At 42.3% G+C, this 118,636-nt stretch overlaps 1 protein-coding gene across 1 annotated transcript; it reads left to right on the top strand.

Moving 5' to 3' along the window:
* The first annotated feature begins 42,076 nt into the window (after positions 1-42,076).
* On the top strand, positions 42,077-95,334 carry LOC126412953 (cholinesterase 1-like). The gene is made up of 10 exons (XM_050082845.1): positions 42,077-42,160; positions 48,163-48,297; positions 50,989-51,274; positions 64,920-65,105; positions 75,059-75,279; positions 78,154-78,319; positions 81,445-81,623; positions 84,774-84,897; positions 89,295-89,427; positions 95,187-95,334. Exons 1-10 carry the CDS (start codon positions 42,077-42,079, stop codon positions 95,332-95,334), a joined length of 1,662 nt encoding a protein of 553 aa, XP_049938802.1.
* Positions 95,335-118,636: the final 23,302 nt, after the last annotated feature.

The following is a 118,636-nucleotide window of genomic DNA, read 5'->3' as shown; positions in this document are numbered from 1 at the left end:
CTGTGAACGTCGATCTTGACTTTGTACAATAATATTTACAAGTGCAGTTATAGACTGAACTGGGAATACGTCTCAACAATTCTGTTTGCTTCACACACATATAGGTCAATTGTCAACGCATAAACTGTGTGTGGCACCTGGTTAGGTCGTAGCTACTGACTTAGCTGAAGGCTACGGTAACTAGCATCTCTGAAAATGAGATCTCTGAAGCTATAACAAGTGAACCACGCCTATTAACGTCGGCTGTAAAACTGGGCAGTGCGCTAGGCTGCCGCGTAAGACCAGCCGAGTGGCGGCGCTAGCGTCGACAGTGGCGACTCGCGGGTCCGATGTGTACTGACGGACCGCGGCCGATTTCAGGCCTACAACCTAGCCCGTGTGGTGCTTTGCGGTGACACCACATTAAGTCACATAGTGCTTAGAGCCATTTGAACCATTCGAACCAATTCAGGTTGCATATGGTAGTCGTCTGAAATAACCTTTGCCTGTGTACTAAAGTGTTCAGGAGCGGTTTCTGGAGTACAGAGTGGTGATAACTGTTGGAGTTGAAGTTCCAGTCAGTGTGCGTTGGTTTCGCGTGCACTGAATGACCTCCTGCCTGCCGCTCAACTGAACATCCAAGAACGGATGGGATCCATACCTCTCCATCTCGACAGTAAATTTAATATTTGGGTGAATAGCGTTCAAGTGGTCGACGAATTGCTGCATTTTCACCGTGAAGCCATATAAAGACAGTGTCCTCAACGTACCGTACCAATGAAGATGGACGCGACCTCAGAGAGTTCAGAATGTGCTCCTCAAAGTGCTGCTTGAGAAAGTTCGTGACCACTGGAGGCAGTGAAGATCCCATGGCTGTGACATCCGTCATATCATAACATTCGTTGCGGTACAGAAAACACGTTGTCTTTAAGGCATGGTGGAACAGCTTGACGATCCCAGGTTGCAGACTTTTGGGCCAGAAGATCCAGAGTATCTTTTTACCGGCATCCTCGTAAAAAGTGCTACAACGTCCAGACTACCAATTACATAGGTCTGGACTATCTTCATTTTTCTCTGAGTCTCAACGAACGACTGTTAGTCAACACCGTGAGGTTCGCAGTGGCGAAAGTGCAGAAGAATGGTGTCCCTCCCAACATTAAATTTACTGCTGAGATAGAGAGTTACAGCAAAAACATCCTTTCATAGATTTTTTAATCGAGAGGAAGACATTCGGTGTATGTGAAACCTACGCACACGGATCGCTACTTGAACGCCTACAGTTATCACCACCCTGTACACAAGAAAATGGTCTTGATCTCCATAGTACACAGGACTGAGATTATTTCTCATTAAGACCATCTGGTTCCTGGATTTCAGCTTTTGAAGCGCATTTTCAAGGAAAATGGTTACAGCAATGAGAAATTGCAAAATCTTTTAGATGCCACCAACGAAAGACGCCTCGTTAAACGGTGGAAAAGGACAAGCCGGCTGCATACATTTCATAATGTGGAGCAAGCGCCTAGCGTGCTGAGAGAGAGTGAGAGCAATGTTCCTCCAGGACACCAAGATACGAGATATATTACGACCCATTAAAGACAACAAAAGTCTTCGAGTTCCTGGCGTGTATAGCTTCCCCTTTCAATAGGGCGGCATTTACATACGACAAATTATTCACAAAGTCGCTGAGTGTTGTGTGAAGCAATCACGACACATTAAATAAAGTGAACTTGAGAAGTCGGCCGTGGCTGACCATTGCCTAGAAACAGGCAATAAAATACAAGCTGAAAATACGAGACTTTCTGGCTCTAAGACCATCATACTTGGATTCTGTCACAAAAATAGGAGCCGAAATTAGAAGAAACAGCAACAATTTATAAGAGACTAGGAGCACACAGTAGAGCTTGGGGCTGGCTCCGGACATCGAGTGAAAGCAAACACGGAAGCCTGATACTTGTAGGGAGCTGGGAGCAGCAGTCTCACACGTGACCAACCCGCGGGCGGTTGGAGCTGCTAAATATTGCGCAACTTGCCTTACACACATGCGTCACTTCCAGACTCTGCTAATGCATCTTTTCCTTTTCTTTCTTTCTTTTTTTGTCATCAGTCTTCTGACTGGTTTGATGCGCCCCACCAGGATTTCCTCTCTGGGCCAACCTCTTCATCTTCGACTAGCACTTGCAACCTACGTCCTCAATTATTTGCTGGATGTATTCAAACCTCTGTCTTCTTCTACAGTTTTTGGCCTCTACAGCTCCCTCTAGTAACATGGATGTCATTTCCTCATGTCTCAACAGATGTCCTATAGTGTTTTCCACATATTCCTTTCCTCTCTGATTCTGCGCAGAACCTCCTCATTCCATACCTTATCAGTCCACCTAATTTTCAACATTCGTCTGCAGCACCATATTTCAAATACTTCGATTCTCTTCTGTTCCCGTTTTCCCGCAGTCCATGTTTCACTACCTACAATGATGTATTCCAGACATCCATTCTCAGAAATTTCTTCCTCAGAGGCTGATATTTGAAATTTGTAGACTTCTCTTGGCCAGGAAAGCCATTTTTGCCATTGCTAGCTGCTTTTGATGTCCTCCTTGCTCCATGCGCCATTGGTTATTTTACTGCCTAGGTAGCAGAATTCCTTAATTTCATCTGCTTCGTGAACATCTATCCTCTTAAGTTTGTCGTTCTTCTCAGTTCTTCCACTTCTCATTACTTTCGTCATTCTTCGATTTACTCCCAATCCATACTCTGTACTCATTAGACTGTTCATTCCATTCAGCAGATCATGTAATTCTTCTTCACTGACACTCAGGATAGCAATGTCATCAGCGATTCGTATCACTGATATCCTTTCACCTTCAATTTTAATTCCACTCCCGAATCTTTCTTTTATCACCATCATTTCTTCTTCGGTGTACAGATTGAACACTAGGTGGAAAGACTACATCTCTGTCTTACATCCTTTTTAATCCAGGTACTCCGTTCTTCGTGTCCACTCTCATTATTCCCTCTTTCGAGAGCTTTACCCCTACTTTCCTCAGTATTTCGAACGTCTTGCACGATTTTACATTGTCTAACTCTTTCTCCAGTCGACAAATCGTATGCTCTTGTCTTCAGTTTTCTTTAGTCTTGCTTCCATTATTAACCGTAACGTCAGAATTGCCTCTCCGGTGCTTTTACCTTTTCTAAAGCCAAAATGATCATCATCTGGGGCATCTTCAATTATCTTTTCCATTCTTCTGTATATTTTTCTTGTCAGCAAATTGGATGCGTGATCTGCTAAGCCGATTGTGCGATAATTCTCGCACTTGTCAGCTCTTGCAGTTTTCGGAATTGTGTGGATGATATTTTTACGAAAGTCAGACCGTATGTCGTGAGACTCATACATTCTACACACCAACGTGAATAGCCTTTTTGTTGCCACTTCCTCTAATGATTTTAGAAATTCTGATGGTATGTTACCTATCCCTTCTGCCTTATTTGACCTTAAGTTCTCCAAAGCTCTTTTAAATTCTGATTCTTATACTAGATCCCCTACCTCGACTCATTTCTTCTTCCACTATATCAGAAAAAATTCCCCCGTCATAGAGGCTTTCAATGTATTCTTTCCACCTATCCGCTCTCTCCTCTGCATTTAACAGTGGAATTCCCGTTGCACTCCTTATGTTACCACCCTTGCTTATAGGGTCACCGAAGATTGTTTTGACTTTCCTGTATGTTGAGTCTGTCCTTCCAACTTTTTTTTTCGTGTTCTTCACTTTCTCGTGAAGCCATTTCGTCTTAGCTTCCCTGCGATTCCTGTTTATATCATTCCTCAGCGACTTGTTTTTCTCTATTCCTTAGTTTCCTGGAACATTTTTCTACTTTCTCCTTTCATCGATAATCTGAAGTATTTGTTCTGTTATCCATGGTTTCTTTGCAGTTACCTTCTTTGTACCTATGTTTTTCTTTCCAACTTCTGTGATTGCCCTTTTCAGAGATGTCCATTCCTCTTCAACTGTGCTGGCTATTGAACTATTCCTCATTGCTGTATCTATAGCCTTAGAGAACTTCAAGCGTATCTCGTCATTCCTTAGTTCTTCCGTATGCCACTTCTTTGCATATTGGTTCTTCCTCACTAATCTCTTAAACTTCGACCTACTCTTCATCACTACTACATTGTGATCTGAGTCTATATCTGCTCCTGGGTATGCCTTACAATCAAGTATCTGATTTCGGAATCTCTGTCTGACCATGATGTAATCTGAAATCTTCCCGTATCGCTCGGCCTTTTCCTCCTCCTCTTGTGATTCTTGAACAGAGTATTCGCTAATACAAGCTGAAATTTGTTACAGAACGTAATTAGTCTTTCTCCTCTCTCATTCCTTGACCAAACCCATATTCTCCTGTAACCTTTTCTTCTACTCCTTCCCCTAGTCCTCCATGTCTATTAGATTTTCATCTCCCTTTGCGCACTGTATTACCCTTTCAATATCCTCATATACTTTCTCTATCTCTTCATCTTCAGCTTGCGACGTCGGCATGTATACCTGAACTATCGATGTCCTTGTTGGATTGCTATCGATTCTGATAAGGACAACCCTATCACTGAACCGTTCATAATAACACACTCTTTGCCCTACTTTCCTATTCGTAATGAATTCTACTCCCGTTACACCATTTTCTGCTGCTGTTCATATTAGCCTATACTCATCTGACCAGAAAGCCTATTATTCTTTCCATTTCACTTCACTGATCCCTACTATGTCTAGATAGAGCCTTCGCATTTCCTTTTTCAGATAATCTAGTTTCCCCACCACGTTCAAACTTCTGACATTCCACACCCCGCGTCGTAGAGCGTTATCCTTTCGTTGAGTATTCAATTTTTTTCTCATGGTAACCTCCCTCTTTGCAATCCCCTCCCGGAGATCCAAAAGGGGGACTATTCGGGAATCTTTTGCCAATGGATAGATCATAGTAACAACTTTTCATTTACAGATCACATATCCTGTGGGTGCACGTTATGTGTCTTTAATGCAGTGATTTCCATTGCCTTCTGCACCCTCATGCCCTAGATCATTGTTGAATCTTCCGTCTTTAGCGGCAGTTCCCACCCCTAGGACAATAAAGTGCCCTGATACTATGCCCGGTCCTCCGCCCTCTTTGACAAGGCAGTTATCAAAGTTAGGATGACTTCTTATGCCGGAAGTTTTCTGCCGCCAGTGGTGATTATTAATAAAAATTTAAGCAATGTAGGTGTAGCATCTGGGAGTTAGGACGTTTTGATTACTAATCAAAAACTCTACCACTTATTTTTCTTCTCATTCTGTTCGTTCCATTTGTTCGGGGCGGGCGTCCCATGACGCCCATTCAAGTTCATTGTTGATTATCTCAGGTTTTTTTTTTTTTTTTTTTTTTTTTTTACGGAGGGTGAATAACCCTATCTCTATAACAAGGAGAAACTTCATTAATAGCGTGTAGTTATAATTAAAAATTCGCTGCCTGAGAGGGCCCCCATGAACAACGAGTGGTTGTAGAGAATTAAACTTTGTGGAAACATCTACATCTACATCTTCATGGCTACTCTGCAAATCACACTTAAATGCCTGGTAGAGGATTCATCCATCGATCCACCTTCATAATAATAACAACGAACACCTATATCCTTCCGAGCGAGCTCTGATTTCCCTTATTTTACTATAATGATCGTTGCTACCTACGTAGGTTGGCCTTCGAAGGAGAAAGTTTGTAATTGAAATTTCTTGGGAAGACCCTGCTGCTACGAGAAACGCCTTTGTTTTAATGATGTCCACCACAAATCCTTTATCATCTCCGTGACACTCAATACCTTATTTCTCAATAGTACAAAACGCCCGTCCTTGAACTTTACTGCCTTTAGATATTACTGATTTATCATGTAACAGAAGTTTAACGGATTCCTTTTAGCACTCATGTGGGTGACCTCACAGTTTTCATTACTTAGGTTCTATGTTGTATCTAAATCGTTTACTAACTTTTTTTGTGAACTTCTGATGACTTTACTAGGTGGTAAACCACAGCGTCATCTACGTAACCTAAGACGACTGCCCAGACTGTTTCCTAAATCGTTTACGTAGATAAGAAACAGCAGAGGGTTAATAATACTACCTTGGGGAAAGCTAGAAATCGTTTCTGTTTTACTCGATGTCCTTCTGTCGATTACTACGAACTGTGACCTCTCTGATAGGAAATCACGAATCCAGTCGCATAACTGAGACGATATTCCGTAAGCAAACATGTTGATTACTAGCTGCTAATGGGGTACGGTGTCAAAAGCCTTCTGGAAATCTATAAATATGGAATCAAGTTGAAATCATCTGTAGACAACATTGAACACTACGTGAGCTACCAGTGTTTCACTAGGACGATATTTTCTAAATCCATATTGACTGTGTGTCAATTGACAGTTCTCTGCGAGGTAATTCATAACTTTCGAACACAATTTATGTTCCATAATCCTGCTGCATATCGACGTTAATGAAATGGGCCTGTAATTTGGTGGATTACTCATATCACTTTTCTTGAATATTGATGTGATCTGTGCAACTTTCCAGTCTTTGGGTATGGATCTGTAGTCGATCGATCCGTCGTGTATGATTGTCAAATATGGAGCTATTGCACCATCATACTCTGAAAGGAACCTAATTAGTATGCAATCTGGAGCGGAAAACTTGCTTTTATTAAGTGATTTAAGCTACTTCACTACTCCAAGGATATCTACTTCCAAGTAATCATGTTGACAGCTGTTCTTGATTCGAATTCTGGAATACTTACTCGTCACCTTTGGTGAACGAATTTTGGAAGTCTATGTTTACTAATTTTGCTTTAGCAGCACTGTCGTCGTTGGTACTTCCATTGCTATCGCACAGAGAAGGCACTGATTGTCTCTTGCCGCTAGCATGCTTTATATACGACCAGAATCTCTTTGGATTTTCTGCAGGCTTAGAGACAAAGTTTCGTTGAGGGAACTATTGTAAGCATCTCGCACTGAATTCGCACTAAATTTCAAGCTTCTGTGAAACAAGGTCAATGTTGGGTATTTTGGGTTAGTTTAAATTTGGCATGCTTTTTCGTTGTTTCTGCAACAGTGTTTTGACCTGTTTTGTGTACCATGGGAAACAGCTCCGTCGTTTCTTAATTTGGTCTACATCTCTTAATTGCTGTCGATATTATTTCTCTGAATTCAAGCCACATCTGATCTATATTTATGTTGTTAATTTGGAATAAGTGAAGATTGTCTCTTAGGAACGCGTCAAGCGAATTTTTATCTGCTTTTCTGAATAGATGTATTTTTGTCTGTTTTCGGTGATTTTGGGAGTTATAGTATTCAGTCTCGTTACGACAATCCGGTGTTCACTAATCCCTGATGCTCTTTATTAGCTGAGGATTATTTGTAAGAAGAAGAGGAAAATAAATAACGAATAACCCATTGAAATAATTTTATTGCCTTGTCAGATGGTAACGACTGTTTATTGTGGACCATTTTTACGTTCTAAATTACAAACGTTGCTAAGTGTGACAACCACCTGCATCCACGACAGGCTGGAATTGCACTAGAGACTGCTCCGCTGCTCCACTGCGATCTCTTACCCAACGATGAGGATTATTTTTCCCTCACAGAGGTCGATGGAAGGCAAAATCGATTGTCAAGCACTGCTAGCGCTAAGAGAGTAAGACTATTTATTAGACAGTGAATTCTGGGAGTCTGTTAAGTGTGAGCAGAGGCGCGAGCAACCCCAACGTGGGTTGACCCTCGCCAAACATTTACCGATTATTATCTACTAGCCTACGTCACCTCAAAATTAGAGTTAGACTGCTGTTTCGGTTAATAGCAATCGACGTCATTTTAGTTGGGAGTGTTTCATCTTGGCTTACCGTGAAAGGACAATTACAGTCTTCGATGAAGAATGGGCTACAGGGTACTGTACTTCATCTGCTGCCAAGTTTCAGCTTAGCGACACGTGAAATGGCGACTGCAAGTTTTGGGATGAACAATAATAATTCATCATGAGTCTCCTTCAAAAGTGTAATTTTTTCTGGATAACGGACTAGGAAACGCAATATTTCATTCAGTTGCTCTATTTCGTCTTGGTGTGTGTGAACTGGTAAACATAACATACTGTAACATAATTTGCAAAATCAAAAATCGCTGAAAGAAGTAGTAGTAAACAACATTACGCTGTCTTCAGAACATATACTCGTAAGTGCCTTCATATTACATTTTACATTAATGTAGATAACTGTAAACAGTAGCCATCCATATTCCGTATATGCAATGAATTCTCACTCAAAATTTGCAATTGAAAGGTTCTTGTTTGTGAGGAGAGGGTGTTATGCCTCGATTAAGAAGGAGTTACATCATACAGCGTGTGTCAGAATTCCTCTGTGGCAAGACTGAGACCTACTTAAATTCAGCATATCGGCATGCAATGTTTTTTCTTGCGTCGAAGCAGATCCTACAGCTGTCAGGCATACACAGCATCGACTGGTTCAGGTGAGCCGTACTCAACGACATTACTGATCATAGCAGTCCGGAGCAACTAACGCCCAAGTGGACAGGCCTATTGTCGGATCGTGAAGTCACGTCACCTCACTTGAGGCACATAATGTATTCGTTTGCAACGATTCTCCACACATCCTGTGGGACGAATTGTACATCAGTGTGGACTGTCATCACGGCGACAATTGCTGCGGCATCCTTTGGCGCGGCAGGAGAGAGGCACATTGACACCTATGGCCTCAATAATATCTGTATCCAACGGGGCACTAAGCCCATGGGCGGCCCGTGGTGACGAAACTAGTTGAGGACCCCGAATTGCTTAGAAACTGACGTATTTGTAGAATACATTTAAAAATATGAGTAATGTAGATGTAATGGCTGAAAAAAATCAAGTATTTATAATGTATCTACTCTACAGGATACTATGAACAGCAGCAGAAAATGATATACTGGGAACAGGATTCGTAATGAGTAAGAAAGTAGAGCAGAGTGTGTGCTACTGTGGACAGTTCAGTGTCGAGTTGTTCTCATCAGAATCGACAGCAAACAAATACCGACAACGATAGTTCAGGTATACATGTCAACACCGCAAGCAGATAATGAAGAAATGGATAAAGTATATGAGGTTACTGAACGCATAATTCAGTACATAAAGGGAGATGAAAATCTAATAATCATGAGGGATTGGAACATGGTTGGAGGGAAAGGAATTGAAGAAGGAACTAGAGAGAGGAGAATGACTATTTGAGTTTCGCAATAAACTTCATATGGTAATAGCGAATACACTGTGCAAACATCATATAGCGTCCCCACTGCCAAATTTTTTTATCATGTAGCCGTAAAATAATAATTTCTCTGTGTAGGTTTAGATTGCAAAGAAATAATTTATGACAGAATGATCTAAAGAGACGACAAGATACGCTCTTTTGTTAATTTTTTAGTCGACTTCACTTCTTCGCTTGTCTTGAATGTGTCTAGAGGGACATCTTGCGTGTGCTGACAAATGTAAGCATATTTGTATGAGTTAAACATATAATATAACTATTTAATATTATTGTGCACTTTTAATTTGTAAGAGGTGATCCCGATTTCATGTCCGCCTTCCTTGAATTAACCTGCATTCAAGTAATTTACAGCTCAACAATCGCATCGGCCGATGCAGCCAACGACGCCATTACGTGGCGATATTAACTTATGAAAAATTAGCGGAAGCGGAAAACTCGCCCGCTATTAGCATAATATTAATTTTTCTCCACAGCCGCACGAAGTTGCAGAAATACTTAGCTTTAAGATTCTTATTTTCAGTACCATAGCTGAGAGCCAGAGCCAGGACTCCGACTACAATACAATGGTCAACGGAGGTAAGAAAAATACTCTCGCGCGTGTGTGGGCCGCAATTGTAATTAATAACTAAAGATCTTTTGCTTTAACGTCAACTGACTAGCCGAGGAAATTTATATGAAAAGTTTATTACATTGTTCAACTTAAATATCATTTTTATTAAGGCCCACCACGTAAGTCGGCAACAATCAAAAAATAATAATAACAATAATAATATATACATTAAATTACGACGGCCGACGGACGCGAGAATCACAAGAGGAGGTATACATGGAAAAGACCAGGAGACACGGAAAGATTCCAGCTGGATTACGTCATGCTCAAACAGAGATTCCGAAATCAGATATTGCACTGTAAGGCGTACCCAGGAGCTGATATAGACTTAGATCACAATTTAATAATGATGAAGAGTTTAAGGGGACTTGTACGTGAATAACGGTCAAAAAATTGATTTTTTAATTTTTGTCTTAAAGAATTCTCTGTAGTTTTCTGAAGTTTACTTCCAGGGAAATGGACCACGGAAAGTAACAAAATTAGAGGAATTTACTTATCTTTTGTTTATAAAGAGAATTTAGTCATTGTTTGCTGTTGTTCTGGCGCGAATATTCTGCACACAGCGAAGTAATTGTATTCGTGAGTTTCTTATTGCACTTGAAAGCAATGGGAAGATTTAAGAAGTTCGATCTTCAACAACGTAAATTTTATGCAAATCGGTTTACCAAACGGATTTACTCTGCTAATACTGAAATACAACTTGATACAACACTTGAATCAGCTTCAACTACTCCAAGTGCTACGAAGCTGAAACTGAAATATTTGGACAATGGGCTTGACAACATTAACGCTGATAATATATGATAGCAATACACGTATGTCTGCATTCCTGGATCCATCCTGGCAGCGAAGAGGCAATAGTTCACTAAATGGTGTAATGGCAGCTACCTTCTTGGACAATGGTATAAAGTCATTGATGTAGAGCGTATTACCAAGTACTGCCATGGCTGTACTAGTGGAACTGACAATCACAAAATGTTTGATTAATTTTATTGGTTTTAGTGGAGGGATAGAATCTGACGGTGTTGTGAAGATATTTCACAGGTCAGTGGAGAAATATGGTGTGATGTACACATGTTGCAAAGGAGATAGAGACTCAAAAGTTTCTGAATCCAAACCTTATGCTGACACAAAAGTTGAAAAAATGGAATCTGTTGGACGTATCCAGAAAAGGTGAGGTACAAGATTGAGGAACTTGAAGAGGAATTTGAAGGGAAAGAAATTAGCTGATCGTAAGTGCATTAGTAGACGTGGTTGGCTTACAGACGAAGAAATGACAGGTTGAAGTACTATTGTGGACAAGCCATAAGACAAAATAAAAATGAGCTTGAGAGGACGAAAAACGCAGTGTGTGCTACCTTCTTTCACAAATCCTCCACAGATGACAACCAGTGTCATGCACTCTGCCCACCTGGCATTGATTCATGGTGTGGCTAGTAGTGGGCTGTTACTCAAGGTGAGACCTTCAATCATAAACATTCTTTCCCATTTGCTATAATGGAAGTTATAAAACCTATATATAGGAATCGTAGTGACACAAAATTATTAGAGAAACGTTTACATGATAAGGCCCAAAATCTAAATGAAAGTTTCAACAATTGCGTATGGAAGCGTATACCACAAACTGTTCTAGTAGCACTAAACACTTTGAAAATAGGTGTGCTATATTCTGTTCTATGTTTCAGTGATGGTGTAGCATCAAGGCTTCATGTTATGGAACTGATAAGAGTGGCTGGTGTACTAAATATGCATAGAGCTCTAATAGCCATTGACCGAAGGAGACTCTTTGAAGCAAAAAATCAGTGTTGGAAGCCACCAAAGAAGCAAGAATAAGAAGAAGAAGTGTAAAAACAAGAAGAACAAAGCACGAAACAACATGAATAAGAACCTGGGATGCATAGAGCCGTGCAAGTTTACTACAAAAAGCAAGTTTTAACTTTAACCTGAACTTCCCAAAAATTAAATTATTTCGTGTTCTGGTACACTTTGGCTAGAAACTATTAAAAAGAATCGCCGAGAACAATCAGTATGAGAATAAGTGGGAAGGACTCAGGAATGATAGGACGTAAGTATGTGAATAGTACGATAAGAAATACCAAAGTAGCCAGTTAAGTTGAAGAGAGGGGAGCATTTCAAAAAGGGCACTACAGATGCTGGACAGTCCAACATAAGTACATGGATGGTAACTGCGAAGAAAACTAGGGTAAAAAAGGAAATACTTAGATTGAGCAACGAAAGAAGGAAGTATATAACTGTTCAGGCAGAGATAAGAATACAGTAATATAAATCCCTTAGGAATGAAATAAACAGAAAGGGCAGAGAATCCAACGGAAATGATTGCAGGAAAGATACAAGTAAATCGAAAAGGATATGATCATCGCGAAAACTGACTCAGCAACTAAAAAAGTCAAAACAATGATCGGGGCGTTAAATGCAAGGGTGGTAATATTAAGAGTGCAGTGAGAAATCCTATGTTAAACGCAGAGAGTACGGCGGAGAGCTGGAAAATGTATACTGAACGTCACTATGAGCGGTAAGACTTGTCTGATAAAGTGGTAGAATAAGGAACTGGAGTCGGTTTGGAACACATAGAGGATCCAGTATTAGAGTCAAAATTTAAAAGCGCTCCGGAGAACCTGAGATAAAGTAAGGCAGAATTGATCGACAACATTCCACTGTAATTTCTAAAATCATGGGGAGAAGTGGCATCAAATGATTACTCACGTTGCTTGGTAGAATCTATAACATTGGCGACGTAGCATCTGAGTTTCGGTAAGATGTCATCCACACAGTTCCGAAGATAGTAATGCCAGATAAGTGCGAGAACTATTGTACAATTAGCTTAACAGCTCCTGCAACCAAGCTGTTGACAAAGATGATATACAGAAGAATGGAAAAAAATCTGCAAGGATCTCAATTTTCTCTCCAATTATTGTGTATATTATCCTTGTCAGCAGCTTGGTTGCAAGAGCTGTTAAGCTGATTGTACAATAGTTCTCGCAATTATCTTTCCTTTCTATCTTCAGAATGATAGGATCAGTTTGGCATTAGGAAAGGTGAAGGCGCCAGAGGGGACTGATCAGGTAAGGAATGAGGATGCTGTCCGCAGAATAGACGAGGAAAGGAACATATAGAAAACACTGACAAAAAGAAGAGACAGGATAGATAGGCCATTTGTTAAGACATCGGGGAATAACCTCCATGGTGCTAGAGGGGAGCTGTTGATGGTAAAACCTGTAGGGAAAGACATAAATTGGAAAACATCCAACAAATAATTGAAGACGTAGGGGGAAGGGGCGTAAGAAAACTAATCAAAAAAACCAGAGTCTAGAAAAGAAATCAGCATTTAGCGCAGCAACGGTTTGATACAGGGTAAAGAAATAATTATGCATAAAATAAGAAAGTTACCTTGTTTCCTACGACTGGGAACGGTTATAATATAAGTTCGCTTCGTAACTCATTTCGAGATAGTAGTCATAACTGATATTCAAGGGCGCCGACTTTCCAAACTTTCTGTAGGTGCATATCAATGGTGGAATGTTTTCTGGGCAGTCTCGATATTTTTTGAAATGATTGGCTTTCATTTATAACCTTTTAGTGATCTGTGCTGTCATAAAGTAAAATATACTAGTACTTAAGCATGTGCTGATACTGTCCTAGCTCAGTCGGTAACACAGATGACTTAAGAGCAACAGAAACGAGATCGAACTCAGCTTCAAACGAACATGGACCAAACCACAGACCCAGAGAAGTAACGTACGCGATACAGCCCCATCTGCAAAAATAAAAATTCTGACCCCGTAATATAAAATGTATAACCTACCATTAACTACTGAAACTTTCATTACAGCAAGTAGAAACTCAATGGGGTGCATTGTAAAATTCCATGTAATATAGACAAAGAGATCATTACGTATGTTTTTGGATAGGGTCCGCCTTTAAAAAAACACAGTTTTGTTTTTTAACCAAAACATGTTTCACTGCAGTTGCAGCATCGTAAATGGGGTTTTATTTTTCATCTGTTAAAGATAAAGAGTGTTCTTTGCTGTTTGTATACATGTAGCTATTAGTTTTTAAATCGTAATTACAGATATTTGAAAAAACACATAAACTATGAATTCATACCTTTTTACCACATGGTGTGGTTTTTCTGATGTGTTGTGTTTCTACAGTGACCGTTTTGTTCCACAGTTTGTCATCTGCAACCACTTATACTTTAAAGTAGATAAATTGTTTAAGTCAAAATTACGATTTGAAAACTTGTTTTTTCTATTCCTGAAATTACTTAATTCTATGTGTGTGTGTGTGTGTGTGTGTGTGTGTGTGTGTGTGTGTGTGTCTATTTACATAATGTTTCACTTACATTTTCTTTTTATTCATCTTCATCACTGTCAAACACTATATATTGAGTTGCCACTGTCACTGTTTCACTGTTTACCAGCCGTAAAAACAAACATGGCGGGCAGTGGAACAGTTGAAAGTGTAAAAACAAGATGGCTGACAGTGGAACAGTTGATTGTGTGTAGCTGAGAGGTGAAACACGATGTCCTTCACTCGATTATCGTTTACATTGTCACTAAGCGGCGTGCACTGTCCATGAAGCAGCCATTGCAGCGTAATTGCACTCAATGGTGGCCATGTTGAGCTGGTTAAGTTTAAGTGGCTACTGGCTTGGCTTGGTGTAGTTAATTGTTCACTTTTAACAAGACGCACATTAGATGCACTTGTATATTTATGATCGGAAGTAAAGTCAATTAGGTCTGCTACGATTGCACCAGAAGACACTGGTAGATCCATTGTTCTGAAGACAATGTGGGCTGGCACACGAAGTCTGTTAATGATGACAAGAAGCACAAAATAATTCGCGAACACTCGACAATGATGTTGGGGTCATGGGGTCACCACTGTGGGTAATGCGTGTCGTAGATTGGTAGTAACACACTTTTACAGTCGAATGAACATTTATTTAAACACTGAACAAGGCGAATACAATATGGCTGACGAACATAGAGCGCAGAGAGAGCTAGACAGAAGTAGAGTCAAAGATCGTGGTGTCCAAAGACAAGTCACTTCATGCTATAGGAGCCACAAACTCATCTAAGTACGAAGTTAAATCTGTTTTTCAGAAATAATCTGTAAAAGCTTTTTCTACTCCTTTCACATAAAGTAATTAGTTAGATTAGTTTTACTGACATAATTATTCAGCTGTGTTAAAATACTTGTATATTCAGGTTTTGTAACAACATTTGATAACTTATTCTGTAAATAATGTTTGTTCAGTGCATCCTTTGATTTAATTGGGTCATTCACATTCACAATTCTTCTACCTTTAAAGCCAATATAACCTCCAGTTACTTAAAAAAAGTATTTAATTCTTTATGAAATTCTTTAATTAGATTATTTGTTTTTGTATCTATTAATGATTTAAAATCTGTGATTTTTGATTAAAAACAATCAAATTTTTAAATTAGTTCATTATTTATTTTTGGTTGAAAATCTAAATTGTTATTGTTCTGATTTCCAAAAATGTCCATTTATTAAAGTCAAAATATCAGTAATCTTGTAATTATCTGTCAGCAATTTTAACACAAATAGACATAAGTGACCACATATTACTGCATTAAAATTTTGTATTCTCTCAACATTGTAGAACAGAGTTTTTTCCCAAATAATTAACTAGTTTCATTGGCATATTACCACCAAATGAATCAAAAACATATTTTATATCGTTATTCATATGATAACAAATCCAATGAGAACCAACATGATCAAATGTATCTAAATTAACTTTTTCAGATTCGTATTCTCTAGGATGATTCGGTAATTCATCCATCATAAAAAGCCCTGAAAGTGTTTGATTTTTAATTGTTTAACTAATTCCTCTATATCTAAATTTGACAATGGAATATTATATCTATCAATCATTTCCTCGATATTTTTTTACTCCTCTACCAGCTTTCTTTCCCATTGCTTCATTATGTCTTTTCTGTTCTTCCAATTCTGCATCAGCTTTTTTCTTGTTTATTACTGCATTTGCAATTGCTGCAGATCCACCAGCAAGTGAACCAACAGTTGCTAGATATGGTAATACAGCCAAAAGTAATAGTAAAAATCCACCTTTGTGTTGTGTTAACTCAGCGCCTTCCTTCTTTTTTGCTAGATATTCAATAATCTTTTCAGAACAGGAACACCTAGTATAATAAGTAAATTACCACCAGTTTTTTTTTCTCTCTTGTGCATCAGTGAAAAATGGTTCTACATTATTTAACTGATAATTATTCAGTTTAAATTTAATTGATTTTGGTTTGTTCCTTTGCTGCTAGGTAGCAAAGCACAATCAATTGAAAAGTTAATTATTTATATAGATTAAAAAATTTATGAGGATTAATATTTTTTTACACTCCCCACACCTAATCCCATACCTAATTTTCACTTTCCACTTATAATGCCTCTAACTGCGGTGGCTGCAACTTTTTCTCCTAATGTTGCATCACTTGCATGCATTCTTTCTTTTGCAGCTAATTGAAGTTCTTTATCTGCTTCATGTTCAAATGGCTCTAAGCACAATGGGACTTAGCATCTGAGGTCATAAGTCCCCTAGAACTTAGAACTACTTAAACCTAACTAACCTAAGGACATCACACACACCTGTGCCCAAGGCAGTATTCAAACCTGCGACCATAGCGGTCACGTGGTTCCAGACTGTAGTGCCTAGAACTGATCGGCCACCCCGCCCGGCATCTGGTTCATGTCTTTTTTCTAAATCTTTATTATCTCTGTAGGCAATGTCATGTTGTTTGCAAGCTTCATCTAATGGATGACTTCCTTAATCTCGTCTAGCTAATCTTTCTTCAAGATTAGTGAAATGCCCACAGTAAATGAATCCCTGTAGATGCATCTCAGGCATTGGTACATTATTTAAAACCCAATTGACTAACCCTTTTCCATGTTTTTCACTATTCCAGACCTAAGAGCAAGATTATTCAAAATGCTGATCAAATAAGAAATTCTTTTTGGATTGTTGATCCAATTCAAAATTCAGAAATAACTATAACTGATGAAAATGACAAATTAATTGACTTCAGTGGTGCTTATGTAACAGTTGTTTTAGAAATGTCTTAATAAGTTTTATTCTTATTAAATCGTGAACAAAATCGAGAGTTTTCAGTTTTACTGATTCCCTGTGAATGAGAAGACTAAAAAGAAATTTAAATGTCTGCAATAAGAACACAGAGATAAATAAATATTGTAGATGGATAGGTTCATCCAAATCATACACAATTATATATGAGTTTTAAAATTATGGGAGCTGATGATACATATTATCCATCATATGATGGAAAATCAAATAAAAAAAATTGATAACTATGTGGCAAGGTTGTTTGAGGTCATCACTATAAAAAAGGAAACAATATTTTCTCTAGAATGGAACATCCATTCACTTCTTCATCTGTCCTTATGAGATTAACTTCGACTACAGCCTGTGAGTTAAATATGGAAGGTCATATTCTTTATAATGGTAAGATAAAAAATAAGAAAAATGATGTACCTTGTCTACTAGATTTGTTTGTTGGAGTTTTCAAAGATCATAAAGAAGTGATGTGGGAAGGAGATTTAACAGTAATTTTTACTGGGAGTTCAAGTGCTGGATATGCTGTTCTTAGATGGGCTGATAAAAACGATGCTGGAATTGAAATAAAAGATACATTTCCAAAAGAAGGTAAAATAGTAGTAGAATCTATGGAAATTTGTGTTCCTGTCACAAAGTATGAACCTGAATATTCACTAGAGCCAGAAGAAGAAAAATTAAAAAATACAAAAATTCCAGTTTCTTTCTTTGAATCACCAACAGTTGAAACAGCCAGATTAGAAGGAAAAAGAAATTTTGAAGTAGATATTACTAATTATTATAATTCTTTGGAATTTGAAATGCCTTACTTTATTTTTGTTATTTTCCAAACTAATCGAAAAAATAAGCAACTAACTCATTCTTCTTTATTCCACCATGATGAATTACAAATATGTACGTGAAAAATGGAAAAAATGAAGTTATTCCTCAAGAATTTTGGATTCTTGATCCACCAAATAATTATCTGAAAGCATATGGTACTTTCCTCGATTAAATCCTTCCGATAGGTGCGCCTTCTAGTAGGACAAGGGTGGTCGCGCCTATCTCGCAGATACCACTTTTTGTTAATAAACTTCATGTATTTTTAAACATTAAATGTTTATCAAAAAAGTAATGTTAGGTATTATTCAAGGGTTATAAAAACAAAAGCAAGGTAAAAAAATTATTTAAAAATAAAGTTAAGTCTAAAAAGATATATTTTCCTCCCACAGCTTCTTGAGCTACTGATACCTAATTTCCATGTACAAATTCAAATTTATACAGGATTATGCTTGAAATTTTGGTTTCTCAATTATTTAGAAGCTGAAATATAATCACTGTAAACATTTATTGAATACTGTAAACAAATAAAGTGTCCACATATTTTTTACATTTGGCTCCATTACGACAAGGCGCAATTTTCAGTCACGTAGAGGGGGCAAGATAGCACAGCTTAAGGTAACGCAGCTCGGCACTGCACTGTCCTTCACAGGCACCATACTGGGCCGTCTGGCCACAGGTTGTGAAGTCTGCTAGGGAAGGTGTTAGCGCAGCAACAAATTACCACTGTGCATCGCATGTTTTGACTCACTTGTAACATAAGAAAACAATCACATGAATTTATAGTGTCTGATCATTTGCACATCTCTGAAAGAACATCCAGTTCACGGAATGAACAGCTGTGATATATATAATGTAAATTAAAGGTGGAGAGGGGAAAAAGAAAAGGAAAGGGAAGGAACTAATGATATCAGCTACATAAGGACTTTATGCAGAATCAACGCCGATGAGTGAAAATGTGTACCAGACTGGTACTCAAACCCAGAGCTCCTACTTACTAGGCAGCTGCATTAACCACGGCGGCACTATGACAGAATGTTCATCACCAATGTGCAGACTATTTTGGCAAATTGCCCGGCCAACTCACATTCCCACCTAACTCCATCTATCCACAGTCCGCATCCTTGTCCTCTGTTCTAACTAATTTTAGATTCCTGCTGGAGGTTGAACACATATCTGCATCAGCACTGAAGGTAGTTCATTCTTTGCGCATCAAGGTGAGTCAGCTATACACACATCAAAAAAAGTTTTGCCTCACTTCGGTTGTCCCGGAACCTGAATAGAAAATTGGAATAGAGATCAACATATACATCATTTCCGCGCTTTTTATTGCTCATGAAAACCATACATTAAATGTTGTACCACCACATACAGCGAGACGTGGTGGTCCAGACTGCTGTACACAGGTACCTTTAAAACCCAGCAGCACATCCATCCCCTTGCATTGATGCATGCCTGTATTCATCGTGACATTCTATCCACAAATTCATCAAGGCACTATTGGTCAAGATTGTCCCACTCCTCAACGGCGATCGTCCATAAACAGCCCATTTTCAATGTGTCCCAGGCATGTTCGATAGGGTTCATGTCTGCAGAAGATGCTGGCCACGCTAGTCAAGCGATGTCGTTATCCTGAAGGAAGTAATTCATAAGATGTGCACGATGGGGGCCCGAATTGTTTTCCATGAAGACGAATGCCTCACCAATATTCTGCCGATATGGTTGCACTATTGGTCGGGGATGGCATTTACGTATCGTACAGCCGTCACGGCGCCTTCCACGACCACCAGCGGCGTACGTCGGCCCCACATTATGCCACCCCAAAACAGCAGGGAAGCTCCACCTTGGTGCACTCGCTGGACAGTGTGTCTAAGGCATACAGCCTGACGGGGTTGCCTCCAAACACGTCTCCAACGATTGTCTGATTGAAGGCATATGCTACACTCATCAGTGAAGAGAACGTAATGCCAATCCTGATCGGTCCATTCTGGTGTCGTAGTTGCAAAGATGGACCTCGCCTTGGACGTCGGGAGTGAAGTTGCGCATCATGCAGCCTACTGCGCGCAGTTTGAGTCGTAACATGACCTCCTGTGGCTGCACGAAACGCCTTATTCATCATGGTGGCGTTGCTGTCAGGGTTCCTCTGAGCCATAATCCGTAGGTAGCGGTCATCCACTGCAGTAGAAGCCCTTAAGCGGCCTGAGCAAGGCGTGTCATCGACAGTTCCTGTCTCTCTGTATTTCCTCCATGTCCGAACAACATCGCTTTGGTTCACTACGAGACCTCTCGACATTTCCTTTGTTGAGAGCCCTTCCTGGCACAAAGAATCAATGCAGACATGATCGAACCGCGGTGTTGACCGTCTAGGCATGGTTTAACCTGAGACAACACGAGCCGTCTACCACCTTCCTGGTGGAATGACTGGAACTGTCCGGCTGTCAGACCCCCTCCATCTAATAAGCGCTGCTCATTCATGGTTGTATACATCTTTTGGACGGGTTTAGTGATATCTCTGAACAGTCAAAGAGACTGCGTCTGTGATTTAATATCCACAGTCAGCGTCTGTCTTGAGGAGTTCTGGGAACCAGGGTGATGCAAAACATTTTTTGATGTGTGTATGAATGCATGATGTCTGTTCTTTCAGACATGTCCAAAAGAACAAACACCACGCATTCATATAATGGATTTGCCTCGATGGTCAATGAATCCACAACATCCAATGCAGATGCATATTTGAATTTGACGTGTAAAGGAAATGTCTTAAAGAATAGACATCACGCACTCATATAATTTATTTATCTCGATGTACAATGAATCCTCAACCTAGAGTGCTGTTGCATTTCCATATTTGAACTCAAGTGGGAAACTATAAGTAGCAATCATAGAGGACATGGATGGGGACTGCGGATAGGTTGCGCTGGGTGGGAATTTGAGTCGGCCAGGGAGCATGCCGAGACAGTCAGTGCATCTGTGATAGACACTGTGTCCGGATGGCGCAGGGGTTAACGCAAGTGCCTAGTAAACAGGAGAGCCCAAGCTGGAGCCCCGACCTGGCATACATCTTCATGTGTCGCCCCTGATTCCACCCAAAGTCCCAAAGCAGCTGATATCATTAGTTCATTCCCATTCCTTTCCTTTCTTCCTGCTCCACCTTCAATTTACATGAGCTGTGGGGAGTCTTTGCCCCAGTGATTCCCTTCTCTAGGTGGGGCAGTAATCGCACTCGTTCTGGCACGCCCGTTTTCTCTTTGGTTTTCCTCTTCTGGCCGCTATTGAAGCGCGGCGCTTCCGGCTATGGATCTCTTGGTTTTCCGCTACGGGTCCCTCGTGGTCGTGCTTGCCCGTTGCTTGGGGATATGTTGTGTTGGCGAGTCTTGGAGTGACCGTTACGGAGGAGCGTTGGTTGCCCGCGATGCTGTGCTATGATTCGAGGAGTGTGTGGTGGTGATGGCCTCCAATGCTCTAGTAATTTTATATATTGTACTACCTGATGCCGGATGCCTAAGTACGCTACGTGGATTCTCGTCGGGGCATCAGCTATTTCTTTGAAGTTTCGTTTGTGATCAATCTCATCGTTAATTGTGCTCACAGCCGTAAACAGTGATTTGTATGTGATTATCCCCGCCGTGGCGGGAATAAGGAATTCATTCTTGGTTCCGGCATATGTTGAGTAGTGCTGTTAAGATTGTAAAACATAGCTCAGTGGCGGGGGCACTAAGCGTGAGTAGCGTGAAGGCCGCGTGAGTCATTCTAGGATAGTGCGCAGGCCATTTTTTTGCTAAGACAGTGTGCTTGCAATATTACTTCAGAATCTTATGATTTATTCTGTGGTCTCCGTTAGAAGTGGCCGTGACTTTGCTGTCTTGTATTATGTGTTTTTATGCTCTTGGTGTGGCAGACCGTTAACTTCTCCAGACTTTCTGCTTGTTATTGGGGTTCGCCTGTAAGAGCAAAGAATTTTGAGTTGCAAGAAGCGAATGATTTTCTATGCTATGTCTTCTGAGGTCTTGCAGGTGTTAAGGACATTAACAGGGGGGAAGGGCATAACTCTGAAATAAGAGGATTTGTGTAGTGTGCTTTCGTTTGGTTGTCTGTCCTTTGTGTGTGTGTGTGTGTTTTTTTTTAATGTTACAGTATACTACGGGTGGCGGGCACAGTCAGCTCCGCATTGACCAATACAAAGGGCGCCTCCTAGATTGAAATATGTTCGGGCTACGTTATCTCGGTTAGCTACGTTTTGGTGACGCTCGGCGCTACTTGACTGTATCCTGCCAGTCGCTACTCACCCCAGTAGTTGACAGAAGGTGAGTATTCTCTCTTGTAATTATTTGGAGATTCCTCTCGTTAATGTGTTTGGGCTGCGCCAAGGTGAGTTCCCTGTTCCTAGTAGCTTGGTCACTCTTGTATTAGGGTGGTTCATCCGTTGGTCTATGCCCGCTGTTGCGTGGAACTTAAACTGACTATTAAGATACCTGTTTTCTGCCTAAATATTGTTGTTATACTTCAAAGGGGTTTCACGAATGAGATCAGTGGAATAAGTCACTATGTAATTGGTAGAATTCCGTTGTTCTATGGTCTGTTTATTGGCCTAAGATTCTCGTTGGGGATTTTGCTCTTTTACTTGAAATTTGTTACTTAATATTCGTTACTGTTGCTTGTTTTACCAATGAGGATTTCCTCCCGGTAAATTCCTGTTAAATTTGTGGGCAGTTATATTCGTCATCTATATTTGTCTGGGAATGTTTGTTACTTAGTTAAATTGAAGTATATTTACTTACAGTGGCCGGCCGCGCTGGCCGTGCGGTTCTGGAGCTGCAGTCCGGAACCGCGGGAATGCTACGGTCGCAGGTTCGAATCCTGCCTCGGGCATGGGTGTGTGTGATGTCCTTAGGTTAGATAGGTTTAAGTAGTTCTAAGTTCTAGGGGACTTATGACCTAAGATGTTGAGTCCCATAGTGCTCAGAGCCACTTACAGTGTTTCATTCCGTATAATCTTACAAAGACTGTATAAGGTTTTTCAATTATATTTGTTATTAGTGGTTATTGGAAAGCCGATTTGTAAAAGATTTTGTACAACTGTTTTTGGGGATATGTGTAATAAAACTTTGTGAACTACAAGCCTGTGTTTGCGTTTTCTTGTGATTCACGTCCCATACAAAGTATATAGAAAGAAATACCAGTTGGTTACAAAGTACTGTGAATTTAAACTGACAAAAATCGAAGCGTGACACGGTCAGATGTTACAATGAAATCAACTGTAGAGTAGGTGTTGTTGAGCAGGTGGTCTGCAAGCACTCAATGGCAGTAAGTGGCCTGTTTGTACTTTTTATAAGCACCCGTCAGTGATTGGATAATCTACAGACAAGTAACAGAGATCAAAACCAGAAAACGAGATTTCCTTATAAATCTGGCGGAGGAGCTCCCCAAAGATTGTACAGAAACCATGCTCAGAGCACTGCACGTTGAATCGGCAGACATAGATCGAAGTCATTGCCGCTGACAGGTGCGAAGATCTTGCGAAGAAAGGAAAAGTTCATACAGATGTTCATCATGTAACAAACTAATGTGCAAGAAATATGTTGTTACAGTTTCCTATGTCTGCGTAGATTGCAAAGCTCAATCTACAGACAACGAAGATCTGTAGATAACTAATGAGCATATTTACTTTCACTAAAACTTTTACCTTTATATAATACGTATCAGAGTGTAGACTTGTACTAGACTACGGTAACGTATTGATTCTATGTATTGCTTACGTGTAGAAAATATCATTTTGTGCTGAAAATTTTTTGATTTGCTGTATTTCTACAAAAATGTAAGATTTATTCATGATTTAATGAACAACTTTCAAGTATTTTCGTATTGCATTTGAGATGATTTGGAAGATAATTAAGGAAATATTCAGAGTCTATTTTGTTATATGAAGATATTTTAAAATGAGTTATGACTGTGTAACATGAGTGAACTTAATGTTTAGAATTGAAACAAGGCAACAGCCATTAAAGTGTCTACATTTTTGCAGATAAAACTCATACCTTAAAATTAAAAGAATTTGAGAATAAGCCGTAAACACTTCGAATAGAAATGAGTCAGTTTTGTGCCGATGGTGGTTTTAGGGATTTAAAATGTTTAGTGTTGCAGCGGTTGCAAGATTAATTGCCTTTACCTTTCATTTTCACATCGTCTTCTGCTTTATTTTTGTAATCCCGTAAAGCATTGCGCATCGCTGAACATTTCAGACGCTGTTGTCCGACTTGTTATACACTGCCTGCAATTTTGCATTACTTGGAATCAAAAAGTTCTTCAAAGTTAATAATATTGTAATTTCACAGGCCTTGCTTATGTCCTCGGAATTTATTTGCAACAAATGAGCAGAGACACAAACACGTTAACATTTGTCCTTCAATGGCTCTAACTGCTACATTTGGAATTAGTGCATTCGCAATTCTATGCTTTGCAAAAGTTTCTAACAATACATCAACACTCCACATTTTCAATTTGGAGCCAAAAACGAGGAAACACACAAGGAAGCTAAAGTGAAAAGAGCAGCACCTTCCTGCGAAGGAAATTTAACATCACAATTATCCCACATTTTTGCCGTATGCCAGATATCATGTTAACATTCACGGTAATAAGAATAATACATAGTTGCCTGTCTCAAAGAACCGCACATTATGTTTCATATTTATTACAAAAAGTTACTTCGTCTTTTATGCAATTCATCTTTAAGTGCGAATATAACTTACGATTTGCATCCTTCAGCACTTTGAAAGGTCAGGAAACACACAAGGAAGCTAAAGTGAAAAGAGCAGCAACTTCCTGCAAAGGAAATTTAACATCACAATTATCCCACATTTTTTGCCGCGTGTCAGATATCACATTAGCATTCACGGTAATAAGAATAATACATAGTTGCCTGCCTCTCTTATTTTAGCGTCGTGGTTAGCACGTAAAATACATGCTGAAGTATGTAACGTTTGCTGAGTCGATTTAGAAAGTAGGCGATCAGAATCTTTACGGATCTCCATGATGCACGATACCCGCATAGTAGCTTTTCCTGTAGCTATTTATTGAGCAACTCAGTCTCACTCCCAGACGATTAGCAAGGTGAAGTACATGCCTCTTCCTTGATTTCTCTTTCTCTCTCTCTCTCTCTCTCTCTCTCTGTCCCGTATCAGATCGACGAATGTTACAGAAGCATTCCTTGAACTAATTATTTCTAAAATTTGGAGTTGTGATTTTGAGACTTGGATCTGCTTCACAATAAACAGATGTAGGCGGCCATACTACATTAAATAGCTAAATACACGTAGGTATTTCACCATTACAGCTGTTTCCATTGACTCATCGGATAAATACTGGTGACACGAGTTGGTCGTATGAGGCCAGTCACAATGCATACAGTTTCATTCAACGCTGTACCCACCTGTCTGGCAGGTGTGAAATTTCGCCAGACTGGTGCCGCGTATTCTGCTGCAGAGAAGCATAATGTCATGGCAGAAGTACGGAGCACGTGTAGCTGTGAACCCCAGGTGTGCCAGTAAGTTTACGTATGGTATTTAGCTTTGTTTCTTGGCAATAATCTTTGAATATGAGACTAGAATCCAACTTTACTCCCAGGCATTTCGGAGTGTCGTAGAGCCTTATTCGTTGCCCTCTTCCGGTTTCTTAGATGAAAGGCGAGGGCCTACGTCTTTCCAGGGTTTCGCTTGAGGTGGTTTTCATTATAAAACTTGCCGAGATTTTCGAAATCCGCTATAGACTTCATCTCCACGTCTTCAAAAATTTTGACATCTGGACATGGTTTCACTTTGGTTTCTCCCAGTGTTGAATACACTCGCCACAGCACTCCTCGAACACCCGACAAGTCGTGGAGTTTCTGAAATGCTCGTGTCGAGACTCAGGACTATCAAAATCTGCCCACGGTCAAACTCAGATAGATCGTACGCCTTCCCCATTCTACACATGGACAACAGGCTCACTGATACTACACGCACCGTGCATATCTCTGAGTAGCAGCCATTCAGTCCTAACCAGGTGACGCTGCTACGCCTTGTCGGGTTTATATCAATAGTTGCTTGGCGGTCATAACATTCTGGTTGATCAGTTTTAATTTTTTTTCCAAGGTTGATTGATTGGTCGTTAGTGGAGATGTTTTACATCGGTACACTACCCCAGAGAGACCGTTCTCCAAGGTCCATCATCGGTTCTTCTTATTATGCAGAAAGACAAGAAACCTCCTGGTCTGCCACAAACACTGGGTGAACTGGTTTGAACAGAAGTCTTTTGTGACTGAATATATGTTTCGACTCAACTTCTTGTGGCTGCTGACAGATCTGTGGATGCTATTTCCATCATTTGTCCCCTTTCATATCCATCTTCTATGTACTGAATCAGATTAAGGATTTGACCACCGCATGGGCGGAAAACTGACTGCTCATCCACAGAATAACAGCCACAAAACGGAAAAAAAGAAACAGGAAATCGATCCCAGACACCTCCTGTTCATACATGAACCACAAAACCTAAGCTAAGGTCAAGGAGCAGCTTCATCTACACAGCATCAGCAATCCAATCAGCAGCTGAAATAGCCAAACAGAGATATGGCGAAATTCATTAACCGAAAGGCATGAGGAGGAAGTCAAAAAGGAACCTGACGCGGGATTTCATCTGCCGTACGTGACACCTAAGGAACCGATTGAGGACAGGAGTGTCACAATCCAGGCCGAACCTTAGGTAGTGGGGTTTCATGAATGACGACGTATTCTGCGAGTGTGGTGACCTGCAGGACCTACAACATCTCGTGGTCTGCAGGAACCTGACCGATCTTTGCACCACGAAAACCTTCGTTCACCAAGTGATAAGACCATAAAGACATCGGAATTCTGGAGCTTACTGTCCATTCAATAGAAAATCAAAAATATTCAGTGTCTTGCAGAATTTTGTTATTATTTTGTATTACTGAATTGTATTTTTATTTATTGTATTGTATTTTTATTGTTTTGTATCCTAGACACATAAAATAAATAAAAATTGACTCATTGTCAACTGCATTATCACCCAGTATCAGATATTTTAGTTTATTTGGAAGCTTTACATGACATCTCTTCATACACTGCAGGAAAAAGTTAGTACATCGTTCTAGAGGTTTCCAATTCACGCAAGATTTATTGTTGGAACAGTGCATGTGGAGTACTTGATTACATTTAGAGATCAGTAGCACAAGCAGTTCTGAGGTATCGACCAATGCTGAAACACCCACATTAGTGAGTGGTGTAGGCTCCAATGAAGACGGCATCCAGTCTATCGTACCAATGGCGAACACTATCCTGGGATACCTTATGCCACGCCTGCCCCGCTGTTCACATAGTTCTGTAAGGTTTATTGGTTGACGAGTCGCACGAGTCGCTTCTCGTCGCATCATATCCAACACGTGCTAGATTGAAGACGAATCAGGAGATCGTGATGGCCAGGGAAACTCCTGCTCATCTTGCAGAGCACGTTGAGTTTCACGGTCATTGTGTGAACGAGCATTGTCCTGTTGGAGCAACACATCACCTTTCTGTTGCAAGAACAGCGAAAGAAGGGGTATAACAATATTCTGCCCGTACTGAGCGCTGGTTAGCGTCCCCTCCAGAAACACCAGAGTTGAGCGTGAGCTGTAGCTTATCACACCCCAGACGGTAATCTCCGTGGTGTGGCCAGTGTGCCTTAGGCGAATGCACTCAACGAGACGGTGCTCACCAGGTGTACGTCGCACACGTAACGACCGTCACTTGCTTGCAGGCAGAATTTGCTTTCATCCCTGAAGACTACAGGGCGCCATTCCACCTTCCAAGGCAGCAGTCAAGCGGTGCCATCGAAGCTGTGACGTGAGTGAAAGACGGGCTAGAAGCGTGTGTGTTCCTGTGGTCCTATTGCTATTAACCGGTTCGCAACAGTTCGGGCTGAAATGTCTGGGCTCACAAGCCCTCTTAGCTGTACTGCGGTTGCTATACGGTCTGCCACTGCTGCCCTTACGTTTCTACGATCCTGGCGGGCGTCTCTGCTGCGTAGACGTCCAGAACCTCGCCTACGGGTGTGAGAATTTACCACACCCCGCCACTCGGAATGCCGCATTTTGATCCCTTTCAAACTTGCTCAGTTGGCTGCAGAAAGCACGAGTACGTCTTCGGCATTTCTTAACAGTTTTTCAGCAAGGAATCCACAGAGCTACGGAGATTATTTGCTTATACCTATACACCCCTATCGCTTACAGCAACATTCCTACTACACCACCGTCTGGTATGTCAGAAGTTACCTTCATCTCTGATGAAGATACCTTCCCATAAAGAATCCCGCACATGGTGTACCTTTTCATGAAAGTCGTTAAACATTTGTATGAGAAGCCTCCTGGACCTCATCAATAAAAACGTTAGTTTTACTGTTTACGAGGTCGATAATTGTGGAAATCGTGATGAGCACTATGAAGAAGTTGTTTGTGTTCTAGAAAAGTCATCAGGGTTCAACGTACCATTGACGGCAGGGTTGTTTGGAATGTAGCACATACTAGCATTGGATAAAGATGATATGAAATTTGTCTGTGTCTTTTTCAAGTGATCTCTCATGACATCTCCCATAATGGATCTATAAAAAACCATGGAAAACCTAAATCAGGTTGACTGTACCAAGATCTGGATCTCTGCAAGCCCCTTTCCTTGAGCAGTTCACCATCCCACACAGCAATTCTGTGGGGAGACTGAAGCATTATTTGGTAAAGTGCGGCTCTTTATAACTTTATAATGTCACGGATCTTGCCGTTGGTGTGGAGGCTTGCGTGCCTGAGCGATACAGATAGCCGTACCGTAGGAGCAACGGAGGGGTATCAGTTGAGAGGCCAGACAAACGTGTGGTTCCTGAAGTGGGGCAGCAGCCTTTTCAGTAGTTGCAGGGGCAACAGTCTGGATGATTGACTGATCTGGCCTTGCAACACTAACCAAAACGGCCTTGCTGTGATGGTACTGCGAACGGCTGAAAGCAAGGGCAAACTACAGCCGTAATTTTTACCAATGGCATGCAGCTTTACTCTATGGTAAATGATGACGGCGTCCTTTTGGGTAAAATATTCCGGAGGTCAAATAGTCCCCCATTCGGACCTCCGGGACTACTCAAGAGGACATCATTATCAGGAGAAAGAAAACTGGCGTTCTACGGATCGGAGTGTCGAATGTCAGATCCCTTAATTGGGCAGGTAAGTTAGAAAATTTAAAAAGGGAAATGGATAGGTTAAAGTTAGATACAGTGGGAATTAATGAAGTTCAGTGGCAGGAGGAACAAGACTTCTGGTCAGGTGAAACAGGGTTATAAATACAAAATCAAATAGGTGTAATGCAGGAGTAGGTTTAATAATGAATAGGAAAATAGGAATATAGCTAACACTTGGTTCAAGAATCATAAAAGAAGGTTGTATACGTGGAAGGAGCCTGGAGATACTAGAAGGTATCAGATAGATTATATAATGGTACGACAAAGATTCAGGAACCAGGTTTTAAATTGTAAGACATTTCCAGGGGCAGAGTGGACTCTGACCACAATCTATTGGTTGTGAACTGTAGATTAAAACTGACGAAACTGCAGAAAGTTGGGAATTTCAGGAGATGGGAACTGGATAAACTGAAAGAACCAGAGGTTGTAGAGAGCTTCAGGGAGGGCATTAGGGAACGATTGACAAGAATGGGGCACAGAAATACAGTAGAAGAAGAATGGGTGGTTTTGAGAGACGAAATAGTGAAGGTAGCAGAGGACCAACTAGGTAAAACTACGAGGGCTAATAGGAATCCTTGGGTAACAGAAGAGATATTGAATATAATTGATGAAAGGAGAAAATATAAAACTGCCATAAATGAAGCAGGCAAAGAGGAATACAAACGTCTCAAAAATGAGACCGACAGCAAGTGCAAAATGGCTAGGCAGGGATGGCTAGAGTACAAATTTATGGATGTTGAGGCACATATCACTAGGGGTAAGATAGATACTGCTTACAGGAAAATTAAAGAAACCTTTAGAGAAAAAAGAAGCACTTGCATGAATATCAAGATCTCAAATGGAAAGCCAGTTCTAAGCAAAGAAGGCAAAGCAGAAAGGTGGAAGGAGTATATAGAGGGTCTATACAAGGGCGATGTTCTTGAGGACAATATTACAGAAATGGAAGACAATGTAGATGAAGATGAAATAGGAGATATGATACTGCGGGAAGAGCACTGAAAGACCTAAGTCGAAACAAGGCCCCAGGAGTAGACAACATTCCATTAGAACTACTGACAGACTTGGGAGAGCCAGGCCTAACAAAACTCTACAATCTGGTGAACAAGGTGTATAACACAGGCGAAATACCCTCAGACGTCAAGAAGAATATAATAATTCCAATCCCAAAGAAAGCAAGTGTTGACAGATGTGAAAATTACCGAACAATCAGTTTAATAAGCCACAGCTGCAAAATACTAACGCGAATTCTTTACAGACGAATGGAAAAACTAGTAGAAGCCAATCTTGGGGAAGATCAGTTTTGATTCCGTAGAAATATTGGAACACGTGAGGCAATACTGACCTTACGACTTATCTTAGAAGAAAGTTTAAGGAAAGGCAAACCTACGTTTCTAGCATTTGTAGACTTAGAGCAAGCGTTTGACAATGTTGACTGGAATACTCTCCCTCAAATTCTAAAGATGGCAGGGGTAAAACACAGGGATCGAAAGGCTACTTACAATGTGTACAGAAACCAGATGGCAGTTATAAGAGTCGAGGGAAGCAGTGGTGGGGAAGGGAGTGAGACAGGGTTGTAGCCACTCCCCGATGTTATTCAATCTGTATATTGAGCAAGCAGTAAAGGAAACAAAAGAAAAATTCGGAGTAGGTATTAAAATCCACGGAGAAGAAATAAAAACTTTGAGGTTCGCTGATGACATTGTAATTCTGTCAGAGACAGCAAAGGACTTGGAAGAGCTGTTGAATGGAATGGACAGTGTCTTGAAAGGAGGATATAAGATGAGCATCAACAAAAGCAAAACGAGGATAATGGAATGTAGTCGAATTAAATCGGGCGATGTTGAGGGAATTATATTAGGAAATGGGACGCTTAAAGTAGTAAATGAGATTTGCTACTTTGGGAGAAAAATAACTGATGATGGTCGAAGAAGAGAGGATATAAAACGTAGACTGGCAATGGCAAGGAAAGCATTTCTGAAGAAGAGAAATTTGTTAACATCGATTATAGATTTTAGTGTCAGTAAGACGTTTCTGAAAGTATTTGTATGGAGTGTAGCCATGTATGGAAGTGAAACGTGGACGATAAATATCTTAGACAAGAAGAGAATAGATGCTTTCGAAATGTGGTGCTACAGAAGAATGATGAAGATTAGATGGGTAGATCACAAACTAATGAGGAGGTGGACAACATGGTTGTGGCGAGAAGCAGCGATTAGTATGATTAATTAATAATTCAAAAACAGTAATCGCATTTATTATTATTATTATTATTATTAATATACCGACAACCGGTTGCAACCCGACGTAGGGGTGATCTTCTGGGCGTTTACACTGTGAAATTATAGGTATCCGTCAGAAAGACTCTGTTATACAAGAGCTAAAATAACGTAACTATGTTACCCATTGGTCGACTACTGCTGGTGTCACTCCTGTCTACATAACGGCAGGAAACTATGCGAGACTAACCCTTCGTATGGGATTAAATAGCGTACTGAGATCACGTGAATAGACGGCAACACCCCCAGCGGCGATCAACGGAATTTAATACAGTTTATTAGATTTAATTACTAGTCACCTTGGTTTAACATAAATTTAAGTGACAGTAAATAACAGAAAATGGAGGTATTGAATAGAATTGGAGAGAAGAGAAATTTGTGCCACAACTTGACGAGAAGAAGGGATCGGTTGGTAGGGCATATTCTGAGGCATCAAGGGATCACCAATTTAGTATTGGAGGGCAGCGTGAAGGGTAAAAGTCGCAGAGGGAGACCAAGAGATGAATACATTAAACAGATTCAGAAGGATGTAGGTTGCAGTAGGTACTGGGAGATGGAGACCCTTGCACAGGATGGAGTAGCATGGAGAGCTGCATCAAACCAGTCTCTGGACTGAAGACCACAACAACAATGTCTCAAGGCACCAACTGTGCCCACTATATCTCAACAATAAGGAGCCTATTTCTGTTCACCGAGATATCTAAAAGTACTTCAACGCGACCACAGAACTCCCTGTTTCAGGTTACGTGCACAGAATACTGTTAAAAGGCCATGAGGATGTAAAATATTTGATGCGTGCCTCCAGCAGCAGACCTTTGTTCATCTGTGTAGTGAAACAGCAGTCGAGCCAAACAAAGTGATATGCAACTGAATAATAAAGAATGCAGAACTCATTTGGTGGAGTTCTATGGACCGTGCGTTTAATGCTCCCAATTGTGTGATTCAGTGGCCAACACAAACCTCAAAAAGAATTAAACAAGTTTTCTGTAGTTACACACTGTGGCTGTAGTCAACGAAATGCCCTTAGTCAGTCTCCATGAACTTAGACCTTAATGAGAGTACTCGTAACCGAGACAGGAAATGAATTATCTCTACTTTGCTACATGTCTTACATTCTCACGCCACTCACCTACAGATAAGTAACAACAACGGTTACGTTAATCGCATGATATAGCACTCAGATATTGTGATATATATGGCTATTAGAACAGTAAAGTTGTTAGAGGCTTTAAGATAAATGATGATCGTTTCACGGAACATCAGAATGTGTAGCCAACAAGAGCAATCTTTATATTGAATGGGACTGATAGTGTGATAAGAGGAACGTTTGCCATTCATTACTTTTATCGCTTATCTTTGTGCCCTTCAAACGCACAAACCTCGTATTTATACTCCATTGGCTCACTTAATTCCCACACGTATTCTGTTAGCAAAAATAACTCATCTAAAATAATGCGCTTTCATTTAATGGCTTTACTTCACATTGGTGATGTAACATCAGAATTTTCACTATCCCCCTCCACTTTATAGAAACAACTGAAACTAGCCTGCAATCAAAATTTTCCTCTGGTTGTTACAATGTTCTACAGATTTATGGCGCAGACATCTGTACAAAAATAGTGCTACAGATCTGGAAACATTTATTTTATCATTTGTGTATTTATTTGCAACTTGAATGTCAAATCAGATGAATGGCCATGCTAAAGCTACTAAGATAAACATTCAAGTCGTATTATAGCCAGATATTGTTGCTTCCTGGGTAACTTCTTATTAGACTTTTCGGAAACCATCCCTCACTGAGCAGTTATTTCGAAAGGCATCTTGGAACGCATGGCTTTTAGTGCACTATGATGTGTTGGTAAATGTGCCAACACCTTGTAGATAGAGGAGGCCGAAATGCACGCTATCTAACGCAGACGGGCGTGAATTCTGGAACAGGATAAGTAGTGAATGCTAATAAGAAAAGTATGCAGCTCCTCGAATACTTAACTTTTATTCCTTGTTGTATACATCGTTCTTGATGAGACATTTCATACGATAACTATCAAACTATGTAAGGCTAATGGCGCCTTGCTAGGTCGTAGCCATGGACTTAGCTGAAGGCTATTCTAACTGTCTCTCGGCAAATGAGAGAAAGGCTTCGTCAGTGTAGTCGCTAGCAAAGTCGTCGTACAACTGGGGCGAGTGCTATATCGTATCTCGAGGCCTGCCTTGTGGTGGCGCTCGGTCTGCGATCACACAGTGGCGACACGCGGGTCCGACATGTACTAATGGACCGCGGCCGATTTAAGCTACCACCTAGCAAGTGTGGTGTCTGGCGGTGACACCACACACTAGACTTGAGATCCTTTGCTTCTCTATCTATATTTAGCATCTTCACGATGCCACGTTATGCCAGCACCTTATAGTATTCAGTCGGTGAAAGAATATCTTCCTTTTTGCTGCAGTCTTTTTTTCACTTTGTCAGGAGGCATGTGGCTGTGACCACACCCCAATAGGGAAATAATGCACTGGCTCATTAAGTTTTCTGCTCCCTTCCACGAAGGCCGTTAGTGTGCACATTTTACTGTATTTTAATTTTGACTGGTATAGCAATCACAAGATAAGCGAATTTCATTTGGACTATTTCTGGCTGGGACGTGTCAAGGCTTCTGAGAAAATTCAAAAGAGCAAAGGCTACTGGGTTGCACCCTTTCAGTCTTTCTAATTCAAGCATCAAAAGCAATCCTTTTCTTTGACTGTCTTCAGGAATAAGTCAAAAAGCACAATTTTTTTAGTTATACTTGTCTTAAATAGAGTATATGACCCACAGAGATCTCGGGTATTGGCTTATTCTGTAGTACATCAAAACGTACTTTAACCAAATTTGGATTTTCCTTCTTAATTATTGCATAGAAATTTTTATATGAAGCTTTTGCAACCTGTAGTTTTCTATTAACTGATTCTTTTTCTGCAGATCATGTTCATTTTTTAAGTTCAGTAGCCCAACATTGTATGTTTAGCATGTACCTTTACGGGGAGGTTAAAAGGACTATTTAACACCACGTTAGAAAATATGTTTGTGCTTCTATAAAGACCAAGCAGACAGGCCTCAAGATTGCCTTTTTTTACAGAAATGTTTCCACATTTTATTGCAATCAAATCGGATGGTAAATATTCTCTTTTGGATTTTTTCCTTGAGTTGTGGCACTGTTCAGTTATATGTTTTCATATCATTTTCATAGCTTGTTTAACTTCTTTTTCTTTACTAATGCTGCAGTCACTCCGTCAGTTTTCAGTCAGTAACTTCTCTGTTACATGAAATTTATTGGCCAGACTTGAGAGTCTGTCTTTGAACATCGTTGATGTTCTTTGAAATGTTGTGGTACATGCAGGTACTCGTACCGTGCGGCCATATTTTTCCTTATGCTGTACTTTATAGAAACAGCATTTTTCCTTTTTGCTTCTTTCTCGTGTTCTCTACATTTTGGCGATATCATTATCATGTATTTTAGTATTAATGTATCCTGTTCCGCTCCGTTTAAACTGTTCGCATGTCGATGAATAGTTGTGATATCCACATAATTGGGTCAGCTGCTCTGCATTCTTTTTCTTCCTAAGACCTTTGGGTTCACTGGTATGTCTAGTAGCCCACGTGAACAGGCAATAGCTGGAAGTTTCTTGTTCTTGCTTTTTTTTTCAGAAAACCCTTTCACATTATCATTGACAATCACACTCTACATTGGTACTGACGCGCTGCACTGCTATTAAAAGTTTTCAGTGGCGTTGAGCAATACTTTCTAAAAACTTAAACCGCCATTTGACTGTGTTATTATATTTATCTTTTGTACTATCCACATTTCTGGTTTTATGCCATTATAAAGTACAATACCAAAGGTACTTGATAATGATAAATGCCGAAAATTGGATGTACAAAAGATAATAATAAAGAGGCAAATAGCAGTTTACCCTTTAAAAAAGAATACATTGTTATTGATTGATAGTTTACAATGTTATTCTCCATTCTGGTCTCTCAGGCGCAAAGAACAGTTTGCGTTTATCGACTTTTACTTTATATGGCTGAGAGAAAATACCCAGTTTTGCAAAAACACAGTTTTCGACACCCTATAACAGCAGAAAATATGCGATTTTAACCAAACTGTTTCAACAGATCATATATGAACAACAAGTTTGATTTGTAAACACAAGTGTCTTAATTTTGAAAAACTGAGCATATGAAAAAACGCGTTCGAAAAAACAGTCCTCAGTACAAATTTATGCGTTGTGCAAGGATTTAATTTTTAGGGATAATACACACGTCAAAAAAGTTTTCCATCATCCCGGTTCGGAGAGTTCCGGAACCTGTGCAGAAAATTGGAATAGAAATCAACATAAATATCATTTCCGCCCTTCTTATTGCTCATGAAAACGACACATTGCGAGTTGTACCACCATACAGCGAGACCTTCTGAACTGGTGGTCCAGATTGCTGTACACGCCATAGCTCTAATAGCCAGTAGCACGCTCTCGTGCATTGATGCATGCCTGTATTCGTCGTGGCATACTATCCACAAGTTCATCAAGGCACTGTTGGTACAGATTGTTCCACTCCTCAATGGCGATTTGGAGTAGATAACTCAGAGTGGTTGGTGGGTCACGTGATGCATAAACAGCCAATTTTCAATCTACCCAGGCATGTTCGATAGGGTTCATGTCTGGAGAACATGCTGGCCACTCTAGTCGAGCGATGTCGTTATCCTGAAGGAAGCCATTCACAATATGTGCACGATTGGGGGACGACTGGTCGTCCATGACGACGAACGCCTCGTCAAAATGCTGCCGATATGGTTGCACTATCGGTCAGAGGATGGCATTCATGTATTGTATAGAGCCTTCCATGACCAGCAATGGCGTACGTCGGCCCCACATAATACCACCCCAAAACAGCAGGGCACCTCCACCTTGCTGCACTCGCTGAAAAGTGTGTCTAAGGCGTTCAGCATGATGGAGTTGCCTCCAAAAACGTCTCCGACGATTGTATGGTTGAAAGAATTTGCGACACCCATCGGTCAAGAGAACGTGATGCCAACCCTGGGCGGTTCATTCGGTATGTTGTTGGGCCCATGTGTACCGCGCTGCATGGTGTCATGGCTGCAAAGATGGACCTCGCCATGGACGTCGGGAGTGAAGTTGCGCAACATGGAAAGCGCTGTTGTTCTGCGCAGTCTTAGTCGTAACACAATGTCCTGTGGCTGCACGAAAAGCATTATTCAACATCGTCGCGTTGCTGTCAGGGTTGAGCCATAATCCGTAGGTAGCAGTTATCTGCTGCAGTAGTAGCCCTTGGGCGGCCTGAGCGAGGAATGTTATAGACGGTCCCTGTCTCTCTGTATCTACTCCATGTCCGAAGAACATCGCTTTGGTTCACCGCGAGACGTCTGGACCCTTCCCGTGTTGAGAGTCCTTCCTGGCACAAAGTAACAATGCGGACGCGATAGAACCGCTGTATTGATCGTCTAGGCATTGGTGAACTACAGACAACACGAGCCGTGTACCTCCTTCCTGGTGGAATGACTGGACCTGATCGGCTGTCGGACACCCTCCGTCTAATAGGCGCTGCTAATGCATGGTTGTGCACATTTCTGGGCGGATTTAGTGACATCTCTGAACAGTCTAAGAGATTATGTCTGTGATACAACATCCACAGTCAACGTTTGTCTACAGGAGTTCTGGGAACCGGGGTGATTCAAAACTCTTTTTGATGTGTGTCCATGTACAGGATGAATCACCTAAAACTTGCACTACAAGTATTGCAGAAATGGAAAGCGCTTTTGTTCTGCGGCTTTCACAGTATGGATTGGTAGTCATGGGCTCGTATTGTTAACCAATACACAGATGTAATAACACTTAGAGAGTGTATTTTTGTGCCAAATAAACTTTCTAAATGGAACAAAGCATACTGACTTTAACGAGCTAAAGGTAGGATAAGTTAGAATGTTAGTGGTGTTTGTTGCAGGATTCTAGTGCGAGTCGTTTACGAGATATCGTATTTTGAAAAGTTTCTACACCGACACATGTTCCTGCAATTCAAGCTGCATAGATGCTAGGTACGATAATGTTATGTTTTCTTACAGTATGCTTGTGTGTTACTTGAGAGCACTGCGACTTTCTGGTCAGTTAGTGAGTGACATACAGTACAAGCAGTAGGTCGTTAGTGGATGATGGAATTTACCAACGGAGAAAAAGCTGACTTGCTTATGCTGTATGGAGAGCTTAGGAAGAATGCAGTTCGTTCTCGTATAGTGTATGTGGCAAGATACCCCAACAGACGTCAACCATCTCTGCAGTTATTTATCAACCTCTGTAACCAGTTACGTGTAAATGGTTGTGTAACATGTAGACAACTAAACAGAAAGAAACAAGTGACGACAGAAGAGGAGGAAATAATTATTCTTCCTGCTGTTGCAGTTGATCTGCACGTTAGCTCCCGCGCCATCGCAGGAAGAACTGGCACGTATCAGGCAATTGTAGTACGCATTTTCCATCGGCATAGGTTCCATCCCTCTCACATCTCTCTCCGTCAGGCTCTGCATGAGAACGATTATGAGAATCATGCTAACTTCTGTACATGGGCATCAAGACGGGGACTCCAGATGTGTCAAGTAACTAGGTTAGTAATGAAGCCACATTTACCGATCATGGTCAGGTAAACTGCTGAAACATGCACTATTGGTCTGCTGACAGTCCCCATTGGCTTCGTTAGGTGAAACGTCAGCCTCCATAGGGTGTAAATGTGTGGTGTGGGACAGTTACTATCAGCTCATAGGCCCATTTTTCATAGGCACAACACTGAACACAAGCAAGTATCGCAGCCTTTTAACAGACCATCTTCTACGGATGCTAGAAGATGTTCTGCAAACTAGGAGGAACCTGTGGTGGTTATCTAGCCCACAGTGTTCGAAGTACTACACCATGTCTTCACGAATTGTTAGAAAATCGTTGGATTGGATGCATATGATCTGTATCTTGGCTGGTCCATTTCCCAGATGTGACGCCTGTAGGCTTTCTTCTGTGGGGAAAGCTGAAAGACGTTGTCTGCAAGGAGATACCAACTACACTAAATGATATTCAACGACGTATTACTGCACCCTGCTCGGACATCTCTGCTGAACTGTTAGCACATGTGCAGCAATCGTTCCAATTCAGACTGGAAGCATGTATTACCGCTTCTGGTGATCAGTTTGAACACAGCCTGTGAGTAGTGGAGTTAGGTGGTTTGTGGGACAGCTTGCATAGTTGCCAAGTGTATTCAAAATGACGGATCCAAGACGGCGGCCGTAGATGTGGCAATGTCACATTGACATCATGATGGGACTTTTAAATTTTAGTGGGAAAGTAGGCCAATTGGGCTACCCCCACTAACCTAACTCTCCTCACCCCTTCCAACACTCCTTTATCATTACCCACCCTCCACCACCACCACCTGCGCCACGAAATGGGGGGAAACAGTTTATGTCCAGCTGCCAGAGAGAAAGGTTAGATTAGCGCACTTTATTTATTCTGGGTGGGGAACTGACAGCTGAAGTGTCCTCTACACTCCACCAGCCTCTGTCCCACTTACCACTGTTTCTGCTACTCCCCACCCGCACGTTTATCCATTTGTGGTTGTACAATATAGCGTTGGGTTTGTGTTGCTATCGATGAATGGAAGGGAGAGGGTGCAACATGGTGCCTACTCCTTCTGAACAGCAGCAGGGGCTGCAGAATTTAAAGTCCCCATCCGGCTGACCAATCACCATCAACAGTGTCACATGCCCTCACTTCATGAGATAATGTGAAGAGGTTTCAAATTTATTCCAAGACACTGAAGCAAAAAAGGCGATCAGTAATTTTACGCCACAATCTCACCTTCCTTTGCCTGCCAAATATTGGCAGCGAAAATTTTCTACCACTAGAACTCGAACCAGCTTACCTCCGAACCGAGCGCCACTGCATAGCCGTGCATTAGCATCCTCTGCTACGGAGGGTGCAAACAATGTATAGAACTATTTATAAATAAAGTGCCATACACTAAGGTGAAAGAGGTATGGGATACCTTTAAAATCGCGACGAACCTCCTTTTGCCCGGCTTAATGCAGAAATTCGACGTGGCATGGACTCAACCAGCCGTTGGATGTCTCCTGCAGAAATACTGAGCCATGCTTCCTCTACAGCCGTCCATAACTAAGAAAGTGTTGCCGTTAACGGATTTTGTGCACAGACTGACCTCTTGAATATGTCCTATAAATGTCCCAGCCAGGCTGCACAGTGCCGAGCGGTTCTAGGCGCTACAGTCTGGAACCGCGTGACCACTACGGTCTCAGGTTCGAATCCTGCCTCGGGCATGGATGTGTGTGATGTCCTTAGGTTAGTTAGGTTTAAGTAGTTCTGAGTTCTAGGGGACTGATGACCACAGCAGTTAAATCCCATAGTGCTCAGAGCCATTTGAACCAGCCAGGCTGCACAGTGCCTTGTTGACAACGGATTCGTGAGCTCTGCGTCACACTCCAACACTATCATCAGCTCTTACCAACTGAGATCGGGACTCACCTTACCAGGCCACAGCTTTCCAGCCGGCCTGTGTGGCCGAGCGGTTCTAGGCGCTACAGTCTGGAACCGCGCGACCGCTCCGGTCGCAGGTTCGAATCCTGCCACGGGCATGGATGTGTGTGATGTGTCCTTAGGTTAGTTAGGTTGAAGTAGTTCTAAGTTCTAGAGGACTGATGACCTCAGAAGTTAAGTCCCATAGTGCTCAGAGCCATTTGAACCATTTGAACAGTTTTCCAGTCTTCTAGGGAACAACCAATATGGTCTCGAGCCCAGGAGAGATGCTGCAGGCGATGTCGTGGTGCTAGCAAAGGTACTCACGTCGGTCGTCTGCTGCCATAGCCCATTAACGCAAAATTTCGTCGCAGTGTCATAACGGATATGTTCGTTGTAGCCACACATTCATTTCTGCGGTTATTTCACGCAGCATTGCTTGTCAGCTATCACTGACAACTCTACGCAAACGCAGCTGCTCTTAATCGTTAAGTGAAGGCAGTCGGCTATTGCGTTGTCCGTGATGAGAAGTAATGCCTGAAATTTTATATTCTTGGTCACCTCCATATGGCTGCATTCCCCGTTTCGTTCCACCACCTAGGGCTAGTGGACACATAACACCTCGGACTTCACTACCTCAGCAAAAAATAAAAGGACGTCAACTGTTTATTGACTGAGCCACTGAAAAAATTATACTGGATGTAATCATGGATATAAACCTTACGTTGTTCAAGAAACAACCCTTGAGAAAATTGTGGCTTGGAAGTATCATCTGAATCGTAAAATGAACTATTAGTTAAGAAGATGTGAACAGAAAGGCAGTTGGAAGATAGAGGATGTGTTGGCTAAACTTCACTAAAGAGCTTCCATTTGCTGTGCGATTTAAGGAGGAGTTTGATGATGTTTCGTTTGTTCGACGCTCAACCGCGCGGTCATCAGCGCCCGTGCAAAGTCCCAATTTCTACACAGTCCATTTTCTTTTCACAATCCAATCTAGTCACTCTCACAAATGATGATGATGATGAAATGATTAGGAGGACACAAACACTCAGTCCACGAAGAGTTTTATGAGGAGCTTAGTGCGCTGGAAGGTAAGAAGAAAATAAGTACAGTCAAGAAGCTCTCATCGTCAGACCTCAAATCTTTCCAAACGTCCATCCTGTCTATAACAAAAAAAGTACAATGATTTGATATAACTGTCCAAGTCAGTGCTTCCTGCACTATGATCGGAATATCGGCCATTTTACGAAAACCTTCCTCATGAAAGGGATCCGGAACGATGTGAATCATCCTTGGAGGTGCAATGACTGACTTCTGACAATGACAATAGTTTTTGATATTTTGTGGTGTGTTTGGACGTGAAATAGTGAATGAATAACAACGCATTTCAGAAGCTTCGACATTTAATGTGTGATTAAAACAATTCTTGCATTTCAACATTACTATGTATTTATTTGCAAATGATAGTTCCCAATTGGTTTATGTCGGAAATTACAAGTAGGTACCTCGCCATCTCGAGCAGGACACAAGTAGATATCTCCTCTTTTTGGTTCAAATGGCGCTGAGCACTATGGAACTTAACATCAAAGGTCATCAGTCCCCTAGAACTTAGAACTACTTCAACCTAACTAACCTAAGGATATGACACACATCCATGCCCGAGGCAGGATTCGAACCTGCGACCGTAGCGGTCGCGTGGTTCCAGACTGAAGCGCCTAGAACCGCTCGACCACCACCGGCCGGCTCTCCTTTTTTATTAAAAATAATTTTCAAAGAAAAATCGGAAGAAACCTACCAGTACTGACCATTTTAAATTAATAAACACTTCAGATTGCAGACACTTTGTGTAAGGTGAGGCTTTATAATTCCGAGAAATTTTCAAAAGCGTTTTCTTTCAATAACAGCTATTTTAAGTTATCTAATTGTTGTACTAAGGGGACGAGGTCACCATCTCTCCCACGGTAAAAAAATAAGAACTAAACATCACTTCTAATGCTGCAAGAAAAGAGATAATATGATTCCTCGAACCGGATGTAAGGTACTTGAACTGAAGTTACTGATCGTATTTGCTTTATCGCAAAGCAGATAATAGATAATTCCTCAGCGATCTGTGGATATATATACTGCCACTACCACCGCGTCCGCTCACAGGCAAACATGCATTCCATCGTGCTGCTGCTGATTGCTACGGCCTTCTCAACGCGGGTAGCGGCCGTCCCTCGCCGTCCCGTGATTCAAGAGGTACGCTAATCGTTAAGCTTAGCTTCTCCATATTCAGCCGCTTTTATGAAATTGCCTTTTGTCAACATTAGGTCTTGCTATTTGACGTCTTCGACTAGATTTTGAGAGATGAGGAATTTTTTCAAAATCGAGCCTTGTTCTCAGCTGCCATTATAGTTACAATCCATCATGTTTCTTCCACAGCTCTTGATTTCCGACAGGCACTAGATAAAATTTCGCAACGTTGCTTAGCGATCATAAAACGAGCTTACTGAGTATCAGATTTCCGATTCGATTCAGGACTTCCTTGTAGCTGGAACTCAACAATTCCTTCTTCGCATCAACTTCAGATGTAAATATAACTGTTATAGGGCCACTGCTAATTATCATTTGGACCTAGGTGACAAAAGACATGGGATACCACCTGATATTGTCCCGCAACTCTTTTCCCCGCATACTGCAGAAGCTCGACGTGACATGGATTCAACAAGTCATTGGAAGTCCCTAGCAAAAATATGAGCGACGCTGCCGTTGTATTCGTCATTAATTGTACACTACTGGCCATTAAAATTGCTACACCAAGGAGAAATGCGGATGATAAACGGGTATTCACTGGACAAATATATTGCACTAGAACTGACATGTGATTACATTTTGACGCAATTTGGGTGCATAGATCCTGAGAAATCAGTACCCAGAACAACAACCTATGGCCGTAATAACGGCCTTGGTACGCCTGGGCATTGAGTCAAACAGAGCTTGGATGGCGTGTACAGGTACAGCGGCCCATGTAGCTTCAACACGATACCACAGTTCATCAAGAGTAGTGAAGGGCGTATTATAACGAGACAGTTGCTCGGCCACCATTGACAGGACGCTTTCAATTGGTGAGAGATCTGGAGAATGTGCTGACCTGGGCAGCAGTTGAACATGTTCTGTATCCAGAAAGGCCCGTACAGGACTTGCAACATGCGGTCGTGCATTATCCTGCTGAAATGTAGGGTTTCGCAGGGATCGAATGAAGGGTAGAGCCACGGGTCGTAACACATCTGAAATGTAATGTCCACTGTTCAAAGTGCCGTCAATGCGAACAAGAGGTGACCGAGACGTGTAACCAATGGCACCCCATACCATCACGCCGGTTGATACGCCAGTATGGCGATGAGGAATACACGCTTCCAATATGCGTTCACCGCGATGTCGCCAAACACGGATGCGACCATCATGATGCTATAAACAGAACCTGGATTCATCCGAAAAAATGACGTTTTGCCATTCGTGCACCCACGTTCGTCGTTGAGTACACCATCGCAGGCGCTCCTGTCTGTGATGCAGCGTCAAGGGTAACCGCTGCCATGGCCTCCGAGCTGATAGTCCATTCTGCTGCAAACGTCGTCGAACTGTTCGTGCAGATAGTTGTTGTCTTGCAAACGCCCACATCTGTTGACTCAGGGATCGAGGCGTGGCTGCACTATCCGTTACAGTCATGCGGATAAGATGCCTGTCATTTCGACTGCTAGTGACGAGGCCGTTGGGATCCAGCACGGCGTTCCGTATTACCCTGCTGAACCCACCGATTCCATATTCTGCTAACAGTCATTGGATCTCGCCCAACGCGAAAAGCAATGTCGCGACACGATAAACCGCAATCGTGATAGGCTACAATCCAACCTTTATCAAAATCGGAAACGTGATGGTACACATTTCTCCTCCTTACACGAGTCCTCAGAACAAAGTTTCACCAGGCAACGCCAGTCAACTGCTGTTTGTGTATGTGAAATCGGTTGAAAACTTTCCTCATGTCAGCACTCTGTAGGTGTCGCCACCGGCGCCAACCTTGTGTGAATGCTCAGAAAAGCTAATTATTTACATATCACAGCATCTTCTTCCCGTCATTTAAATTTTGCGTCTTCAGCACGTCATTTTCGTGGTGTAGCAATTTTAATGGCCAGTAGTGTAGATGTTTTGCCGGTGCAGGATGTTGTGCATGAGCTGACTCGATTATGTTCCCTAAATGGTCGATGGGATTCGTGTCAGGCGATCTCGGAGATCAATGCATCCGCTCGAATTTTCCAGAATGTTCTGACTTTACGCATTGTCATCCATAAACATTTAATCGTTGTTTGGGAACATTAAGTCCACGAAAAGTTTATAATGGTCTCCAAGTATCTGAACATAACCATTTCCAGCCAATGATCTGTTCAGTTGGACCAGAGGACCCACACCATTCCATGTAAACACAGCCCACACGATTATGGAGTTACCACCAGCTTGTACAGTGCCTTGTTGACAACTTGGGCTCATGGCTGCGTGGGGTCTGCGCCACATTCGAACCGTACCCTCAGCTCTTAGCAACCGAAATCGAAACTAATCTGACAACGTCACAGTTTTCCAGTCGCCGCGTGGGATTAGCCGAGCGGACTAAGGCGCTGCAGTCGTGGACTGTGCGGCTGCTCCCGGCGGAGGTTCGAGTCCTCCCTCGGGCATGGGTGTGTGTGTTTGTCCTTAGGATAATTTAGGTTAAGTAGTGTGTAAACTTAGGGACTGATGACCTTAGCAGTTAAGTCCCATAAGATTTGACACACATTTTTGAAGTTTTCCAGTCGTCTAGAGACCAACCGATATGATCTCGAGCCTAGGAGAAGTGCTGCAAGGCACTCGCATCGGTCGTCTGCTGCCATAGCCCATTAACGCCAAATTTCGGAGCACTGTTCTAATGGATGTGTTCTTCGTACATCCCCCATTGATTTCTGCCGATTATTGCAAGCAGTGTTGCTTGTCTGTTAGCACTGACAACTTTAGGCTAAGGCGGCTGCACTCACTCGTTAAGTGAAGGCCGTCGGCCACTGCGTCGTTCGTGGTGAGAGGTGATGTCTGGAATTTGGTATTCGCAGCACACTCTTGACACTGTGGATCGCAGAAGCGATTTCCGAAATTGAGTGTCCCATGTGTCTAACCCTAACCACCATTCTGCGTTCAAAGCCTGTTAATTAACGTCGTTCGTCGACAATCACGTCGGCAAGGTTTTCACAGGAATCACCTGAGTACAAATAACAGCTCTGCCAATGCACTGCCTTTTCATACCTTGTGTACGTATACTAACGCCATTTGTACACTGATCGGCCAGAACATTATGACCATATACGTAACCCCTTTAGCATGGATAATAGTGGCCAAGCATCGTGGCATGGAAGCAGTGAGGCCTTAGTAGGTCGCTAGAGTTGGCGCCACACCTGCACACATAACTCACATCATTCCCATAAATTCCGGGAGGGAGGAGGGGTGGGGGGATCTCTGAAGTCACATTCAACCACATCCCAGATGTGTTCCATCGGGTTCAGATCTGGCGAGCGAATCACTCCATCAGACTTCTGGCCTTCTAACATGGTGTATTTTCTTGAAAAAATGGCGCTGCCACCGAGAAACACAATCGTCATGAAGGGGTGTACGCGGTCTGCTACCAGTGTAGGATACTCCTTTGCCGTCATGGCGCCTTGCAATTGAATGTTCCCCAGAACGTTGTGCAGGCGCCACCAGCTTGTCTCGGTCCCGCCGTACAGGTGTCAAGAAGCTGTTGCCCTGAGAGACGGCGAATTCGCGCCCTCCCATCGGCACGATGAAGGAGGTATCCGGATTCATCAGGCCATGAAAAGCTCTGCCGCTGCGCCAACGTCCATTGCCGATGGTCATGTGCCCATTCCAGTCGTAGTTGCCGATGTCGATGTCGTGGCGTTAACATTGGCACATGCGTTGGTCATCGGTTGCGGAGGCCCCTTTTTAGAAGTGTTCGGTGCACTGCGTGTTCAGGCACACTTGTACTTCGGCCAGCATTAAAGTCTGATGTTAGTTCCGCCATAGCTCGCCGCCTGTCCTGTTTTACCACTCTACCCGACAGAGGACGTCCGACATCTGTAATGAGGGTGACCGCCCAACCCCACGACGTCTGGACATGGTTTCACCTTGGTTTTGCCACGTGTTGAGGACGCTCACCACAGCACTCCTCGAACACTCGACAAGTCGTACACTTTCCGAAATGGTCGTGCCGAGCCACCGGGCCATCACAGTCTGCCCTCGGTCAAACTGAGATAGATCGCGCGCCTTCCCCATTCGATATCCACAGTCGGTCATGGTCATAAATGTTCTGTCTGATCAGTGTATGTTCACTGTCCCACGACGTTTTTCACTTCAGTGTACATCATTGTTCAAGTGGATAACACCGGAGCTTTCGTGAGGCGTTGATGCTTTCACAGGAAGCCTACACCGCCATAAGATTGCAGTGAAACGCAGGGAGACTTGCTGCAGATCGATTACTGGTGCAGAGACTGGCAGTTGACCTTGAAAGTAAGTAAACGTAAGGTGCTGCCCAAAAACAGGTGACGAGGTACATTTCTTGTCGATTAAGCTGTTGACAAAAAAAATCCACTAGAAACATTTATCGAAATACCGAGATGTAGACATCAGCAGCGACATAAAGCGGTGTGACCGCATAAAACAGTAGAAAAAGCAGAGGCAAGGCTGACAATAAATTGGAGTATCTTAAGGAAACGTCACGTATCCACACAAGGAGCGGTCTGCAAAGCTTTTTTGTTAGATTCGAGGTTGAGATCTGCATCAAACCAGTCTCTGGGCTGAAGTTAACAACAACAACAACAGATTCGAGATTACTTTTCATCAGACTGTGACACTTACAAAGTAGAATAAACAGAAGAGAGACAGGATATTCGACAAAAAGCGGCGCGTTTCGTCTCGGGATCGTTAAGTCGACACGACAGCGCATCTGAAATATTTGACAAATTCGTCGCAGGCGCTACATTAGAGGCGTTCTGCATGGCGAAGAGGTGTACAGTTGACATTTCGATGTGTGACGTTACAAGAAGATTAGGTCAGCACGTAACTTCCATTTGCTTCTCGCGACATGACGATGACGTGAAAATCACAGAGATAACAGCTCATACGATGCTTTACCGACGTTCCATTCGTAAATGGAACATGTAAGGGGAGAAAAGGTTGTGGAACCGGACGAACCCACTAACGCACGCCGTAAAGTAGCTTGTAGTGCGTGTACGCAGGTACAGAGGTTCAGGTTTCACATATTCCGTGTGCTTCAGTTGGCGTATTTTTTACTGTGCCCACCTGCTATTTTTTCAGCATATGATTCCGTACAGTGTTGAATGTCCAGCCTACACGTTAAGGTCACTGATTCCAGCTCTCTTCACGAAGTTCTTCCTCGACGTGGGCTGTTTGTCATAGGGAAGCCTAGGGTCGGAGTTCTGTTACTTCCTTTCGCGTTCTCTGCTCGTAGCTTTCTTCGCAACTCGAGGAGCAATATCTGCAAAATAATTACAATTTCATTGACTCTGATATTTACCGAGTTAGAGAGTGCTAGCCACACATTAAAGATGTGAATTCACATACCGTCAACTGCCATTTTACCGTCCTGAGAGCCTTCTGTCGAGGTTTAAGGCTGCTATATCGCTCTTAAATCGGCTTAGGCAAACTGGGATGTGGAGTCTGCTCCTCCTGTTATGTAAAATCTAGTTTCTAGTTTCTGTTTCCATATTTTAGATTTTATCTTTGCACTGAGCAGTTAACGATTGTTACCTCGGCTTTTGTTCTCCACAATTCTATTAAAGTAACGTAGCGTTTTCCAACTTGCAGTCTTCTCCATTTATCGCTACACATAACCATAGATGCATCTGATCCAATAACGCTTCCTGCTTCCTCAGGTAGTCCCTTCTGTGCAGCTGATTACAAAAATGGTTCAAATGGCTCTGAGCACTATGGGACTTAACATCTGTGGTCATCAGTCCCCTAGAACTTAGAACTACTTAAACCTAACTAACCTAAGGACATCACACACATCCATGCCCGAGGCAGGATTCGAACCTGCGACCGTAGCAGTCCCGCGGTTCCGGACTGAGCGCCTAGAACCGCTAGACCACCGCGGCCGGCGCAGCTGATTACAGTATTTTAAATTTAGTACTCACCGTTATTTAGAATGAAGACCAGAGCACTTGTTACAGGGAGACGACGCCTTCGTGACTGTAGAGAACGGCGACCTGAGGGGCGTGGTGGCCACGTCACTGAACGGCGCTCTCTACAACCAGTTCCTCGGCATACCGTACGCAACGCCACCTGTCGCAGATCTTCGGTTCCGCGTGAGTACTACACATGAATAATCTATAAACTACAGTAGCCATTTGTATAATTCCACACATTTTGTAGGTACTCAAGTATATAAATGCACTTTATATAACTAATTATTTAAACCACCCCTTGTTGTTGACTTGTTTCAGTGCTATGTCAATCATGCACAGCATCATGAGGTCTTAGCATATTCATTTTGTAGGTTTCCAAAGGAAACAACAAATTAGTAGTGTACATCAGTCGGACGCCAGTTGTTACTATGACCTTAAATAATATGAAAAAACTCTGCGTTTCGCCTCGTTCCATTAACAAAACAACATGACGTTACCTCGTCATGTACAAGGACGCACGAACGCATGTACACACGTATCGATGCTGCAACGTCTTCCATAGCTCTTTGGATTAGAGGGTAGCAGGGCGCGTGCAAAACGTCAGGGGAAGCTTTTTGGTTGCGGTATCCAATCAAACGCATTTTCACGAGAGATCGTTTTTACTACGATTGAACTTCGGCGATTTGTGATAGTCTTGCTCCCGTCTAGCCACTAATAATCCGGACATTTCTCAAAGTTACGAACATTGTCTATACTGAGCGATTTCAGGATTTTCAGCTAAGTAATTATACAGGAGACCGATGGTAAATGTAGCGGCTCAGCCAGCACTCACCGCAGATGGACTCTCACGAAATTCCCATGTAAAAGTTCGTCTTGCATTCATAGATTATTGTTTGTGTAGTGAAAGAATGCTCAGGGTCGTTACAGGTTATTCTAACTACACAAACATGAGCATGTCACGGGTGATTAGCTACAAGGAGATCTCTGGTAGACTTAAAGAGTTCATACTCTGTGACCTCATAGTTAACTAATCTTCTTTATGTGACTAAATAATCATTCTTAGGATCAAAAGTTTCCTTCTAATGCTGAAGACTCTGATTTCTGTTTCTATCGCATAGGTTAATTGTTGTCGCCATGCAAGTAAAAAGGTCTGATGTACCCGCCCGGCTAGCTGCGCTGTCTAACGCGCTGCTTCCCGAGCGGGAAGGCGTGCCGGTCCCCGGCACGAATCCGCCCGGCGGATTAGTGTCGAGGTCCGGTGTGCCGGCCAGTCTGTGGGTGGTTTTTGAGGCGTTTTTCCATCTACCTCGGCAAATGTGGACTGGTTCCCCTTATTCCGCCTCAGTTACACTGTGTCTGCGATTGCTGCGCAAACACCGTTTCCACGTACGCGTAATCATCATTATTTTACCACGCATACATTTGGTGTTACACTCGTCTTCGGTGTGTGACGTTCCCGTGAGGTGTGGCGGTGAGGCCGAGGGGTGGGGGGGGTGGGAGAGGGGATGGTCCACTGGGGGCCGAACAGCACAATAATCCTGGCTTCGGTGTGGGGGGCGACGGTGGAGTGCGCGGACTGTTGTGGCCTGTTGTGGCGATATGAAACACTGAGGGCTATGGCGAGACGAAGCCTCTCCGTCGTTTCTAGATTCCCGATTTAATACGTACATACAAGAGTCTGATACTTATTTCCATAGGCTTGCCAGAAAAACGGCTGTAAACAACCTCAAATAGAACTTATTAGCATTTAGTAATTGATTTTTAAGTCGACCGTTGGCTACGAAAATTTTTTAAGGTTACCTTTATGTGACACACGTTAACATGCAGCTCCTACACTACCAAATCAAAACATTTTGTCTTTAGGCTGAGTTACCTTGTGCTTCACCACTTTGAGGTTCTTACTGTTTACACGATAGTAATACCTTAGGTTACAGTGAGGTACACTGTTACATTGTTCTGATCAACTGATACACATAGTGTACCCTGTTACGCAGTGGAAGTAAATATTATGCTCCTGTAATATTTGTTCCATTGTTTTCGACTACATGTAATAACTGACTCAAGTCATAGAATGAAATGTTTTGGTTTAACGAAATAACTTCTTACTTTCATTAGACTTTTTTCTGACAATCTCCAGTTTTTCCTCGGTGTAAAAATTTCGCAATGTGGTCAGTTTGTCAGTGGGCTAAAGTTCAAATAGGAACCAGTGGGCCCTAGCACAGACCCAGTGCACGCTTATTTGTCAAAATCATTTCTTTCCGCTTATGGACCATCTTGATGTCGTAGGCTTTGGGGAATGATATAATATTTTGTGGGTTAACATGAACTCTAACGGTTGCTCTATGGTAATGAATCTATTTAAGAAGAAGCAGGATCGTCGGTTCATGTAGACATACAATTATCAGTGATCCCCTATAAGGCGCCATATTTGCTCCAACTACCGTTCCACCTTCAACGCCTGTTAATTCGCGTCTTGGGGCCATAATCACGTCTGAAACCTTTTCACGTGAATTGCCCGTGTACAAATCCAATGCCCTTCTAAGCCCTGTGTGCGAGATACTACCGCCATCTGTATACGTACACATCGCTTTCCCATGACTTTGTTACCTCAGTGTATTTTTGTACCGTCTTATCTAAGTGAGAACCTAGCATCCTCAGTCACACCAAGGCTAAACAATCGACAATGACTGAAATTCGAACCTTTCGTTATCTTGCGATATGCAGACAGAGTGACGATACCTTACTGTATTAATATTTAAGTATTTGGAAGAATACGTCGTTTTAAAAGAATCTTACAGTGGCCGCTAAGTATGTGTGCTAGTGTGGACTGGTAAAGCGAGTTGCCGCTTGACCGTACGCCGACGTGTGCAGGCTCCGCAGCCGGCAGCCTCGTGGTCCGGGGTTCGGGACGCTCTGTCTTTCGCGGACGCGTGCGCCCAGCCCGTGTTGGCCGGGTTGCTGCCCTTCACTCAAGGCTCTGACGACTGCCTCTACCTCAACGTCTACGCGCCGGCTACGGCGAGTGGTCCTTTGCCCGTCATGGTCTACATCCACGGAGGAGCCTTCAAGACTGGTAGTTCTTCCGGAGCCACTCCGCACTATTTCGTGGAGAAGGGCGTCTTGTTGGTCTCAATCGCCTACCGTCTAGGCGCCCTTGGTACGTACATGGTTTTCTTTTTTTTGGGGGGGGGGGGGGACTACCTAATCTCATGCATTAACTATGAATATAATCTGAGATAAAAAAAGAACGCTACACGAAGGAATTTTCCAAATGGGACGAATATCGGATGATGCAATATGTGTACAGACAAACAAATGATTACAATTTGAGAAAAAATAAGATGATTTGTTCAAGAGAAAGATCTTCACCACAAATTGAGCAAGTTAATAAAGTGTTAGTTCACCTCTGACCATATACAAGCACTTATGCGTCTTGTCAGTGATTGACTGGGTTGTTAGATATCCTCCTGAGGGATATCGTGCACAATTCCGTCCAACTGGCGCGTTAAGTCGACAAAATCCCGAGCTGGTTGGAGGGCCCCGCCAATTATGCTGCAAGCGTTCTCATTTGGGGAGGTATTAGGAGACCTTGTTGGCCAAAGTAGGGTTTTCTTGGGTAAGGTATGGTCTAGCAAGCACGAAGACATGCAGTAGAAATCCTTGCCGTTTACTGATGCGCATTATCTTGCTGAAATTTAAGCCCAGGATGACTTGTCATAAAAGGCAACAAAACGGGGCGTAAAATATCGTCGACGTACTGCTGTGCTGTGTGCCACGGATGACAACCAAAGGGGCCCTGTTTTAAAATGAAATGGTACACCAGACCATCACTCCTGGTTGTCGGATCATATTGCGTGCGACATCATGTCCATAGGGGCTCAGTCCGAAGCAAGGTTCATAACTGAACACAATTCTACTCCACTCAATGAGATTCCCGGTCGAATTTGTCCAACATCACTGCATGCAGGCTTGTTGGTGTACAGAGATCAGTGGTCGTTTGTGCAAAGACGCGCCGTGATCTCAGACCCCTTTCTGTGATCTGCCTATTAATGGTCCTTGTGGTCACTTAAGCACCAGCCACACTTCGGATCGATGATGATAAATCCGGGGCTCTGAGCGCCTGTCACAACTGCTCGGTCCTGAGGTTCTGTCGTCTCTCTAGCTTCCTTGCTGACGCTGTGTTTGGCCATGGTTAACTTGACATCCGTCCACTCTCAAATGGTGATATCTGCTTATATTGTTCAGGAGTCTGTATACGAGGCGTAGTTACTGACGATCTGAGAATACGGAATTGAAATTCTCAAAGACTTTATGTCCTGGTATCGACATGTCCTCTGTCTACTATCCTTGCAGCCGCACGGTGACATTGCGGGCAACGTACACTTTATCCATCGGCCGCCAAAGATTACAGTTTTGCATTTTCCGTCGATACCTTTACGAAATTAGGGGGAAAACACCTACACGGAATTAAATGAGCGAGAAACAGTGCGACGGCGAAATAGAATACAATAAAATATAAAATCTTTCATCTCATTTCTTACGAATGTATTTATTCTGCAACATCGCACAATGCTGCAACCATCTGTTCGTTTTGGAAAATGACGAAACCATTACAAGGAAATATAGCTTACGTGTTTCCTTCACCAAAAAATTAATATTGTTGGAACTCGTCACTGCCCACAACGTTTCCACACAGTCAACTATTAATATAATATGGAAGAAAGGAAGGAAGGGCAGAAAGACGTGTTGGTTGGTTGTTTTGGGGAAGGAGACCAGACAGCGAGGTCATCGGTCTCATCGGATTAGGGAAGGACGGGGAAGAAAGTCGGCCGTGCCCTTTGAAAGGAACCATCCCGGCATTTGCCTGGAGCGATTTAGGGAAATCACGGAAAACCTAAATCAGGATGGCCGGACGCGGGATTGAACCGTCGTCCTCCCGAATGCGAGTGTCTAACCACTGCGCCACCTCGCTCGGTAGAAAGACGTGTGTTCTGCTTTGCCGTGTTATATGCAAATGTCCACCATGTGAAGTAGTGTGTCCCAATCTCTTTGTTCAACATCAACGTACACGCCTGGAAATGGAAAAAAGAACACATTGACACCGGTGTGTCAGACCCACCATACTTGCTCCGGACACTGCGAGAGGGCTGTACAAGCAATGATCACACGCACGGCACAGCGGACACACCAGGAACCGCGGTGTTGGCCGTCGAATGGCGCTAGCTGCGCAGCATTTGTGCACCGCCGCCATCAGTGTCAGCCAGTTTGCCGTGGCATACGGAGCTCCATCGCAGTCTTTAACACTGGTAGCATGCCGCGACAGCGTGGACGTGAACCGTATGTGCAGTTGACGGACTTTGAGCGAGGGCGTATAGTGGGCATGCGGGAGGCCGGGTGGACGTACCGCCGAATTGCTCAACACGTGGGGCGTGAGGTCTCCACAGTACATCGATGTTGTCGCCAGTGGTCGGCGGAAGGTGCACGTGCCCGTCGACCTGGGACCGGACCGCAGCGACGCACGGATGCACGCCAAGACCGTAGGATCCTACGCAGTGCCGTAGGGGACCGCACCGCCACTTCCCAGCAAATTAGGGACACTGTTGCTCCTGGGGTATCGGCGAGGACCATTCGCAACCGTCTCCATGAAGCTGGGCTACGGTCCCGCACACCGTTAGGCCGTCTTCCGCTCACGCCCCAACATCGTGCAGCCCGCCTCCAGTGGTGTCGCGACAGGCGTGAATGGAGGGACGAATGGAGACGTGTCGTCTTCAGCGATGAGAGTCGCTTCTGCCTTGGTGCCAATGATGGTCGTATGTGTGTTTGGTGCCGTGCAGGTGAGCGCCACAATGAGGACTGCGTACGACCGAGGCACACAGGGCCAACACCCGGCATCATGGTGTGGGGAGCGATCTCCTACACTGGCCGTACACCACTGGTGATCGTCGAGGGGACACTGAATAGTGCACGGTACATCCAAACCGTCATCGAACCCATCGTTCTACCATTCCTAGACCGGCAAGGGAACTTGCTGTTCCAACAGGACAATGCACGTCCGCATGTATCCCGTGCCACCCAACGTGCTCTAGAAGGTGTAAGTCAACTACCCTGGCCAGCAAGATCTCCGGATCTGTCCCCCATTGAGCATGTTTGGGACTGGATGAAGCGTCGTCTCACGCGGTCTGCACGTCCAGCACGAACGCTGGTCCAACTGAGGCGCCAGGTGGAAATGGCATGGCAAGCCGTTCCACAGGACTACATCCAGCATCTCTACGATCGTCTCCATGGGAGAATAGCAGCCTGCATTGCTGCGAAAGGTGGATATACACTGTACTAGTGCCGACATTGTGCATGCTCTGTTGTCTGTGTCTATGTGCCTGTGGTTCTGTCAGTGTGATCTTGTGATGTATCTGACCCCAGGAATGTGTCAATAAAGTTTCCCCTTCCTGGGACAATGACTTCACGGTGTTCTTATTTCAATTTCCAGGAGTGTAGATATACTACAAATACATACTTTCAGAACAGATTTGCGAACAACACTATTTAAATCAGAAATTGTAATAAAGAAGAAACCCACTCCAAGCTTTAATTTTTCATAACAATGTTCCAGAAGAATTATCCCAAATCAAAGTCTTTGCATTCTAGCTACAAGTCGAAGAATAGGAAGGTCATGAATGATATATCTCAGCTGATCAAGCAGTTTTAATGTAGTAAAGGACCGTTTACTATCCCGAGACTCGCATCTGAGTGGACAGTAGCTCAAACCACCGTCCAGCCTTCCAGGTGAATGCTGGGATGGTATTTCTGGAGAGAAATGACACACGTCCTTCTACCCTTCCTTCATTTCTTCCATATTAGATCAATAGTTGACTGTGTGGAAACTGATGAAAAATCAAGTCCAGTGAGTAGCCAAATATGTGTATGGCGTCTGGACATCTGAACCTCTTCATAACTGTCTCTATGAACTTTGGGAACCCGGTTTCTTCCTGTTTGACAATGTCCAAGGTTTGTAAGACATCGTATACGAAAGTGGGGAGAGGGATTGACATGAATGATACTTCCGTATAAGTACTGATTTGTGGTTAAAGGATCCCCTCCATTTTGGTGCATCAGTCTTCCCGCGCTGAGACGTGATAAAGAATCCTGTAAAACATGGACGTTAACTGTGTTCATATACAGGTTTGCTGAATTGTTACTTCAACTGTCTTAGAAATACGAACTGGGTGGGCTTGTTTCATGTAATTACCTTTATCACTAGCAGTCTGACAGAAGCACTATCTGTACACTCTTGGTGGTTTCCTATTTTTTCACCGGGTCTTTTAATTGTAAAATCTTACAAAGAAGAACATTGGAGTTAAAGATGTGACTTTTATGAAACATTGTACGTTGGATAGATGCCTTAGGTATCTTTGGAGCATTCGTCTGTATATTCATGTAGTCAGTAGTAAAGTAAAACATTTGAAACCCTTCGTAATTCAAAATCTGTCCTATTATTGACTGTTTTTATAATTTTGTGATTATTAAGATTCGAGGATTTAAAAACACAGTTAGCATTGTGAGCAATAAGTCTTAATTGTAAATAGGCCACTATTCTTCCATCCTCAAGAAAAAGACTTTCGTTTGTTAATGATGTTGTTGTGGTTGTCAGTCCAAAGAATTGTTTGACGCAGCTCTCCATCCTGATCTATCCTGTGCAAGTTTAGCTCTCCATAGGCCACCACACAGGGTACGCCGTGCTACTAGAAGGAACACTGACATTTTCAGATCTTCAGCAGTCGGCACAGCTTTGGTGACAGCGTAGCAGGTCATGTGTCACAGCAGTTGATTTCTGTTTTTCGATTTTGGGAATCTCCGTAAGACGTCGATTCCAAATCGATGGAATGTCTGGGCTACAGGCAGTACTGTTATCAGATTGCCCGAAGGTAACTACAGTATACGCTTTGTCGCTGGAATTCCACAGTGACTTGTATAGTGTCTAACATGTCGGTAGAGACCTGACCAGTAATACCTGCGTCTGATTCTTCCTAGAATCTTCGTGAATCCCAGATGACCAGATGTTCTAGCGTCGTGGAAATACATCAGGATAGCTGGCTGTCGATGCCCTGGGATGACGAACAGCCATTTCCGCCCCAATGGATTCAATTTGCTCTTACACAACGTTCTATTTATTAATTGGATTTTTCCGTTGGTCGGTTCCCCCATCTTCAAGACTTTAGTGGTGTGCAATACGTAAATCTGCAGAATTATTTAGCAAACGCTACAGCTTTTATCTGAAAGATAACCTCACTTTCACACAAACTTATGCTGGTATACATACTCATACCCCCCTCCCTCCCCCCATGAACCATGGACCTTGCCATTGGCTGGGAGGCTTGCGTGCCTCAGCGATGCAGATGGCCGTACCGTAGGTGCAACCACAACGGAGGGGTATCTGTCAAGAGGCCAGACAAACGTGTGGTTCCTGAAGAGGAGCAGCAGCCTTTTCAGTAGTTGCAGGGGCAAGAGTCTGGATGATTGACTGATCTGGCCTTGTAACACTAACCAAAACGGCCTTGCTGTGCTGGTGCTGTGAACAGCTGAAAGCAAGGGGAAACTACAGCCGTAATTTCTCCCGAGGGCATGCAGCTTTCCTGTATGGTTAAATGATGATGGTGTCCTGTTGTGTAAAATATTCCGGAGGTAAAATAGTCCCCCATTCGGATCTCTGGGCGGGGACGTCGTTATCAGGAGAAATACAACTGGTAGATCCCCTAATCGGGCTGGTAGGTTACAAAATTTAAAAAGGGAAATGGATAGGTTTAAGTTAGATGTAGTGGGAATTAGTGAAGTTCGGTGGCAGGAGGAACAAGACTTTTGGTCAGGTGAATACAGGTTTATAAATACAAAATCAAATAGGGGTGTGCTGGAGTAGGTTTAATAATAAACAAAAAAAGGAGTGTGGGTAAGCTACTATGAACAGCATAGTGAACGCATTATTGGGGCCAAGATAGACACGTAGCCCATGCCTACTACAGTAGTACAAATTTATATGCCAACTAGTTCTGTAGATGATGAAGAAATTGATATAATGTATGATGAGATAAAAGAGATTATTCAGGTAGTGAAGGGAGACGAAAATTTAATAGTCATGGATGACTGGAATTCGAGAGTAGGAAAAGGGAGAGAAGGAAACATAGTAGGTGAATATGGATTGGAGGTAAGAAATGAAAGAGGAAGCCGTCTGGTAGAATTTTGCACAGAGCATAACTTAATCATAGCTAACACTTGGTTCAAGAATCATAAAAGAAGGTTGTATACATGGAAGAATCCAGGAGATACTAGAGGGTACCAGATAAATTATATAATGATAAGACAGAGATTTAGGAACCAGGTCTTAAATTATAAGACATTTCCAGGGGCATATGTGGACTATGACAACAGTCTATTGGTTATGAACTGTAGATTAAAACTGAAGAAACAGAAAAAAGGTGGGAATTTAAGGAGATGGGACCTGGATAAACTGAGTAAACCAGAGGTTGTACAGAGTTTCAGGGAGAGCATAAGGGAACAATTGACAGGAATGGGGGAAAGAAATACAGTAGAAGAAGAATGGGTAGCTTTGATGGATGGAGTAGTGAAGGCAGCAGAGGATCAAGTAGGTAAAAAGACGAGGGCTAGTAGAAATCCTTGGGTGACAGAAGAAATATTGAGTTTAATTGATGAAAGGAGAAAATATAAAAATGCCATAAATGAAGCAGGCAAAAAGGAATACAAACGTCTCAAAAATGAGATCGACAGGAGGTGCAAAATGGCTAAGCAGGGATGGCTAGAGGACAAATTTAGGGATGTAGAGGCTTATCCCACTAGGGGCAAGATAGATACTGTCTACAGGAAATTAAAGAGACCTTTGGAGAAAAGAGAACCACTTGTATGAATATCAAGAGCTCAGATGGAAAACCAGTTCTAAGCAAAGAAGGTAAAGCAGAAAGGTGGAAGGAGTATATAGAGGGTATATACAAGGGCGATGTACTTGAGGACAATATTATGGAAATGGAAGAGCATGTAGATGAAGATGAAATGGGAGATACGATACTGCGTGAAGAGTTTGACAAAGCACTGAAAGACCTGAGTCGAAACAAGGCCCCTGGAGTAGACAACATTCCATTAGAACTACTGACGGCCTTGGGAGAGCTAGTCCTGACGAAACTCTTCCATCTGGTGAGCAAGATGTAGGAGACAGGGGAAATACCCTCAGACTTCAAGAAGAATATAATAATTCCAATCCCAAAGAAAACAGGTGTTGACAGATGTGAAAATTACCGAACTATCAATTTAAAAAGTCACAGCTGGAAAATACTAACGCAAATTCTTTACAGACGAATGGAAAAACTGGTAGAAGCCGACCTCGGGGAAGATCAGTTTGGATTCCGTAGAAATGTTGGAACACGTGAGGCAATACTGACGTTACGACTTACCTTAGAAGAAAGATTAAGGAAAGGCATACCTACGTTTCTAGCATTTGGAGTCTTAGAGAATGCTTTTGACAATGTTGACTGGAATACTCTCTTTCAAATTCTAAAGGTGGCAGGTATAAAATACAGGGATCGAAAGGCTATTTACAATTTGTACAGAAACCAGATGGCAGTTATGAGTCGAGGGGCGCGAAAGGGAAGCAATGGTTGGGAAGGGAGTGAGACAGGGTTGTAGCTTCTCCCCGATGTTATTCAATCTGTATATTGAGCAAGCAGAAAAGGAAACAAAAGAAATGTTAAAAAATATATCGGCTCAACCACTTGTTTATAGTGTAAAACACTGAGATTGACGCGTTTCGGAAGTCAAGCTTCCATCATCAGAATAATAAAAAGTAAAAGAAACTGTTAAAACTCTCTAAAATGGAACATGCGCCAGGCACAATAAAATTGATAATAAAATTAAAACATCGTGGCTACTTCCCTTGTTGCAGCCGTGTCTTCCAAGGTGCATCTCCACATAGTCGTCAAAATATAAAAAAACTCTAAAATGGTGTTGCCTATGGTGTTCAACATCTAACCACATGGCTCTCTCCTCTATCGTCGTAAACTGCCCGTGCGTCTTCGTTGATACCACACACCACGTAGCCAAACACGATAATGAAACGTGTGTGAGCTCACGCGCAAGTAAACAAGGAAGTCACAGAGATGTCTATACAAACAGATAACGTATACATGTTCCAAGGACCTCATGAAATGATGGCATCCTACCATTTGCCTAAAATGTAGTTACTAAAAGAAACCAGTGAAATGTTTGAAAAAGTTATTTGTACCACCAGTTAGCTGTTCATTCAGTGTGTTCTGATTATCCACGCTATGTATTGTAATTTCCAGCTGTTCTAGTAGATCCAGCTTTTTGCCTTTGTCCTGTCTATGTAAAATAACGAGATCCTGATCTATTCCCAACATGGGGTGTCCCGTTTCCCAAATATGCGTGGGTACAGCTGATTTTTCGAAACTATTAAGCCGGAAAGCATCGCTATGTTCTTTGTAACGTACTTCAAAGGAACTACCAGTTTGGCCTACATAGCTTGCCTTGCACGTGTTACACTGTATTTTATAGACCCCAGCTGTCTCATATTTATCGCTTTCCTGCTGCAAATTATTTCTTAGTTTAAACCTCAGCATATTATTGGTCTGAAAAGCGGTATCAACTTTGAAAGGATTGAAAATGTTAGCCACTTTTTGCGAAATATCACCGAAGTATGGTATTGTGACTGGATTTAGATTAGGAAATGAGGCAAATTAGTAAAGGAGTTTTGCTATTTGGGGAGCAAAATAACTGATGATGGTCGAAGTAGAGAGGATATAAAATGTAGACTGCCAATGGCAAGGAAAGCGTTTCTGGAGAAGAAATATTTGTTAACATCGAGTATAGATTTAAATGTCAGGAAGTCGTTTCTGAAAGTATTTGTATGGAGTGTAGCTATGTATGGAAGTGTAACATGGACGATAAATAGTTTGGACAAGAAGAGAACAGAAGCTTTCGAAATGTGGTGCTACAGCAGAATGCTGAAGATTAGATGGGTAGATCACATAACTAATGAGGAGGTATTGAGTAGGATTGGGGAGAAGAGAAGTTTGTGGCACAACTTGACAAGGAGAAGGTACCAGTTGGTAGGACATGTGTTGAGGCATCAGGGGATCAAAAATTTAGCATTGGAGGGCAGCTTGGGGGGGGGGGGGGTAAAAACGTAGAGGGAGACCAAGAGATGAATACACTAAGCATATTCAGAAGAATGTAGGTTGCAGTAAGTACTGGGAGTTGAAGAAGCTTGCACAGGATAGAGTAGCATGGAGAACTGCATCAAACCAGTCTCAGGACTGAAGATCACAACAACAACAACAACAACAACAATGACCACTCCGTGCCACAGACTGCCAGTATTTACTGTCGAATTTCGTATTTAATTGAAACGTTAAAAATATTCTCGTGTGTCGGTTAGAGTTATTGGTTCCCCACTTCCTATATTTTAATAATCACAGATGATAGAAACAGAAACATTTTACTGAGTCTAACAGTGTGTGACCGTGTTTAGTCGCTCCTCTGGACAACCAAGACCCAAGTAATTTAGCAGCCACACATCGTTCGACCAGCCCTGATGCTGAATCGAAACATTTGTTATCAGTTACGTTGCGTAGTGCGATACGTACATCTTACCAGTACGTGATAGTTCTGCTGGAAAGCTATTAATGCCATTCAAAAAGAGGAGGCCCTAAAATGAAAAACCGCTGAAGGGATCGTGCTGCCATTGCCTACGGAATAAGGTGTGGTTCCCACAAGAGCGCTGAGACTCACGGCCTGGACGCAGGGCCACCAGATGACAGGGAGAGCACGTGTACCTGTCGATCGGCTACAGCACTTAGTCGCGCTGAAAGCGGAGAAATGGAGGCTTCAAAAGAATGTAAAATGGGTGTAGTACATTTTCTGACGGCAGAATGAGTGCGGGGAAAGGAATTCTTTAAATAATGGCATAAGTGAACTTAGAGCAATGCATGTCCGTTGGACGATCGAGCCATGGCAGAAGCGAGTCAATGAAGGACGGATGTCGCAGGAGGATTGCGCACGATCTGGAACGAGACACGCATTACTATCTCCCAGCTGGTGGATGCCCTCAGTATTGAAGACCGTCGAGTTTCATTGGCAGCCATGGACCCGTAAGTCATTTTAATGACAATGGTTACTGAAGTCAATAAAGTTATCAACAAGGTAGGAGAGTCTTTTTGCTAGAAAGAGTTCAAATGGTTCAAATGGCTCTGAGCACTATGGGACTTAACATCTGAGGTAATCAGTCCCTTAGAACTTAGAACTACTTAAACCTAACTAACCTAAGGACATCACACACACCCATGCCCGAAGTAGGATTCGACCTGCGGCCGTAGCGGTCGCGCGGTTCCAGACTGAAGCGCCTAGGACCGCTCGGCCACACCGGCCGGCTGCTAGAAAGAGCAGATAAGCACTTGTCTTCAGCCCACTTAGAAAATAAGTGACGACCATTTAGTTCTAGTATTACGGACATAGAGAAATTATGCTTCAAATGGCTCTGAGTACTATGCGACTTAACTTCTGAGGTCATCAGTCGCCTAGAATTTAGAACTAATTAAACCTAACTAACCTAAGGACATCACACACATCCATGCCCGAGGCAGGATTCGAACCCGCGACCGGAGCGGTCGCTCGGCTCTAGAATGTAGGGCCCAGAACCGCACGGCCACTCCGGCCGGCGGAGAAATTATGGGCAAAGTTTAAATGGATTGTAAATGGCGCTCTGGTGATGTATGTGCCGAGTGAGTGGATTTAGGACAGAAAGACCCACAGTGGTTCAGTAACAAAATTCGGAAATTGCTGAGGAAGTAGAGACTGTTGCATTCTCGGTTCAAAAAGGAACACTCAAATGACAGACAATAGTTAGTACAAATTCGTGCCTGTATAGAAAGATCGATGCCGGAAGCATACAAAAACTACGATCGTCACCGTAGAAAAAAAATCTTGCCGATAACCCGAGAAAATTTTGGTCCTACGTAAAATCGCTAAGCGTGTCTAAGACTTCAATCCGGTTACTCGCTGAAAATCTGGTGTGACAATAGAAGACAGCAAAAGGAAAGCCGAAGTTTAAATCTCGCCTTGAAGAAATCATTCAGCAGGAGGATCGTCCACACATACCTTCGTTTCACCGTCGTCCAAACACCCGATGGTGGAAACAGTAATAGGCATCTCTGGCGCAGGAAAGCAGCTGAAAGAGCTGAAAACAAATTAATCGCCAAGTCCGTATGGAGTCCCAATTCTGTTTTACATAAAGTACCGCATTGGCCCCATACTTAGCTTGCATTTTTCGCGAACCTCTCACCCAGTGCAATGTCCCAGATGACTTGCAAAAAGCACAGGTGACTCCTGTACGTAAGCAGCTTACAGGAACGGACCCGCAAAATGAAAGACTAATATTTTTAACATTGGTCAGCTGCAGTATCCTTGAACATGTTCTCAGTATGAACAAAGTAAATTACCCGCAGACGGAAAAACATGTCCAGAGATCAGCACGGTCTTAGATACCATCGATCGCGCAAAATTCAGCATGTCTTTTTCTCACATGATATACAGAGAACCATGGATGAAGGGCAACAATGAGGTTCCATATTCCCACATTTTTGGAAAATGTTTAACGCGGGTCTCCACGACACACTGTTAAAGAAGTTACGAGCATGTGGAATGGGTTCTCAGACATTCCAGTGGCTCGATGAGTTCTTAAGTACGTTGTTCATCAGAGCCAAGGGTATCGCCAGGACTGCACCAGAGAAGTGTGATAGGATTGCTTTTATTCTCTACATACATAAATGATATGACGAACAGGATGAGCATCAGTCTGTGGCTGTTTGCTGATTAGAGTGTGGTGTACAGGAAGATGTCATCTTTGAACGACTGTAGAAAAGACGACTTAGACTAACTTTCTAGTTGGTGTGATGAATGACAGCTTTCTTTCTCTATATGTAAAAAAATGTAACTTATGTGGATGAGTAGGAAAAACAATCCTGCAACTTGCGAATACAGGATTAGCAATGTCACGTCTACTAAATATCTGAGAGTAACGTTCCAAAGCGGTATGGACTGGAACGAGCACATACTGACGGTAGTAAGGAGAGCGTATGGTAGGCTTCAGTTTAGTGGGAAAGTTTCAGGAATGAAGACCGCGTATAAAACACTAGTGCGACCCACTCTTGAGTACTTCTCGAGTTTTTGGGATACCCTCCAGGTGGGATTAAAGGAAGACATTAAAGCAGTTCAGAGGCGGACTGCTAGATTTGTTACGGGCAGGTACGATCAACACGGCAATATTACGGAGATGCTTTCTGAACCCAAATGGGAATCCCTAGAGGGAAGACAACGTTCTTTTCGCGGAACACAACTGAGAAAATTTAGAGAACCGGCGTTTGAAGCTGAGTGCAAATGATACTAGTGCTGCCAATGTGCATTTCGCGTAAGGACCACGAACGTAAGATAAGAGAAATTAGGGCTCCTTCGAAGGTGTATGGGCAGCCATTCTTCACTCGCTTCATTTGTGAGTGGAATAGGAAAGTAAGTGACTATAGCGATTAAAGGTACCTTGCGCCGCGCAGCAGATGATGACATGCGGAGTTTGTGTATGCAGTGTAGAGATCGGATTGAGCTTTGGTATGTAGAGATCAGATTGAGCTTTGGTTTTGGAACAGGCATTCAGTGTCTTCGTACCGTTCTTCGACGAATTTCTGTTCCCTACGCTCCTTCCACTGGCAGGAAAGCCACTACACCCTGTTACTCTACCTTTTAAGCCACCATTTCTCTGTTTCCAGCACGACTGAGTGAAGCAGTCAGCGGACGCATGCTCGTCGCTCTGACGTCACGTGGTTATGCAACCGTGTCTTTCTAGTGACGACTTAGGGGTCTCAGCGCTGTTATAGGGACCACATCTTCTTCTGTTGCAAATAGCATTACGATTCCTTCAGCAATTTTCATTTTACAGCGTTTGGCTCGTTTCTTTTTGAATGATATATTTAATTTTAAAACTATTTTTTACACATTATCTTCTAAACCATACAGCAAGGTTAACAATAAAAACATATTTCATCTGTCTTCTTAGGTAGGAATATAAAAGTTAAACATCGAAGAATTTTAATTTGTTTCCATGTTGACATTTAAGAACTGTTTTCTGGTATCACTTGAGTGAATTGTTCCACACGTAGTCTAGAACGGGTTTGGATTCATTCATTATGACTGTATAGTACTTTCAGATATTTCTTTGGCTTATATTTCGATTTAAGATACACTGCTATCTAATAAAGTATTATCTTCATAGACAAATTCACAAATCACTATTTCTATGAACAACATGTTGGCACATAGAAAAGATACCTTGTAGAACCATGACGAACCATTGCAGGAAGAGATATATGGTCCATTCGCTTGTCTGAAAGGAGAAACTACATTAAAAATTTCACTGCCATTTATGAACCAATAATCCTATCCATTTGATTCTAAAAATTCGTAAGTCACTTTGTGCCTCAGGAGCATCCTTGTACGTTTTCATGTTCAACACTTTTAACCAACACAGTTTAGAATATAATATTGATGACTCTGAGTACAGCAAAGAATCGTCTCCCAATTATGGCTTTCAGGACTTCTAAGATTATTTTTCTGTTGAGTACTACCTATCCTGTTGGATACTGTTTTATATTTCAGAGCAGAAAAACCAGAAACCAGATCTTAAAGAAACTTGTATATTCACTAAACAAAGCAGTTGAAGTCTGATAGTTTGTGTGTGGCAGGGTTCCTGAGCCTACAGAACGAAGATATCCCGGGCAACGCCGGTTTCAAGGACCAGGTGCTGGCCCTGCAGTGGGTGCAGAGGAACATAGCGGCCTTCGGCGGGGATCCCAGCAGGGTCGCCATCTTTGGGGAGAGCGCAGGCGGCGGCTCCACGTCACATCTCTTCCTTTCGCCTGCGACCAACGGTGAGTACCTCCTGGGCTATCAAGACCATAAACCTTCGTTCTAGAACTGGAAGACTCCTAAAAAAGATACGAAAAGGAAATGGGTGGAATGTAGACATTACATTCTTTCTTTGTTTTCGGTATGGGCAGCTTTACTTAAGTTTCCACCATTATCCACATATGCTTCAATCCCTTCATATCAGCATTTCTTCTCTTTCCTGCCCACAGTTACAAGCTGATAGGTGTAAATTATGTGTTCTGGTACCCTTCCACCTACGATTTTTTTTTTTAGTTTGGACATTTTTGTATCCAGTGCATCTTTTTCTGTTGCCAGTTCAGCTTTAAATTACCAGCCACTTATTCACACCACCTAGATTAGTCTTTGAGCCCCCAAAAGCGTTCATAACAATTTTTATCAGACTATTGGCGTTCATGTGGAGTACGTAACTGAAGGAGATAGGTCTTGCCGATGTTAATGTTTCCCGACACTGCTATGCATTTCGTCATTCTTTTCAGACTTCCTACCCTTCTTCCCTAATTCCTTAAAGTTTATTGCATCTGTTCAAGTATTCTATTAGAAGTATTATAAATCAAAAAAAGGTTCAGATGTTAACTGAACCTCAAGTATTTTCGCCATAATCAGCTGTATAGGAGCAGATTGACAAGGCTGATGTTCTAAGCACTTAGGGTTGTTCCCCGAGCCTTTCCAGCTAAGCTTTTGTTGGAGATGATTTTCTTTTCTTTTTCTGGAGCCACCCACAGTCAGGTAAAAATTTCGAAAAATATTTTCTCCACTTGACTGTATTTAAAATCTAGATAGTGAAATAAACACTTTTTAAGAAGATTCTTCTTCTCTAGAGACAGTGTTGTATGAATATCAGTACAACCTCAAGATTTTTCAGGCAGAAATTGTTTCGCTGATCGTCATCAAGCTAAGATACATTCAACGTCCGCAACGTCCGGTCTGTATACTTATCTTGATGGTGGTATGCCCATCATTACGTATTTGATAAGTAAGGCTTCAGGAAATCTCCATTGTAATACTTTCATAATTCTTCTTACAGTTGTAAGTTACTGTTTCACTTCTTAAAAATTTATGTCTTGTGCACCTCCCACAGTACCATAAACGCAAATGATCTGTATTGTCGTTCATTCAATGACCTAGTCATTTGTGTATATGTTGCATAAGAATAGAGCAAGAACAATGTGTTGGGAAAATTATTTTTCTATAATTGCCATCTACTGTTCTTTTTTCCGTGAGAATACTGTCATAAAATAACCGCTTTAATGAGAGGCTCTGATAAGATACGCAAAGTAGGAATCTTTTGTCAACTAATCAGGATTCATTGGCAGAATCCTGTAAAATCTTTTGTCGGCTTATTGAGTTTCGTTGGAAGTTTCTTGTGACCCACTTTATCGCAGTGAGCAGAAAAATCAACAAACAGGATGGCCATGATCTTCCTGTCCTCAAATCATTAATCATCCTACTGCCAAACATTCAACTATTCTCTCACTTTTTATGTGGCATGTAGTTCTTCCAGTTAAGATTCTCAAACCTTATACATTCGCACTGTGCACAATGATTGCCTTAAAGTTTTCTGTTGAGTCTTGGTAAATGTTATGTATCAACAATAACACTGATTGAAGTAAAAATCATTTTCAGACATTTTCAAAGCTTTTATTTTACTCCGATGGCCATCAAAATTACATCACCTAGAAGAACAACATATAACTAAATTTAACTTATTGTATATGAACAGTTTACTAGGAAGAGCACGTGTTTAAATCTGTAAGTTATTAGGGGGTTCGAAGTTTAGCACAGCACCAATGTTTCGAAATCGGCGTATTATCAACCCGAACTGAGATTGGATGACATGATGCCAAACGGAGACCCGAGGCGTGCCTCAAAAAATGTTGTGAAACGCCAGTTTCCAGTGTCATTGTTTAGCGTATCATTGTCAGCGCGCCTCTCGGTGCTGACATGCCAAATGACACCGCAAGAATGGTCACTATATTGTCAGTCCGCGGTGCTTGGACATCGTTGCACTGTCTGTGTGGATACTTCTCTTGGTGCAAACAAGTGCATTTCATGACTCAAGGCACTCATCGTAGCTGTATGATAGTGCATAGTCGAGCAATCAATATATCCATCCTCTTTCAGTGTTGTCGTTCAGCATAGCACTGGCGGCGCGCCTCTCTGTGTTGACGCTCAAAGGAGACTTAAACGATGGTCTCTGTACTGTCATCCGCAATGCTTAGAAATTGTTGCACTACCCATATGGATATTTATCTTGGAGCAAACAAGTCCATCTCATGTCTCAGTATACTGATCGTCACTGTATCATGGTCACAGCTGAGCGATCAGTGTGTCTGTGTCGTCCGCACGACTGTCGTGGGATCCTCACCAACACATGCAGTAACAATGGAAAACCTAAAGTATAGTCCTGGTACGCTACAATCCTGTCACTGCAAAATTCCGACCCGTGTTGATGGACGTTTCTCCTTCTTCCTCTACATTTTTATTTTTTATTTTTATTTATTTATTTATTTGAGTCAGTTTGATGCCGCTATCCATGAATTCCTCTCCTGTGTCAACCTCTTCAGAGTAGAACTTACAACCTACGTCCTCAATTATTTGCTGGATGTATTCCAGTCTCTGTCTCCCTCTACAGTTTTTGCCCTCTGCAGCTCTCTAGCACCATGGAAGTCATTACCTGATATCTTACAGATGTCCTGTCATCCTGCCCCTTCTCCTTGTCAGTGTTTTCAACATTTTTCTTTCCTCTACGATTCTGCACAGATTCTCCTCATTCCTTATCTTATCAGTGCACCTAATTTTCAATATTCATCTGTAGCACCACATCTCCAATGCTTCAGATATCTTCTGTTCCGGTTTCCCCATAGTCCATGTTTTACTACCATACAATGCTATGCTCCAAACGTACATTCTCAGAAATTTCTTCCTCAGATTAAGTCCTATACTATAATACTTCTATTGGCTGGGAATGTCTTTTTTGCCAGTGCTAGTCTGCCTTTGATGTCCTCCTTGTTCTATCGGTCGTGGTTAGTTTGCTGTCTAGGTAGCAGAAGTCATTTGAATGTTAAGCTACTCGCTGTTCTCTTTTCTGGTACTTCTCCTTACTTTCGTCTTTCTTCGATTTGCTCATTAAATTGTTCATTCCAGTCAGCAGATCATGTAATTCTACTTCACTTTCGCTCAGGATAGCATTGTCATCAGCGAATCGTATCATTGATACCCTTTCACCTTGACTTTTAATTACACTCCTGAACCTTTCATTCATTTTCACCATTGCTTCTTCGATGTACAGATTACACAGTACTATTTTTCTCCTGTTTTTAATTTAATAATTTCTTTGGCTGTCTGACTAATTTTTCCTTACTTAGCTTCCATGTGTTCTTTCTCTTATGGTTTTTCGTTTTTTTTATGTTGTACTAGATTAGGTGTTTATACTGTTATAATTGCTGGTTGGTCTTCTAATTCAAATTATTCTTTGTTACGTTCCCTACGTTCTGTTGCTCAATCAAAATCTTATGAAGTTAAATTGGCTTTGATTTTATTACCTTTAATTATTTTGATTGGTAGTTTTAACATGTTTGATTTTATAAATTACCAGCTTTATTGTTGATTTATCATTATTTCTTTCCCTTTAGCTTTAGATTACAACATTATAAATCCGAGCATTTCGTTCTTGGTCGTCCACTCTTATTATTCCCTCTTGGCTCTTGTATATATTGTATATTACCTATATCTCCCTATAGCTTACCCCTATTTTTCTTAGAATTTCGAATATCTTGCACCATTTTATATTTTCGAACGCTTTTCCAGGTGTATAAATCCTATGAAAATGTCTTAATTTTTCTTTAGTCTTGCTTCCACTAACAGTCGCAACATCAGAATTTCCCCTCTGGTTTCTTTACCTTTCTGAAAGCCAAACTGATCGTCATCTAACACGTCCTCAACTTTCTTTTCCATTCTTCTATGTATTATTCTTGTCAACAATTTGGATGCATGTGCTGTAAAGCTGATTGTGCGAATAGTTTCGCACTAGTCAGCTCTTGCAGTCTTCGGAAATGTGTAGATGATATTTTTCCGAAAGTCAGGTGATATGTCGCCAGACACCTGCATTCTACACACCAGCGTGCCACTTCTCCCAATGATGTTAGAAATTCTGATGGAGTGTTATCTACCCTTTCTGCCTTATTCGATCTTAAGTCTTCCAAAGCTCTCACAAATTCTGACTCTAATACTGGATCACCTGTCTCCTCTAAACCGACTGCTGTTTTATCACTTCAGACAAATCTTCCCTCTCATAGAGGCCTTCAATGTACTCTTCCACCTATCCGCTCTCTCCTCTGCATTTAATAGTGGAATTCCCACTGCACTCTTAGTGATACCACCCTTGCTTTCAATTTCACCGAAGGTTGTTTTGACTTTCCTGTAAGTTTCGTCAGTCCTTCCGACAATCATATCCTTTCGATTTCTTCACATTTTACATGCAGGCATTTCGTCTTAGCTTCGGAGCACTTCCTATTTATTTCATTCCTCAGTGACTTGTATTTCTGTATTCCTGAATTTCCCTTAACATTTAACCTATCAGCTGAAATATTTCTTCTGTTAGCAATGGTAACCGTATCCAACCCATTTCCATGTTGATTCCTCGTGACTAATCTCTTAAACTTCAGCCTACTCTTCATTACTGATACAATATGATCTGAGTCTATATCTGCTCCTGGGTACGACTTACAATAAAGTATCTGATGTGGGAATCTCTGCCTACCCGTGTCACCCGGCCTTTTCCAAGCATACATCCCCCTCTTGTGATTCTGGAACACTGTATTTGCTACTACTAGCTGAAATTTATTACAGAACTCAATTAGTTTCTCACCTCTCTCATTCCTTGTCCCAAGCCCATGTCCTCCTCTCTCTGTCTCATCTTCAGCTTGCGACGTCGACATGTATACCTGAATTATGGTTGTCGGTGTTAATTTGCTATCGATTTTGATAAAAACAACCCTATCACTGAACTGTTCACAGTAACACATTCCCTGCCCTACCTTCCTATTCATAACGAATCCTACTCCCGTTTTACCATTTTCTGCTGCTGGCCACATTATTCTATACTCATCTGACCGTAAATTCTTGTCTTCATTCCATTGCACGTCACTGACCCCTTATATATCTGGATTGAGCCTTTGACTGCTAATCAAACATGCCACCCCTATAGCACGGAGAAACTCGATATCGTTATAAACAAATTGCGTTAAAATGCGGTCTATGAATGAGAAGCCTGCTGCGATACGTTATCTTCCATACGTAATGTAAATGACAAATTGCCTACTTACTTCATTCGTTTGTGATGAAATACTAAAGTTTTGAACATGAAAGTATGATTGCACATCTGGCCCATTTGACGTTTGTTGCGTACAGTCTTAATAATGCTTTTAATAGTGGACATTGTCCTTTACACAGTTAGTGCTAGAGGACAATCTTTCCTATAATAATATACAAATTTCCTCGATTATATCCATCACTTTAGCGCCTCTAATACATCTAGATGTGCTGAATAACTTGTAACTCGTTTCTTTAAGGACAAAGGCTCTTTAATTCAGTATGAATTGAATATTCCAAAAGGTCTTTAATTTGTAGGCAAACTTCAGAGGTATCACCAGCAGATGATGGTTTGATGCCACAAATAAATCCGTTAAAAATAAAACCCTTGTAGCCTCACTTTATTGTCAGTGTTTCTATCCGTCCGACCGTTCAGAATCATTTCTCTCAGGAGTGGGTAGATGCATCAAGTCATAATGTATGCTACATATTAAAGTCTATGGTTTCTTGGCAGTGTAAAAATTTTAAGATTATAAGTCACTTCAGTCAAAAGATATGGCCATTTATGTCACGTATTTTGACACTCGAAAACTCACTCATCAAAATCTTCAGGGAACTTTCCGTTCCCCTAGAAACATGAAATTTGGCGAGATGCAAGGTTTCACAGTAAAAATAATGGAAAAAATCCGAAAATCGTTAATTTGTATGAATAAATCCAGCTACACTACTATGCAAATTGTTTATATTTTATCTAATTCACGACTAGCCCATTTCGGCAAATTGCCATCGTCAGGTGCTATGTAACATCGTTGCTGTCATTTCTTGTCTGTTTTAAAATTATTACTTTCTCCCAGATGTACAGTGGAGTTGTATGTCGGATATTACTTGTTTTCCATATCATCCAAGCAGTCAGAAAAATACCACGTATGGAAACGACATACAACTCCACTGTACACCTGGGAGATAGTAATAATTCTAAAACAGACAGGACATGACAGCAACAATGTTGCATAGCCCCTGACGATGGCAATTTGCCGAAATGGGCTCATCGTGAATAAGATAAAGTATAAACAACTTACATAGCAGTGTAGCTGGATTTATTCACAACAATCACATCACTGAAAGACATATTTTGCACTGTGGGCCCCAAAGAACAAATGTTAATTTGTAATTACGTAACACGAAAAAATATTTTTTCTTTTTTCCTCCGTCTATCACTTTACCTGTCGGTCTGCCAAGACCCCTTTTTCTCTGAAAAAATTTGCGTATCGGATTCAAATTTATGTCACATACTAAGATGCATGTTTCATTGGCGATGTAAACCTTTTAAGCTTCTAAGTCAGTACAGACTATAGATATGGCCATTTATGTCACCTGTTTTGATATTCGAAAACTCACTCATCAAATATATATCGTACTTACCGTTGACCTAGAATCATGAAATTTGCCAAGAAGTAAGATTTCACAGTAAAAGTAAAGCAAAAAAATCCGAAAATTGCTAATTGGCAATTATATAGCAAGAATTTTTTTTTCTCGTTTTCCATCTGTCTGTCTGTTGCGACCCCTTTCGTTCTTGAAGAGATTGGCGTATCGAGTTCAAATTTATATCATATGGTCTATGGTCCCTTGGCGGCGTAAAAATTTTCAGATTCTAAGTCAATGCACTCAAAAGATACGGTCATTTATGTCACATATTTTGTTACTCGAAAATCGTACTTTAAACTCTGTAGGGTACTTCCCGTTGACGTACAAACATAAAATTTCACAAGAAGCAAGTTTTCACGGTACAAGTAAAGTGAAAAATCTGAAAATTGCTAAACTGTAATTATGTCACTCAAAAACATATTTTTGCAATGAGAATATACATTGCATTCATCTTCCGTCAAAAGCATAACAGGCGAACATTGCTGCTCACAAACATAAAATGTAAGTTGTAATTATATTTTAGTAAGTAAATAAAAATACTTTATAAAATGTTCTATATTTGCATACATAAAATGAAGTCCCCTCCTCGCTTCATTTTGTACGTCCGGTGTAATTCTGAGGAACTTCTGTAAAGATTTTGATACGGTCTTGGAATTCCCAGCAGTGATATCTTGTCAGTAGCTATATCAAAAACAGGTAAAAATCGTTGAGATTCTCGATTCTCAGGATGAATGTACTATACATAAATAAACATAACTAAGTTTGCAGAGAACCCTCTGTGCGCAAGTCCTACTCACACTTCGCCAATATTTTTTTATATATCTGTATACAGCATGGCTTTTTTTTTTAAAATGATTGTATTGCTTCACTTGGTATCTAGATTTCTGTTGCTTTCTGTTATTATTACGACGGGCAATTTCCTCATCAGGAAATAAGTTTGCCCAGAGGTTAGTGATTTGCACATGCTTACACTACACTCGATTTTTCAATACACGAAAAACTTTATTTAATCTAATTATTTCAACATCAAGAAAAGGCCTGCTGTGAAGACATGTCTCTGATATCTGTGGCCCTTATGTTTCTGGCTTTGATGAAGAAACAACTGAATCGTGACAGTGTTGTATTTGGTGTTTGTTTTCAGCACTAAAATACACATTTTGCTTCATAGAAAAATATACCGCCGCTAACTCATTTTCTTCTTGTTTTGGAGCTCGATTGGCTTCAGAAACAAATGACTCAATTGTAGAACTGGTTTCATCGGAAGGGTGCACTCAGTGAGAAATAGTGGTAGCTGCGGCCACCCGTAGAAAATGCATCCAGACGCATTTGTCATAAAATCTCGAAACTATTTCGTCATTCACCGCGAAACGTACCTGAGTTACTCTCCCTCTATCTCCCGCTATCCCGCTCCCAACCGCCTATATTATCCCTTCCATTCTGTGGTTATTAATTATTATTATTATTATTATTACTAAGTGAAACACGAGAAAGGGATAATATAACAGTAGGTGGCCAAAGATAAATATTAAATTGTGTTTCAAATGAGCGCCAGGCTCCCTAGAAGTTATTTCAAATGCTTTCGGCGAAATGTAATGCAGGCCAAGTTCACTGACCTAGAATAAATCGTATCTTTGAAAGAATACATTTTTTGACGAAATAAAGTTAGTGAAGCTTTGCACTTTAGTTAATTGAATAACTTGAAATGATTCTTTCTGCTCCGGCTGTGGTGATATGTTACACAAAACAATAAATTTAAATACGCCGCGTAATGGCGGCCAATTGCTGCCAGTCAAAGATCACCCCTGCTCGCTTCGCAGAGTCTGAAAAAATGCTAAATAACTTCTTGCAATTATTAATTCAGGAAGAGTTGTTTGCATGGGTTCTTGAAATAACACAATGCACTCACGTTTTATAAATATATTTACACTAAGCACAGAATACACACTTGAATTATTCGCTACGTACGAGAACAAATAGAACAAAAGCTACCCTTTTACAATAGCAAGCGTACATTATATACAACAGAAGAAATGATCTGACTCGAAGTGGTTTTAAATATTGTTTTCTCTTATATATAATGACAAAGATAATAATGTTAGTTTCGAGAACGTTATGCACTACGATCTCATCTAATGTAAATAATGTCTTCTTATTACATTGCAATCGCTAGTCTTTCTTTGATGCTAATTTAATACATTTTCATAATTAAGTTGTCGTTTATGTCCATATAATATTATTCAGAGTCCTTTTATTATTTACTTAAAATATATCGGCTTGAATATTTCAAAAGAGACATTATACGCCCTCCACCCGTCCCCCCTCAGTTCAAAGCTTAGATACGCTATGCTTTCTTATGAGTCGGTAAAGAGATTTATTGCTTCTATGACAGTTTTCACCTCATCGAAGTTTTTGGTGGATTACTTGTTGCATATAATAATGTATTTACTGCATTCAGTACGTTTCCTATAATCCGCGTTTATAAACTGGAAGCTGGTTTAGCTTGAAGTGTAGCGTCCACAACTTCATGTTATTGCATTATATATACTCCCATCTAAATACCATATTACATACCAAGACAAAGGATAGTATTCTCATTATCAGACATCGTATTCGACGGTAAACTAACTGGCCGCTTAATGCACTACAGACGCAGAGTATAACAAAAATGAGCAGGAGTGTGGTGTCTGTTAGGATGTGGCAATATTCTCTTGAACGCCTCCTGTTTAACAAGATTACAGTACATCATTACGGAAATCAAAACAGTCATTTCTATGAAATAAGAAACGTATTCATTGACATTAAAAGGAAATTGGCAACAACTAATACAATACAGTTTAAAAGTGTGGACACCATGAATGTACTCGTACGCAGTATGCAGACGTAGTGCAGATCATTACTTGTCTGGTGAGTTTGATTTTAGCCATTGACGATTTCCTAAATAACTTCTGGCGAATTCTGGGATGAGTACTTGCCGTAAGGCCCACATGTCTCTACTTTTAAGTATAGGAGACAAAATTTAATCTAATTTTCCGAAATTGTCCGATCTCGAGTATAGTTGTTCCCAAAAGTTTCGTATCTATCCTGAAATAATAGCCTGACATAAAATTTAATATTTTACGAATGTTCAATAAAACAGTACTGCGCAGTAGTGTATTACATTCATTCGTTACTGTTTCATTGTGGTGAAATTTCTCTGCAGGTCTCTTCAGTGGGGTGATCATGGAGAGTGGGGTAGCGACGACCCCATGGGGGCTGACGGACATACCACGCGAGAGGGCGTATCGGATGGCGGAGGCGCTCGGCTTCCAGACGCAAGGCGATAACCACACTGACGACAACGACGCGCGCCTGGCTGCCTTCCTTCGCGCCGCCAACTACTCAGACCTCATCAGAGATGATTCTCTCGCACTCACGGACTTCGTAAGTGAACCATTTCCTAGCGCAAAACATGAGTATCACTTAAATGAGCAAATTACGGCCGAACCATCAGTTCAAAGCATACACGCATTATAATGTGGTATGCTCCAAAGAGTATCATCATGGACACAGAAATGTGTCATGCTGGCAAAAAAAATAGTGACTGTAGCTTAGCAATATCAGGTGTACAGAGTTTTAATGTAATGATTCACTGAACTCCCCAACAGACGCCTCTACTTCAGCATGTACACTACTGGCCATTAAAATTGCTACACCAAGAAGAAATGCAGATGATAAACGGGTATTGATTGGACAAATATGTTATACTAGAACTGACATGTGATTACATTTTCACGCAATTTGGGTGCATAGATCCTGAGAAATCAGTACCCAGAACAACCACCTCTGGCCGTAATAACAGCCTTGATACTCCTGGGCATTGAATCAAACAGAGCTTGAATGGCGTGTAGAGGTGCAGCTGCCTATTCAGCTTCAACACGATACCACAGTTCATCAAGAGTAGTGACTGGCGTATTGTGACGAGCCAGTTGCTCGTCCACCTCTGATCAGACGTTTTCCGTTGGTGAGAGACCTGGAGACTGTACCGGCCAGGGCAGCAGTCGAACATTTTCTGTATCCAGAAAGGCCCGTACAAGGACCTGCAACATGCGGTCGTGCATATTCCTGCTGAAATGTAGGGTTTTTCAGGGATCGAATGAAATGTAACTTCCACTGTTCAAAGTGCCGTCAATGCGAACAAAAGGTGACCGACACATCTAACCAATGGCACCCCATACCATCACGCCGAGTGGTACACCACTATGGCGATGAAGAATACACACTTCCAATGTGCATTCGCCGCGATGTTGCCAAACATGGATGCGACCATCATAACGCTGTAAACACAGCCTGTATTCATCCGAAAAAATGACGTTCTGCCATTCGTACACCCAGGTTCGTCGTTGAGTACACCATCGCAGGCGCTCCTGTCTGTGATGCAGCGTCAAGGGTAACCGCAACCATGGTCTCCGAGCTGATAGTCCATGCTGCTCCAAACGTCGTTGAACTGTTCGTGCAGATGGTTGTTGTCTTGCAAACGTCCCAATCTGTTGACTCAGGGATCGAGACGTTGCTGCACGATCCGTTACAGCCATGCGGATAAGATGCCTGTCATCTCGACTGCTAGTGATACGAGGCTATTGGGATTCAGCACGGCGTTCTGTATCACCCTCCTGAACCCACTGATTCCATATTCTGCTAACAGTCATTGGATTTCGACCAACGCGAGCATCCAATGCCACAATACGATAAACTGCAATCGCGATAGGCTCCCTACACGAGGCACCACAACAACCTTTCACCAGGCAACGCCGGTCAACTGCTGTCTGTGTATGAGAAATCGGTTGGAAACTTTCCTCATGTCAGCACGCTGTTGGTGTCGCCACCGGCGCCAGCCTTGTGTGAATGCTCTGAAAAGCTAATCATTTGCATATCACAGCATCTTCTTCCTGTCGGTAGCACGTCATCTTCCTGGTGTAGCAATTTTAATGGCCAGTAGTGTATTTTAATATTAACTACAAAATTTAGTCCATGCTGGGTGCTTTCCTATAAAAACCATGGTTTTGGTTTTCTGCAGTGAAATTTGTAATTTTATATTCGTAACATCTCTAATTCAGTTAATCAACAGCTGCCTGTAAAACACTCTCTTTCCTTGAAATGAGTGTAGAGTAGTTAGTGTATAGAAGTATTTTTAATACTGATGCATAATTTCCTTGTTTGTTGGGCAAGGTTTGAGAGTTTCCAACTAGATCCTAAACAATGATAAATTTTCGGACACGCTGATATCAGATTTCTGTAGTATCCTTCCCACTTACGTACATTCGAGACTTATTCTTAAAACATTACCGAAGGTTTTGTCGGTATCTAAAAATATTTACTGTGTTCCTTGGTTAAACTCTTGTTGTTTTCAGTAACTTGTAAAATTAAAATAGCATGTCTTTTCCAAAAACCCGTACGTTTAGCAAGAATGCTTTGAAATCTGCTGCTTATAATTCTGGATATAGTTTATAATTTGTATCAACAACTTTTATTACTCTTAGTTACAGCAAAATGTTGCTTCTTTTGCCTTACTTGTACTGTTGCTTTTACTTTACCCTTTCTCCGGCTTTGAGGGATATTCTTCTGCTTCCAACAGTTATCAAAATATGTAGCAGTTTAAAATGAAGCAGCATTCCTCCATATGTAATTAAGTCTGCATTAAATCCATCTGTTCCAGTTGCTTTCCTATTTCTTGTGGCCTTTATAGCTGCCATCTTTTATATTAATACATCCACTCATGTTATTTTGTATACTTTCGACACATTATAAAGTTTTATGATATTTTTCTGATGTTGTTTAATCGAACTGTTTCCCTTTCTGACGTGTCTTATGCTTTAAGTTTCAAAGTCTTGTACTTGTATAGGCTGAAAAAAGTATTAAATTTGCAAGTTTTGACAATAGTAAAGGATGATCGTTAAATTATGTTAGAAACAACGAAGGAACCAATTTAGAAACCCGCGGCACACTTCATGTAATTACTTCGACTTAAGACTGCTAAACAACTCTTGACATAATCAGGAAATTCCTGTGAAGCATGTCTAGAGAGTCATGTAAATACTAAACGATAATACTGGCCATTATGAAAAGAAACGCCGTTACTATTGTAGACTAGTTTCTTGTAGTAACATGGTGCTCTAGATCAAGTGTTTGCTTTTACATTGCTTTGGATAGTTTTCTGGCTCAGGTGATACGTTGTATACAGTTATGCCGAACCGTTCTTATTTAGACCAACAAGTAGGTAATATCTTCGGTTTTACTAACATGGCGACCCTCGTACAGGAGAAGCGCTGCCCACTGCCGCTGGCGTTCCTGCCCGTCGTGGAGCCACCGTCGGACTCTGCGATGATCGTTGAGCATCCAGCGGACGTTCTCAAGGCAGGCAGCTACAACCAGGTGCCCATAATTCTGGGCGTCACTTCTGGAGAGGGGATCATCATACCCTTCTGTAAGTAAAAAGATCTGCGAATTCCCTGCCTTTACTTACTCAGCTTGGGTCATATATGACTCAGTTGTATTTTTTGTAATACTTACGATCTGCATAGAGATCTGCAAAGTACAGTGTGACGAAGGGTTTCTTTTCAACGCCCCCGTATTCTGAGTACGAGTTTTGTGTGTTTCGCCGCGTTTTGCCTCAAGTATTCGATTTTCGAGTAAGTATGGTCATTGCACACTACTGAAAAAACGTACTCTTTAATTGATTTAGTTTCGAGAATATTGGTCGCAGCACGTTGAAATTGCACTAGTGTCCAAAATTTATAGTGGCGCTCGTAAATTACCAAAGTCATTAACAACCTTTGTAGGACAATTTCGCGGCTTGCCTTTATTCTCTTTCTTAAGGGGAGTTTTACTATCCTTGACCCGAAAAAAACATTTTCTTTGAGAATTTTTTTTCTCCGGATGTATTATAGATATGAATGTCAAATTTAGTCAAAATGTTTATTGACATTTCCTCTTCACACTGGAATTTCTTCGACCAGAAATGTCGAAGAGCAAAGGCGGAAGTGCCGTCGGAACGAAACAAAATTTTCGATGTAGACCTTCACGAGAAGTATGTCACAGGTTAGCCGCTCGTCTGAAATCAAAATTGAGTTGACGTTAGCGAGGTATATAAGATTCTTTAGGAGTTGTACCTCGCTTAAGTTATGTGGACCATAGGAAACAAAATGGAGGCCATTTGAAAAAAATATGGTTTCTTCCATCGATTTTTCGACTTCGACGGCCAAGTAAAATTACTTATAGTTGATGGATCGGAATAAAAGTGATACAACTCCTAGACAATTTAGTTAGCTTCGCCGGAAACAAAGAATCATGCCAATCGGTTCAGTAGATTTGAAGTTGCGATACCGCGCGGGAAAAAAGTCATTTAGAGAAAAACGCGTTGAAGTTTTGACTACATGTAAATGCAGAATTATGCAACTTACGTTCAATCTGCTATTCCGGGTCCATAAACTAGTTGTTCCTCTTCCTCACAGAGGGCGTTCTGCTCGATCTGGGCCACCCTGCGCTGCTACACAGCCGCTCGTACGGCGAGTGAGAAGCGGTTTTCGGCCTCTTGAATCCGGTGGTCGTCCGAACGCTTGGCGAACTGCATCGAATAGAGCCCCAGGGTGACGTCCATAGTCCCCTTCGTTGAAGCTGCTCACTGCCAGGAAAGTCGCAATCTGCACAGTCTTCGCACCAGAATGCAAATGCTTGGAATCTTGTATGTTTCCTCCCATGCACCGGTACAATAACTCGTCCTCCGAAAGAAAAAAACTGGTGCTTGAAAAAGGCCGATTTATGGCAGGTGCATTTTTTTGTTCAACCGCGAATAACAAACATTTCCGTTCTGTATTCGGAAAAACGGTTTCAGGGGTGGATTCTAAACACTTTTATGGATCCAAAAATGCATTTTAAAAGTATCGATTTTTTTAACTAAAAGAAAGTAAACCTCCCTTTAAGGCTGATCACTTCAGCTCTGATGGACACTCATGTTCAGAAAAAAACAGAAAGCTTGAACGACTAGAGATGGGACGTTCATATTCACAGGATATGTACATTAGTATGTTGTGCAGAAATGATTAGCATTTGAACCATGTCGGCCCGCGGCTTCAAGGCCAACATCGACACTACGACGCAACACCACCTTCCTGTAAAATGCGCCTGTGGCTCTCGTTGTCGCTATAAACCGAGGGTAATGGACCACTGAGTCTTGAGCAGAAGTGCACGATGGCTGGCAGACGTATGCGCGAAACGTACGGTTAAGTCACGGAGTTTGAAAGACGGCGCATTATTGGCATGAGAGAATGCGTTACATCCAACCGGGAAATTACTGCTCGTGTGGGACAAAGAGTTTCGGCAGTGCAACGGCTGTATGCAGAATGATTCACGTAATGTCGTATAACACGACGAGATGGTTCAGGTCGCAACACCCAGACCAGCCCTGAGTAGATCGACACCTAATTCGAATGGCATTACTGGGCAGATCTACGTCCTCCTCTGATCTGGCGCAAGAGTGGAATTGTGTAACACATTGAACACTATCACGGGTGACAGTCCGTCACCGTTTATTACGGCATGGGTTACGTGTGCGTCACCCACTTCTCCGCCTGCCTTTGATAAACGTGCAGAAACATGCTAGACGGCAATGGTGTATAGAAGACATCGCTGGGGACAGGAATGGCATCAGGCAGTGTTTTCGGACGAGTCTAGGAACCCTTGTTTGAAAATGATGGCCGCATTTTGGTTCGCCGCAGACAGGGGGAGCGGCATCACTGTGACTGCATTAGCACAAGACGTACAGCACCAACTCAAAGCCTTATGGTATGGGGTGCTATTGGGTGTAACCACAAATCAGAGTTGGTGTGTGCCCAGGGCACTGTCACCAGTATGACCAATGTGAATGACATCCTCAGACCCCTATCCACATCCTTTCTGTAAAACACTCCAGATGCCATTTCTCAGTACGACAATGCACAAGCACATGTTGCTGCACGAACACGTGCCTTCGTGGTGTCACAGGATGTCAGAATGTTGCCAATGTCCGCCAAATCACCAGACTTGTAGGCAATCGAAAATGTGTGGACTACTGTGAAACGACAGGTGCAACGCTGTGACCCAGTGCCAACCTCCACAGACGAGTTTTGGAACCAGGTGAATGCAGCATGGATAGCTACACCACAGGACGCCATTCGCGCCTTATAAGTGTCGATGATTGAATTCCTGCAGAACATGCGAATGTACCCGTCCTGTGAATATGAACGTCCTGTTTATGGTCGTTGAAGGTGTTCATTTTTTTCTGAATCTTTGTGTATCGTTCTAAGATTAAACAAGGGAAGAAAAGAGGTAAACTGGAAAAAATCAGATGCCAATACGTATATGATCTTCAAAAGCTTCGCGAAGAACCACCAGGCTTAAGTGTTAATCTAACGTTTATAACGTAAACCTGTGTTGTAGCAATCACTCTCAGGGGCTAGAATCTGTCCACCACAGACCATTGTACAAGCTACTAAACATACCTTTTCGCGAACATGTAATGAAATAAATAAAGCAAAAGCTGCCTTGTGCTGGAGAGTTGTTTGTATATTCCAGTGTCCAGTATCCTAACAGAAGAGGGTATCGCCGACATGAAGGAGAACTTCACGGCGCTGATCGGCTCCCAGCTGCCGCTACCCACGGAGGAACAGCGGACCCGAGCAGCGGAACAGCTGGAGCAATTCTACTTTGGGGACGAGGGCTTCTCTACAGAGGATATGCAAGCTGTTGTTGATGTAAGTCTGGTGTGCTAGTTGAGGAGAGCAAAACGGAAGCCTAAGTTTTAAATTAAACGTTCAAGAAGTTGTTCACACACGAGAATGGTACAAACATACCGTCATTTGACCATCGGACAGACTCCCGTATGGACGTCGTTGTAATAAGCATCCCTGGCGTAGAGAAACAACTGAAAGATGTGAAAGAAAATAAATCATCAGCTCCCCATAGAATTCCAATTAGGTTTTAAAAAGAATTCTCTACGGCATTGGCCCCTTGCCTAGCTTTCTTTTATCGTGAATCTCTCGCCCGGCACAAAGTCCCAAGCGACTCGAAAAAAGCGCAGTTCATTCCAATAACTATGTAACAAGGATAAAAGAACGGACCTGCAAAATTACAGGCCAATATCCCTAACTGCAGTTTGCTGCGGAATCATTGAACATATACTCAGTTCGAATATAATAAACTTTCTTGAGACTGAGAAGCTTATGTCCAGGAATCAGCATGGTTTTAGTAAGCATCGCTCGAGCGAAATTCAGCTTGGCCTTTTCTCACATTATACACTGCGAACAGCCGGCCGCTGTGACCGAGCGGTTCTAGGCGCTTCAGTCCGGAACCGCGCTGCTGCTACGGTCGCAGGTTCGAATCCTGCCTCGGGCATGGATGTGTGTGATGTCCTTAGGTTAGTTAGATTTAAGTAGTTCTAGGTCTAGGGGACTGATGGCCTCAGATGTTAAGTCCCATAGTGCTCAGAGCCAATTGAACACTGCGAACTGCGGATGAATGGCAACAGGCAGATTTGCGGAAAGCATTTGACGCGGTGACCTTTTGTAGGCTGTTAACAAAATTTATGGAAGTTCACAGATATAAGAGTGGTACGAAAACTTCTTAACTAATAGAACCCAGTATGTCGTCCGTGACGGCGAGTCTTCATCAGAGACAAGGGTATCGTTAGGAGTACCCAGGGAATGTGGCGGTTTTTGTGTATCATCAACATCGACATGTGCAATGAATATGGATGATTCGATACTCTATGGTATTCTGCGGTTTGAATTCACTCTGTTTTTTTTTTTTTTTTTTACCAGTTGCATTGATTTGATTTTGCAAATGATACTGACAATATTATACACATGTATAATGCATTATTCAAACTATAACTTCTCCCGGATAATTATTTTGTTCAAATTACACAAGAATTCCACCTGACATAGTGTAATAATGTTGACTGTAAGCTGTGTTCATATCACTAAAATTACAGATAGTACATCAGAGCTTTTGTAATTTTTTTTGTCTTCGATGGATTTAATTATTCTTAGCAAATTGATCATGAAAGGGAACCACAGAATACCACCCGCACACAACACTGACGTATGCTACCAGAAATATTTTTCCCCGTGATTCGTGCGTAGTTTAATTTTGGCCACATACATCAGCAATGAAATCTTGTTCAACAATAAATACCATCAGCACTGTTCTTAGAAAATGCAGTCTGATTCGATTAATTTGTTCTTTTATAAATAGAGTTCAGTATCACCGGTGCACATTTATTTCTCACATCGGAATATTGCTTGCAGTTCCAAGTAATTTAAATTTGCCGCTTTAATAAAAGTTAAGATGGCGGCCAACAAAAGATAGAGGATTTCTTTTTTAATTAAGATTTTCCTTTTCCCAATAACTATTTAATCATTTAAATTGATGCCACCGATAAAAAATTATTAAATTGTTTTGAAAATTAGTTTAACACAAACCCATGCTATTTTCAACTAGAAGTACAGACGAAGTTGCTATATAATCTCAACTAAGAATGGCTGCGTTTCTTGCAGCTATGATAAAGCAATTAATACAAAATTATAATTAAAACATGATGTGAATTTTCAATAATTAATCATAAATAGTTTTAACGCACTTGGCTCTATTTGTTTTTACCAGCAAATGAACATAAAAGTACAATAATTTTACATTAAATGTTTTTCATTTAACAGACTTCAAATCGATTCGCATCTTGCGTCGGCGATGTACATCAGAAGAAGACAACAAAAGGGTACAAAACAAAAGAAAAGAATGACATAGATTAACAAAGAATGTGAGACAAATATTGTCTCTGTTTTACATAATTATCATCTTTTTAAGAAATAATTACATAATTGAATGAATATTATCCACACGTTCATATTCCACTCGTAATAAATATATGTATATATATATCGTGGATGTTATAGGAAGTGTGATAGGACCGCTGTTGTTGTCTATATACATAAATGATTTGGTGGACAGGATGGGCAGCAATCTGCAGTTGTTTGCTGATGATGCCGTTGTGTCCGGTAAGGTGTTGAAGTTGAGTGACTGTAGGAGGGTACAAGATGACTTAGACAAAATTCTAGTTGGTGTGATGTATGGCACCTAGCTCTAAATATAGAAAAATGAAGTTATTGTGGGAGAGTAGGAAAAACAAACCTGTACTGATAGGATACACTGTTAATAGTGTCCTGCTTGACACAGTCAATTCTTTTAAATATGTGGGCGTAAAGTTGCAAAACTGTATGAAATGGAACGAGAATGTGAGATATATGGTAGGGAAGGCGAACACAGTACAAACACTAGAAGCAAATTTCTAGTTCTAACAGAGTTACGCTGTGTTTTATACGTGGAAAAAACTCTTATTTCTTTTACTTAGCTCACGTTTAGGTAAATGTAAGTTGTGCATCTCTTTTCCAGTGAGTGTGATTCTGGGAGGTCAGCAGAGTATCCATCTGCCACTGCCTTAACCCCTTCCTCGGATGGTATGAAGATACAATCCGTCGACAATAGTGTTGTTAAAGGCGAAAATAATCAAGACTCCCCCAAAGATCGGAAAATAAATCGGTCGTGTCCTTTTCAGATTAACCGTGCCGGCATTATCTTGAACCATTTTGGCAAACGACAGAAAATCTAAATATGGAAGATAGGATTGAGACTTGAGCCCCTTCTCCTCCCTAATGGAAATCCGGTGGCTTAAGCACTGCGTCTAAGTTGTGTTCTCCCAATAGTTTTGTTGCACGACGGTTCAAATGTCAAACATTGTATATGCTTACAGGGGGAAATAATCAGTTCTTTGAAGTACTGCTCTGTATGTTTTGATGCGCTTGAATAGCATCTCCAAATTTTTCTACAAAGTAACTTTTTATTTGCAGCTGTTTTCTGACGTGTACTTCATACAACCAGCGGACTCCTTCGCTAGGGCCGTGGCGAACTCCAGCAACATACCAGTTCACTTCTATTACTTCAGCTACAACGGAACTGGCTCGATAGAATACGGTAAGTGTTCCCTACCACGCACTGCTTTTCAGCTACATCTACATCTACATTCCACAAGTCACCTGATGGTGGGTGGCGGTACTTCTGGTACCACTATTTGACCCCCCCCCCCCCTCCCCCCGCCCCCATGTCTGTTCCATTCGTGAATGGCGCGTGATTCTCGATAAATCCCCGTATTAGGTCTAGTTTTTCGAATTTTCACGGTGCTGGTACTGCGAACGGCTGAAAGCAAGGGGAAACTACAGCCGTAATTTTTCCCGAGGGCATGCAGCTTTACTGTATGCTTAAATGATGATGACGTCCTCTTGGGTAAAATATTCCGGAGGTAAAATAGCACTGTGCCTCTCTTGCATCGTCTGCGATTGGGGTTTGTTGAACATCCCCACAATGCTCGCTCACCGACTAAACGATCCCATGACGAGACTCGTCGCTCTTCCTTGGATCTCACCTACCACTTCTATTAATCCAACTCGGTAAGTGTGTCAGACTCATAACTAACACTCAAGAATCCGTCGAACAATTGTTTTGTTAGCCTCCTCTTTCGTGAATCAATTCCTATCACTCTAAGTATGGCATCTCCTTATCCAACTGTTTGTTTTACGTGGTCATTCAACGGAAGATCGTTCCAGATGGTTACTCCTAGATATTTTACTAGAGTCACTGTTTCTATCAGTTTGTCATCAATACTGCGACGGTACCCTAGTGAATTTCTTCTCCTACATATGCTCGTTATGCTACATTTCTTTAGGTTCAGGTTCAACTCCCAACCCTTGCACCATTCATCAACCCTATGCAGATCCACCTATCTTTCGATACAGGCTGCTGACGTTGCTACCTTGTTAAAGGCAACCACATCATCTGCCAACATACTCATGGAGCTTCCGATATTACCCACTAAATCATTTACATATACATTTTGAGAAAAAAAGTGAAACGCCCAGAAGGGCAGGAGGAAATTAAATGAAACTTCGCGGAAGGAAAACAAATGTGATGTTATTTCATTGTTTACTAATAGAGTCAAATTTGAGCCATCTAGGCGGTATGAACCTACTTATCGCTAAGACGTTGCACCCCCTCTGGCCTGGATGCGATTAATGTCATAAAGCTATTGTATCCTCTCCTGAAGCAAGCTGCGTCACAAACGTTGTAACTGGTCCTCGATATCCTAGATTTTTGTATCGCGACAGAGCTGATACCGGAGCTGTTCCCACATATGTTCTATCGAGGATACATCTGAGAATCTTTCTGGTCACGAGAGTATCTCAACATTACCGTGTCATTTGATAGAGAAACATGCCATGTATGAAGGAGCATTGCCCTGTTGAAAAATGGCACCACGATATTGTCGCCTGAGACTTGAGAACGCAGGATGTTTGTGACGTACCGCTGTGCCATCACAGTTCGCTCAACCACTACAAGCCGTGTCACAAAGTCATGCCCGACGACTCCCCAAACCATGACGCCAGCAGTGACCCTGCACAGGGTCTCTAAACCGTTGGAAAACTGCGACCTTTCCTCAGGTCGCCACTGTACTCGCAAACATGGTTATTCTGGGTTGTGCACACCTATTGTTTATTTCCGAACACCGTGAACCCCATGGGCCCACATTCCACACTTCCCAGTCATGGCATCTCTCCAAACACAGCAGTGTGTTTTGTGTTGTTAACAGCAGTCTACGCATGGGACAATGACCTCATAGTCCGGGTTCTCTATACTACAACCAGCTGTTCGTGATAGCCCAGAATGTTGCAGGGGGTCCATTACTTCTTCTCGAATGGCGGTCACAGATGTGGAGAGGTTACGATGTGATTGGTTCACATTACGGCGATCCTCCCTTGTGATGTCCAGACTTGTTGGAGCGGCGTCTTGACGACACATCAGCCTGCTCTGACGTCCCCATGCAGTCCAACATCCGAATGTCTCACAAATCTGGATACTGCACGACTTGACCATACGGGCCGAAGGAGCCCCACAATGAGGCCCTTTTCACAATCTCTTGACTGTTGATAACGCTGCCTCATTCTAGTACGCAGCATCTCCCTGTCCTTCACAGTTATCATTCGACGTGTAAACGCTATTCAGGCCCCTTGTATACTGTGACAGGTCTAGTAACAATACTTAAGACGAACAGCAGCCGGCCGCTGTAGCCGAGCGGTTCTAGGCGCTTCAGTCTGGAACCGCGCGAGCGCTATTGTCGTATGTTCGAATCCTGTCTCGGGCATGGATGTGTGTGATGTCCTTAGGTTAGTTAGGTTTAAGTAGTTCTAACTTCTAGAGGTGTTAAGTCCCATAGTGCTCAGAGCCATTTGAACCATTTTTTGAACGAACAGCAACAGCACTAATGCTCTCTGGTGATCGTTCTGTTTATTTACATGCCAGCCGAAATTGTGTACGTGTACGAAGTAACATTAACATCCGACCACATCTTCAGGATGCTTCACTAGTCTGCCAGGCTGTGTATGCACTGACGGAAGAAAATCGCAGGAAAAACCTCTCCAATTAGGCTGCTGGATCCGCCCATCTTGTTGTACCAGCCAATCATGCGATAGGACTTAACTTTTTACTTTTCAGTTGCCCAGCCATATAGCAGTCGAAAGTAGCAACTGTCTACCTGTCGCTCGAAAAACTGTTTCAGAAGACTGTATTTAATATTTCAGTATTGTTGTAATGTTGTTTCAGTGTCATCATAGTGAGCGAGCATCAAGCCAGCAATTCTGCTCCACGAACTGTGGACCAAAAACCGCTATCTATATGGTCATTCATTATTATGACATCGGAACGAAAGAGCATAGGATCGATCTCTATCAGAAGGTGTTAATCGTTTATCGCTATTGACTTTCCCGACCATTTATCTGTCAGCAAGGATTCGGCCTCTTTCAATCTGCTACGCCGCATTACCTGATTTCGCAGTAATTCTCAAATATAATTCAGCACAGACTTCTACGGCACAAACGTATATACTGTGGTCTCTAATTGTCAGCCGTGTTAAGGAGATATACCTTCCTACTTTTTCAAATTCTAGTTCATTACTATTGATCAATTATACACAATATTTTTGTCGTGACCTCCATTGAATACGAAAGTTCGACCGTGTTTGTTGGCAATGTATCTAGCTTGTTAACTCACGAGTAAGTAGCTAATACAGTTTCCGAGGCAGTTTTAGAACACTATCTCGAAACTATTTGTCCCTGTTATCCATTCTAAAATCATGCCTCTAACAACGCATAGCTGACAGTCTGAAATATTCTCCTAACCACTTCCGGATGATCGAGGACATTATACGTTATAATTCTAACGCTCTCTTCAAAGTGTTCACATTTTGTTTTTTTATGTAGGTGACGATAGAAAGAAACAATTATTGTTTTGTGTTTCTAGTTTGACGCATGTCTTTCTTCGTTATCTCGTAGTTTGACTCCATATTTATCACACCAAGCATTGCTGAGTTTTTCATGTAAAGTGACAGTCTATAACTACTGGTGTCCTTCCCTTCCACCGAGCGAGGTGGCGCAGTGGTTCGACACTGGACTCGCATTCGGGAGGACGACGGTTCAATGCCGCGTCCGGCCGTCCTGATTTAGGTTTTCCATGATTTCCCCAAATCACTCCAGGCAAATGCCGGGATGGATCCTGTGAAAGGGCAAGGCCGACTTCCTTCCCTGTCGTTCCCTAACCCGATGAGTCCGATGACCTCGCTGTTTGGTCTCTTCCTCCAAACAACCCAACCCAAACTTCCCTGCCTTACCGATGTGTATTGCATTCGAAATTTAAGATTTCGCTGCTGTTTATTGCTAGTTACAGTCAGCTTTCTGTAGCGGGTATAACTTGCCGCGTTAGTACTATTCACAAGTGACGAAAATTCTGTAATCTTTTCCAGCACGCTTCTGTAACAATTAAGCGGACTCACTATTGACTATACGCTTAGCCTAAAGTAGCTGTAGGTGTCAGGCGTAATCCTTGCCAATGTACCGGTCGCTGTTGTCACTGTAGGTCATGTCTGCCTTTGTAAACGTAACGAAGTAGTTTTCCCAGCATAAAATTCACAATCTTTGGTTTTCTCTTCCTTAAAAAACTACTAATTTTGTATTTAGCTGTTCTCAATATAGTATGCATCGGTAATCGAATCATTCTATTTAGCACTTCTCTGGCAATAAGAAACAACGACGTCGTGGCTCCATAGATTACCATTTGCATACTTAACACATTTTTATTGGCTGACTGAACTATGTTGTTGGACAGTTAGCGTCAGTTAGAGAAACTGTTGCACATTCTACGACGTTTTTTTAACAGAAGTACTGGAAATGCATACGCATCTGTGTAGCACTTTTCAAGAAAAATATAGTTAGGCTTTGATAGTCTGAAACATTCTTAACTATAGCTGAAGTAAAAATATTTTGCAGGTATGATGCATGCCGGGGAAACGGCGTATCTGTTTCCGAATGGCGTATTGGGACCAGACACGGACCCTAACTCCAACGATGGGAAGGTGGCAAGTCAGTTGACAACACTGTGGACCAATTTCCCCAAATACGGGTAAGTCCTGTGAATAATAATTCTGCTTACTTAGTTTTAGCTGGCAATAGCGGCCTGAATCACCAATCACTTGAAGAGAGAGTTAATCAGGCTGTAACAGCGCCAGACTAAGGCAAGAGGGCTCGTTCCCGCGAGGAAGTCACTCGCCGTAATACGATTTGCTGGCACAGCAGTGTGCCACGGCACCCACCTGGGCTTCACTGCCAACCTATCACTCAGTGAGCAGCGAGTTACCGAAACACGGAACACTTCGATACAAGGCGCACATCATATATGACAAAAGTCATGAGCCACCGCCTAACGTCGTGTCGGATCTCCTTTCACCCGGCGTAGTGCAGCAACTCAACGTGGCATGGACTCAACAAATAGATAAATCATTGGAGCTCCCCAGCAGAAATATTGAGCCATGCTGCCTCTACCGCCGCCCATTACTGAGAAAGTGTTGCCGGTGCAGGATTTTGTGCACAAACTGACTTCTCGATTTACGTCCCACAAGCTGTGATACCCGGCTTCGCTCAGGGGGTTGATGTGCGATTGTTTAGTAGTTGTAATGAAAGGATAAACTTTAAAGCATAAGAGGTAAAAACATATTGGAAACATATTCTAACTATTTACAGTATTTGTTAAAGTATAAGAGGTAAAAAGTTGTCATTGATAACATATTCCGAGTATTTACAGCACTTGTTTACAAACAACGTTTGCCATTTTGTTATTCGGTGTATAAATGTACAAATTTTTCGAATTTGCTACTCGACGGCAAGCTAGGTATAGTTGACCGTGATAGAAGCAGTAGTCTTCGAGGTTGATGCAGCAGTATTTTAAAGTTTGTGCCTGAGCTTTGCTAAATGCAGAACTGTAGGCTAATGTGATTGGAATTTGCAGGATTTTAAAATGGAATGGCCGCTCAGTAGAGATCAGTAGCATTCTGGGGATAAATAGTGTGTGTCCTTTGTACTTTCCAGTCATGATTTCGGCTTTGATGATGTTATTCGATATCTGTTTACCGATCATCCTTGTTCCATTACATACTTTTGGTGAATTGAGATTTCTGAGTTTTGTGATCTGAGATACAACTTTAAGTCGAAGTCAGTGTAATGGCATTCCCGCTAGTTGTAAAGAGTTTAGAAATTTTGTAGGAAGTTAACACTTTCATCAACGTTTACCATCGTGTTAATCGATTTGTATATTCTCTCTTCATCAGGAATCTTCTCTTGAATATTAAAGTTGATGTAGTCGACGATATTATTGTTAGCTTTCGAATAGCCAGTCCGGATTGCTACAGTTGTGAACAATGTTTGCATCAGTTTGATAGATGAGTTCGTTTTCAGAAGTGGCTGTGTTGCAGAAATCCCTGTTCAGTTTAATGAGGCCAGTCGTCTGGTACGTAGGATATGTGCCTTCGAATATTTGTAACATTGTTGAGTAAAATGACCTGTTGTGTCATCCTTCGATGGTTCAGTTCTCATATTTTTTGTTAGTCGCAGTTTTTGTATGTGTGGCCAGAGACGCGATCTTTTTCAGTATGTATTGATCTCGTCTGCTGGGGATAACTTGAAGTGTTTGTAGAAAACTTCCTGTGACTATGAACGGAGCTCCTCCGACCACTTCAGTTTCCTCGCAAAACTTGTAATGTTCTGTCCACGGCTTCGAGTGGTTTGTTATGAGCCATTGTGGATTTGTCTCAGAAAATAACTTTAGCTTGCTTTATAAATTCACCCCGTCCACATGCTCTTGAGATTTTACATTCGTAATTGTTATTCGTCTGTATTCAACGGTAGTTGTATGGTGGAATCGCCAGTTGGTCCTCCTTCCGTAAGTGTGGCTGCAGCATCGGATGATGGCAGAGCAAGTGCGATGTGTTGTTTAGCACGTATTTCCGCCAGAAATCGATTAATTAGAAACGTTGTCCTGGTGCCACCTGGTGCATCCAAGTAAATAATTCCGCCATTGTTGTCGTCGATCTGGGCCATAATAACGTTGTTAATTTCCTTTTGTCATTGTGGAGTGTTTTTTTTGTGACCAATGTATTAAAGTAGTTCGTTGATGTTGTAGCTTTTTTCCTATGTAATTTAGACGTTTAGCACACTGATAGCATCTTTTCGTGGTGCTTGAATCCCAAGTCGTACTAAGGTTTGATTGTTTATTACTAAACATTTATCTTCTATTCGAATCAGTGTAGTTTCGGTCAAGCGACAGTGGATTAACAATATATGAAGTTTAAGGAAGGTTCCATCACATCAGATACTGAACGGTTTGTTAGTTGGAGTGTTGCCCGGTACACAAGCGTGTGTTACACACTTTCGAATAGCCACCAAGTGCAAAAGCCTGTGCAGTAAACGAACCACGTTTATGGAACGAATGCAAATACACAGTACGCTTAGTACTGTAATAAATAGTCGATTTTTACACTACTTGACTGCTGTAAAAGATACAGGGTGTTACAAAAAGGTATGGCCAAACTTCCAGTAAACACAAAGAAAGAAAATATATTATGTGGACATGTGTCCGGAAACGCTTACTTTTCATGTTAGACGTCATTTTATTACTTCTCTTCAAATCACATTAATCATAGAATGAAAACACACAGCAACAGAACGTACCAGCGTGACTTCAAACACTTTGTTACAGGAAATGTTCAAAATGTCCTCCGTTAGCGAGGATACATGCATCCACCCTCCGTCGCATGGAATCCCTGATGCGCTGATGCAGCCCTGGAGAATGGCGTATTGTATCACAGCCGTCCACAATACGAGCCCAAAGAGTCTCTACATTTGGTACGGGGGTTGCGTAGACAAGAGCTTTCAAATGCCCCCGTAAATGAAAGTCAAGAGGGTTGAGGTCAGGAGAGCGTGGAGGCCATCGAATTGGTCCGCCTCTACCAATCCATCGGTCACCGAATCTGTTGTTGAGAAGCGTACCAACACTTCGACTGAAATGTGCACGAGTTCCATAGTGCATGAACCACATGTTGTGTCGTACTTGTAAAGGCACATGTTCTAGCAGCACAGGTAGAGTATCCCGTATGAAATCATGATAACGTGCTCCATCGAGCGTAAGTGGAAGAACATGGGGCCCAATCAAGTCATCACCAACAATGCCTGCCCAAACGTTCACAGAAAATCTGTGTTGATGACGTGATGGCGTACGGATTCTCGTCAGCCCACACATGTTGATTGTGAAAATTTACAACTTCATCACGTCGGAATGAAGCCTCATCCGTAAAGAGAACATTTGCACTGAAATGAGAATTGACACATTGTTGGATGAACCATTCGCAGAAGTGTACCCGTGGAAGCCAATCAGCTGCTGGTAGTGCCTGCACACGCTGTACATGCTACGAAAACAACTGGTTCTCCCGTAGCACTCTCCATACAGTGGCGTGGTCAACCTTATCTTGTACAGCAGCAACGTCTCTGACGCTGACATTAGGGTTATCGTCAACTGCACGAAGAATTGCCTCGTCCATTGCAGGTGTCCTCGTCGGTCTAGGTCTTCCCCAGTCGCGAGTCATAGGCTGGAATGTTCCGTGCTCCCTAAGACGCCGATCAATTGCTTCGAACGTCTTCCTGTCGTGACACCTTCGTTCTGAAAATCTGTCTCGATATAAACGTACCGCGCCACGGCTATTGCCCCGTGCTAATCCATACATCAAATGGGCATCTGCCAACTCCGCATCTGTAAACACTGCACTGACTGCAAAACCACGTTCGTGATGAACACTAACCTGTTGATGCTACGTACTGATGTGCTTAATGCTAGTACTGTAGAGCAATGAGTCGCATGTCAACAGGCACCGAAGTCAACATTACCTTCCTTCAATTGGGCCAACTGGAGGTGAATCGAGGAAGTACAGTACATACTGACGAAACTAAAATGAGCTCTAACATGGAAATTAAGCGTTTCCGGACACATGTCCACGTAACATCTTTTCTTTATTTGTGTGTGAGGAATGTTTACTGAAAGTTTGGCCGTACCTTTCTGTAACACCCTGTATAGTAGAAGCATGTGACAGTGACACATTCTGCAACTAAAAAAATTACGTATTCAATTACTACGAATCTTCTTTATACTTTGTAACGTCCCAACAGAAAAAATATGTATAAAATTATCTATACATTTATATTTAGTGTAATCTCCCAACAGAATACTGTTCCGTAACCTCGCAATAATAACGTGACTAACCGCCCAATAAGAAAAATGTGACTCATATATAACCTATCAATAATTAACTGACTGTGAATCTAAACTAGTAAATTTGTACGTCAGCAGTGCTGCGTCATGGCCCTGAAAGATCATTCTGAATAAATTGAAAATTCTTACCTCAAAGAAGTCACCGGATAACGCGGATATATCTGCTCCTATAAGAATTTTTTCTGGCACAGCCCAGTGCAATGCTGGCCGCTAGATTTGTCATGTATAAAAAGAAACAACTCATTTTTCTTTACGATAATCAGGATGACAACGGATTGCAGAAATTAGTAAATTCTTTAAATTCAGATATATGATTGTCAAAAGTTAATTTCATAAGGAAGATTATTATTAAAAGATTTTTTAAAGTATTTACATGGGACTTGATATAACAATAGTACAAATTTAGTTGTAACAATATGCGCGCGACTATTTTTACCGTATACTACATTGCACAGGCACGACCGGCCCAACCGCCCGACTGCGAGCTACCAACACTACTGCCGACACTGCTCCTACTGCAGCCGACACTGTTCTCTGGACTGCGATTCTGTTACAGCTTGCATATCGCAGGCAGCGCGTGAGCGATCTATCGAAACTACATCTGCTCGTGTGCGCTAGCAATAAATCCCTTAGTCACTGACCTCCTACAACTTGATGTAACGTTAATCGGCGACTAGACTCCTGAAAATGAATAGTCATTACTACCGTTTTTGGGTTTTCCATGATACCGTTATTTTGTAGAGAGGTTTGTGTCATGCAGCCTTGCCATGGAGTAAATTAGGGTAATATAGATTGGGCATCAATTTACTCATTGAGACATTCTTTTCGCAGATGTTTCATGGATGGCAATAGAAAAAACTTCTAGCTTGATCTAGCCTGCTTTCCTACTCAAATACACTCATCCGATTGGACGTCCGTGTACCACTTTCAACAAGCCTTTTACATACTATTGGCAGTGACACTGATATTTCACTGTATTTATAAGAAAAGACCGAAGTTTTATTGAGCTTTCACTTCGAATGAGTAACATCGAATACAGATTATAGAATCTTGGTCTTTCTTGGCCTAATCTCCTATAGTTCAAAATCATTAACAAGGTCTATAGATTCCAAAAAGAGAAGCATTTAACCACCTATCGTCTTCAGACTCAACTGCCTCTATAGTTACCACTCACCCACCCTCACTGTTCATCCTTCCCTTATTCTCACAGGATCTACTAGGTTCCACTTTCGGACAACCAGTTGTCTTCCAGGTGCAATTCATGTCTATCACACTGACATTGGTCTGCGTGTGGAACTTCTGTATAGGTGCACCTAGACAGTAACTTATCAACTTTGATGTCCATTTTCTTAAATTTTTTAGAACATAGTTTTTATTTCTTATTCCAGATTTGTGACAAAATGCTATTGTTCTTCATTATAGTTTGCTGTACACTAAAAATTTTGGCTCAGCTCGCACACATATACAAAATAAGTGAAATGTTGAAGTTATTAGAGAGCAGCGTAGTTGTAGGTTATACTTCTCGTGGCTGCACGTGTTATATCACAGAACTGTCATTCGTTTTCCAGGGATCCGGCTCCATCTGGAAGTCCAGTGGTATGGGAAAAGTTGAGGGCGAATGCATCCAACTATTTGGATATGAAACTGGAATTTGTGACTCGTCAAGACTTCCTTAAGGAACGGATGGATTTCTGGAGAGAAATACTGTCTTCCTGATGAGTTATATGCTATGATATTCTTTGCCATGTACAACTCAGTGATAAATAAACGTTGATCTGTTAGGTTTATAAAACAATAAATCATTACAATTTAAGTCTCATTTCCGTTAACAGTTCCAGTTCACAGCTTGTCTTTGAAAATCCTGCTTCATATGATAAATGCACTACTACGCTCAGTGAAGGCCACAAACATTTTTTTAAGTTTTTAGATGCTTACCACTCTAACATATGCACTCTGAATACAAAAACCACAGTGCTCATCTGTGTAATTTCTCTCTCGTAATTATTTAAATAAATCAGTAGTTCCCTTACAAAAATGTGAAGTTATACAGCTTATTGCCAACTGGTTGTGCTCCAAGGACTTACACGTCACACTTCGCAGCTCTAGAATCACCGAAACAGCTTTCCGAAAAACTTAAACAGAGAGATACTCAAATTGTCATTAGCAGGGCGATCCATAGGTGTAGAATCGCCTTGTAAAACAAGCCAGATGGATAAACAGAAATTTAGTGTTTGCTGGGTGAGGGAGAAATCCTGTGAGACTCTGTTACCAACTAACTCGTCATATGGGAGCCCGCCAGTTGGACGCACCTCGCAATTTTCAGATCAAATAGGCGTCATTTGACATAGCAGACAGACAGAAATCAGCACGAGAAAACAGTTGTGCCCTTCATCTGAGCATAGCTTTATCAAATCTCGCCTTACTTAATATTTTGTGCCGGCCGATGTGGCCGAGCGGTTCTAGGCGCTTCAGTCCGGAACCGCGAGGCCGCTAAGATTGCAGGTTCGAATCCTGCCTCGGGCATGGATGTGTGTGATGTCCTTAGGTTAGTTAGGTTTAAGTAGTTCTAAGTTCTAGGGGACTGATGACCTCAGATGGTAAGTCCCATAGTGCTCAGAGCCATTTGAACCATTTTTTAATATTTTGTCCGAAGCATGCAAATGCTTGTGACAACACATAACGGCTACACAGTGTACTAGACGTGTTCTCTGGCAAGTTAAAAGACTGTCGATACCCTCTTCATCCATTCCTCATGGACTTTAACCAACACGTACCGGAACGCAATCTCAAATATCTACAGAGCGCTTCCTGAAGTGCGCAAAGTTTCTTATCTTCACTGCATGCACAGTTACCTTCACATGCCTCCACAGAGAGACCGCTAATGGACTTAGATCCAGTGAATGCGGCGGTCACTCCTCAAGATCTCTACGGCACACCAATTTTGAGGGTAACTGAATATTCAGATATGTCTAGGAACCTAGCTCGTGATATGGTGTGGCATCATCGTCCTGTACAAACGTCTTCAAACATCAGCGACGGCAGAGCTTCTTCGTCTAACAAGTATTGCAAACGGAGTGCTATTAGAATAACCTGAATGTAAAACGGCCTGACAACACGAGAATACCATCTTCAATATCTAACTATCGCTTTAGAAGTAGAGGAGAGTGTTGTACCTAGAGGATAGTGTACCTAGGAACACTTGATGTTTCCTGGTCTGTGTTTCAATCTAGTGGCTGATTTTAGAGTCACATGAAGAAATGCGCACCAGAGAAAGACATAAGCAGTTTCCGGAATTTTATACTGTTTATGTTATTATGAGACATGAGGTTGTGTTTTGTGGAACATTTGTAAATATAACGTGGGCTAAATATTGAGTGCTCTATGACATATTAAAGCAATTGGTAATACTGTAAATTATTCAGTTACAGAGTTTTAGGGTGAGTAAAATTCTGTGTATTTTTAATACTAGTTACATAAAATGTGGACAGGTAAGTCATATTCATGGGTTGTGCAGCGTCTTGTACCATCAAGCACGGCTGGTCCCAGCGGAGGTTCGAGTCCTCCCTTGGGCATGGATGTGCTAATGAGCAGAGCTTTCTGAAAGTCAAGAATTTTCTCTGCTTTGGAAACAGAAATTTGTACTGAATGCCAGTAGTGTCTATTTCAGAAAGTTTTTAACTTGTAACTGGTTTTTGATAACATTTCTTCTTAATTTCGTTTCACATAATGATTATTGGTGGATAGTACAGTAAAATGTCAAAAAACTAGAACTAAACTCAATCGGAACAGGCCTCGAAAGGCAGAACGGTATCAACCGACCACGATGTTATCATAAGTCGATATGTGCCACTGGATGCGAATATGGAGGGGCATATGGTCAGCATACCACTTTCCCAGCCATTGTCAGTCTACGTGACCGGATCCGCCAGGTCTCAGTCAAGTAGGTCCTCAACTGGCCTCACAATGGCTGAGAGCACCTCGCTTGCCAGCAGCTCTCGGCCGACCCAGAGCTGACAGCGCTTCAGTGATCTGACGGAAACCGGTGTTAGAGGCCGCGCAGTGATCAATTTTCGTCCAAAGTGCTAGGCGAGTTCATTCGTTTGCTTGGAAGGAGAGGCCGATATTGTTTGCTGGCCTTTGGACAGTCGGCGATCCTCCTGTAATATTTCTCAATCGATTTTACAGAAACTACACTCATGCTCATAAATTAAGGGTAATGGTGATATATGGTGAAGCCACGCTCTGGTGGGCGGTTTGCGGGTTTAAGTCTCCTTGGGAGACCATGCGGTGCATTGGACCTGCGGTCGTCGCACTGTGGCGCTGGCAGGAGTCCACATACGCAGAGGTGTGCTGGTGCATGTCAGAGTGCAGTGCAGCAAGTAAGTGTGCAGACGTTTTCAGACGTGCTAATGGTGACTGTGTGTTGAAAATGGCTCAAAGAACACGTATTGATGACGTTACGAGAGGCAGAATGGGGCGACTGGAGGCTGGTCAAACACAGCAGGTCGTAGCCCTCCGTGTGCCACAAATTGTGATCTCAAGATTATGGCAACAATTGCAGCAGACAGGAAACGTGTCCAGGTGCTACAGCACGGGGCGTCTACAGTGTACAATACCACAAGAAGACCTATATCTCACCAACAGCGCCCGCAGACGGCCACGGAGTGCTGCAGGTAGCCTTGCTCGGTACCTTACTGCAGCCGCCGGCTGATGTGGCGCTAAAGTCTGGAACCGCACGATCGTTACCCGGTCGCAGCTTCGAATCCTGCCTCGGGAATGGATGTGTGTGATGTCCTCAGGTTAGTTAGGTTTAAGTAGTTCTAAGTTCTAGGGGACTGATGACCACAGCAGTTACGTCCCATAGTGCTCAGAGCCATTTGAACCATTTTTTTACTGCAGCCACTGGAACAGTTTTCTCCAGACGCACAGTCTACAGACGACTGAACGGACATGGTTTATTCGCCCGAAGACCTGCAAGGTGCATTCCACTGCCCCTGGTCACGGGAGAGCCCGTAAGGCCTGATGTCAAGAACACGGTACATGGTCATTGGAACAGTGGTCCCAGGTTCGGTTCATGGACGAATGCAGGCATAGTCTGAACAGTGCTTCTCGCCGGATTTTCATCTGGTGTGAACCAGGAACAGGATACGAACCCCTTAATGTCCTTGAAAGGGACTTGTATGGAGGTCGTGGTTTGATGGTGTTGGGTGGGATTATGATTGGTGCACGTACACCCCTGCATGTCCTTGACAGAGGAACTGTAACAGGTCAGGTGTATCGGGACGTCATTTTGGACCAGTATGTCCGCCTTTTCAGGGGTGCAGTGGGTCCCACCTTCTTCCTGATGGATGATAACGCACGGCTCCACCGAGCTGACATCGTGGAGTACCTTGAAACAGAAGATATCATGCGAAACGAGTGGCCTGCCTGTTCTCCAGACCTAAACCCCATCGAGCACGTCTGGGATGCTCTCGGTCGACGCATTGCTGCACGTCTTCAAACACCTGAGACAATTCAGGAGCTTCGACAGGCACTGGTGCAAGAATTGGAGGCTATACTCCAGCAGCTGCTAGACCACCTGATCCAGAGTATGGCAACCCGTTGTGCGGCCTGTGTACGAGTGCATAGTGACCATATGCCATATTGATGTCGGGGTACATGCGCAGGAAACAGTGGCCTTTTGTAGCACATGTGTTCTGGGACGGTTTTCTCAACCTATCACCAATACCGTGGACTTACAGATCTGTGTCGTGTGTGTTCCCTATGTGCCTATGCTATTAGCGTCAGTTTTTGTAGTGCTACGTTGTGTGGAACCACATTCTGCAATTATCCTTAATTTATGAGCATGAGTGTATTTGGCAAATACATTTCATTTATGCGTTACTTATAGATTTATATGTCAGCTTCATGATGACGTACCCATCATTTCGTTAATGGTTAGAGTTATATATTTACATTCAAGTAAGACACTGCCCGAAATTCGAAAAAGTTTGCAATGAAAAATGGGTGTGGCCACGATTTTGCGCTTGGTAAATATTACCTAGTAATATGTTTCTGTGTACGAAATTTAACTAACGAATTGAATTTTTCTTTTGACTTGATTGGAGATCTCTGTCTGTCACCAATTTCGAGAAAACTAATGTGGTATAGCAGACTTATCTGCAAACGCATGCACCAGCGATAAAGCCAGAATTAAACATCCACAACATACCTGGTATTCCATAAACAACCTTGAGACGTCAATTAAGATTTTGGCTAATGATAGCACCTTGTGCCATAAGATTATTGTGCACAATTTCGTTATCTACCGTGTTATTCCAGTCACTAAGACTTTTTCGATGAAAGAATGTAATTTTTAAGGGCCATCAATAGCTGGTGAAACGAGAGATGCCGTGGGTTTTTGGAACAGATGAGTGAAGATATTACACGTATTTTTTTATACTGAGGATGTGCTTTTTCATAAGCCATTGACCTTACTTTTCCTTAGCTCCTCACTTAATAAGCTTAATAAATCACTGTTTCAGAATCCTCTCTCAACTGCGTTTCCAAAAAATTTTAGGGAGTTGATGTTGTGTAATCTTTACAGATTTTTGGCAAGGGAAGCAAATTTTAACCTGGCTACAAGAGAAATGTTTGTTCTACTCATAATTCGCCATTTATGACGCTTCTCTGAAAGCTACAAATGGTTGCTAGGCCAGACGATAACAACTTGATGCTTTTGTTGCGTTTTCTGCGGAATTATATTTAGATAGTAAGCAAATAAGAGGCGACAGTAGATCTATTTGAATGGTCACCATGCAAGATTGGGCACAGAGGAGATCCAATTAATATTTACCAAAAAAGTGAGTGTAGGAATCAGTCTAGAAGGGCACTTATCCTCCAGCACTCGTCATTTCCCCTACAGCACCTGCCCACAACCCCCACCACTGCCACTCTCACCCCCTCACCACACATGTCCTGCTGACTGCACCTCTACTGGCCACGTTATTCTGCTTGCACTCCAGCACTGTGGCAAAGCCGTTAGCGACAATGTAACACACAGATTATTAAATACAGTGCTCAAAAATTTTCGACTGCAGTACTTTTAAATTTGAATTGACCATTTAGTACCTTGGAACAGTTTTTCACATTTGGAAAATCCTTACTTTCCTACACTATTTGTATAATTTCAAAAAATCACCAGAGCACACACAAAGTGAATTCCATCGCTTTGTTGCGTCATAGCCAGACTTAACGAATTCTCCACTATATCAAGAGAAATAATTACTAAATGACTGCTTAAGTGAAAGACGACTTAATTTTGCTAATTAAAACATCTATGCAATGCAATGATGTATGAACCTTGTTACTGACACTGTGAAAAAATCACGCAAAGATAACACTGTTAAAATGTTATAACTGCACGTGTACGAGTGTGAAAAGCTCTCTTGTACTTTAGCTCTCTCTCGCGATCGTGTTCTCTTACAATTTGATCTTTTGGGAATTAGGTTTCTCTTGATCACTGTCGCTGAGCTGTATTATTATACGTGAGCTATATTTACGTGTGTAGATTGAATGTTCATCAAAGTATAAGAAGTAATGTGTGTATCACGACCGTGTTATTTGAAGGACCTCTTTCAATTTGGATAAAAAGAAAAAAATAGATTTTATTCATAAAAAGTGAGGATATTAAATGCGAAAGCTTATCGTTTGGTTCGTGATTATTTCAAAAGCCATTTTGTATGTAATTACTATTTTCATATTACATTCATTAGAATGTACAGTTATTTATTTTTCTTAAGTCCCAACTTTTTCTGAGAGCAATTATTGCGGTAGTAAACTTAATTTCTTGTCATGGTCATAGGATACCAAACCAATTAGTTCCAAGCTAGTGTGGACTGTAGCTATTTTGAAGTTCTAATGTAAGTAAAAGTTAACAGTACTACTATCATTCTTGATTTTGAAGAAAGTAAGTGACATTAAACAAAAGTTAAAAATAGGTTCCAGTTTTTTTGTGACGTTGCTGTCACAGGCACAAACCAATAAATATTTTCAAAAAACATTTAATGTCTTGATATCACATTCATAATATAAAGAAAAGTCACGTAATTACAAGTGGTAATGCTATGGCTTCAAAGTGGAATAAGAAAATATATTAAATCTCCATTACAGGACTGGCTAGAGGCAACTGTCTAAAAGTGTTCTAAGGTACAGCACTCTCTCTTATCAGTTACCTTCGATGGATACTTCCAGTGAGGCCTGACATCCGACCAGAATCAATGATTCTGTTTACTGATCCTTCCGTTCAGGCAGAAATTAGCGTCGTCCGCAAACCGCGGATCTGAGGAGAAGCGATGGTAACCAGACGTTGTGGCCGAGCGGTTCTAGGCGCTTCAGTCCGGAACCGCACTCCTGCTACGGTCGCTGGTTCGTATCCTGCCTCGGGCATGGATGTGTGTGATTTGTCGTTAGGTTTGTTAGGTTTAAGTAGTTCTAAGTCCTGACCTCAGATGTTAAGTCCCATAGTGCTTAGAGCCATTTTTGAAACGATGGTTACCATAGAATATTCGTGTCGCCACTTGTTCAAGTTGAAACCGATAGTCTGAATCGTCCTCGGAGATACATCGTAATATTTGCAATTTTTGAGGGTGCAATTTATGGTTGGTCAAAATTCTCATTACTAATGCACGGCTGATCGCAGTTTACTGCAGAATGCGGCGGGAACTGCGCTCTGGACGGTGCCAGGGTTACCGGTGACGTCGCTTCATCGAGAGCCGTTTCCGATCGACTAGCTTTCTGTTCGTCTGAGACACAGTCTGTTTTAAGGAATATCCGAGAAGTTTCACCACCGCACTGTCCCGCTAGCATTGACTGTAATCATCTGTGATAGTACGGATGCTCCCCTCTCCTGACAGAAGATTATCTTGGGAATTTGTCACCTTATAGAGTAGGGTAAACATAGTCATGTGTAGGGACTGTGGTTGTTGTGAGCGGACGCAAGGAGAATTGGCCACTCTTCGGGGGCAGGTGGAGGCTTTGTCTGTTAGGCTCATCGAGCTCGAGGCGCAGGCGTCGGCTCGTAGTGGCGTTGGGGCAACTGTGGTGAGACCTATGCCTACTTCGGTGGCCTTGGAATCACATGGAACCCCTGATGTCGCTGCGTCTTCCGGCAGTGAGCATCTTACCGGTCAGCCATCACTCCAGGGTGAATGGCGGACAGTGGTGGGCTCGCGCGTGCCTGGCCGAAAGGCGAAGGTGGGATCTGGCCGCGTGGCAGCTGCCTTACCCCTTTCCAACAGGTACGGGGTGCTTCCTAGTGGTGATGACATCGTTTCCGAGCCACCACAGGGTGCCTCGCCTGTTGGGCCAGTGGCCGATTCTCCGGCAAGGTCCCGACAGTCACAGAGGGCGGGCCTATTAGTTATAGGGAGCTCCAACGTTAGGCGGGTTATGGAGCCCCTCAGGAAAATAGCGGGTAGGTCGGGGAAGAATGCCAGTGTGCACTCGGTGTGCTTGCCGGGGGGTCTCGTCCGTAATGTGGAGGAGGCCCTTCCGGCAGCTATTGAACGCACTGGGTGTGACCGGCTGCAGATAGTAGCACATGTCGGAACGAATGACGCCTGCCGCTTGGGTTCTGAGGCCATCCTTGGTTCCTTCCGGCGGCTGGCTGATTTGGTGAAGACAACCAGCATCGCACGCGGAGTGCAAGCTGAGCTTAATATCTGCAGCATAGTGCCCAGAGTCGATCGCGGTCCTCTGGTTTGGAGCCGTGTGGAGGGTCTAAACCAGAGGCTCAGACGACTCTGCGACTATAATGGTTGCAAATTCATCGACCTCCGTTATTGGGTGGAGAACTGTAGGGCCCCCCTAGACAGGTCAGGCGTGCACTACACACCGGAAGCAGCTACTAGGGTAGCAGAGTACGTGTGGCGTGCACACGGGGGTTTTTTAGGTTAGAGGGACCCCCCCCTTGGGCGAAACGATAAAATACCTGACGGCTTACCAGAGAGGGCATTATCATTATCATCGTTGATAAAGAATGTCCGTCCTCGGAGACCAAAAACAGGAAAAGTTAACGTAATATTGGTAAACTGCAGGAGTATCCAGGGCAAGGTTCCTGAATTAGTATCTCTTATTGAAGGAAATAGTGCGCATATAGTATTAGGAACGGAAAGTTGGTTAAAACCGGAAGTGAACAGTAACGAAATCCTAGACACAGAATGGAATATATACCGCAAGGATAGGATAAACGCCAGTGGTGGAGGAGTATTTATAGCAGTAAAGAATTCAATAATATCCAGTGAAGTTATTAGCGAATGCGAATGTGAAATAATCTGGGTTAAGTTAAGTATCAAAGGTGGGTCAAATATGATAGTCGGATGCTTCTATAGACCACCTGCATCAGCAACCGTAGTAGTTGAGCGCCTCAGAGAGAACCTGCAGAACGTCGTGAAGAAGTTTCGTGATCATACTATTGTAATAGGGGGAGACTTCAATCTACCAGGTATAGAATGGGATAGTCACACAATCAGAACTGGAGCCAGGGACAGAGACTCTTGTGACATTATCCTGACTGCCTTGTCCGAGAATTACTTCGAGCAAATAGTTAGAGAACCAACTCGTGAAGCTAACGTTTTAGACCTCATAGCAACAAATAGACCGGAACTTTTCGACTCCGTGAATGTAGAAGAGGGTATCAGTGATCATAAATCAGTGGTTGCATCAATGACTACAAGTGTAATAAGAAATGCCAAGAAAGGAAGGAAAATATATTTGCTTAACAAGAGTGATAGGGCACAAATCGCAGAATATCTGAGTGACCACCATCAAACGTTCATTTCTGAGGAAGAGGATGTGGAACAAAAATGGAAAAAATTCAGAAACATCGTCCAGTACGCCTTAGATAAGTTCGTACCGACTAAGGTCCAAAGCGAGGGGAAAGATCCACCGTGGTATAACAATCATGTACGAAAGGTACTACGGAAACAAAGAAAGCTTCATCATAGGTTTAAGAGTAGTCGAATCATAGCTGATAAGGAAAAGCTGAACGAAGCGAAAAAGAGCGTAAAGAGAGCAATGAGAGAAGCATTCAACGAATTCGAACATAAAACATTGGCAAACAATCTAAACAAGAACCCTAAAAAGTTTTGGTCATATGTAAAATCGGTAAGCGGATCTAAATCCCCTATTCAGTCACTCGTTGACCACGATGGCACCGAAACAGAGGACGACCGAAGAAAGGCAGAAATACTGAATTCAGTGTTCCGAAACTGTTTCACTGCGGAAAATCGTAACACGGTCCCTGACTTCAGCCGTCGCACGGACGCCAAAATGGAAAATATTGAAATAAACGATATCGGAATTGAAAAACAACTGCTATCACTTAGTAGCGGAAAAGCATCCGGACCAGACGAGATACCCTTAAGATTCTACAGTGATTATGCTAAAGAACTTGCCCCCTTTCTATCAGCAATTTATCGTAGATCGCTGGAAGAACGTAAAGTACCTAGCGACTGGAAGAAAGCGCAGGTCGTTCCCATTTTCAAGAAGGGTCATAAATCAGATGCGAATAATTATAGGCCTATTTCGCTTACGTCAATCTGTTGTAGAATAATGGAACATGTTTTGTGTTCTCGTATTATGACGTCCTTAGATAATACAAATCTCCTTCATCATAACCAACATGGATTCCGCAAACAGAGATCATGTGAAACTCAGCTCGCCCTATTTGCCCAAGAAATTCACAGTGCCGTAGACACTGGCGAGCAGATTGATGCCGTATTCCTGGACTTCAGGAAGGCATTTGATACGGTTCCGCACTTACGTTTAGTGAAAAAAATACGAGCTTACGGAATATCGGACCAGGTTTGTGATTGGATTCAGGATTTCCTAGAAGAAAGAACACAACATGTCATTCTTAACGGTTCAAAATCTGCAGATGTAGAGGTGATTTCGGGAGTACCGCAGGGAAGCGTGATAGGACCTTTATTGTTTACAATATACATAAATGACTTAGTTGACAACATCGGTAGCTCCGTGAGGCTATTTGCAGATGACACGGTTGTCTACAAGAAAGTAGCAACATCAGAAGACTCGTACGTACTCCAGGAGGACCTGCAGAGGATTAATGCATGGTGCGAAAGCTGGCAGCTTTCCCTAAACGTAGATAAATGTAATATAATGCGCATACATAGGGGCAGAAATCCATTCCAGTACGATTATGCCATAGGTGGTAAATCATTGGAAGCGGTAACGACCGTAAAATACTTAGGAGTTACTATCCGGAGCGATCTGAAGTGGAATGATCACATAAAACAAATAGTGGGAAAAGCAGGCGCCAGGTTGAGATTCATAGGAAGAATTCTAAGAAAATGTGACTCATCGACGAAAGAAATAGCTTACAAAACGCTTGTTCGTCCGATTCTTGAGTATTGCTCATCAGTATGGGACCCTTACCAGGTTGGATTAATAGAAGAGATAGACATGATCCAGCGAAAAGCAGCGCGATTCGCCATGGGGACATTTAGTCAGCGCGAGAGCGTTACGGAGATGCTGAACAAGCTCCAGTGGCGGACACTTCAAGAAAGGCGTTACGCAATACGGAGAGGTTTATTATCGAAATTACGAGAGAGCACATTCCGGGAAGAGATGGGCAACGTATTACTACCGCCCACATATATCTCGCGTAATGACCACAACGAAAAGATCCGAGAAATTAGAGCAAATACGGAGACTTACAAGCAGTCGTTCTTTCCACGCACAATTCGTGAATGGAACAGGGAAGGGGGGATCAGATAGTGGTACAATAAGTACCCTCCGCCACACACCGTAAGGTGGCTCGCGGAGTATAGATGTAGATGTAGATGTAGATGATCTCAATGCATTTGACATATGTTGAAGCCATCAGATTTTATGTAACATATACGGGACAAATGTCAGCCATATCTAGAGTGTGGATAAAGTTAGGCTTAAATGTAAGGCACGTATGTTTTTCCCGTATAATTCCCTGTGTTTCATACGTTACATTATTTCTTACCATTTCAAAGTTACAAGCTGCATCCAAGATATGGGCTTCTAAAATGGCTGCCAAGTTGGTAAAAGAGCCAAAGAGAATAATTCAGTATATTTAATCTAAACGACAAGAATTAATATACATGGATAATTTTGAACCGAACCAGGAAGTAAATCGGTCATATAGTTTCCAAACGTATTCTACAACTCGATGTCTTATAGAGAAATGGTATCATCGTAGGATACGGTTCAAATGGCTCTGAGCACTATGCGACTTAACTTCTGAGGTCATCAGTCTCCTAGAACTTAGAACTACTTAAACCTAACTAACCTAAGGACATCACACACATCCATGCCCGAGGCAGGATTCGAACCTGCGACCGTAGCGGTCGCTCGGCTCCGGACTGTAGCGCCTAGAACCGTAGGATACGTTTGGCAACTACGTGACCGATTTGCTTCCTGATCTGGTTCAAAATTATATGGTTTTGAGTTCAGGAACCTAGTTGCAACAGAAACTGCTGCTTATTTCGCCATCTAAGTTGTGAATTCTATGTTTTTTCCATTTTTCGGGCAACAAGATAGCGCAATTTGATGCAGCTGTATGCTAGTTTAGTGATATAGGATTCACCCTTCAAGGTGGAAGACAGCGTCAGTTTCAGGTCATAATGTCACTGGAGACAAGATTTTTACCTCTTCTGTGAAAGGGCCAATAGCAAGCAGATCGAATATCATTAAAGAAATCCCAAGAAAACATTTTCTTCAGAAGTTTTATTGCTACCTTGATGCTGTACTCAGTAGATTTACGGGTGAAAAACTTGCTGAATTGCGCGCTGGTTAATGCCTGCTTATCCTGCTTCTGTCAACTATATTGAGTTAATTATGGCAAGGAATTATTGGTTAATTGTATTTTGTTATGAATCTACCACTACTGCTACATGTGGAGTCTAGTAACGCTACTTCTGTATGACTGTGGACTGAACTTAGGGACAGACCGTTGCGAAGCGAAAGTGCGTATTATCCAGCTAATTCGTGTCGGCTTGGGATAGGTTGTTTTATCAAATCGACTTCTTTTGCATCCTTATCATGATAACTTGTAATTCGTTTGTATTATGACAGTCGATACAACAGAGGCTTTTCGTCAGTTTATTGAACACATCAGATAAACGTAAGAGATAAATGAATCAGCATCATTACAGTATCCCACATTATCTAAAACCGTTTGACAGTGTTCGGATAGTTTTTCGACTTCACGTCTATAGACAATATGTTGGCAGCACTTCTTCTGCTTGAACGCTATGCTGTGATAATAGACAGTAAAGTTGTGCGGCTCAGCATAACGATGAGGCGAGGAGTCCCACAAATTCTCTCACCGACTGTACATAGTCGCCTATGAGAACTTAATCTTGTTTGTTTGGTCGAACATTTGGTGAATCCAGAACTGCAGGCCTTTTCTGTGTTGTGTAGATATTACCCAGAAAAAAGGGCCGCTGGGGTAACAAACTGGGCAATGCATAACTACAGTATTACGGTGTAACAAGTCGCCAGAGACTGTGGGCCCCTTATATCAAAATACTCAGAAGGTATACCTGAACAACCTCTGAATGTTGGTCGAGGGAGTTCTGGTTCACCCTGTATAACTATGCATATTTAATTTTAGTTGTTAATTTGTGTAAGTGTACATCGATTATAGTATTGAGAGGTATTGGCACACGAACCATTTATAGCACCAAGTTTATTATAGACAGCAACACGATAGTCGTTTGATTAGTTGATATTATCAGTTGCTACAAGACAATCTGAGATAACGCAAAGGTATTCGAGCTTATTAAAATTTAACCGTCTTAACTAGTTAAGCATATGAGAAGGTAAGTAGGACTATTTTAGTCAATGTTCATTGCATTGAGAGAAATATTCTAGTATCAACTTCTCTGGTCAGGACAGGCAGTCGCGAGCTCTTTCGTGGAAAATATTTATGGAAGATTTTGCTATTACTGGAGGTTTAAAAACTAAAATGTATTATGTTTGGGCTTTCATTAGTCCAATAATTTTAGCAGACGGACGATAATCTGTTCAAAAAAAAAAAATGAAGGATTTGACTCGATATTTAGGCTCTGGTTTTACGCCGTACAATGTTTACTATTAGTTTATTACACTTCTGGCTATTAAAATGCTACACCACGAAGATGAGGAACTACAGACGCGAAATTTAACCGACAGGAAGAAGAGGCTGTGATATGCAAGCGATTAGCTTTACAGAGCACTCACACAAGGTTGGCGCCGGTGGCGACACCTACAACGTGCTGACATCAGGAAAGTTTCCAACCAATTTCACACACACAAAAAGCAGTTGACCGGCGTTGCCTGGTGAAACATTGTTGTGATGCCTCGTGTAAGGAGGAGAAACAAGTACCATCACGTTTCCGACTTTGAGAAAGGTTGGATTGTAGCCTATCGCGATTGCGGTTTATCGTATCGCGACATTGCTGCTCGCATTGGTCGAGATACAATGACTGTTAGCAGAATATGGAATCGGTGGGTTCGGGAGGGTAATACGGAACGCCGTGCTGGATCCCAACGGCCTCGTATGACTAGAAGTCGAGATGACAGGCATCTTAACCGTATGGCTGTAACGGATCGTGCAGACAGCTCTCGATCCCTGAGTCAACAGATGGGGACGTTTGCAAGACAACAACCATCTGCACGAACTGTTCGACGACGTTTACAGCAGCATGCACTATGAGCTCGGAGACCGTGTCTGCGGTTGCCCTAGACGCTGCATCACAAACAGGAGCGCCTGCGATGGTGTACTCAACGACGAACCTGGGTGCACGAATGGCAAAACGTCATTTTTCTTTTCGGATGAATCCAGGTTCTGTTTACAGCATCGTGATGGTCGCATCCGTGTTTGGCGACATCGCGGTAAACGCACATTCGAAGCGTGTATTCGTCATCGCCATACTGGCGTATCACCCGGCGTGATGGTATGGGGTGCCATTGGTTACACGTCTCGGTTATCTCTTGTTCGCATTGACGGCACTTTGAACAATGGACGTTACATTTCAAATGTGTTACGACCCGTGGCTCTACCCTTCATTCGATCCCTGCAAAACCCTACATTTCAGCAGGATAATGCACTACCGCATGTTGCAGGTCCTCTATGGGCCTCTCTGGATACGGAAAATGTTCGACTGCTGCCCTGACCAGCACATTCTCCAGATCTCTCACCAATTGAAAACGTCTGGTCAATCTTGGCCGAGCAACTGGCTTGTCACAATACGCCAGTCACTACTCTTGATGAACTGTGGTATCGTGTTGATGCTGCATGGGCAGCTGTACCTGTACACGCCATCCAGGCTCTGTACGACTCAATGCCCAGGCATATCAAGGCCGTTATTACGGCCGGAGGTGGTTTTTCTGGGTACTGATTTCTCAGGATCCAAGCACCCAAATTGCGTGAAAATGTAATTACATGTCAGTTCTAGTATAATATATTTCTCCAATGAATACCGGTTTATCATTTGCGTTTCTTCTTGGTGTAGCAATTTTAATGGCCAGTAGTGTATTTGCTTTCCTTTTTTCTATTCTTCTTTTCCATTTTTTAATCTTAATTCTTGAAATTAAAATTCTTAATGTTTGAAATGGAAGATAGAAAAACGTACGTTTTCCGGTGTTAGGATGCTGTCACAGTTAATAATATGTTCGGGCTATTACCGTGGTCTAAGGCATTTCGCTTCTAATCCCGACGTTTCGTCCCCATCTGCGGAGGACATTTACAAGGAGGATCGTAGCTTTGTTGAATGTCCGATTCACACACTGGCTCGCCACTGACTGCAGCAATATTCCACTTCAGCGAGATTCCGCGCAGTGGTGTGAAGCCACATGTTTTGAATAGGTGGGCGCAACTGGCCGTTGTCGACTGTCGTCGTCCGCTGTTACTATCATCCCATGGCGGAAGACTGGTTCACATCTCTTCAGCAGCGGAATCCAAAATTCATTCAGTTTCACGCACTCCATGTATACCTCCCCTACTGTGACTCCTTAACAGAGTATTCGCTGTTACTAGCTGAAATTTATTACAGAACTCAATTGGTCTTCCTCCTCTCTCTCATTCCTTCTCCGCCTACAAGACGATATACAATTAGATCGGGGTACACAGCGTTGGAGTTGAATCAAACCAAACTATATACCACGTAATGCAATCCAGGCATACTACAACTCATCGGCCCCTTTGCGATTCCAAAGGGCCAAATACATAACACACAAAACGCAATTAAAGAATGTATAATATAGCAGTAACAAACCTGTACACCAGCCCAGTTGCCCCTGATATGGCTTGCTCGAACCTCTGAACATATGCAGAATATGGAGGACCCAAACCCTAGACTATCAAGCCCATCAACGTAGAAAAACGACCGCAAATTTTACGTCACGCTCCAAGTAATAAGCACCTGGAGCAGTATTTCCACGATTTTTTGAAAGAGGTTTTGGAACTTATGGACAACAGCACCCGCTGATTTCCAGTGAAAATATTAATGGTGTAACCTTACCGGAAACATTCACTGGGGAATCACCTTCCTTAGAACCACGCAAAGCACACCGAGAATCTTATAGAATTATCTAACCATCACCTACTTACACGCTGACTTCAAGCCGTTTACCCGGAAACTTAAAGGACAAATGCGGATAGTTATACCACCTAACAATGGGAGAGGGTGAATCTAGCGATACCGGGTCGATTCATGGGAGAGGGTCCTACACTACATAGAGAAGCTGTATCAGTTGCGCGGCATGTGGAAACTTCCTTGCTTTTCACTTTTTTCGACCACAGGATCGCATGGAGACACTGTCTACTGAATTACAGCTTTGAGTCCAATTTCGTTCAGACTGTCATGAGGTGTATGTTGCAGATTGAGCCGTGGCAGGGTTGTGGCGTTGTCTTTCGAGTTCCTGGCGCCAATAGCTCGCTCTGTCGTGTAACATCCGTCTGGTTTGAGGACACTAAGACCTTTGCTCAAGTTTGTTGATGGGGACGGGTGTGTTGTGGAGTGGCGAGTTGGCTCGTGGTATCAAAGCGAGGAGGACTGTGTGAGAGGTCCGCCCAACGAATAAGACGGGCACTTGCGCAAGCGTCTTGGGCACGGAGTCCAGCGCGTGGTTGCTGGACAAATTTGTGAGCCGATTTGAATCTATGGCTGGTCTCGAATGTCGTCTTCGTGCATAGCTTGGCGAGCCAGCTCAGGGCGTTGCACAGCGATGAGAGAGTTGAAGCCAGTTTCACTGTGCTGAATTCTGGGGCCCCTTTGGAAATGACGAGCTTCACCTTCGATTCGTGAACTTCAGTTAATTTATGCATTTTGACGTCATAACTGTTATTTTCTTATTGATACTTACAGATCTGTTGCGACCATTGCGATTTCTTAACATTGCATATGACACCGCTCTGTTAATTATATTGGCTTTGGAGGTTTCTATTGCCGAATTATTGAGATGTAATATGTTACTCAATCTCTGTTGTACACTTACTGGACATTAAAATTAATACACCACGAAGATGACGTGCTACAGACGCGAAATTTAACCGACAGGAAGAAGAGGCTGTGATATGCAAATGATTAGCTTTACAGAGCATTCACACAAGGTTGGCGCCGGTGGCGACACCTACAACGTGCTGACATCAGGAAAGTTTCCAACCGATTTCTCATACACAGACAGCAATTGACCGGCGTTAACTGGTGAAACGTTGATGTGATGTGTCGTGTAAGGGGGAGAAATGCGTACCATCACGTTTCCGACTTTGATAAAGGTCGGATTGTAGCCTATCGCGATTGCGGTTTATCGTATCGTGACATTGCTGCTCGCGTTGGCCGAGATCCAATGACTGTTAGCAGAATATGGAATCGGTGGGTTCAGCAGGGTAATACGAAACGTCGTACTGGATCCCAACGGCCTCGTATCACTAGCAGTCGAGATGACACGCATCTTATCCGCATGGCTGTGACGGATCGTGTAGCCACGTCTCAATGCCTGAGTCAACAGGTGGGGACGTTTTGCAAGACAACAACCATCTTCACGAACAGTTCGACGACGTTTGCAGCATCATGGACTAACAGCTAGCAGACCATGGCTGCGGTTACCCTTGACGCTGCATCACAAACAGGAGCGCCTGCGATGGTGTACTCAACGACGAACCTGGGTGCACGAATGGCAAAACGTCATGTTTTCGGATCAATCAAGGTTCTGTTTACAGCATCATGATGGTCGCATCCGTGTTTGGCGACATCGTGGTGAATGCGCATTGGAAGCGTGTATTCGTCATTGCCATACTGGCGTATCACCCGGCGTGATGGTATGGTGTGCCATTGGTTACACGTCTCGGTCACCTCTTGTTCACATTGACGGCACTTTGAACAGTGGACGTTAAATTTCAGATGTGTTACGACCCATGGCTCTACCCTTTATTGGATCCCTACGAAACCATGTACGGGCCTTTCTGGATACAGAAAATGTTCGTCTGCTGCCCTGGCCAGCACATTCTCCAGATCTCTCACCAACTGAATACGTCTGGTCAATGGTGGCCGAGCAACTGGCTCGTCACAATACGCCAGTCACTGCTCTTGATGAACTGTGGTATCGTGTTGATGCTGCCTGGGCAGCTGTACTTGTACATGCCATCCAAGCTCTGATTGACTCAATGCCCAGGCGTATCAAGGCCGTTATTACGGCCAGAGGTGGTTGTTTGGGCACTTATTTCCCAGGATCTGTGCACCCAAATTGCGTGAAAATGTAATCACTTGTCAGTTCTAGTATAATATATTTGTCCAATGAATACCCGTTTATCATCTGCATTTCTTCTTGATGTAGCAATTTTAAAGGCCAGTAGTGTAATTAACTGAAATTGTGATTGCCTAAGGCCTACCTGTTTCAGAGGAATTTATTTCAATAAGGTAATAATAGGACACTACACATGATGGTACATGGGCCTAACCTTACGCCTTACAGCCCTTTATCCATAATTGTAGGTTTCACAAACTAAAACAAGAATTAGTATTTATGAGTCCCACGCATCTCACATAACATTCCATCGAGGTATACGACACTGATCGATGCTATCAGCAACATTGTATGCGTTATCCATTGAACCATTTATGCGATGCCACTCTTCAAACGTCCAGTACTTCACAGTACACTAGCATAAATATGGAGTGCAGGCATATGCAAACTATCTTTATTGGCGAAAAATATCTAAGTCTCACACAACAATTCAGTCAGAAACATAAATAAGGCAGCGGCGCTGTGTTACAGGAGGGCAGTGAACAACCCATGCTCAATAGCAGTGTCTCCCAAACGTCACGTTCCGTAACCAAATGGGGATAAGCATCTCAGTCAACCAAAAGCTGGATGAATAAAATGCGGTCATTTTGGATACCACTACAAGAGCACAGACTACGGTATTTTACAGACTGCAAAGGTCACATTTACATTAATACCATTACTTTCCGTAAGCTGCACCACGTCGCATCAGTTTACACTGTCGCGGCCAACACAGCGAAAAACATTATGGCAGCCACTGCTCGGCCAATCTGATCGCGTAACACCTTGAAGTTACCCTATCTAGCGACAGCCACATCCATTACCGAAGGCGGTTTGAGTATGCGCAATCCTCTTACGCCAGAACTATTTTCAATTTCTAATCAGTCAGTAGAAATTCCGTGTCTGAAACCCTGCTCAACACCTTTAGGCTAGTAAACCCGTCACCGCCAATATTCATGCCTGAAATAAAACTCCAGCCACTTTCTGTGCAGTCGCATTTCATTACGGCAGGTTGCAACGGCGAGGAATTCCTCCATCGTTCCACAGTATTTACGTACTTACAAGCTGTCCAGCAATAACTAGTACACCACCTTTGCAGGAATTACCCATTGACAGACTGGAGCGGGGTTTGGCGAAATGTTCATCAAAAATTCCTGTCTTCAGATGTCAGATGCACTTGGATCTATAGGAAGCTGTGTAACATCATTATGACAACAGACACTCTCTACAGAGGTCTCTACTGAGACCCTCTCGCAAGGATTAATTTTTGGAGACCAAAATGCAATTTGGTCGAGTTCAGGAAATAAATTGGTTTTCATTATAACTATATAGCTGAATGCCATTTTCTCGCTTGACTGGCACGTGTTCCTAGGAACCAAACACCGCAGTACGCTTTGTTCGTGACTCAATTTATTCAGTACTCGATTACCGAAGCCACTCTGCGCAAATTGGACTTTCAATGTATCTGCAACAGCAACATTACACTATGCAGCAGCACCATCACCAAACTTAACCTACGCAGTACACGTAACCACAATGCAACACCACACATATTATTTGGTTTTGATGTGGTGTCGCTATTCACTATGGTTCCACTCAATGAAGTGTTGCAAAAGCTGAATCAGATTTTTCCTCCCGATATTGCGGAACTGTTTAAATATTGCCACACAAGCACGTATTTCAAAGGTAACGAAGACTTGTATGAACAGACGGACGGTGTCGCTCCGGGGAGCCCCTTAAGCCCGGTTATAGCAAAAAATACAAGTCGCTGATGAATAAAATAAATACGAAGTGCAGGGAAGCTACGACAAAATCATTGTATTAAGTTTGTGAAGAAATGGAAAAAGAATCGATTGTCGGAAGGACTGACTGAGCATATATCAAAATCAAAACAATCTTCGGTGAAATTAAAATCAAGAGTGGTAACGTTAAGAGTGCAACGGGAATTCCACTGCTAAGCGCAAAGGAGACAGCGGATAAGTCCAAAGAGTATACTTAAGGCCTCTGTGAGGGGGAAGATTTCCCTGATGTGACAAGAAGAAACAGGAGACGATTTAGAAAAGATAGGGGATCCAGTATTAGGATTATAATTTAAGAGAGTTTTGGAGGACTTAAGACGAAATAAGGAAAAAGTATAGATAACATTCCATCAGCAATTCTAAAATCGTTTTGGAAATGGCAGCAAAACAAAATATTCATCTTGGTTTGCAGAATGTATGAGTCTGGCGACATTCCATCAGGCTTTCAAAAAAAATATCATCAATACAATTCCGAAGACTGCAAGTGCTGACAAGTGCGACAGTCATCGCACAATCAGCTTAACAGCTCATGCATCCAACTTGTTGAGAAGACTAATATATAGAAGAATGGAAAGGAAAGTTGAGGATGCGTTATATGACGATCAGTTTGGCTTAAGGAAAGGTAAAGGCACCAGAGAGGCAATTCTGACGTTGCGCTTGATAATGGAAACAAGACTAAAGAAAAATTGAGACACGTTCATAGGATTTGTCGACCTGGAAAAAGCGTTCGACAATGAAAAATGGTGCAAGATGTTCGAAATTCTGAGAAAAACAAGGCCAAGCTATAGGGAGAGATAATTAATATACAATATGTACAAGAGCCACAGTGAATAATAAGAGTACTCGGATTAAAAAGGGTGTGAGACATGGATGTCATTTTCGACCCTAGTGTTCAATCTGTACATCGCGGAAGCAGTGATGGAAATAAGAGAAAGTTTCAGGAGTGGAATTAAAATTCAGGGTGAAAGGATATCAATGGTACAATTCGCTGATGACATTGCTATCCTGAGTGAAAGTGAAGAGGAAGTACAGGATCTGCTGAATGGAATAAACAGTCTAATGAGTACAAAATACGGACTGAGAGTAAATCGAAGAAAGATGAAAGTAATGAGAAATAGCAGAAATGAGAACATCGAGAAACTTAACATCAGGATTGATGGTCACGAAGTAGATGAAGTTCAGGAATTCTGCTACCTAGGCAACAAAATAACCAATGACGGACGGAGCAAGGAGAACATCAAAAGCAGACTAGCACTGACAAAAAAGACATTCATGACCAAGACAAGTCTACTAGTATCAAACACAGACCTTAATTTGAGGAAAATATTTCTGAGGGAGGTGCACTGCATACCCGGGCTGTGGGAAAATCAGAAGATAAGAGAATTTGAGATTCGGTGCTACAGACGAATTTTGAAAACTGCGTGAACTAATAAGGTAAGGAATGAGGAGGTTCCGTGTAGAATCGGAGAGGAAAGGAATATGTGGGAAACACTGACAAGGAGAAGGGATAGGATGATAGGACATTTGTTAAGATATCAGGGAATGAATGGCACTAGAGAAAGCTGCAGAGAGCAAAAACTGTAGAGGAAGACAGAGATTGGAATGCATAAAGCAAATAAGTGAGGACCTAGGTTACAAGAGTTACTCTGAGATGATGAGGCTGGGGCACAGGAGAGACATTCGTAGCGGGCCGCATAAAACCAGTTGGAAGACTGATGACAAAAGACAAGAGTAGAGAGTAAAAATCACTAGTGTACAGCAACCCCACTTATACTCCGCTGTATACAACAGATTAGGATAATAAAACAATAAATGCCATCAACAATGAAAGACGAACTTAAAGTAAACAGAATATAACGAATAGAAAAATTTATTTTGAATTTACCAGGCCCAGCAGGGGCCTCATTGTGCATTAACAAACGTGATCACTTGATGCCTTGATTTGGATAGCCAAAACACAGTTGTCTGCACTACAAACTAATACTGATCACACCAAATACATTTTCCCCTAACCGTCCTAGCAAGAAACACAGCAGTGGTAGCTACATTGACTCCCTGTCGCTCTACTTTCCTTGGTTCCACGAATGCAAGCTGTGTCCACTCTTCCAGACTGCAACTATGCCCATGTCGAGAGTCACGCTATCGCTAGCCGTGACTGGAGTCTACCAGGGCTGTCTTTCTGCCAAGCTGCACTCTTCTAATTTCAGACATCCAGCAAGTTGATTTTTCTCTTCAAGATGCTTGTAGACTTGCATGTGCGCTGGCAACACACGTCTTCTTACCTTGTGAGTATGTAATAGAGACTCAGATGTCTCATTAATTCCGACACAAAATTGATGCATCGCAAGTCCGAACTTCCATAAAGAGTTATTTACCACTGCCTGTGCCACTGTGTCAGCCTGCTGATTGAAGATTGCTACCAAGCAATGCGACAAATATTGTGCTAGGGTTAGCGATCTTGATTAGTAATCAAAACCACTTTGGTCCTAGTTTCGAACCCCGCCACTGCTTAGATTTTGAAACCACATCATTAGTAATGATGACCGGAGATTTCCAGTATCAGAAGTGACTCTACTTCTTCAATGGCCCTGTCAAAGAGCGTGGAGGAGAGGACAAAGGTTCAGAGGACTTCTAGGATTAGAGCGGGAAACTGCCTCTGAAGACGGAACAATCAAAAGTGATCAACGGCATGAGGATGCAGAAGGCAATGGAAACCGATGCGTTAAAGACACATGTGTATATACAGGACATATGGAGTGTAATTGAAAAGTGTCATGAAGATCTCTCCATTGGCAAAAGATTCCGAAATGTTCCCCCTTTCGGATCTCTGGGAGGGGACTGCCAAGGAGGAGATGATCATGGGAAGAAGATTGAACAGCCAACAAAAGGATATCGTTCTACGTGTCATGGAGGGAAATGTCAGGAGTTTGAACGTGATAAGGTAGATAATCTGAAAAGGGAAATGATAAGGCTCAGTGTAGATATAATGGGAGCCAGTGAAGTGAAATGTAAAGAAGACAAAGATTTCTGGCCAGGTGAGTATAGGACAATATCGACAATATCAACAGCAGCAGAAAATGGTATGGCAGGAGTAGGATTACTTATGAATAGGAAGATAGGGCAGAGACAGTGTAACTGTAAAATGTTCAGTGATCACAAGGTGAATCGACAACAAAAACAAGACGCCGACAATGATAGTACAGGTATACACGTCGATGTCACAAGCTGAAAATGAAGAGATAAAGAAAGTATATGAGGATATTGAACGGGTAATTCAGTATGCAAACGAAGATGAAAATCTAAGAGCCATGGGGGGATTGGAATGCAGTTGTAGGGGAAGGAGCAGAAAAAAGGATTACTTGCTACTAGAAATTAGAGAGTAGAAAGACTAATTGAGTTCTGCAATAAATTTCAGCTAG

Source organism: Schistocerca serialis, chromosome 7, assembly GCF_023864345.2.
Source record: "Schistocerca serialis cubense isolate TAMUIC-IGC-003099 chromosome 7, iqSchSeri2.2, whole genome shotgun sequence".
Lineage (NCBI taxonomy): Eukaryota > Metazoa > Arthropoda > Insecta > Orthoptera > Acrididae > Schistocerca > Schistocerca serialis.
The sequence above is the reverse complement of the archived record's forward strand: the minus strand, read 5'-3'. Positions and strand labels throughout refer to the sequence as shown.

Bases quoted from the DNA above. Each gene is read 5' to 3' on its own strand.
- LOC126412953 (XM_050082845.1), top strand. From the start codon at position 42,077: ATGCATTCCATCGTGCTGCTGCTGATTGCTACGGCCTTCTCAACGCGG. The intron at 51,275-64,919 runs GTACGTACATGG...TGTGTGTGGCAG, and splicing joins CTACCGTCTAGGCGCCCTTG to GGTTCCTGAGCCTACAGAAC. The intron at 75,280-78,153 runs GTAAGTGAACCA...ACCCTCGTACAG, and splicing joins CTCTCGCACTCACGGACTTC to GAGAAGCGCTGCCCACTGCC.